At 34.7% G+C, this 144179-nt stretch overlaps 4 protein-coding genes across 8 annotated transcripts; 2 read left to right on the forward strand and 2 right to left on the reverse strand.

Annotated features, from left to right (window-relative positions):
• The first annotated feature begins 890 nt into the window (after window positions 1–890).
• On the forward strand, window positions 891–58708 carry LOC139503027 (uncharacterized). Of its 5 annotated transcripts, XM_071292690.1 has the most exons (25): window positions 891–1175; window positions 7320–7513; window positions 8296–8577; window positions 10915–23938; window positions 24472–24591; window positions 29269–29320; window positions 30115–30191; window positions 30592–30793; window positions 39299–39396; window positions 40016–40154; window positions 41095–41223; window positions 42119–42229; window positions 42418–43008; window positions 43434–43497; window positions 45683–45760; window positions 46732–46816; window positions 47300–47511; window positions 47798–47955; window positions 48512–48628; window positions 49179–49217; window positions 52798–52979; window positions 53769–53868; window positions 54641–54724; window positions 55398–55499; window positions 56036–58708. In XM_071292690.1, the coding sequence occupies exons 1-25, from the start codon at window positions 1144–1146 to the stop codon at window positions 56192–56194; spliced, it is 16431 nt and encodes a 5476-aa protein (XP_071148791.1). In that variant the 5' UTR covers window positions 891–1143; the 3' UTR covers window positions 56195–58708. The 5 variants fall into 5 exon arrangements, 2 of the variants coding, with proteins under 2 accessions (XP_071148791.1, XP_071148793.1); XM_071292692.1 differs by lacking the exon at window positions 49179–49217; XR_011659005.1 differs by lacking the exons at window positions 47300–47511; window positions 47798–47955; window positions 48512–48628; ... (4 more) ...; window positions 55398–55499; window positions 56036–58708 and adding exons at window positions 34415–34501; window positions 35785–35849; window positions 37084–37250 and having other exon boundaries at window positions 46732–46759.
• Window positions 58709–59579: 871 nt separating this feature from the next.
• LOC139503033 (proteoglycan 4-like) lies at window positions 59580–65354 on the reverse strand. The gene is made up of 4 exons (XM_071292710.1): window positions 65218–65354; window positions 64155–64211; window positions 62103–62430; window positions 59580–59767 (listed from the first exon to the last, which is right to left on the reverse strand). The coding sequence occupies exons 2-4, from the start codon at window positions 64203–64205 to the stop codon at window positions 59604–59606; spliced, it is 543 nt and encodes a 180-aa protein (XP_071148811.1). The 5' UTR covers window positions 64206–64211; window positions 65218–65354; the 3' UTR covers window positions 59580–59603.
• Window positions 65355–109745: 44391 nt separating this feature from the next.
• LOC139504270 (uncharacterized) lies at window positions 109746–121188 on the reverse strand. Its single transcript, XM_071294336.1, has 8 exons — window positions 120618–121188; window positions 119583–120161; window positions 118773–118871; window positions 116558–116698; window positions 114930–115133; window positions 111690–111718; window positions 111218–111286; window positions 109746–109961 (listed from the first exon to the last, which is right to left on the reverse strand). Exons 1-8 carry the CDS (start codon window positions 121156–121158, stop codon window positions 109746–109748), a joined length of 1878 nt encoding a protein of 625 aa, XP_071150437.1. The 5' UTR covers window positions 121159–121188.
• Window positions 121189–140529: 19341 nt separating this feature from the next.
• On the forward strand, window positions 140530–143429 carry LOC139502762 (uncharacterized). Its single transcript, XM_071292342.1, has 2 exons — window positions 140530–140626; window positions 142136–143429. The coding sequence occupies exons 1-2, from the start codon at window positions 140624–140626 to the stop codon at window positions 143189–143191; spliced, it is 1059 nt and encodes a 352-aa protein (XP_071148443.1). The 5' UTR covers window positions 140530–140623; the 3' UTR covers window positions 143192–143429.
• The last annotated feature ends 750 nt before the right edge of the window (window positions 143430–144179 follow it).

Here is a 144179-nt window from a genome sequence, read left to right on the forward strand (position 1 = left end):
TTGAAAATTGAAATTTAGATTGAAACATGGGATATATATTATATCCCGCCCCTGGATGAAAATAAAAAACAAAACAAAACAAAACAAAATTGACAAACATATCTTGTGCACGTTTAAAAACTTAACACTTGCTTATTTCAGTTTTTTCACTCATTAATCTCTGTGTGTATATGATGTTGTGATTGAAACTCCAACCCCATACATACTTTAATGATTCATTACCTCAGCTTTTTTTTGTGAGTGCATAATATAAAAAAAAAACACCTTTCTTTCCATGATTGATTGTAAGTGTGAACGTTTTAATATTTATTTTTTGTTTGATGTGCTTTTGATATTGTTCGTTTAAAAGCTCTCCAAATTGAATGTTTGCAGTGTTTTGTATGTTATATCCAATATATGGTAATAAAAATAAATGTTATATGTTTCAGCCTGTGTTTTGATGTCCGTCGTGCTATGTTGGCTTATAAAAGTACTTGTTGGTATTAGTGATATCCAATGCCAAGTGGTGTTTTTCTATTTGTCGTCATTAAAATCACAAGACATAGAGCCCACATATTTTTTTCCTCGATATATTTTATAAAATAATACTTTCAAATCATTCTTACACATTGAAAATTGGTTTAAAGTAGATTTGTAGGTAGAACTGGTAAAAAATGCCCGGATAATGCAAAGTTCAACTAACATTGGAGGTTCACTAAAGGGTTTTCTTAACACAATCATAATTATGTTTGATTATTTGCTTTTAATGAAAGCCATCCATATACTTTAAATTGTTATGCTAAGCTTGAGAATAAATGATAATCAAATGTTCAATTTTAAAATGTACATATACATTAACGTTACAAAAAGCCAGAACAAATTTTATTTATTAAAATGTAAATCTAACTTCCGGTTTACTCCCCAGATTTTGTAACAAGCCTCTTACCAATGCTGATTTCCACACGAAGAAACGAAACTAGAAAGCGTTATCCAAGTTTAAATCGCTTGTATTAGCGTAACACTTATCATAAAAAGAAAAGTTGCAAGCATTTGTATTTGCTTGTCTATAAAACTACATTTTTACCCCATTTTAAAACAACGAACGGCTTCTTGGAAGTGTAGACAAGTTAGACCATGCGGCCATACTAAAATTCACAACACACAATGGAAGAATATGACCCGGCCGACCCAACTGAGTAAGTTATTGACATTTATAAATGGTCCTATAATCTACATAAAAGCTGAATTAGTCTTAATCATAGCACAGTACCTACTGATTGCCTAAAATACTTTATCTTTACATGAACAGAAGGGAGGCATGGATAAACATCCTCATTTTTCTGCAAATACTCTTCAAAATTTGACATTGTAGAGGTCCTCAATAATTTTGTGCATTTGCCATTATGCAAAGGATAGGAGCATGTTTGTTATTGGCTGTTACATGTGTTATGCTGTTAATGGTTCTGCAATAGTAGACCCCAAAAAAAGGCCAAACCATTTTGATTTTTATTGATAATGTAATATTCATCTACAGCTTCTACACTTGGGGTTACACTTCACTTAGTCCGAGATTACTCTGACGTCCAACGGCTGTTTTGCCAGACAAGCTGGGGCCGTGGGAAGTCAGAGCTCGTCCCATGTCATAAGGCCAAATAAAAAAGCATGTGTGTTTCCTGTTTCCCTACCTACCCTATATTTTAAGCTTAGAAATAGCCTACCCTAAAGTTTTTTTGGTCATTTTTCAATAAGCACTGTTAAAGTCAGGATTTCTCTCCCATAGACTCAATGTAAAAAAAAATTGTAAAATAAAAAAAAATCCCTACCTACCTACCCTATTTTTTTCAAAGATGAAACAGGAAACACACATATTATTTTATTTGGCCTAAAAGTGGATATTTGCCCACCCAAAATAGATGCGCTGCTTCGTTGCTTCTGGTGCCGACTGACGGCCTTGGAATTATATAAATCTGGCATCAATCTGTTCATTTTCATTTATCTCTTTATTTATGTAAGTTTCACTTACCTGCCAACCTTTATTTTCTCAGTATTAGACAGTTTTCACTGTGACCCATCGATTTCGGCATTTTGACTTTTACTTTCAAATGGACGTCAAGTTACGAGAGAGTTTGTGGTCTGGAGACTTAAAATATGCAAATATTTATATTTTTTCACCTCCTTTACAGGAGATCGATGATTAATATTTAGTGGCAAACCATGATTTTTCACCTCCTTTACAGGAGATCGGTATGAAGCATTTAGTTCCGACCACGTTACAATCCTAAGCTCTCGGACATTTAGATAACTTGCATTGTAAATGAATGAGGTGTTACATTATAGTCATTTGCATAAATCATCTTGTGGTCATGTGATAATCTTTGAAAATGAAAGGCAAAATGCCGAAATCGATGGGTCACTGTGAAAACTGTCTAATGATGAGAAAATAAAGGTTGGCAGGTAGGTGAAACTTACATAAATGAAGAGATAAATGAACAGATTGATGCCCGATTTATATAATTCCAAGGCCATCAGTCGGCACCAGAAGCGACGAAGCAGCGCATCTATTTTGGGTGGGCAAATATCCACTTTTTGATATGGGACGAGCTCTGACGTCCCACGGCCCCAGCTTGTCTGGCAAAACAGCCGTTGGACGTCAGTGTAATCTCGAACTACACTTCACTACATATTGTAAATGGAGTAGCCTAGGAACATTTAACCCTCTTGCTGCCGATTTTTCAAGGTTGCATTTTGTATGCCAGAAAATTTGGCTACTTGACGTCTGTGACGCAGATGTCCAAACGTCTTTAAAAATATGATGCCATGATGACCATTGCATTTGGGACCCATTGAAGAAAAAAATTACACATTTAAGATTTTCTTTCACATATATGTGTCCCTCTAGCACAGTCAGTGTGGATACATGTGTCCCTCCAGCAACAAGAGGGTTAACTCCTGGTACACTTACTGCAATAAAACTGAGAATGGAAATTGGGAATGTCAGTGGCAGATCCAGAGATTTCATAAGTGGCTGACTGACTAAGAGGGGCCCATTCCAGTATAAATGCTTCAGTGATTCCCCAAACCAACCAAACCCTCCCCCCTTTATAATCTACTTCCATGACCTCTGAATGTGCCAAAAAGACAACAACTTTCATATTCAGAAGAAGAATAAGTGGATCAGAGACCTGAAAACAGCCCAAGGCCACCAATGGGGCTTCATGATCAGCTGTCCCTGAAACAAAAATGTGTACAAGTTCAGTGAAAATGGACATCACACCAAACTCCAAAACATATACATTTTTTTTATGTAAATGAACTAAAATTATAAAAATTAAAAACTATCAGAGGCACCTGACTTGGGACAGTCAAAGGCGTGATAATATGCTGTGGGGTTAAACTTGTATTGTGAGATCTCAACCCTTCCTGTATACCTCTAACAGATGGCAAATAAACTTCACATGAAACTTTATCCCTACCTAAAATGTACAGACAAAAAGTATGGGAAGTCAACATGAAATAAGTAATTAGTAATGGATGCAGGGTTCTCACTAAGGCAAGTCCATAAGTCCTTGACTCACCATTTTCAAAACTGGTGAGTCCACAGATGCATCAAGATTGAAATATATTGTATAAACGGAACACAGTTTAACACAAATATCATCATTTTATAGCAAAAGTTTAAAAGTGATCTAAATTTAATGTCATTTCATTGCTCTGTTAGGAAATGGAGACTAAAATATGACATTATATTGCAATAAAATGTTTTCTTCTTGCTGTTGGACTCGATATATATGGCTAAAAATGACAAGTTCCTCGACTCGTCTTCAAAAATCCTTTAGCGAGAATCCTGATGGGTGGCCTACTTGTTGGCCCTAGTGTTGTCATGTATCCAACTTGAAGAAATAGAAGTTTGATCACATATACATTGTATGTACAAAGCAATAAATGAAACCAAAGATAATACAACATATATATATATAATATCCTGCAACACACTACAACCACTGTATTTCCTGACTAGGAATAGGTACATTGCACATACACATGATACATTTACAGACAACAGAATGTGGTGGGGTTAATATAATGTATATACATGTTTTGAATACATTAAGGTCTAGTTTCCAGTAATTTGTAAATGCTATGTCCATCCAGTCATCCCCGATCAGCAAATGGATTTTTTTTCTGTAGATCAATGTTTAGAAAATAAAATTTATACAGTGTAACTTGCCTAGTCCGACACCTGAATATTCAAACATCCTGCTTTAACCGATACATTTTCATGGTCCAAAATATCCCTATCCTGACAGAAAAAAAACCTGGGTATTCCGACACCCTGCTTAATCAGACATTTTTTTTCTGGTCCCCTAGTGTTTCGGACAACAAAGGTTACATATGTACACTGTACATGTATGCAGGGGATGCCAGTTTGCTTTTGACTCTTATAGATAACGTTTCAAATGAATGTTTCATGGCTTCATGGGTTGTCTCCTTTGATATTTAAAATGTAAAGCAAAAATGTTTAACTAGAATGAAAATACTGCTATTATCATGATAATTATTATCCTTTAAATTGATAAGTCACCCAAAATTGATTAACTTCAAGACCCATGTTGTAAAAATATGAAAATGTCAAGCATCTACATGAAACTGAGACTAGATTGATAGAGATAATGTGAAAAAAAGGAGGAAATGTTATTTCAAAATCTTATGCAAGTGAAGCATGACTGGAGTGGGCCCCCTCTTACAGCAGCGAGATCCCCCCCCCTTTTAAGGAAATATCTGGATCTGCCTCTGATGATAGGTTCAATTCCTCCATATTCTATTAAAAAAATGTTCCCTTGTTCAAATTCAAGTAACATCTGTAAATTTCATTTGATTTTAATAGTTTTTAACTAACAGAAGCGCAATGTAACATGTTTACACTTTCATGCTCCAGTGCTTAACTAAGAAAGATAACTTGTGTTTGCCATGGTTTTTGTGGTAAATATAAAAGAGGTATTCAGATCCTGGACTCATCGTCAGCTGTCTGAAGTGTGAATCCCGATCTTCCAGGATTTGTTGGCAAAATGTTTAGATAAATTTAGAGACAAATAAACATGATTTATTGATGTCAAACAAGATAATTTTAAGTCAAGTGTATAATCTGACACACATTTCTTAGTTTCATTTCTTAATAATGTTAATCTTCATCATGTTCATCTGTATCTTTGGTAGGTGGAATAATCTAAGGCCTTTATTTTACAATTTAAATTATAATATATACAAATGTATCATGTATAAAAAGGATGTACATGTACATATGTACAAGCTTAAGTTAAACAAGTAAATAATTTGTTTTGTATTTCCATGATTGTTGGTCTTTAAATCATGTAAATAATTCAGATTCGGTAGATAATTGTTTCAAAATTGAATGAACTATAGGTGATAGGGTAATTAATGTGTGTCCCCAGGCATTGCCAGGGTACTAGTGTCATAAATACATGTAATATTTTCTGGAACAGCCCTTAAATTAAAAATTCAAAGATAAAGCATTCAACTAACCTGTTATAGAGAATAAAATTTAAATAGGTCAGATACAGGAACCAGGCATATTGAAATAGTTGACCTCGTATACATGTAGTACCAGCACATGTATATATCAGTTTAAATATTGATTTCAGTTTTAAGTGATTATTTCCTGGAAATGATTTGAAAATCTATATAGCTACATTTATTTAAAATTACACTCTGATGATGGTATATTATGTGAAATTAATTCCTGATAGTAATTTGTGTGACCTATTGATGTTTGGTTATGTAGACTAAATTAGATAAACGTACTTACTAACATTGTGTACCATGTGTGGATTATTGAACAGATGGTAAAATTCTCGTTTGATTGGAAGTATTAATGGCTACTTTGTAAGTGATTGGAATCTATAAGGACAAAAAGATTGTAAATGTACCTTTTACATATATTTATTTATTGATTTATCATGTTTATCATTGTTTATTGATCAAGTTATTGGGTAGCAGTGATTTTGATGATTGTCTATTTGTTTTTGAATGAATTGAAAGTTATTGAAATTTTAATTGAATGACATGCATGTTTTCCCCAATGGATATAATTCCATGATATTTGTGTGTATATATGTACTATGTACATGTAGCTGCAATCTTCATGGATTTGTATAGCTTGTGAAATTTTTCAATCCATTTAGGAATTGACTATACATGTATGTAGAAGTACATGTAGTACATTTAGATTAGGCCATAATAAATAATAGGTTTGTTTGCCCAAACGCTACCTACTGGTACCCAGAAAAAAGCTGCCTACTCAAATTCTTTTATTGTCCTGATTTGAAGAAGTTTTTTTTTAATCAAATAGGCATGAAGACTAATAAACATCTGATACTTCAATTTCTTTCTTTGAAAAAAAAAAAAGAAAATGCCTACCTACCTACCCACTGTCTCAACCTTAGGGTAGGGTTTGGGCAAACCAAAATATTTTTAAGTGTGGCCTTACTATCATTGAATACACATCATATTGTCTTAATATAGAGATAAGGAAATACATCTTTTATCAATGAAAATACAAATTAGTTTTAATATTATACATAGATATAGGAAGATGGGTTATTAGTGCTAATGAGACAACTCTCAGGCGCAGATCCAGAGGGGGGATTCCGGGGGTTGGAACCTCCCCCCCCCCCTTTTTTTTTGGACGATCAATGCATTTGAATGGGGACATGTAATTGGACCCCCCCCCCCTTTTGTCCTGGGTTAGGAACCCCCCCTTTTTAAAATGGCTGGATCCGCCCCTGACTCTCCATCCAATTCACAATTGATAACAGTAAACCATTATAGGTCAAGGTACGGTCATCAACACAGATGCTTGGCTCAAACGGAGCAGCAAGCTTTAAAGGGCCCCAAAAAACTAGTGTAAAACCATTCAAACGGAAAACCACTGTCCAATTTTATTATGGTATAGAAATTATTCTCCCAAATCATGTCTTTAGAATAATTTGGCTGCACCCAATTAAGACATGTAAGAAAGAGCAATGATAAACAGATAGAAGTTATTCTCCCAAATCATGTCTTTAGAATAATTTTGCTGCACCCAATTAAGACATGTAAGAAAGAGCAATGATAAACAGAAACTCTCAAGTTAAAACTTGAAGGTTAATATTTTCCTACATGTTAGGTAAACATGTGTTTGATTGATTTCATGTCATGATATGCAGATGAACTTGAATTTGCCAAGTAGAACCAACCCATTCAGACAATTTAATTGATTTTAAAATAAAAATTTATTATGTAGAACTTTATATAATTATGTTCATGTTTTCTCCTCTTTTCAGGGAGGGTAGTCATGGAGCCGCAGCAGCAGCAGCTGCAGCATCTAAAGGTGAAGAGGACAGACCAACTGAGGATCGACCTGAAGGTCCTCCCAAAAGTGAAACATCGGACAAACCGGAAATAAATCTGGCAGACTTCCCCACACAGTTTGGAAAACCTGCCAAGAAAAGAACAGACAAGTCCTATTTCCATGAAGGTATACAAATGAAAAATTGTACTAATACATGTTATATATATAAACAAATAATATAAAAAAGAAAATGTGGTATGATTGCCAATGAGACAATTATCCACAAAAGACCAAAATAACACAGACATTAACAACTATAGGTCACCGTACGGCCTTCAACAATGAGCAAAGCCCATACCGCATAGTCAGCTATAATAGGCCCCGATAAGACAATGTAAAACAATTCAAACGAGAAAACTAACGGCCTTATTTATGTAAAAAACTAGCTTTCGAAGTATGTGTAGGTATACTGTAAATAGTGATACCTTAACTGGACCCCCAAATTAAATTCATGCAATGGCTTTAAACTTGTTTGGAGGTGCAATGCAATTGTTTTTTTTTTTTGCAGAGTGTATATTTAATTATTTCTCTGATCAATCCCGACATTTGAGTTGTGATATTATAGAAAATAAATCCTTCACAAAATCATTTTACGCTTTAATAACAGTATGCACCTATTAGTCATATTAGTATGATGTACTTTCATTGAATATATATACAAAGGCAATTTATGTGTAAAAAACCGAACAAAAATGGAACTATAGTTAATTTTAATAACTTTCAAAACAAAATTTGAGTTTTACCATTTCGATATAATTTAAGTAGAAATAAAACTTTCTTTCGAAAACTTGTCAAACCTTGCATTTAAAAAAAACATAATAATCATGATAATAACCTGGTTGTAGATCATAACAAATACACATGTCAACAGCAGTATTAGTGTAAACATTCTTAATTGTCTCTTACAGGTATGGCAGATTTACCGTCACGTTATGATGACGAGGAGGAGGAAGGAGGTCGTAGAAGATGGAGACGAGGAGATGACAGTGATGAGGAGAAAAGATTTGAGGAGGAGTATGATAACGACAATGATCGGAGGTTTGGTAGGGGACGAGGTAGAGGTGGTAGATTTAGTCGACCTCCCAGACGTTTTGAAGACGATGATGAATTTGGAAGAGATGGTCCACCACGTATAGAGGATAATCCTTTCAGAAGATTAGAACAGGACGGTCCAGGACGACCTCCCCCAGGTACAGATTCAAAATTTTATGTTTTATTGATACGCCTAAGGTTATTCTCATGCATACTTTTCTACAGAGCCATTTTATTTGCTTCACATTAAATGCCCTCTATATATCCTATTTTATTCATGGAACAATTTTAATATAAACAAATATGGTGTGTCATGTAGTACATGTGCTTTTGGCCCAACTAACTCTTCAATATTTTATTGAAATAACTAAAGAAAAATCATTCTTTTTTCCAGTACTAAAGGCCAAAAAAATACTTGTAAAAAAATAGGGTAGGAAGGAAGGCAAAATCATTTTATTTTACAAACATTTTTTAGCTGGTTACTACTAGGTAATTAGTCTGACTTTAACAGTGCTTGTTTCAAAATGGCATAAAAATTGTTAGGGTCGGCACTTAAAATTAGGGTAGGTAGAGTTGGCAAAAACACATGTATTATTTATTTTGGCCTAAAAAACAGATTGATTTCATGTGAGGAATATTACGTTAAAATAAATGCATGTAGTATGGTATGATAGGACTTCTGAAGTCCCAACAGAAACAACATTAAGTTTTATATAAAAAAAAAAATGGACAACCTTAAATGAGCCTCAATTGATGTACAAAAATAAATTGAACTTTGGCTGTGTATATGTACCCTTCTTCACTAATTTTGATAGAAAAGCTCTGATGTTATCTATTAACCTTGTTATCAAATGTTGTCGGTCAGATAAGGCCAAATAAGATAGTATGTGTGGTTCCAGTTACATCTGAAAATAAGTTAGGGTAGGTACATGTGTAGGTAGGGATTTTTTTAAAATTTTATGTTTGTTTGTTTTTTACATTGAGTCGATGGGAGCAACATTCTGACTTTAACAGTGCTTGATGAAAAATGACAATAAAATCTTAAGGGTAGGCTATTGTTGAGACAAAAAAGTAGGGACGGTAGGGTAACTGGAACCACACATATATTTTTATTTGGCCTAAGAGCAAGAAGAGTGATGTATTTTAAAAACTGATGCAATCATTTCATAACTTTTGTAAATACCATGAATACCGTGGATACATTTATTTTTCGTGGAACACCTATCTCCATGGATTGAGGATAATTGTCTTTTTGTGGATATTTGATATCAGGGTTTTTCCGCAGTCTGTTTAAAAAAATCTATAAAAAAAATATTTTACTTTCAATTAAGGTGGTACCTAACACTACAGGGAGATAACTCTGTAAAATCAGCTAAACGTTTTTAATTACGTTGTATTGTTAAGAAAATATTAAGCTTCAAATTGATCAAATTGAGTGTTTGTCAAACTGCTATATATCCAACCAATATTTTCCAAGAAAGTGTTTGGTTCAAGTTTTTCTGATTTTTAAAATATTTTTTTTCAAATGGTCAAAGAAATTATTTTGTCAAAATTTTAGAAAAATTAAACGAGCCAAATTAATTTTAGTCAAGGTGTTGGGTACCACCTTAATAGAGTATTCCACTAATAATAATGAATCTTGAAAACAAGTGGTGTCTGAATTACTGTGGATTCATTATTATTTGTGGGATACCAATTTTCGTGGGATTTGGTGTTACAGATGAACTACGAAATTAAAAGTTTAACGAATAACAAATTTCACATATAGTTGCATATATGTATATGTTGGCTTTTACAAAACCACGAAATCAAATATCCATGAAAAATGTAAGTTTTCTTCGATCCACAAAAATTGGTATCAACGAAAATAAATGAATCCACAGTACATAGATTAATATTATAAACAGTAAGAAACTTTCTTTATTTAATATCACTGCAATATAGCCTTGTTGTGCTAAGGCAAAATAAAAATATATGTGTGGTTCCAGTTACATACTTTTAAAAAATAGGGTCAGTAGGTCAGCAAATTTTTTTTTTATTTTTTTTTTAAATTTTATTTTGGATTGTCAAAATCCGGGAAAAAAATCTTGTTTACCAAAATTGTCCCAGTATTATACACGTCAATACATGAAGTTGGCCTTTTTAAAAGTGTTTGGTTGCAAAATATAGACAGTCATTTACCTTTTTAGTTAATTTTGTTGCATTTTGACAACAAATTGTTATGAATTCTTGCATTTTATCAATAACAGATACTTCTGATGGAAATTCAGATGACAGAAATCTACGAATTTTATTATTTTAATTCACAATCTTCAAAATTTGATCGTTCAAAAATTTATTTTTCCGAAATGAAAAAAAAGTTCTAGGGTCGGGGGTTTAAACAAGGGGTGGTCGGGTTACTGGAACCACACATATATTTTTATTTGGCCTAATGCGGCGTAAAGCAACCAACAATCAATCAATCTTTATTTAATATTTTAAAAATTATATTACAGGTAGAGACAGACCTCCACCAAGGGATAGATACAGTCGAGATGATGATAGGCCACCATATGATGATGACCCCCGTTATGACCATAGAAGATTCAGAAGGTCACCGCCTCCTTTTGATGACAGAGATGACAGACATCCTAGATTCAGGAGAGATGGCCCAGGCCCTCCATACGATGGTCCTCCTTATGATGGTCCACCATATGACAGACCTCCATATGATGATGACAGATACGATAGACCTCCAAGATTTGGACCCCCAAGATATGATAGAGATGGTCCACCAATGTATGACAGAGATGGTCCCCCTCCACCAGGGTATGATGATGACAGACATCACTATGATAGATTTCACTTCCATAGAGATAGACCACCACGCTATGGACCGCCTCCTCGTCCAGATTCTCCAGACTTTGGGCCACCAATGCATCCTGGACCTCCAGGTCCTCCAAGACCACGTGGAGGGTTGCTGCCAACACCCCCACCACCATCTCAGCAGCCATCTGAACCTCAGTATCCTCCACCACCGCCTGAACATGGCATGCCTTTTCCTGGACCTGAGGGACCCCCAAGATTTGGACCTCCACCACCAGGGCCACCACCACCACCAATGGGACCACCTCCTTTTCAAGGACCACCAATGCCATTCCAGGGACCGCCAGGCTTTCCAGCTCCACCACAACACATGCCAGGACCAATGCCTGGTATGCCACCTCCAGGACCTGAGATGCCACCAATGTCTGCTGAACAGCAATATTATGGTCCGCCACCTCCTATGATGCCCCCACAGGGTGATCCACAGTGGGGTCAACAGATGATGGCACCACCAATGCAGGGGATGCCACCACCGCCTCCCCCACAATTTCCACCACCTCCACCACCTATGGATCCATCTATGGGATTTCCTCCAATGGATCCTCAGATGATGCAGCCACCAATGATGCCACCCCAGCCTCCAATGGCACAGCCACAACAATACTATGAACAAGCACCACCACCTCAGATGATGGTGTTCCCTCCTCCGCCACCTCCTCCTGAACCAGTGGAGATTCCGGAACCAAAACCAGAACTTATTCCTATCCCTCCTCCCCCAGCGGAGGAGGAGCAAAAATCAGATGACATGGAGATTGACAACACAGAGATGCCAGATGTTCCAACAGTTCCAGAGAAACCTCAGGATGAGGATCAGCAATATAAGATGATGTACTCTGCTGAACCTACAGTCCCGGTATCAATCGAGCCTCCAGTCTCTTCTGCAACAATAGTATCAGCACCTGTGAGTTATTCAGCTCCCCCAACATATTCAGCTGCGCCAGCTTTAGCACCAGTACAGAAGATGTTTGAGGCACCAAAGTTTGCAGCAGCTCCAACAATGGCTGATTCAAGGCCACCTCCGCCACCCCCACCAATGGTAGTGTTCCCAACTCATATTTATAGTGCACCACAAACAACACAGGTCTCGGAGGAGGATAAGTCTGTAGCTCAGAAAGCTGCTGAAGATCTTATGATGATGACACAGGCAACTCCACAACAAGTTACCATGCCTATTGTTCATCCAGTTGTTCAACCAGAACCTGAACCAGTGGTTCAAGACCAACCAAGAGGTTTTGTACCAGTACCTACAGTTGAAACAGAACCTGTAAAGGAACCAGTTTCATATCAAAAGGAGGAGCCAGAACCAGAGCCAATGGAAAGGGAAACAACTCCAGAAAAGCAGTCTGGTGACCCTATCAAAACAACAGCTCAACAGTTATTGGAAAGAATTAAACAGAAACAACTGAAAGCACAGGCTTCATCATTACAAGGTGGTGGATCAAATCCTTTAGTAAAGTCAGCTCGTAGATTCTTTAATCCTGTTGCAATGGTGGCTGGAAGTAAAATTCAATTTGCCATGGCTACAGCTAAAAAGAGTGTCACCGCAGACAATCCTTTAAAGAGCCAGGAGGAAGATGCAGATAAGAAGAAAAAAGGGAAGGAAGGAAAGAAAGAAATGTTCAGACCTGGTTTAGATGGAGAAGAAACATTGTCTAGCATCATGCAGAAATATCAGCAGCACCAGAAATTTATTGATCAAATAAATAAAAACAAGGAAGGTGAAGGGGACGGTAGTGAGGCTCCATCAACAGAAGCAGCAAATGTGAATGGAAATTCTACTGAGGTCAAAGTGCAAGAGGAAATAGAATCAGCTGATAAAGAAAACGAAGAACAAATGGATGAAGATCCAGCTGACAGTAAAGCAAAGAGATCAAGGTTTGCTGATATGACAGCGGAGGAAAGATTGTTTGTGAAAGAAAAAGAAAATGAAGGATCTGAAGAGACAGAGGAAAAGAAAAGAGATGCTTCTCCTGAGAAAAGAAAGGAGGATGATAAAAGTTACAAGTCTAGAAGATCTCCAAGTCCTGAAGAAGATGACTCTAAGTCAAGACGTCGTCGAAGCTCCCCCTCACCAAGAGATAAACAAAGGTCGCGTTCCCCTGATCACTCTCGCGATAGAAGGGATAGAAGGTCCAGATCTAGGTCACATGAGGATAGATACTCCTCAAGGAAGTCCAGAAGATCACCAAGTCCTAGAAGAAGAGATTATGATGACAGGCAGCGATTTAGATATGGGGATTTCAGGAGGGAAAATGATTTCAGGAGAGGTAATAATAGAGGTGGCAGTCCTTATGGGAGAGATTCTAGAAATCGTAGGCAGGACCTAAGTCCTAGGTCAGATTACAGAAACAGACAAAGTCAAAGGGACAGGTCACCTAGTCCTAGGTCCAGAGGTTACAAAGGTCAGCAGAGAGATAGGTCGTCAAGTCCTAGATCTAATTATAGAAGAACAAAAGAACGATCACCAAGTCCAATGCAGACAAAATCTCAGCAAAGAGAATACTCACCTAGTCCTAGACGTTCCAGCGCGAGAGAGAAATCCCCTGATGAATCTGATTACAGAGAAAAGCACCGTGATGCATCACCAAAGATGGCAGATAACAGGTCTAGCAAACAGAGGGAGGCATCTCCTCCACAGAGGCAACCTGAAAATCCAATCTCTAGGCAGAGAGATAGGTCTCCACCAGAATACAGATCAACTAAACAGAGAGACAGGACACCTAGCCCTGAATACAGGCCTTCAAAACAACGTGAGCCATCACCAGGTCCTAGACAGATGGAATACAGAAGTTCTAAACAGCATGATCTATCACCAGACCCAAGATCTGCAGAATACAGATCATCAAAACAAAAAGAAAGATCCATCAGTCCAGAAGTGGTCAAACCAAAGCCAAGAGAAAGGTCTGTTAGTCCAAGGTCATCAAGATATCCACAAAAGAGAAGGTCACCTAGTCCTAAGATTGTAGAAAAGCCTAAAACAATGCCTAGTCCAAGGGCCAGAGCAAGTCCTGATGCAAGAAGAACAAGTCGACCAGTCCATGATGAAAAACGAACAAGAAAAGAATCCTCTTCTTCTTCATCATCTAGTTCTGATTCTAGCTCATCAGATGAATCTGAAAGTGACAAGTCTTTAGAAACACCAGAAGATGAAAGAATAAAGAAGGAAAAGCGTGAGAAGCTTTTGATGGAACTGAAAAGTATTGAAGAAAGTCTTGAAAAACAAAGGACAATGAAAAAGAAAGGAAAAGGTGGAAAGGAAAGTGTCAGAACAGAAGACAGAGAAAGATCAGAAGACAGACAAAGTTATCGGTCGTCCAGGTCAGAAGAGGAGAGAAAGAATGAAAGTAGATATGACCCAAGACAGAGAAGAGAAGAAGGATCACATTCAAGGATGGCACCAGAAATGGTTGAAAGAGCATATGAGGAAAGACCTAAACAGGAAATACCAGATGTGTATCTGAAATCCATTGAAAAATATCAAAAAGAATTCAAAAGTCGACAAATTGATGAACCAAGTAAAATTAATCAAAGGGGAGAATATGAACAATCTTATAAACCAGAGGAAAAGGGAACAAGGGATAGAAGAGAAGCCCGGTCAGAGTATAGTGAACCAGAATATGAAGGGGAGAGACGAAGCACTTCTGTAAAACGAGGGAGTGGAGATGAAAGAGGCAGACATGAAGATAGGCGCTATCCTGGTGAACCTAAAACAATGTATGAAGATGATAGAAAACGTGAACAGCCAGACCCTAGAATGAGGACAGAAAAACGAAGGCCTGATCCAAGAATGGAAAAGGAGGAAAGTTCTGATGAAGAAGTAGTCCAACCAAAACAAGAACCTGTACGAGATAGAAGGAGAGATTCAGGGTCCAAATATTCTGACAGAAGTCCCCCTGATGACCCAAGATATGATGACAGGAGAGAAGTTCCGAAAGAAAAATATAAACCAGAACGATCTGAATCTAGAAGATTTTCTGAAAAACCGAGAGAATTTGAAGGAAACTATGCTGATAAAAAGAGGGATCCAGCTTATCAAGGGTATGAGGATTTTCCAGATAAAACAAGATCAGAATACGAAAGGAGACCACAAGCTGAATATGGTGAGAGGAGACCTTCAGAATATGGTGACAGAGGACCAGCTGAGTATGAGGAAAGGAGACCTGCAGATTATGAAAACAGGAGACCTGATTCAGGAACCCGTTATGAAGAAAAACCAAAGTCAAGAAATGAATTTAATGAAGGAGATAGAAAAAGAGATTGGGTTGAACCACCCACAGAGTATGAGGAAAGCCCAAGAAAAAAAGAAAGATTGGACCGTCCGTCTAGGAATAGTGAATATGAAAGTTATGAGGGTTATCATCCAGAGAGTCGTAGCACTTCAGAAAAATCTTATAAAATAGACCCTGTTGATGAACTTGATTACTATTTAAATCGAAAACCGAAAGCAGCTCAAGGTCAGGTTGAGAAAAATGGAAAATGGCAGACAGAGCCGGATCAAAGTCCACCTGACATAAGACAATCATATTATTCCCCGAATCCAGTTGAAAAGGAGGAAGAGGACCGTTTTGACAAAAAGGCCAAGAAGAAAAAGAAGCACAGGTCAAGGTCACCAACGAGTCGTGACTCAAAGAAAAAATCCAAAAGGTCCAAGCGGTCTCCATCTGAGGAGGAGAGTGATGATGCAGGCAGATATAGAAGATCTAACAGATCACCTGTAGTTGAGGAGTTTGAACGACGACGATCACCTTCCCCAAGGTATAGACGAACATCATCACCCGAGGACCAACCGTACAATAACAGAGCTGAAAGATACTGGAGACCTCCTGATCATAAGCTTGATGAGATCCATCATTACACCGATAAGAAACATAAAAGTGCCTCTATGACCAAAGATTTCCCAGAATTACATGAAATCGAAAAGGCAACCAGGAAGTCGGACAATGCTAATGATAAGGAGGAAATGGAAAGAAAGTCCAGCTATGGTAGTAACATTGATAAGGAAAAGTCCTCAGAACCAGATCCTCTAATGAAATGGGAACCAGTTGATCCTCCAGTTAGACCAAGTGATACAACCCTAATGGAGAAAACAACAGAGTCCAACACAAAAGATACATCTGAAATCAGCACAGATAAGGCCGTAAGGAAGCGTCCTAAGATCAAACGCTTGCCAGTTCCTGATACTCCACCCAGTGATAAATCCAATCAGAGTGACTCACAGTCTGAATCTTCATACATAAGTGATGGGGAAAAGAGTGCATGCAATGAACAAAAAGTAGACCAAAAATTATCAAATAAACAAATAGAAGAGGAAAAGATACCAGAGAAAGCATCAATTCCATTGGAAGAAATTGCTGAAAAATCCTCAAGTGTTAAGACAAAATCAGGGGAAATAAAATCTGATAGTGAGAAAATACATGGACTTAGTAGTTTTATGAACATTTATGAGGATTCAGATGATTCAAGATCTTCTGCTAAAAATAGCATGGAAATCCCCAAAACTAAGGAGAAAAATTCCAATCTCTCAGCTTCTTCATTAGACAATTCTACTGTTGATGTAAAAATGAAGTTAAAAGAAAAGGAAAGTACACAATTTGAACCTACTGTCAGTGGTGTTGCAGATGCTGAAGACTTGAGAAGAAGAAGCATCATTGCCGATTATAGTGACTCAGATGAAAACACAAATACTAGTCTTAAAGATAATGTTACAGACACAACCCAGACTCGTGCTGAACATGATTTTCTTCATATATCAAGTAAGATCAATGATGAAAAGATGAAGACCACAATTGAGTCAAAAACAAGGAAGACTGTTATATCTGCATCAGTAAAAGACAATTTAGAAGTCTCTGTTTCAAATGAAGAACAATCCTCTAAAAAGATTGATGATCAACAGGCTAATGCATCAAAATTAGATGCAAGTAATGATGCCATCAAGCTACAATATAAAAGGACCCGGTACGGAATACGGCTAAGGTCAAAAGACTCAGAAAATAAAAACAAAACTGGTGTTGATGTAAAATTTGACAGCAAAGTGAAGAAATCTATGGCAGTTGAGGATGAGTCTCAAAAAGTTGGCACTAGTTCTTTGGATAAAGTTACTTCAGAGATAGATCAGATACATAAACAAGATGATCAACAGGTTGAAAGGTCACCTAGAAAAAATGAGCAGAAAAGATATTTACCAGAAAGTGCAAGCCAGTCATTTAGAACGGACAAAAGTAGACATGAAACTGATGAGAAGAACAGAAGAGAAAGCAGTTATTCATCAGAATCTGACAAACGCAAAGAAAAGTCTGATCGACCTAGATCTCCTGAAAGGTCAAGAAGGAGGAGTAACTCCCCTGAGGTAGATACATACAGAGAAAGAAGAAGGGATGAAAGTTCAGAAATTTCACCCGAAAGACGAAGGAGGAGATCAATTAGAAGGGATGAAAGTCCTGAAGTTTCACCAGATAGTCGAGGTAGACGCTCAATAAGAAGGGACGAAACTCCAGAAATGTCACCAGAAAGACGTAGAAGATCAATAAAAAGAGATGAAAGTCCTGAAATTTCACCGGAAAGACATAGTAAAAGATCACTAAGAAGGGATGAAAGTCCTGAAATTTCACCGGAAAGACATAGTAGAAGATCACTTAGAAGGGATGAAAGTCCTGAAGTTTCACCAGAAAAACATAGTAGAAGATCACTAAGAAGGGATGAAAGTCCTGAAATTTCACCAGGAAGACATAGTAGAAGATCAAAGAAGAAGAAAAAATCTAGTAGACACGAATATTCTCCAGACAGGCATGTATCCCAGAAAGGAGATAGAAGATCTCGGGAAAGAGAGCAATCTTATCGTTCATCATCAGAGAGACACTCATTAGAAAGAGAACAACCTTATCTTTCATCATCAGAGAAACACTCATTAGAAAGAGAACAATCTTATCCATCGTCATCAGAGAGACACTCATTAGAAAGAGAGCATTCAAAAACCCATGCTGATAAGAAGGAGAAAGCTGAAACTTTATCTGCAAGGCATACACAGTTTGAAACTTCAATAGAATTACAAAGTTCAGATACAAAGGAATCCAGTTCTGATGGTAGCTTTAAGATGAGCAGTAGTCAGGTAGAGGAAGGAAAGTATGATCCAGGAGGTACCCAGAAAATTCAGGCTTCTGAAGCTACAATTGATAAGCCAAAACAACAGTACAGTGAAGATACTGAGCTTAAAATGTTGGAAACAAAGGAAACAGTAAGAATGCAATCTACAAAATCATTGGAAGAACCTCAACAGAGTGGATCATCAAGATGGTCTCTTAGATCAAAAGCTTCAGATTCACAAGATGATAGTCCTAGACGCACAGCTAAGGAAGATAGTCCCAAACCTTCCACTATGACTAAAAGGTCAAGGAAGTCTGAAGATGAGGATGCCCAGCGAGATGTGGCAGAAGAAAAACAGGCTGCTAAAAGAAGAACAAGATCATCACGATCCACTGAAGATTTTGTTGATCAGAAAACACCAGATGTTTCTATTGAAAGACAGCTATCTAAGCGTCATAAAAAGTCTCGAAAAGGAGAAGAAATATCTATAGAAAATGATCCAAAATTAAATAGTACCTTATCTGTGGATTTGTCCAGCATTGCATTACCAGGAGAAGGTATCAGAATCAAGATTTTCAGTGAAGCTTTAAGTCCTACTGGAAACAGAAAGAGTCCAAAAGTTAGTCCAGTTAAGAAGGCCCATGCTGATTCACTGACAGATTTGAGATTGGAGGAAATCATTCTCCCTGGTGCAACACTTAGACAGGAAAAATCAAGCTTAGGAGACATCTCGAGAGTTTCATCGGAAGTTAAAAACGCTGAAGAGGTGAAAGCCAGTGTAGAAATACAGCCAGAAATGCAAATAACACCAATGCCTGTACAACCACCAAGAAAAGAATATCCAATCAGATCACAGAAAACTGCTTTCTCTTTTAATACATCAAAGAAATTGCCAGATGACAAACGTCCACTGGTTAAATTTGGTTTACCAAAATCCAGTAACCCAAATAAACTATGGGAGGATGAAGAGGATGTTGATTTTACAGACAAACTTCTTGGTAAGAGAATAGTGGATGAACCTTGTGACACACAAGCTCCTCAGCAGGCAACAACTCTGGAAACTACTACACCTCCCCAGATGTCAGAGGCCAGAACCTTTCCAGAGAAATCAGTTGATCAACCGACAACAGAAATAGTTAAAATGAAAGAAAGGTCTGTTACCCCTGAGAAATTAGTTGTTGTTGAAGAAGAGGACAGCTTCATTAAGAAAGCAGACAACAGCTTCACTAAGAAAGCTGATGACAGTTTCACCAGAAAAGCTGATGATGTTTTCGACAAGAAAGAAGACAATAGTTACACCAAGAAAGCAGTTGATAGTTTGACCACTAGTAAAACAGACGACAGTTTCACTAGAAAAGCAGATGACAGTTTCACTAGGAAAGCTGATGACTCTTTCACCAGTAAAGCAGACGATAGTTTCAAGAAGAATGCAGATGACAGTTTCACTAGGAAAACAGATGACAGTTTCATTAGCACCTCCAGTGATGATCCAGACATAAGCTTTAAAACACCAAGTCTTGTCATAAAGTCAAAACCTGTGGAAAGAAGGGTTGATTCTCCTGAAAAAGCACCTTTAATAGTTGCAGCTCCTGATACACCTGTTTTAAGTCCATGGAATAAAACAGAGGAAGGAAACAAGGTTGTTGAAAAACCTGTGGAATCTATTGATGCAACCACAACAACAGTTCAGAGTAGTAGTGATACAAAGAAGCAAGAGAAATCTAGTAGAAGGTCAAAAAGTAGATGGGATCCACCTGTGGCTGTGCCAGTGTCTTTGCCTATTGCAGAGCCACTGACTGTTCCAGTGGCCGTTGACCTGTATGACCCTCTACAACCTACAGCTGAAGATTTGTATGACCCTTTCATGCCTACAGATGATGACACTTCACAGAAATCTAAGTCGCAGGATGATGACCAGGTGTCGCAAGTTGAGGCATCAAATAGCAGTGAAGATCTGTATGACCCTACACAGCCGACAGATTTGGAGGCTGATAGTAAAAAATCACCTGAAATAAAAGAAGTTGAGATCACAATGGCAAATTCTGAAATAAAACTACAGCAGGAAGAAGTTGCTGAGAAAAATCAGGTCAGTGTTGAAAAGAAAATGGATGATGAACATTCAACACAAGAAGTTATTAAAAAAGAACAATCTCAAATGGACAAAATTCCTGATGAACAGGAATTGCTTCCAGAGAGTACCGGTAGTAGCAATCCTAGTTCAGAGAATTTACTTAAGAGACTTGAAGTTGAACTGGCATCACCAAAGCCAAACAAAAAAAGTGAACTGGAGATTGAAAAGAGTTCTGATTCACAAGAGGAAGAAAGTTCAGAGCTTAGTTCTGATTCAATGCCAGTCCAATCATCATCTGATGTTGATGGAAAATCTCTAGATGAAGATTCAGCAGAAGATTCATTGGAATTGTCAGAGGCAGAATATATTGCAAGACAAATAATAAAGATGTCCAAAACAGCCCAAATGCCAAGGATTGAGTCTGCTTCCATGGTAACCAAAGTATCAGACGAAAGCATGAATGAAAATAATGAGAAGCTTGAAGAGAAACTAGAAGAAAGTTGTGGAATGATTGAAATAGCACCTGAAGATTTAAGTCCATCTGCTGAAACAAAATCTGTGCTGTTGACAAGTAAGGTGTTACAGTTGCCGTCTGCTGAGAAAATTGCTGAAAAGAAATCACAGAAGAAAGATTCCTCTGAAGAGGGAGAAATTCTTTCTGAAGCAGACGAGAAAAGAGATCATGATGTAGGCATGGCCATTGAAACTGTTGTATATGGAAAAGGTCAAAAGCAAGTTAAAAAATTTGGTGAGGTCAGCAATGTGAAAGTGAAAGTAGAACCAGACACTTCTGCAGGTCAAGGACAGGTCATTGAAAGTATCATAACCACTAGAGGGAAGCCAAAAGTAGAGCATGTTATTGCTGTAGCAAAATCAAAAGAAGATAAGGGAGAAAAGGCTGCAAAATCAGAAGATGCAGAAGACAAAGTTAGGAAAGCACAAACTGAAGAAGCACTTAAACTTCTTGAGCAGTATAAAGGATTTGACACCAAAAATGAAGAGGCCCTCAAAATGATTGAAAAATTCCGCAGTGTCGATAAAGAACTCAAAACCTACAACTTAGATAAGCCTCGGAGCAAGAAAGAAGGTTGGGAGCGAGAATCTTACAAAGAACGATATGAGGAAAGTAAATATAGAGAATCTAACAGATATAAAGACAAAGATTATAAAGAAAAAGACTATGATCGCCATTCAAAAGATAAAGATTATGAAGATCGTTATTCAAAAGGAAGACATGACGACCGCTACAAATCTTTTGACAAGAGACGAGATAAATTCTGGGATAAAAGAAGGAGAGACAGTTCAGAGAGATTTGAAAAATATGAAAGAAAACGACACAAAAAAGAAAGATACCACGATAGAAGAGATAGAAGCTATAGTAGAAGTCACAGCAGGAGTCCAGATCGAAGCAAGAGTCGTAATAGTAGAAGCAGAAGTAGAGATCGTAGCAAAGAAAAGTCCAGAAGACGCAGCAGGGAAAGAAGCAGAAGTCGAGATAGAAGTAGAAGTCAAGATAGAGGACGCAAAAGTAAACGAAGTCGACGTGATAAGCGAAGATACAGCAGTGATGAAAGTGATGACTCGTCTTCTTCAAGGTCAACTAGAAAAGAGAAGGAGGCGTATATTGATTCTTCTAAAGAGGAGGTAGATAAATTGACTGAAGAATGGATTAGAATGGCAACAGAAAAACCTAAGAAGACGAAAGGTCAGACATCAGCAACTGTTTCCAGCACTGCCTCTGCAACTATGTCAAGTACTACAGTCACTTCACAATCAGGAACTGCTCCACCATACTACCAAGCCACCACTTCTCAATCAGGAGCACCTCCACAATATTACCAAGATGCTTATGGAAACTATTACCCTGTCACATCTACATCTCAAGGGTATTCAGGTTATCAAGGAATGCCACCACCACAGCAAGGCCATGAACAAAGTATTCCAGGAATGGTGCCACCTCATCATACGGCACTACCACCGGGTATGCCACAACAACCTATTCCAGCTACAGGTATGCCACCACCAGGAATGCCCCCACAGCATAGTATGCCACCCCCTGGTCATATGATGCCACCACATAGTATATCAGAGCATGCTCCTGTTATGTCACAGTATCAGCAACCTAATCCACAGATGTATGGACAACAGCAGGGTTATGGACAATCAGAAAAGTTATATGACCAGTCTGTGTATGGTCACCAACCTCAGCCAGGCCCATTAGGAAATCAACCACCAACATTCCAGGCTGCTGGAGCTCACCCAACAGGACTTCCACCACCTGGACTGTTACCTACACCAGCTGCACAGTTTGGACTTCCGCAGGAATATTCCACACCAGGCCTAATTCAACCACAACGTCCACCTTTGATTGGTAAAGGACCAGCAATTGTTCAGCCAGTAGCTTCTCCAAAATTGCCATTTGCTGGCGGTCTACAAGGCACTAGGCTTCCGTTCCCTATGCCTACTCAACAAACTATCCCTACATTTAAACCAATGGAACAAAAGCAGTCCCCTGTGCCGGCCTCTCCACTATATGAAGCTGGTCAATCACCTAGTCAGCTGACCAGGCCTAAACCAATGGCAGTGTTACAACAGAAGTTACTAGTAACAGCATCACCACAAGATGTAAGTCAATCACCAAGTCAGCTGCCCAGAACAGATTCTCCTGTGGTCACATCCTCCTCTAAAGACTACCAATTACCTGAGTTACCTTATCAAGAGGCCATTCAACAGGAGATTAAAGTAGAAGAAGTTAAACCTACTGAGATCAAACCATTAATGTCAAAACCTCAGATGGCCATGAAAGGATTCAAAATTAAACAGAAAGGCTTGTCACTTGTTATGCCAACAGAAGATGTAGTTAGTAGTTCATTCCAGTCAGACACAGAAGAAAAGATGAAGAAATTATCAGAATTATCTGAAACAGAGAATGCTACACCTTCACCTGTCTCTGATTTACCCAAGCATCCACCGCCATCATCAAAAACGGGGCTACCAATTAAGTTGGGGATGAAGCAAGACAAAAGGGATGTAGATTTGTCATCCCCACCTCCTTCTGCATCACCACGACCTGAAAAGGTGAAGTCTCGTTGGAGAAGGCTAAGTGATTTTGAAACTCCAATAACACAGAGCCCTGATAGTAATATGACTGATGTGCCTGCTTCATCTGGTTCCGAAGCTTCACCACTGAAGGAACCAGGAACAAGTGATGTTGCCCAGGTAAAACAAGCTGTCTATGATGCTTGGGATCCTGCATCAGATCTGATCATAACACCTGAAGCCATGAAACCGCAGCCAGCTTTCAAAGTAAAGAAAGAGCCGGCACAGAAACGGGAAAAGAAGGAAAAGTCCAAAGACACAGACTCGCCTCTGAAAATTGACAAAGTTAAAGAGACTGATTCCCCATTGAAAGTGAAGGAGACCAAGGAACCAGAAGAAGAAGTGGATCCTAACAAAATACCTACATTTGAATTGCTTGATGAGAACATGTACCTTCATGAAAAGTAAGTAGCTTAGATTCATTGAACCAGTCTGTAAATATTGAGTTTTTGGTCAGACGTTAGGGAGACGAAGAAAGATGGAACGAGCAAAATTTTTGAGTGAAAATACTTATTACAATTCAGTTTAAAAATTTCAAATTTGATTTAATAATAATGTAAACAAAAATGCATTGATACATGTACGTGTACATGTTCCCGTAAGAAATAGTAGTTTTAATTTTGAAGTTTTATTTTTTCACATTTGTACTTAAATTGATTTTATCTTCATTGCAAAATTTTGAGTAAAAGAAGGAAGGCGTTAATAATATTTCCGACTGATTTTCTGACGGTAAAATGCATTTATATCCTTTAAAGATCTACAAAGGATATAGATATTGACTTCGCTTTGCAGTATAACGAAAATTTAACACACAAAAAACAATAGCATAATTTTTGTCAGTAACAATTCACTACCACATGGAATATTTTCACGCTATGTAAGAAGCTGTCGTGTGTATACTTGTGTTAAATCTTGTTTCTTATTTTCACTTTGATAGAAAGAAGAGTAAAAAGATGAAGAGAATGTTATGTGATTGTACAATCACTGACGAAGAGAAGAAATGTAATGTTGATGCCTGTGGAGAAGATTGCCTCAATCGTATGTTGTATATAGAATGGTATGTAGTGTATTATATTTTAAACTATTATATAAGTCTAGGAATTTCGGTGGACAAAGGAAAAAACTTAACAAACACAGTAGCAAATACAAAATTTAACTAAAAAAGTACTGCTTGTTTGGAAAACTTTGGAAAGATGGATTGGTGGATGTAAAGAGGATATTTAATGGGTACCCAGTCTACCAAACTGTTAGGGCATAATTTTAAAATGGATATAAATTTTTGCAACCTTTTACAATGTTTCAAAATATTATGAGGAGATGTGGTATGATGGCCAATGAGACAACTATCCACCAAAGTCCAATTGATGTGAATATAAGCAACTTAACACATCAATTTGAAGATTTAAAGTAATAGCTCACTGAGATAACAGTCCATTGCTAAACATATATCCATCTACGACACATTTTCATTCAGATGGATAACTTCAATGGTACTGCAATAATTTACCTGATTTAAAAAGAAATAATGCTCAGCGGCAAATATTTCATAAAATTGAGAAAGGAAATGGGGAATGTGTCAAAGAGACAACAACCTGACCATATAGCAGACAACAGCCGAAGACCACCAATGGGTCTTCAATGTAGCGAAAATTTCATGCATACTTACTATGATATATATGAAAGCTTTATCTTGCACTGAAGCAAGAACTTTATTAAAGCTTCTACAATCTTGAGAGATCAGATCGCATTGCATATTTTACAATGTTTGTCCACCATTTCTGAATATCCCATTTCCTTGAAATTTTTACACCACAAAAGAATATGTGTGCAGACTGCAGTTGATGTATTGCGTTAGAAGGTCAGTTGTTATTTCTCAAATCCAAGTAATGATTACATTCATAAAAAAGAAAGAAGAGAGGTGAAGACAAATCAATTGCAAGATGGTAAAATCATTTAAAAGTATATACATGTAACTCAAATATTAGTTTTATCCTGTATATACCTTGAAAAAAATGGTTAAAAGTCAGAATTATTCCATTCTGAAGACAATTGCAGATATAACAAAGGATATTGCTAACCATCATATACGTGTCTGAAACCAAAAAGCTAAAACTTTAAACTTGGTCTCACAACATACAGTTGTGATGGAAACAAATGATATGGTTTACATTTTATGACACAAAATCACTCATTTAAAAAAAAAACATTGAAGAAATTTCCAGACTAAAAAATCTTCCACTTAACATTTAAAATCGTCAAACATGTACACAAAAATATAACACTTGTCATTTGACTGGTCACAATTTTCCTTATGATTAAAAAAACAAACTAAAAAAACCGAGAGACACTGAATTTGATTGGTTGATTTGTAAGGACAAAATTTGATGCTAATTCAAAATTTGATGTTTAAGAGTTTGTCTTAATACATCACAAAAATCATGAATAATTGAGATGGAGAGTATATATATGATCAAATAAATTGAAATGAAACAAGGGAATATGTCAAAAGAGACAACAACCCGAAAACAGAGCAGAAAAGAGCTAAAGGTCACCAATGGATTTTCAACACTGGGAGAAAATCCAACTGACTATTTAATTTATGAGAAAAATATTTAACTTCAGCCTTTGATTATGTAGGAAAAGATATAATATTGCAAGCATAATCAGTCAATGAGATTTTACTTCCTTCCTTCATTTTTCCTTCTTCAAAACAGAAAACCTGCTTTAAAAAACTGTTCATCTATGTGTTGCATTTGAAATATTCATCTTCTGAATTTTTGTTATAAGTTAACTTCTTGGTAGTACTTCTGAAGGTAGGTGTTACAAGAGGCAATTTATTGTGCAATCAAAAATAATTACTTCATACATCTTTATTTGCTGTGAAACAGTTGTGGTTAAATTGATTACTATATATAAATAGACTGCAATTGTGAGTTATACACAAACAGTCATGGAGTTGTGTTGTCCGTTGTAAAATCAAATCGCTTTGATTTACCAATGTATAATAGAAACAAAGACCTTACAACTTTTCCTTTTAAGTAGTTGTTGAACATGTCCGTAGTAGAATGAAAATAATAAGAAATTGGATATTTGTTTTCAATTTTATTGTACAGCAGCCGTTGATTTATTTCTTAAATTAAAAATAAACAAATTTAAATCTGATTTTAAATATCTGACGAGTTCTTCTATAAAACAGAAATCAGCGAAGTGACATATTAAATTGATTTTTGATTTTTTGATAAGAAGAGATGCTAATTACAATGACATCCTGGTATCTATGATGAGTTTATATGCCACATAATACACAACATTACCGATTTAGTTTTTGACTTTGTGACACAATAGAGAACTAGAGAGTTCCGCATCTGTCTGTAACATCTTTAAGTACTTCGATAAGATTTTATATGATATTATGTTTATTTATAAAGTAATGATAGAAAATAGAAATGTATTAAATGGCTATGTATAAAATAAGATAAGTTTTACTGTATATTCTCCCTGGATATCAGTTATAATTGTATGTAACAGGGATACTTGTAATGCTGTACATTAAGTAATTTGTTAAAACAGCAAAGAGTGCAATAAAGAATTTTTGAATGTTAAAAAAAAAAACTATTATTTTTGTTGTTACCAATTATGTAAATCAAACGTATCTGATTTTATGCCCTTTATGGGCCCTGTAATTTGGGAAATAAAAATATTCTATTCTGTTCTAAAAAAAAAAACAAAAACAAAAAAAACAAGAGAGTTCCGCAGAGTAAAAAGGATGCAGACTAAGATATCATGAATTTAAAATCTTAAATTACAGTTTTATACGAAGAAGTTGCATGCAATTTAATAACTGAAAGTGTTAACATTATTTTATAAAATGTAAACTTAAACCATGAATTACCCTTCGGAAGAATACAGAATACAAGTGTTATGTGTGTGAGACAAAATGATACAAAAAATAGTGATAAAATGAAGAGTTGAAGAACCTGAAGAAAACTGACCAGTAGGTAGTAATTGGCACTCAAGTTTTGATTCACTGTAGAGAATGAAAAAAAAATGACCAGGGTCAAGAAGTCAACATATACATGATATAGAGTAAAAAAATACAAATGAAGAAAAGAGAACTTTTGAACTCCAATATAAAACAATACCAGCCTATAGTATTCATATTTTATTTAACATCATCATGATCATACATGTATGTAAATTTGAAATTCACCTTATAAATGTAACATTTTTTAGCAATTATATTCTTGAAATAATTCAGTCAGAATTCAAACTAGGCCGTACTTTAACCTATAATGGTTTACTTTTTAAATTGTTATTTGTATGGAGAGTTGTCTCATTGGCACTCACACCACATCTTCCTATATCTAGTTTCATTTTATTGAAAACTGTTGAAGTAATTATTTTATCTTGGAGACAAATTATCTATAGACAGACATAGTTGTTGAAATGCATCTCTGTCCCAAATGAGCCTTGATAGTGTAGAAAAGCAGATGAGCTCTTTCTGGCTGGAAAAAGATGTCATACAGTTGATGTGTGATCAAAGAGAATCCTTCTGTCAGAGAAAGATAACAGAAAAGCATGTATTGGTACATGAAGAAGATCATTTATGTTGCCAAATAAGATTGAATATTGTTGGTTGCTAAACTAATATCGATGGGAAAATTGCAAGGCAAAACAACTCTTAATTTGTAAAATAAGTTGAAAGACGTTTGACAATATGAAAAAAGAAGATGCATGAAAAGTAGCAAAAAACGAACCTAGTGCAAAACAGAAAAGTCACTCGAAGATAGACAAAAAAAAAACCAATGCAAATTAAGAGCGAGACGAAACATAAGAAAAAATTAATGACAAAGAACACAAAAATCAATAACAAAATGGCAACAGCATGGTTATGTGTACAAAACAAAACAAATGAATTTTAAAACTGCAATTATTAAGGTGGTACCCAACACTTTCACTAAAATAAATTAGGCTCGTTTAATTTTCATAAAATTTTGACAATGTATTTACTTTGACCCTTCAACAAAAATATAAATAAAATCAAAAATTTTGACCAACCGTTTTGTCAGAAAAAATACACTGGTTATATAGCAGTTTGACAAACACCAATTTTGATCATTGAGAAGCTTAATATTCCCTTTACAACACAACTTAATTAAAACATTTAGCTGACTTTACAGAGTAACCTCCCTGTAGTGTTAGGTACCACCTTTCCCTTAAGAGCTAGACGAAACATAAGAAAAAAATATTGACAAAGAACACAAAAATCAATAACAAAATGGCAACAGCATGGTTATGTGTACAACACAAAACAAATAAATTTTAAAACTGCAATTATTAAAGGACCATTGGAATATGTTAGATTATGCATGATGAAATAAGTCTGCTTATTTATAATAAAACATCCAAATGTTAAAAAGTAAAAACAATTTTTATTACATTCAGTGTTGTTTTATGATAGTAATTTTCAATAAAACAATATCTGCATTTTCATGCCACTATCAATACAACTGATCTGCTTGGTTGGCATGGAGATATACTCAGACAGCCTAGCCTGAGAAAATGTCATTACAAAAATTCTAACAAATATTCACCAGAGGTAGTATAATTATTTATTCATTCATATTTTATTGCTACACATAAAATATTAGAATGAAAAAAGATTTCATGTATATTTTAAATACCTTAAGTATAGTTTAATCTAAATATTAATGTTTATATTTTTATTTTATAGTGGCAGCAGATGTCAGTGTGGCGAATTTTGTACCAACAAGAGGTTCCAGAAGGTGAGCTTTTATATTCATGCTGAAAAAAACTTACCAATATTAAGCATGTTAAGGACTATACCAGTAATAATTTTTATGTAGGGTAGGAAAGGATGTTATATTTTTTATGGGTTATAGCTCATATATCCATATGGGGGATATCTGCATATGGTTTCATAGAGTAAAACTAATCCCTACCCTCCCTCATTCATATTAATGGAACAGTCCTAAATGTAATTCAGATAAATATATAGGAAGTGATTACAAACGAATTCATCCCAGTAGTAGTTGTTACAGCAGGAATCATTTGTGTGTTGACCTGATTTCTTGTGTGATAATTCCATTTTGATTGCAATTATTAGCTTTTAAAAAAGCTGAAAGCTATGAAATTTTAAAATAAAATCAATCAAGCTGTTTCCATTCAACAATTTACAAAACTTGCAATTTTTGTACAGCTTTTTAAAATACAAATTAAAATAGAATTAAGCATTTGAAGAAGAAAAAAGTGTGAACATATATGTGGTTTCTATTATAAACTTTCTCTTCAATTTTAGATTATTATTGGTTTTAATACTACAAATATTGATATTTTAGACATAATTTCATTATTATACATATGTCAGAAAAGAGGATTAGAGAATATCAAGTTCATATATTAAACATTACTTTTAACCATAAAAACAAAGTATTAAGCACAATGTAGAAAAATATGGGCCAAGAATGTGACAGTCAGTGCCTATATTTTCTGAAATTGCAAATTTTAAGTCGAAATACAGTGACTTGATTTTTACGAGTATTTTTTTATTTTTCTTCAGAGACAATTTGCTGATGTAGATGCTTTCAGAACGGATTGGAAAGGCTTTGGATTGAAGACAAATGCAGAATTACCACAGTAAGTACTGTTACAATTAAGCGCTAAGATAGAGATGCCCTTAAGAGAGAGCAATTTGAAAATGTAAATTTAAGATTTGTAAATGGTTAGAAGTAAAGGAAGAACAGACTGGGACTATTGATTTGCACACAAATAAAGCTTGATATAGAAATACTAACTACTTCTCCAAATGCAGTAGAAATTTGAGATAGGGGTGTAGATTTTTTATGCAATTTTACATTATTATCAGTAACCTTCTAACGTGCTGTGCACTATTTTACTGTTGATTAAAAGGAAAAGATAGAAGGCAGCAGTATTTGCTAGTGTATATGCTCTTGAGATATGTTAAGCTTCCTTTGAACAATTGTAATAATGATCAGTCACAAAAGAATACGATAACATCTGTCTAAATATTTTATAGTGGAGATTTTGTTATGGAATATGTTGGTGAGGTTCTGGACTACAAAACATTCAAATCGAGAACCAAGCAGTATGCCAAGTCTGGGGAAAGTCATTTCTACTTCATGGCACTGAACGCAGATGAGGTCATTGATGCATCATACAAGGGAAATGTGTCACGCTTCATTAACCACAGTTGTGACCCTAACTGTGAAACACAAAAGGTTAGTATTTTTTTTGGACAGTTTTATGGGTTTTTTTCGGGGTCATGTGTATAACTAGAGGTATTCCATAAAAGCACATATTGTTAAAAAGTAATAGAGAATTCAAAATTTAATGATTTTCATTGAAATTATTGGTTAATAGTGAGGGCTGTTCCATTAAAACATACATGGTACCCAGGGAAGGCACTTTCAAAACACATTGACCACCCATAGAGGCAATTTTAGAGTCCTGCATACGTTTAAACCCCATTAAACATAGTATTTCACACCCACCCATAGTGGCATATTTAAGTTGCTTCCCTGGGTTTCATGTATGTTTTTATTGAACAGCCCTGATACTAAGAATCATTTTAAGATGTTGTAATTGATGAAAATTTTAAATGAAGGCATTTTTCTTTTAAGATTTTGATTTTGGCATAATGATGTTTATGGAATATCTCTCAACATTGCTTAATGGGTAATTTAAATAACTACAAAATGTACCAGAAATCTTTACACAGTGAGATTTGATTGAAACCGAAATTGGAAGAAAAAAAATGAATTGTACTTTTGTTGTGGTTGAAACTGTTTTATTATTGATTGATGTAGATCATCATATTTGACTTTGTAAACTCCTTGCAATATTAAAAGTATCAATTAATGGTGAATATGGTATCTCAGAGGAAGTTTTAACCTCAAAAAGCAAATATTTGATAGCTTCACTAGTGACAATTTACCGCTAAGTTTATAATTTCAAATATGAAAGATCTCCCAGAACTCTATCTTTTTCTGCTAGAGATTATATTATGTCAAGTTAAAATTTCGTTTTGAAAATAGTTAACCCTTCAAGGTCATATTGAATCTATAAACTGATAATCATTATGATTGGGCTAACAGTATATGTCTGCTGTGGATTCATTATTATTCTTTAGATACCATTTTTCGTAAAATTAAATTATTAAAGAAGAACAAATTTTCTATAGCTGACTTGGGAAAAACCATCAAAATAAAATATCTTCTTACATGTCAGTTTTCCTTAATCCACGAAAATTGGTACCCACATGAATAAATGAAATAAAAAGATAAAAAGCATCAATCAAGAACATGATACAAAAAAAGTCCAAGAAACAATGACACAAAGAAAAGAGGCAAAAGTTGTCAACAGAAGACTCCACAGAAAACTAAAGATTGAGCTACATGTACAATGAACTTAATAATGGGTTTTTGAAAAGTAAGCAGTTCTGCTCACAAAGTAACAATCATTGCATTACAATTCAAAAAATATATCACAAGAAAAAATGCAGAAATTAAGCAACAAAACAACCCAACCCCTCCTATGAACTCATGTGCTCTCGTATGATATACTGTAACCAATCCATTGTAAAACAAGTCTTGTAGATCTTTGCAATTAGAAATTGTGTGAAATTGTTATAAAAAAGGGAGATAATCTTAAGATGTTACCCAATTTTCTTGCAAGAATTGCATTTAATACATACATGCATTGATATCTGAATTTGCAGTCATGACAGTAATTTGTTTTATCTATGCTATATTGATTTGAATACTTGACTGTGAAACTTTATACAAAATTCAATACTAACAAGATGTTAGAAAACAGGAAAACATTTGATTTTGTTTTAGTTGTAACTGTTATATTGACTCAAATTAACCTGTAAGGGCTGTTCCAGAAAATACTATGTCCCCCCCCAGGGACGGCACTTTTTTTTAACCCCCACCACCCACAGAAATAAAATTTAATTAGAACAGCACTCCCTTTGCATTTTGGTATTTCAAATACAACCACCCACATAATATTTAAAAAAATTGCCTTCCCTGGGGGGGACATAGTATTTTCTGGAACAGCCCTAAAACATTTCTTACTCAAGGAAAATACTGTTTTTATACTGTTAACAAGAAATCGAACATAACTTATTTTATGATAAATACACTAAATTCAAAAAATACTGTTGATAATTTCATTATTTGACTGCGAATCAGCGCTCTTTGACCACCAGCTACCATGGCAGTTATGTTTTCAAGTAATTGACATGTCTTTTTAATGTTATTAAATAGAACATCGGTCATCCAAAATATAACATACAGTAGATTTTCATTCAAGCTTATGCCATAGAGTACTATATCTAAACTTTCAATGGTACATTTAAGTACAGTGTAAATATAATGTGGAATCATGAGTATTCATGGTGTAATAAATTATGCTGATTTTATAGGTGCTTCTATATGTGGGATTTCATAATTAAACATTAAAATGTAAGATTATGGTTTTAACCAGCTCAAAATAACAGAACTGAATGCGCGTCATGTATTGAGTGTTACTTTTCTGTAAACAGAAAGTCAATGTGTTTACAATGAAATGATATTTTTTATGTCATACAGATACAAATGATGCAGTTGCATTTTGAACCAGACACTTAGTATGATTAACCGATTGCGCAACTTTGTACATAAACTCGTGTCGTATCGAAGTACACCGTCATAAACTGTATCGAGATGCACGCGAAATATATATTATAGCAAAGTAAAACAAAACCATGAATTTTTCTACACAATTTAGAATACTGAAATCATAATACTTACTTGTATAAAACAAGAAATACTAATTTATGCTATTTTTCACTGCTTTAGCTTCTTATCCAAATAATCAAAATTGAATGTAAAAATTTGAATGTTTTATTTTAAGATATTTGATTATTATTTTGAGGGGGCACTTTGATCACAAATGTGTTATATTGATGGATAGGATGCTAAGATATATATGAGCTTTGTTATTTCTAGCTTGCTTTTTTATGCTTTCAGAAATTGTATATGCTTAGAGTGATTCAGTATGAGGACTATCATTTTAACAATTTTCACTTTCAATGCAACTGGTCATTTCAATTAGAATTATATTAAGAGATGAACAAAAGAAAATCATTCACCATTATAACTTATTTTCAATGGAAATGGTCATTTCAATTAAAATTATATTAAGAGATGAACAAAAGAAAATCATTTAAAATTATTCAGTCGACCTTTTCTGTAGTTTATTGGAGTATTTTTGGTTTCAAAGTCAATGATTTGAAAAACGTGTGCTTATTGATAAAATTAAATAGAATTGACCATTTGCAAGAAAATGAGTTATCATTGTGAATATTTTTTAATGTAATTTGATCTGATTTCTTTTCCCTTTTCTATCAAATTGACGAGAGAGAGAGAGACACTACAAATTCAAATATATACGTGAAAATGATAGAATGAGTATATGAACATCATCGTATATAATGTGAGGTTTATGTCAATGAAACAGTAACAAAACAACCGAAAGACATCAAGTTGTCAATTTACTGATATATGTTCTTCAACAATAGACAACAAAATATATCAAACTCTATATCGCCCTTGGTCAAGAATAGTTTTAAAACTTTTTAATCGAGAAATAAAAAATTTCCTCAAAGAAAAAAAAAATGAATCAATACAAGATCCTGACTTGAGATTAGACCAGGTCTATGATATAATCTGTAAACCTCATTCACGATGCAAAAAGTTGTGGGAAAAGCAAATCGTACATGCAGTCAAACAAATGTAAAACAACACGGCTTTGATGTCCTATTAATAATGTTTTGATGGTTTTACTTTCCACAGCGACCTAGATATGGGTGACAACCTTTGTAGCTAAGGTGATGACCTTCTGATGGATTTCTCTTTTCTTGTCTATCAAGACCCTGAATGGTACATATCTATTGGTTTAGCTTTGATCATATTCGTCATGCTTTGAAGAAAAACAGTTGCTTTAACTTCAATTTTTCAACGATGCATGAATTAAAAATGACCTCTGCATTGTTCAAAACACCAACTACTGCTATTACTGTAACTGAAAACTACCTAGATTTAACACTAAAAAGAAAAAAACAGAAAGGAACAAACCATTTTAATGCTAGTAATATTGCTTGAAAAAAGTTATTTTAGCTGAGGCAAATGTAGAACAAGTACAAACTGATGGAATTATTATGATACATTTTCTTGTATACCAACTTAAATCTGAAATTTGTTAATGTTAACTTAACAAAAAAAGCGTTTTCAAGGCATTAGGTATTCTTCAACAATGAGCAAATTATCCGTAAAATATATGCAGCCACCAAAAGTATTAGTCTGCAGGTGGAAATCACACAGTTTTGAGAACAGCTCACTTCATTGAAGAATCTTTATAGATCAGAGAAAAATTTCCGACATAACATATGTAGATATTTTTTGGCAACTGGTCAGATGTGGTTCCAAATTTAATAATCACCTTGGCTTTTTTTTAATCAGACACTAAGGTTACATTATCATTGTCTATATGGTATATTTTATCTGAATTATAAAGTCAGTTTTTGATCCAGCAGTGGGCAGAATTTGATAGCTCCCTTCTAAATTGATATACACCTGACCCATAGCAAGAAAATATATATATTTATGGTTGGAAATTTTTCCTCTTTTCCATATTGGTTCGAACATTACATAATTTTAGTGAATTAATCAAATGATCAAAGATCAGAAATTTAATTCTATGATGGTTTTTACAATCAATGAAAAATATCGTGCACCACCGGTAATCATTTGAACAAGTTATAAAAAAATGAAAGCCTAAGGAGTAACTCAGATTTTCTATTATTAAATTTAAAAAAAGAAAAGAAAGATAACTTGATGTTCTTTATAGGACATTAACCTGCTTAATTTCTACTGCAAGATTGTATGCAGGACACATTATAAAGTAATTAGTAAAATATAAGTTTCTATTGAAAGACACCGCTGTCTTTTCCGTCTCCAAATGAAATATATTTGTGGGGATAGAAGGAATATATTTCACAAGATTATATCGGTCTTGAATTAGGATGACTCTTTAGTATTAATCAGCAACCGAATAATTCAACAAATAGCGATATCATCACTTGTTCACACACACACTAAAACATGAAGAAAACTTTTGGAACACATTTTTAATGAAGACTTCCTGTTTTATTTACCCATGAAAGGAATTTCACAGTGCACTTTGGAGTGGCAGAAAATAGTATCTATATAGACGAAAGGCCAAGAAATGGTAAACTACAATACAAAAATATTACATAACAAACACAAAACAAATTAACAAACAAAAAAAGGATAAAAAGAGAGAAACAGAAAGTTGATGTTCATTGGAGATGCAGACCTGTTAAAATATATTGGACAAAAACACTTTCAGAGGTTTTCCACTTATAATTTAATCGAATGTTAAAAAACAAAAAGTGATCTGAAGTTATTTACAGTTTGTATCAAGGAACTTGTGCAAGTAAAAACATAAAACAATTCAGATAATGCGACAGATTGGATATGATTTCTTTCATACTATGTTTATCTTCCAACAGTTGAAAAATTTGCAAATTGGAAAAACATGAGCTTTCAAAATCATGAATATATAGACATGGAATTATATTTCATTTAGACAGCAACCCAATGAATCAGAAAAAAACAATATGTAGAATTTGTTTTCATCTTCCTAGAAGAAAGTAGATAAATTTCTATCAAATTCCTGACTTGGCACATGAGTTTCCCTTTAAAAAAATGAACGATCATACACACACACACACATATTGAATGAATGCTTGACATGAAGGATATTTGAAGACCACATTATGGAACGAAGGATATATAAAGACCCTGCTGTGGAATGGAGAATTCAAGTTCTTTTAAGAGCACTGAATGTGAAAAACAAGACAATTGTATTTCGTGAAGAAAATGTAGGTTTCAGCAAAGAAGAACTTAATCAAACTCACAGCAGATTTGGTAAGAATAGATAGATATTGTCTTGTTGCGTAGCTTCTGAGGGAAAATACATTCATAATACCAACCGATATGGATGTTGTAGAAAAAACAAGGATGATTACAAATTCATTTATAAGTCAAAGGACATACCGACTTATTTTAAGGAAATACTGAAGCACCAAAAAGTGAGATTCACACTACACACTACAAAATATAGAAACAAGAATAACCAGCAATAGTAACAGAAGAGTACACTCGAGCCAGGTTCCGATGCAGAATAAATATAAAGATTTAGATAACACATCATTTTATACTCAAAAGATTTTGAATAGCAAAAAGTTTGAAGAGAAAAGTTGATGTTATTTATCTTCTCGGAAACAAATGTTAAGATTGTGTCACTCGGAATTCAGGACGGATTATACAAACGTTAGTACAACACCTTTACCTCCTTGCTTCTCACGTGTCACTTTTGCTTGAATATATACATTGTAAACTTTTTCTGATTGCTTATGTCATAGATGTCTTGTTTTCAGTCGTCCAAGAGCTCTCTTGTTTTCAGCGCAGGCTCCTGTCTTTGTGTTATATCTCTCAAGAGTGAAGATAGAAACTAAAAGATTGGGAAAGAATCAAGAAAAAGAATTAACGATTTAAATTGTAGATAAAAATTAACATTTTGTCTTTCCATTTTGAATTCTATTAGGTAAGACCTCAATGTTTCTGTACTGAAGCATAAATACCTGTATATTAAAATGCAATAATTGTTAAAAACCAAAAGAAAATGTTCCACCAATACTGAGACAAATGTTTCAAAAGTATTGTTGGAATAGTTTCACATATCAAAAGTAGTTCTCATTTTGTCACTGTTTCACCACTGCTGAACATTTGTATAAAAAAGTAGTGTTGGGACAGTCAATGAGAAACTTCACATAAAAAAATCTAACTTGTAATGTTGATATAAAACTATTCCACCATGGCTGTATATATGAACTATGTACAAAAGTCTATGTTGGGATGGTTAAAGATTTGAAAATCATTAATGTAACATGAGAAACTGTTTCACCATTTCTGTACTAGAAATGTTGGAACGGTTATTTGAAATGAATAAAAAACCAAACAAATATCAAATTATAATGAAGGAAGCATTTCACCATTTCTACACTAAAAATGTTGAAATGGTTATTTGAAATTGAACAAAAAACAAAACAAATATCATATATATATATATATATATATATATATATATATATATATATATATATATATATATATATATATATATATATATATATATATATAATGAAGGAATCATTTCACCATTTCTGCACTAGAAATGTTGGAATGGTTATTTGAAATGAACAGAAAACAAAACGAATATCTTCCATAATGTAGGGAAGGTTTCACTACTAGAGAACAATAATTTCTGAACAAGTGTTGAAATAGATTAGAACAAAAAAAACAACATAGTACATGAACTTTAACATGTTTAACAAATATGAAACAATTGTAAACGTTAGGTTATAGAACATAGAAAGTGATACAAGTCTTCAAAGTTTTCATTTAATTACTGCTAAATGTTAGTATGGGTAGCTCTGAAGGCAAGTTCATGAAGACTTGTTAGAGTGTCTCAACCCAGTCCATTCAAAAAAGATGGAAATTACCAACTCTTATTTAGGGCAGTGTGTCTTAAAAGGTCAATTGACGAGCAGATTGGCAATTCAGCATCATTTCCTTGTTGATATTTTCTTACAGAAAGGTTTATTTTGCCCCCACCGAGGCATTAAGCATTACCTTGGTCTGTCCATACATATGACTTCATTTTATTTTATTTTCTCTAACTTAAGTTTGCTCAATCAAATGGTATAAATGTTATAAAATATGTCTCTCTAGTAGAAAAATAATGCAAATATAAATCATCACAATTAGGAAAAACTTGGATCTTTCTGATAAAAAAACATTAAGTTGATTTGAAAATCGCAGCGTAATCGTCTAGAATGGGATAAACATGAAATAAAATATCTGTGAAAATAACTTGGCTTACAGTATATAATTTTGCAACATTTAGGGATTAGTTTGAACATGTTAGGTACATTGTAAACAATATTAATATGATGACCTCTGTTGTTCAACATATATCTGTGTTTTCATATCCATATTACCAATTAAACATTATCTTGTATCTGTCATGAATTTCTTTCACATTGTTAAGAAGCATTTCAGCAAATGTGAAGATAAGAAACTGCAATTATAAACAATAAAAATGATCTTTTTACTTGTGGTAATTCTCATATGATTGATATAACTGTTCTCAATTACATCAGCATCATGTAATTGTGGTTCACATTAAATAATAGCATATTTTTTTTAAAGTACTTTAAATAATTTCAAACTGTTTGTTTTATAACAAGGAAAATAGACAATGATTTGAAAACTGGAATAAACTGTGAACAGCTGGTACATTGCTTATAAAAATGTGGAAAAAGTTCCATAAAGGATATTATGATAATACATTGCAAATGTTCAACATTACTGTATAAGTATATGTAAACCTACAAATGACTTCCATACTTTCAAAGAGTCCTTGACAAAATACCATAAAAATTGTATGCTTGCCAAATTAGAAAATAGATGTTCAATAGAACTGACTAGAAATCTAATGTATACAATGTTATAAAAAGCTTTCCTAGGCCTGTTCTTACCATTTATCTCATGTATATGTTTACTTACAAATTGTTTACTTGTACATTTCAGTGGACAGTTAATGGAGTATTGCGTGTAGGTTTCTTCACAAAGAAAGAGATACCAGCAGACACAGAACTGACCTTTGATTACCAGTTTGAAACTTATGGGTAAGTTGGTTCTTCAATGATATTGAGTGCTTGAAACTTAATGGTAAGACTGCACAGTCAAATTCCCATTGGTTGCAAAGCTACAATCCTTTTGGAGGTAAACAAAAAAGCCTGCAACTTTGCTTTTGTCATATTATATGTTTATATTAGGGATGTCAACTTGGTGAAGATTTAATAATCTATTACTCATTGGATTTATAGAGTGATACTTAAGTAAAACATTTACAAAATGTAATCAAGAAATAATAGGTTGTTGCCTTATGATAGTAAACATTCATGATTATTATTACCTAGGACTAGATAACAGTCCAAGGAATTTCATAACATAATTAATAGCTCATTTGCTACACAGTTTCACAGATGCTAGAAACAAAACAAGCTTCCTTAATGGAAATAATTCCCAGGATATGTGCATCAACCTTTTTATTTTGGTCTAAAATTTGAAAATGCCACTTAGTCAATACTTTCTGTAACCTTCAGAAATTTGTCTTTTGAATCAAATTTGGTATCGGTCTATTTAAATAGACACTGGCTCAGAACCTTGGTTAAAGTCATTTTGACTCTTGGTAGATTCAAGCTTATAAAACATTATATGAATAATTGTTATTTAAATTTCCAGTAAAGAGGCTCAAAAATGTTTCTGTGGAACAGAGAAGTGTAGAGGAACAATTGGCATCAACAAATCCACTCCATTAAAATCCAAGAAGAAGCCTGCAGAACAAGAAGAGGACAAAGAAGATCTGTTTCAAGAGGAAGATGTAAGATCTATTTATAACTAGGAACCATCTAAGAACTTAGGGGATATTTGTTACCTAAAAGAAATTGTTGTTTTGTCAGATAAATGATAATAGAATTAGAAAAAGAGAGAGAAACTGAAAAAAAAGATATATAAAGTATGTTTTGTAGCTCTGAAAACTACTGTTGCATACAAAAAAAACCATAAGAAAAGGATTTATTTTCAATGGAGACAGCTGTTTAATTTATTTTTCACAATTTTTTGTTCACTCAATATTTTCTCGTGGGTTTGAACCCACCCCCAGTGAAAAATGGTAATTTTCCTTCTATTTTCCGATTTCAAAACGACCTTGAGAGGTGAACACTGACACAACTGTGTTTTTTTGTCATTCAAGTATTACCCTATAGTTACAGTAGTCCATTCATGCTAGCTGGGATTATATTGGACTTCAGTGTCTTGCTTGGGAATTATTATTGTCAAGTCCGGTCTGCCTAAATGTTCGTTTTTATGGATTTTTGACAAAACGGTGACCTAGATTTTACAGACTAGATTCCTATTGGCCATATTATACCTCGTTGTGTTCCTATACCACCTATGCATGCATATAGGATAATAGTTTTTACCAACAGTCACTTCCAGTTACGTAGTGGCCATCAAAAGATGCCCACCCCCACCTGATTTTGGCTACTTTTCATGTTTTTCCAATTTTGAACTCTTAAACGGCTTTCAAAGTGCCATATTTTCATGAACAGACATCTTAGAAGAGTTGATGAACCATGAACTGCTTGGTTGAAGTCCCTGCTATCATGACAGTTCAGCTGGGGCAGTTCAAAAAAAGTATGGAGGGTCATACGGGCCATCAAAGAATGGTTGTCGCCATCACGCCTACAGGCGGGATTGGGGGTTAAAGGGTTAAACTGATTAGAAGATGTTATTAAAAGATTATCATTTTTCTGTTGTAGATTGAAGAAGAATTGGACACATTATCAGAGCAAGGTTTACACAATAAGACAGATGTATTGAACCTCTGTCGTCTGATGGTCAGGTCGGAGGAAACACAGTTTAGAATCAAAATTCTTAAAATCATACAGGTAATTTGTTTGATTAGATTTGGATAAAAAAAAAAATCTTGAATGCTATACACCTATTTGGTATTTGTCCACCATTACTTGACAACACGAAGAACATTGAACATTTTAATTCATAGTTTAGAATCCATGATAATTGGTATCCCACAAATAATAATGAATAGACAGTAAAAGTGTCATCAGAAGTGTTGCAGCACGGAATGTTTGATAAACTGACATTATATTAGTGTAATTCAGGAATCTGGAGAGAAAAAATCTTTGTTTTCTGGAAAGGGGTCTTGAATATCTTCTATAAAATTATATACATGGTTTACAAACTGTGGTACACTTTTCAGATTTGCGTAGAAAAGACTAAATTTACAATATTTTTAAAAATGATGAACTCTTACATTATTAATTACAATGCAGATTTTGAATTGGAGGTAAAAATATTCAAAATGAGAGAAGCTGTAAACATGTTAAAAAAAATTTTTTGGGAGCCCTTAATAGCTTGATGTTTAGTGTGAGCCAAGGCTCCATGTTGAAAGCTGTAACTTTACCTATTATGATTTATTTTTATAAATTGAGCTGCATCAGATAGAAATCGTCCTTATGCAAATCAACATCAATGCATCTGTTAACCTATTTTGAAAACAAATTTAACGGAAAGTCTGGGACTGTTTGCATATGAATTATTAAGTGAATGCTACAAAACGGAAAAAACTTCATCTTTTATTTCATTGTATTTTGTAAATGAATTCTCTGATTAGAGTATTGTACATGTACATATTCACATTAACTTGCATAAGGTCTGTTTCTATCCGATGCAGCTCAATTGTTGTTTGGATGGAGAGTTGTCTCATTGGTACTCATACCACATCTTCCTATATCTATAAATAAAATAAACTTGATATTGTAGGAGTGTTCAGACAGAAATTGTTTACGACTCTTCCTGGATTACCATGGATTAGAATTACTGTGGACGTGGATGGCAGATAAGACTGAGGAATGTCAGCAACTCAAAGTTCAAGTAAGTTCTTTAAAAAGTTAAAAATTGTGTCCTGAAAAATTGTGTCCTGAAAATGCATGCTATATTTCTCACTTGATGTTAGCAGTCCAAGTCAATCAAAATTATAAAGTTATGATAATTTCTTATTTTAGGTTTTACATAAATATTGATTTTATTTTACTAAATCAAGTTTTAATTTTCTTTTACAGATATTAACAATTTTGAAGGACTTGCCAATTAATACTAAAAATATGCTTAAAGACAGTAAGATATTGTCCCTTGTTCAGAGATGGGCTGGGCGAGAAGAGGGGGAGGAGTTACAGCCATGTCAAGCAGTACCTCCACCTCCTGTGCCAACGGAAATGCCCATCTCTATTCTGGCATCAAGTAAGGAGACGAGGCAGCTGAAAAAGAGAGTTAGGTTTCCTGATGAAGCATCTAGTGATGATAATGAGTCGAGGACCAGCACGAGTGATAATTTTAGTGAATACACAACCAACGAGTTGTATACAGACTTTGAAGGAAAGACAGGCGCTGGAAATGACCAAGTGTCGGAGGCTGAAGCCGTGGAAGGTCATCAGTCATCTGACATTGATTCCACGAGTGACGATTCCAAGAGTCGTGAACAGCCTGTACAGTCACCAGCTGACTCTTCCACATCTACAGGCGATGTAGAATCTGTTGCAGCTGATAGCTCTTCTGCTTTGGAGGAAATAAAATACATTGAACCACGACCTGATCCAATGGATGAAGTGGCCATTCTTGCTGATGACTTACTTGTAAACTGGAGCGATCTAAAGGTATGATCTACTAAGAAAATCAAGTAATTGATTGTTTATTGAAGTTTGTTTTTGGTGATTACTTTTGACTTTAAAAAAAAAGTTTGATGATACCAAAAGACAGAATCCAAGATCACAGGTGTCTGAGAAACTAACACAACCACGGCAAAAATAACAGCCATCAAAAGGCTACACAATAGACTTAATATGTTACATTTTCCTGCATCAGTTATAGATTTGACGAGTGCTAATTGAGTTTATTAATGACATGTGATCAATACTGGTTATATATTTTGGAACCATGGAACAATATTTTTGCTTGTAGATATTAGAGAAATGTTATTCTTCAAATTGTTTTCAATAGACATGATAGATGACTGCGTGAAAGACATACTTGTAAGTCATGTAGGTGATTAGAATTTAACGGAATGTTTCCTTTATTTTAGGAGTTGTTTAGAATTCCAAAGAAACAGCAAGTGGAGGAAAGAAAGAGACATGAAAAGGAGCTAGGTATGATATAACCCCTTCGTTTCATGGATTGTCATTTGACACATATAACCACACATTTAAACTTTGAAGCTTACTATGCAGACAAAATAATCCAAGTTAAATATTATGGAAAAAATTCCAGAATTTGATTGAAGAAGATGTGGTGTATATGTAAATGAAACACCAACCTAGCAATACAAATAAAACTACAAAAGGACATTTATTTTAAGGGATTTTAAATTCAAGAAATAAGATTCTGTGATTTAATGTTTCAAAGATGAGTTAACAGGTCCCAAAATGATTATCTCATTTTCATTTAAACATATTTATTTGTTACTACATTTTAAATTTTGATTATCTAGATTTTCTTGGCATATCAAAATCTACGTACCTGTCTGAAAATATTTGCAATTACCCTTTAGTAACCCCACACACAAATCGCTAACTTTTAGATTATCTCTCCATAAAGAAGATCACTTTTCCTGTAGCAAATTTAATTGCTACGGTCTAATTTTGCACAAACCTCACACAATCGTCGTTTTGTTTATAATTGGATGAAGATAAAGATAAGGGAGATAAATTTAAGAGTTGGGCTTAAATCAAAATATTGTTTGTTTGCCCTTTACCGACCGACCCTGTCAATTCGTTCCGCCTGAAAATCTTTTATTTGTATTTACCAGCAAGATTTTATTTTATTTTATCTTTTCGTTCCTACCAAAAATCTTATATTTGTATTTCCCGCTCAAAACTTTTTTACCGGAATCCTTGGGTTTTATCTTTACCGTATAAGGTCTAGTCCGTTTGGTATCTCGTGAGCGTTTGACATGAACACTTTCAAATAGAGTTTCAAAGCATTTGTTTGAAATCGATGTTAAACGCTTTGAGAAAACATGGTGATATGACATTAGCTGCGGAAACGTAGCTCTTAAGGTCCTTTTGATGATTTTTGATATTTGCGGACCATAGATCTATGGCAAAAAAAAAAATCAAAGGACAATAGAGCTACGTTTTCGCAGCTAGATATGACGTACGTTACTCTGTATCTTTATACTTGGAGAGCAGAGTTCACTTACAAAAAAGTTCGTTTAATACAAAATTATCAACGTGTGTACAAACTTTTTTGTAAACGAACGTTGTATTCTATGTACAGTAGGGATGGCCTTTTGTGATCCGTAGATCAGGATGATTATGTTAAAGATGCCTTCGACCAGCATTGCTGTATTATTTATATCTGACATGAACCAAAGGTGGCAAAAGCCTGTAAAGGGGAGAATATTTGGCAGTAAAAGCTCCCAAGTTTTCCAAACAGATCATAAATTGCGATGTAGAATACGTACCCGAATGGAATAGACTACCAGACAATCTCGTGTGTGCTAAGACAACTGAGAGCTTTAAACTTCGGTTGCTCTCACAACGTTGGATTAATTTTCAAGCGCCTCTCTCCCGTTGCCACTGATGCCATATATACTGGCCCTGCAACGTACTTATTCAGATTCAGAATTGAGTTCAAGTCTTGTAGCATTTTTATTGGAAACCCAGACACACACGAAAATTTAAACACTCTAGGGACTTTTTCTACTAGTAATGTATGTCTGCCCGGACATATTTTACCAGGACAAAGTAATCGCTTATAATATACAGAAAACCTTTAGGTAGAGGTCAGCGTACAAGGTACGTAGTACAGAATATTAGTGCAAGTTAAAACTCTTCAAAGTTCCAGGCATATACATGTTGAAAATATGCGGCACAGCTCTATATTTTGATATTTGAAAACAAAGTAGTCTTGCATATGAATTAACTTCACATTCTACATGATATTTTTTTTTTTCAAAACTTCCTATCAACTTATTAGCAAAAGCAAAACGGACAAAAATGACATTATGCAGATTTTGTATATCATGTTTCTTGTCACTTGTGTATACAATGTACTATGTTTGCATTTTAACCCGTCAGGGTTTCATGTTTTTTTGCAATATAAAATAAAATATTATACCTACCTGCCTACCCATGACAAAAAATATACCGAGCCAAATTATTTTTTTTGGGAAAAAAATAAAATATTTTACCTACCTACCTACCCTGTTTCAAAACATAGGGTCGGAAAAGGGCAAACAAACAATATTTTAATTTAGGCCTTGTAAAAGATGTATGCTTCATGTTTCAATACACATTGAAATATTTTGAGACAACATTTATATTTTTTCAGATAAATCGGATGTAACAGTGAAGAATGAAAAGAGGATTGAACAGATGGAGAAAGATCAAGATAGATTTAGACATTTAGGTAAATTAACTTACAACTTTTATACAAAGAACAGTAATAAAATGTGCTGTTCTTATGCGTATTGTGTTTTTAAGCCCCAACCCCACCTGTGATAGTAGAGAGGCATTATGTTTTCTAGTCTGTACGTCCGTTCGTCTGTCTCTCTGTTCGTTCGTCCGTACGTCCATTCGTCCCCCTTCAGGTTAAAGTTTTTGGTCAAGGTAGTTTTTGATGAAGTTGAAGTCCAATCAACTTGAAACTTAGTACATGTTCCTTGTGATATGATCTTTCTAATTTAAATGCCAAATTAGAGTTTTTACCCCAATTTCACAGTCCTCTAAACACAGAAAATGATATTGTGAGTGGGGCATCCATGTACTATGGACACATTCTAGTTTGTAATGAATAGATACCCCATATCCTTTCATTTCTATTATTTAAAAAAAAGTGGGAGATACCAAAAAAGACCAGCAAAACTCATGAGTCAAAGACAAAATCAGTGCAAAATAATAAAAGAGACAACTGTCTTCATTTTTTGTCGCTTCATCGTCTATCATTTTTGTGCAGGAATATGCTCTTGATTGATCCAGCTTAATAAAATAGATTTCAATAAATAATTCTTGTGAATTGTGGAACAATCTAAAGAAAAAAAAAGATCTGTCTTCCAATCTATCTATCTGTGGTGTAGAAAGGCAAAACGAACATTGTATTGAATTCTTGTCCATTATGATATAGGTCTCCATTGCTTCGTCAACTTTTTTAGTGAAACGTTAAAAGAAACCATTGTCAGTAATATATCAATGATTATGGGAAATATTTTAAATACTAAAAAATGAAAAACTAATTACGGACATCTCAATAATCTTTCACCAAAAAGGGATTAGAATCATGTTTTTTTATATATTTATATAAAGGTTTTAATGGGCTTCTTTTTGAAAGAATAGTTGCACACTATGTACCTATTTTATTTAATTTTCATTGTTTGTTGACAGCTGCTGGCTGGGATACAAGAAAGAAAAAGAAGAGACCCCCACCACCTCCTCCACCTGAGGAAGATGAGTTTTCAGATAGGCCAAGGTAGGTTTTCTTTCTAGATTTTGTTTGACACTAGAACAAGTGATATGTGGCCTTGCAGTCATAATCATTTCAGACAAGATTTTTGTACTCAGACTCAGAAATCAACCCAATCAATACTAGTCCTTTCTTGGCTATATGTTGTACAATGAAAATGCAGCAAAAGTTCTGAAGAAACGAATCTGGAAATCTTTTTCAGAGATGAATATATACATAATTATTGGATTGCTGACAACAATGCAAGATTAATAAAGCACATTTCTAAACAGCCAATTATGATTAAAAAAACGTTATTTCTAAAAAAAAATTGCAAAGTTAATTGAATAACAATATATTGATTAAAAATCTAATAATTTTCTTATGGCCTAATGAAGAAGGATTTTTTTCAATTCAATTCAATAGAAAATGTAAAATTAGACTTTGGGAAAGTTTTTTTTTATTACTTTACCTAAGAATGAAGTTTTGAGCAATATCTGTATATTGTAGAAAAGTTCTGTTACCAACACCACCAAAGATTAGTAAGGAAGAAAGACGACAGATATTTGAAGCCCAGGTCAAAGCACAAGAGGAAATGGCAGAGATAGAAAGACAGCAGCGAGAGGCTTATCTACAACAGTTTTACTCTGATCCAAACAATTACATGTATTATGGACAAGATCCTAATTGTCCCCTCCCACAGGGATTCCAGGTTCAACCAGGTGAGATATTTATACAAATTCAATTGTAAATAAAGTGAATATTCAAGATGATTATTTAAATAGAAAGTTGTTTATCTTTAGGCAAGTAAATTTTTGTTATATATTAACACACTGAAGAAGATTAAATTTAGTTGAGAAAGAACTTTAATCCACTATATGATAATAGAAGAAACAGAAAATTCCAGTTGTTCTCACTTTTAATGGACCAAAGTGCAGATATTGTAAAAAACAATCCCATCAGAACTATATCGTAGTAGTCGTTTAGATATTTTAAAAATCTTTATAGGTGTTGAAGGAGGCATGGAACAATACATAGACCCCAACACTGGTCAGGCCATACCATATGAGGTGATACAGGCCTACATCGCTCAGCAGCAGGCATTACAACAACCACAGGCAGGGTACACTGATGAGGCCTTACAACAACAGTTGATGAGTCAACAGGTAAAAGTTAAAAAACATATGTAAAGTAAACATAAGAGGATGTTGTATGGTTGACCAAATGATGTAAAAGTAGATAACAATAGCAATAGCACTGTACAGCCTTCAACAAAGAGTCAAACCCATGTCACATAGCATATTTTGCCCAATAGAAGAAAAAGCAGCTCAATGTTTTTGATATCTTTCCTATGATAATAAAGTTGCAATATGTTTTTTCCTCATCTTATTTCAGTCTATTTGTTTAGTATATATCAGGTTATTAATGGATTTGGTTAATGGTAGGTTATAGTTTTGGTTAAGGGTAGCTTGTGGTTACATCAACTTAAACTTAGTACACATGGCCATTATGTACTGACTAATATGAATGCCAATTTAGGGTTTTACAAGAGGGTCACTGAACATGGAAATGGGAAAATTCTAGTGGGGTATTTTCTCTGGACACCAATCAAATGCTTTGTCACATAGGGGAATAGCCAAACTTATCTGTTTTATGTGTACATGAAAGAATGTAACTGTGACCAACTATAAACACCACTGATAGGGATTTCTTTTGTTATAGGTACAAGAACAGATGTTGGCACAACAGGCATTAGCAGGATATGCACAGCCAACTCCCGATATGTTGTATCAACAACCAGAACAAGCATCAGGGGAATCGCAAGCATTTTTACAGCAGGTAGGTGTCAGATGTAATTGGTGCAAATATATACATAATATTTTGTTTTAGAATTTTTATGGAAAAACTGATATACATGCATTATTTTTGGTGATTGATGTTAGGTGATCTTAGCCATAAATTTTGAAATAACAAATATGTTGGAAACGGAAATACACTTTTTTTTAAGGTAGTTTTTTTTTTTCGTTTCAAGAATTGAAATTTTAAAATTCTTTGAACTTTTTAATCATTTTGTTTACTTCTAAGTTCTAAATTATAATTTATTAATGTGTGTGTTTTTTTTTTATTTATATGGTCTCAAGGAAAAACAAATCATTTGATGTATGTTTCTTAAGATTTATGGGGTGAGATGAGGAGAAATGTATAAGTTGGTCTGAATAAGAATTTTTCAGAAATAAAATCATAGTGAAAGCCAAAATAACAAACTAAAACAGGTCCATACCAATTTTTTTGTGTTAATAGCCTAAGTTTCCTTATAAAATTTTACTTAGAAAGTTTAATCGATAGAAAGGAAACATTGTAACTATATAATATAATTTTATTTTTAAAGACATCTCTTACGGACCAAAAAGTGTCTATTGCAGAAAGAGTAAGCAAGATTTCTGTACTTATTTATCCACGTTTTATCTTGTAATGGAAAAAGTGGATATTTCTGTAATAAGCTGAAAATGGCATTTTTTCATTTTACAAGTACATTATTCATTTAGGCCATACCAAATTTAAATATTTTATTTCATTTTTCTTTTTAGCAAAATCACCCAGCAAGCAAGCAAGCAATTATTTTCTTATTTCTTAATTTACCAATAATTGATAAACAACATGATATACATATGTATGAAAATAAAAGTTTCAGAAGAAAACAACTGTCTATTTCGAAAATTTAATTGATCAAGTCAAAGAATATAAAGAACAGTCATTTATTTTATAAAACACATAAATACTATAAATATAAGACAAGAATTTTACGAATTATTTTTACGAGTTTAAACAAAAAAAGGAATATATTGGACGAGTATTTCAGAAATATCCACTGAACTAATGGTGTGATTCATTATATATTACCACATGTGCTGTGCTTAAAACACATTTGTAGCCTTGCTAGTAAGCTCTATATTTTAGCTTTTGGTGCTAGGGTTATATGGTTTTGTAGTGAATTTATTACACATGTATTGTTGATGAAATATTGTATTAATGAATAGCAAGATACAATCTCAGTATAAAAGGATAATTTTAAATATTTTTGAAACATTCTTATTTAAGTTCTTCAAGTCTTCCTTTAAAGAATTTGTATTTAACAAGCTTTGCTTTACAAAAAATAAATATAAAGTAGCATTTGAAAATATTCCTTTTTAATACCGTTAAACAAAAAACATGTTTGTGAAATTTGAATTATTTTAATTGAAAATTTTGAAATACAGAAATTATAATACTTGATAGTTTCAATTAAATTTTCCTAGGTAATGAAGGTTAAACTTTTGAGTGTATATTTCTTGTACATATTATTAATTCCTTTATGTTTTTATTATTTTTGCTTTCTGTAGCAGTAAGTCCATCATTTTACAAGGGGATTCGGTATGACAAGGGTATGGGGCGCAACATGCAAAGGGATGTGGGGTTTGCTATGCTTTCAAAGCTATGGATTTTCATGTAATGCTTCAGTGTTGGCATATTCTTCTGTACCATATGTGTTTCTTACATCCTTGCTCAAATGAGGGAGCATACATGCCAGTTTGTTTGTTTGTCTGTCCTGGACACTATTTTTGTAACATTTTTCTAAGCAACTACAAGTCTAAGATTCTTGATAAATAGTACCAAACGTCTTTGTATGATGTCATTCCAGTTTTCAGTTTCCACCAAAATAACCTTTACATCTATAAGTATCATCATTTGGATTTTAAGTTTCATTTACATATTTATGTGTGTGGCAATTTATTTGGGTTCCATGTAATATGAAAAACAGTATTTCCAAACATTTTTGTAACAATTTGGTTTGTGAAACCTATTTTGCACCGTAATATCTTTTTTTTTTTTTTTTCCAACGTAACAATATCTTTATTGCATATTTGTTGTAACAATTTACTAAGTTTACAGCTTTAACTTAGTATCCCTCATGTTAGCTTACCTAATAGTTAAGGGAAGCACTATTTGGCAAGGTATTATTTATTCATAATATTAGTATTCATAACATAAAATATTTCACAAAATATATTTGATAAATTATTATGATTATACACATACATTACATTTTGCTTCTTTTTCTCTTTTTCATAGTATTTTTTTTCCGGAATCAACTCCGTTATCGGTATGATCCGTGTTTCCATTAGTATTGGGCACAGTGTTGTTTTTTCGCATGTTGCACCGTAATATCTATCCTTTAGTTTTGCCATATATTTTCATCAAATTTTCAAAAATTTATGTCCTTACAACACAGTTAAATAATATTTAGATCATGTGCAAATTTTATGCTTGAATGGCTTTGGTCGTATTAGGGATTTTGGTCAATATCTATTAAAAGCATGAGGGTGTTTCCAAAAAAAACCCAAACAATTCTGCAATATTAAGGTCCAAATTTTCAATACATTCATGATTGACAAATTTTCCAAAAATTTCAGTTTTTAATTCATATTATTTACATCTATGATAGTATACTAGCCTTGTAAATGAATGGTTTGTTAATCTAAATAATATTCACTTTGAATAGGATCTGTGGCTTGTAACAAAGCAAGGCGTAGGAAAAATAGAAAATTTTATCATTTTTGTCGAGCCTTCGACTTTAGTCGAAAAAGCGAGACTAAGCGATCCTACATTCCGTCGTCGGCGGCGTCAACAAATATTCACTCTGTGGTTAAAGTTTTTGAAATTTTAATAACTTTCTTAAACCATACTGGATTTCTACCAAACTTGGACAGAAGCTTCTTTATGATCATAAGATAGTATCCAGAAGTAAATTTTGTAAAAATAAAATTCCATTTTTTCCAAATTTAACTTATAAATGGACTTAGTTTTTCTGCGGGGAAACAACACATTCACTCTGTGGTTAAAGTTTTTAGAATTTTAATAACTTTCTTAAACTATCCTGGGTTTGTACCAAACTTGGACAGAAGCTTGTTTATGATCATAAGATAGTATCCAGAAGTAAATTTTGTAAAAAAATAAATCCATTTTTTTCCATATTTTACTTTTAAATGGACTTAGTTTTTCTGCGGGGAAACATTACATTCACTCTGTGGTTAAAGTTTTTAAAATTTTAATAACTTACTTAAACTATCCTGGGTTTTTACCAAACTTGGACAGAAGATTGTTTATGATCATAAGATAGTATCCAGAAGTAAATTTTGTAAAAAAATAAATCCATTTTTTCCATATTTTACTTTTAAATGGACATAGTTTTTCTGCGGGGAAACATTTCATTCACTCTGTGGTTAAAGTTTTTAAAATATTAATAACTTTCTTAAACTATCCTGGGTTTGTACCAAACTTGGACAGAAGCTTAATAATGATCATAAAATAGTATCCAGAAGTAAATTTTGTTAAATAATAAATAGATTTTCTTCCAGTTAATAAAATTGAGAATGGAAATGGGGAATGTATCAAAGAGACAACAACCCGACCATAGAAAAAACAACAGTGGAAGGTCATCAACAGGTCTTCAATGTATTGAGAAATTCCCGCACCCAGAGGTGTCCTTTAGCTGGCCCCTAAACAAATATATAGTCCAGTGATAATGAACGCCATACTAATTTCCAAATAGTACACAAGAAACTAAAATTAAAATAATACAAGACTAACAAAGACCAGAGGCTCCTGACTTGGGACAGGCGCAAAAATGTGGCAGGGTGAACCATACATACATGTACAGTCTGCAGTTGTTATTAAAACATTTATTAGATTCATAAACTATCCTGAATTTTAACCAAACTTGGACAGAAGCTTCTTACAATCAGAAGATTGTATCAAAAGGAATATTTTTATTGAGTTTTTTCCTCATTTTTGTTGAGTCTGCGATTTACAGCAAAAGTAGGCGAGACACTGGGTTCCGCGGAACCCTTACAAATTTTTTTACTCAAGTTTGTTGAATCAGGAATTTTCAAGGGTATTTTTAAATGAAGTGTAGAGTATAAATCAATAAATGAAAGTGAGAAGTTTTAATTATGATGGTTTATTTACAGGTTCAACAGTTGCAACAGCAGCTTGAGATGCAGGGTCAGTTGGCTGGTATGGGGACGTCTGAGGAAGAGGATATCCCTCCTCCACCATCACCGCCAAAGTCTAAGGCCCCAAAACTACCACCCAACTGGAAAAGTGCCAAGGATGCTGAGGGGAAAACATATTATTACCATACAACAACAAGGTAATGTCCAGATATTTAACTGAATAATTTGAGGTTCCTCTGAACTGTCCAATATCTTAAATGATAAAAGGCTGGTCATGATTATTTAAAATATCTAAATGATTCATAAAAAAGATATAAGTGAAAAGTGAAATACTGGACACAATATCAAATTCTATTTTATCACTTTAAATGTGTATAATAAAAGACAATGAAGAACAAGATATGGGCTTTATATCCTGATGAAATGTGGTCATCCCTTATATACACAAGATATTTGCCACTGGACATTAAGCAGACAACAATTTTTAGCCCTGCTCTGATTGAGGGATATACTGTTTTATATTCTGTATGTAAGTATAACCCTCCCATAAAATTTCTTTTGCCTTATCTCATATACAAATTTCATCTTCCTTGGTTTCAGACTTTTTATGATCATTCCATACACCGTATGATACAGTGTTTTGCATTTTCTCATTCATTGGTTATTGAATATTGGTTAATATAAAAAAGAAGATGTGGTATGATTGCCAATGAGACAACTGTCCACAAGAGACCAAAAGGACACAGACATTAACAACTATAGGTCATCGTACTGCCTTAAACAATGAGAAAAGCCAATACCGCATAGTCAGCTATAAAAGGCACTGATAAGAAAATGTAAAACAATTCAAACGACAAAACTAATGGCCTTATTTATATAAAAAAATGAATGAAAAACAAACATGTAACACATAAACAAACGACAACCACTGAATTACAGGCTCAGCAAATTACTAATACATTCTGGATATCTTTGACTTTTTTTAGACAAACACAGTGGAGTCCCCCAGATATGGATGATGATGATGATTATATGTCAATCATACAAGATGATATGGATATTGATACCCCTCCTGATGATGGCAAGGTAAGATTTGTTACTTATAAACATACAGGGATCCAGGGTCCTGATGATATGTCAATCATACAAGATGATATGGATATTGATACCCCTCCTGATGATGGCAAGGTAAGATCTGTTACTTATAAACATACAGGGATCCAGGGTCCTGATGATATGTCAATCATACAAGATGATATGGGTATTGATACCCCTCCTGATGATGGCAAGGTAAGATCTGTTACTTATAAACATACAGGGATCCAAGAAAGGCACTTTGAAATCTCATTTCTGGGTTATGTACTTGTGTAGTGAATCTATTGAATATCTAATATTGCTTTCCTTGACCGCTGGTTTTCCTGTTTTCAAAATGCCGTCACTAGGATCAATGTAAGTTTTAAAGAACAAACCTATGATATTTTTTGGATATTTATTGATCCTTGTAGCTAACATTCATTGCTTTTTGATTGTTAGATATACAAAGAAACTATAACATGTAAAAACTTGTCAAAGTTACTAGGCTTAACTTGTTACGTGAGGTTTATGTTTTGTCTCCATAAGAAAACTGTTTTAACATGTGTATATTCCAGGGAAGAGGATATATAATTAAGGGTTATTATGGATTTACTTTTATTTGGCTTAATAACAGGTAAAAATGAAGACTGCTGAGCATTTCAATTGTAGATGTCATCCTTGCCTTGTGCAAATAAATTTACATTTCAAGACATTGTTGGTTGTTTTTCTACAAGTATATCTTATTTCTGCATTACTAATCATCACTTTATTTTGTCTATTGCAGTCTGGTAGGAAGAAAACAACTACTGCTGCAGCTGATACCTCAACAGAAACAGCCAAAAAGATCAAGGACCAGTTCAGACAAAAGGTCAGTATCTTTATAATTCATTTGATTTAAGGTGGTAGGTACCCAACACTTTCACTAAAATTAATTTGGCTCGTTTAATTTTCATAAAATTTTGACAAAGTATTTACTTTGACCCTTTGACCAAAATATAAAAATTTAAAAAATTTTGAACCAACCGTTTTATCAGAAAAATTATACTGGTTATATAGCAATTGACAAACACTTATTTTGATCATTGAGAAGCTTAATACTCCCTTTACAACACAACGTAATTAAAACGTTTAGCTGACTTTACAGAGTTATCTCCCTGTAGTGTTAGGTACCACCTTAAAGGTCCATGTTCTATTATACTTTCTGAAAGGAGACAAGGTTATTTCAGAAATAGCTAATTCAATTCTATATCTTTGATGATTTAAGATTTCATCGTTGCAGATTTAAATTGAGGGAAAGGCAGTCAGAATTTCTCATGTGTTTATATTGGAATTTTTGCTGATTTATTATGAAATAGTTTTGGATCAATTTTCTGCTTTATTCATTTATCTTGGAACATTTCAAAACTTCTCTAATTAGACAATTTTTACTTTCTACCACCAGTTGATCATTTTTTTAAATGTATTGTTCTTTATTGGTCAAGATTCAATCACAACGTCAAATGTTCTGCCTATAATCTGACCTATATTTTTTTTATTTTTAGATGTCGTCTTACATTGTTATCTGTCTCAATCCATTTAGAAAACCAGACTGTAAAAGTGGCAGGATTACATCTACTGATGATTTCAAACATTTAGCTAGAAAAGTAAGTATATACAAAAACAGATCTAGTTTGATCAATTTGATTTAAAAAAACAAAAAAAAACAGTAGTAACAAAGTAACTGAACACAGAGATATGGTTCTTATTGTAACCTGAAAGAACATTCTTTTAAACATTTACTGATACGGCTGTAATAAGTAGATCCATGTCCTGGCAGCAAGACAATTTAACAACAGAATAATGAATTGACAACTTCAAAATGATTATAATAGCACATAAATTTGGTGCACAAAAATGCTTTTGCAATTACCTGTCATCCATCATGGTTTGTCACTCGTAAACTCTTCAAAGATATTCTCATCTGAAACTACTGAACAAAGTTCAACTAGACATCTGGTAAACAATCTTTAGGTTATTTCAAATAAGGAATGTGTTTTGAATACTGGTCAGTCCAAAAAATTAGATATGGCTAAAAATAAAACTTATGTGTAAGATGCATTTAGCTCTTATTTTTGAAGACTGGTATAAATAAACAGTGACAAAATTGCAATTGCTTATGTTTGTTCCTTGAATTTTTTAGCTTACACATCATGTGATGTCAAAGGAATTAAAACATTGTCGTCATGTGGAGGACTTGGAAGTAAATGAGAATGTGAAATCAAAAGCTAAAGACTATGTCAAAAAGTACATGGGAAAGTTTGGAATGATTTACAGGAAGTCAGCATCACCTGATGATTGAAGAGCATCATCAAGGGAGATAATTTGGCTGTTGTGATATTTCAATGGATCCTTTACAAATAAGGAAGTCTTGTGCTGTTGACAGTTCTTTGGAAAAGGAATCTTCAAAGGGAGATAACTTTGTGTAGAGAGATGACACACAGACAGAATGTACTGTAATATTATTGCATGGAAATTTGCATTAATGTGGAATTAATTGTAAAATGTGAACTGCATAGCGAGTTCCTGTTGTATATTTGTGTATTATTTAGTTGTATTAATAGTTACATATTTTTTTAAGTTTAAATGAATATTGTGGATAGATTTTATCAAGGAAACAAATTTATTGTATGGTGGGAATTTATTCTGGTGTGTGCGATGTTTTTTTTCAACTCTAATAATAACATTTGTTCATGTGAACTCATTGGAAGATGTTTGTGTTCAACATGTCAAGTATTAAAAACCGGTGAAATAAATGACTTGATATTCACGAAATTAATACATGGTGAAAGTTAACCTCAAACTATTTCTTCCAACTTTGTCATAGAATACTTTATTATGGAATATTCATTCATTTATTTTTGTTTTTTAATATTTAAACTACAAAATGTAATCAGTTGTAAAATAAATCATAGATCATGTTTTGGGATTCCATGAGTATCATTACAATAAAAATTGCTTTTAGATTTTAAATATTTGAAATTTGTTACCTTGACTATCAAAGAAGGTTAATTTGAATGCCAACTTTGTAAACATACATGTGTTTAAAATAAATGTGTGCCAATTCAATATTCCAAGTTTATTTTTTAATCATGTGTAATTTTGAGTGTTGCAGCATTCTAGACTAAGGCAGGCCTCTTATAAAAAAAATTAGATAGTTGGTGGTGTTTAAAAAAAAATGGATTTATACAGAACCATTAATCAGTAGCAAAGCATTCAACAAAGTATTTTTTAGTAGATATTTTGCATTAATAATCAACGATATGTTAATTCTGATGGATTTTTTCTTTATTTCTCCCAACAGTGCCACTTCATTCAAGATGATTGACGTTTATCATGTTCTTCTGGATGTTAAAAGTTGTCCTGAATTTGCATGAAATATTTGCCACAGGACATTAAGCCACCATCAATCACAATCATGTATGTTAAAAATCAATTCCTCATCCAATGAATATTTCTAGAGAAGTTTGTCAATAGTTTTTATCTGTCAGATGTGGTAGTGGTTTGTAAACATCTGCAGCTCCAAGGTATTTAGTGCTATTTGTATTATTTTGTATCGTTTGATAATAGATTTTTTATACATGTGTTTTTAATCTGTATCACGTTGAAAATGAATCCAATATTATTCATTGTCCATTTTAATTCATTAACATCCATTTAATTGTAGATTTTCATCTTGTAGATAAATAATCAGATTTTCATATCTTATTAATATACAAGCTTGAACAGTTCAACTAATATATGTATGAGCTGGTAAGGTTACACCACATTTAAAAATTGCATTGAAAGTGTATTAACTGATAACCACTCAGGGACGTTATTGCACTTTATAAATAATCTCTGAGCTATAGACAGTTAGAATTTTCATTCAATCTTGCCATGATAATCCATAGTATAGATTAAAATTCTTTATTATCTTTCAATGGTATTTTCAAATACAGTGTAAATGAACATTTGATCTTTGTTAAGTATACTAACCACAACAATGAAGTTTGAGATGTTATGTTTTTATTTTCATTTTCACATTTTATATTCATTCACCATGTTCACCAGAAAACATTTATATCAATTTATATTCAGTTTTCCTCTATTGTATAAACATTTGTAATAATGTATACAGTATCCATGTTTTTGAAGAAATTATTTAATTTTGCAGTTAACATATTTATTTCAATCGCAATTTAGTTTTGTTTCAAATTTGACATTTTTTATAAGCTTGATTAAAATTTGTTGTTTCCAAGGTATGTGAAATTATAAGATAAATTAAAGGTAAATTTTTCAGTTCTAATAATTAGATATCAATAAATTGTATTTCTTATTTTTTTTAAATAGTTTACATACAAATGTACACATGTTTTATATTATGGTTTATTTAAAAGAAATAAAGGGGAGTTTAAACATGGTAAATTCTTTGGTGACAAACTACTCTCTGTATGGGTGATACCTATTTATTTGCATACAACACCTTTAAAAATGCTGTTGAAAGTTCATTTTATAATGTAGGTACATTATCCTCAATCCCTGACATGTGCAGAAAATGAAGAATTTTTCTCTAATTGAAAGAAGAGATGCCCATTTATAGAACAATACACTCATCTTTTTGTTAATTTGAAAAAATGAATTTTCAATGGTATTTTTATGCATGGTATTTTTTTTTTCATTCACACTTTCTTCAGTTTTGGTATGATATTGTAATGAGTTATGTATAGGATGTGGATATTTTAAAAGATTTTAATTGTAATTATAGGTTTATTTGTTTGTATGTACCTTTTATTTGTTTGTATGAAACAGAGAGGTAATAAAAATATTAATATAATCATTTCATTTTGTTGGCCATGTCCCTATGAAATTCCCCTTATTTGAACCGAAAAGAGCTGAACTCCCATTGTGGGGCTCCAAAGTTGGCAGGTATGGAGTTGTGTGTTTTATAGATCATTCATCTCCATAAATAACACTTTGTCTGGGATCGGTTGTAAATTTGTAATTTGATTAAGAGAAAGAATCTTGACTGGAAGAAGAAACTTTTATCTTTAACCAATAGTTAATTATCTTCACAATAAACATCAAAAAATTATCTTCATAATAAACATCAAAATCACAATATTCATTGCAAACATAAATTTTAATGATGGTTTGAAATCCAACAGTGAAAGGATGAAATGCAGAAACAGAATTATTGTTGGTCAACATGTGGTTGATCATCATTCGAAAATGCAAAACTAAGATGAAAATAATTTAATGTTGGCCAACAAGTTGTTTAAACATTAACAGAAATTTGACACATTGACAAAGATGTTTTAAATCATCCTGAAGTTTTATCATTTTTGCAGTCCTTTCTTTAGCAAAGTCCTACTTCTAAATTCACATCAGGATAATTGCCCAGATTAAAATTCAACTCTTAAGAATTATACTGACGGTTTATCAGTTTTACAGTGTTTTCTTGAGCATAGTCTAACTTCTATATTCCCATCACGACAATTGTCCATATTGAAACTAAACACTTAGAATTATCCTGAAGGTTTGTCAGTTTTACAGTGTTTTCTTGAGCAAAGTCTGACTTCTATATTCCCATCAAGACAATTGTCCATATTGAAATTAAACACTTAGAATTATTCTGAAGGTTTATCAGTTTTACAGTGTTTTCTTGAGCAAAGTCTGACTTCTATATTCCCATCAAGACAATTGTCCATATTGAAATTCAACAGGAAGAATTATTCTAAAGGTTTATCAGTTTTACAGTTTTTTCTTGAGCATAGTCTAACTTCTATATTCCCATCATGACAATTATCCAAATCGTTACACTTCCTTTCCCTGGTAGATCTTCCAACACCACAGTGTTTGGCACACTTGGTCCATTCACCCCAGGGTCCATATCCTAAAAAAATTAAAATAATAAGTTAGGGTTAACAAATACAAAACAAATTGACTTGACTGCTGCTAGTGAGTCTAGACTCTAGACTGAGGAATTTATTTTTTAGTTACAAGTCTGTTTTTACATCAATGATTTAATCTAAATATAAAAAAAGAAGATGTGGTATGATTGCCAATGAGACAACTCTCCACAAGAGACCAAAATGACACAGAACGGCATAATTTATGTACAAAAAATGAATGAAAATAATTATGTAACACAGCAACAAATCTGAAATCTGAGATCTGAAAGTACTCACAGTTTACTGACAGCTAGTTCAAAGCCACCAACAACTAATAAAAAAAAGTCTGTTTGTCCACCCATAATTTAACCTTAACCAATTTTCAAAAACTTGAATGGAGTTTAAAAAAAAATTACTTACTACATTTTAACCTGTGTTATGTTCTGACTGTGTAGTTGTTTGTGGTATGCACATTGTGGATTCATAAGTTGAGATTGTATTGGGAGTTGATACATTCCTTTGTTTTATGATAGGAAGTTAAGCAAACCACAATCAATCATCAAATTTTATATATCTGAAAATGCAACAAACCACTCTTGATATGCTTTTGGATGTTTATTTAAATTTGGAATGTTGACAAATATTTGAACATAATGAGCATTTTACTGAATTTGGTACATAAACAGCAGCAAATAAATACACAATATTATAGTTAAATGTCAGAAAAATATAATCTTTTTTGTATGATGCAGAGAAACGGGAAGGGTGAGGTTTAACAGATCCCTGCCCCCGTTGTGTATATTTTTAAGACATTGACCTATAAATATTTTATCCAAACTGCAACTTAAATTAATAAAGTGATAGCTTTTCAAATCCGAAACAAATATGTTGAACTTATTTTCATCCCTTAATGAACCCCTGATTGTAGAGAAAGTGTTCCATGATGAATAGACATTGCACAAAATATTACTATGTTACTATATTTAGAAAATAAACACACAACAAGTTGCAGTATAAAACAAAGCATGCAGCATAGCTATAAAATAGCACAACTCTAGCAATTTTAAAAAGCTAACACTTAAAACACTTATGATGCAAAAAGCATTGGCAGACTTTTTTTATGGAGCTATATGGTTCATTCACTACACTTCCCACTCTTTCTGCCCAAGATTTACTTCAGTTTTTTTTTTAGACTTCAGGAATTGTTGGGCATAATGCATTTGGCCCTATGTGCATGGACAATAGGGAGCTAGCATAATAAAACAAAATAAAATGACAGCTAATTATCAAACATAAAATGTATGAAATTATAGAAAATTACACCAACTTTTACCTGCTTGATGAATTTGGTAAATTTTCTGAGAAAAAGAAGATTCTTAATTCTCGTGAAATAAAGTAAAGAAGTAGGTCCGGTAAGGACCGATTTTGGCCTCAAATTTCAGGTTCATCTGACGAAAGATTTTGACCACTTTTTAAACACTTAAGTGTCTATTTTATTTGAATTAATTAGTTTATGTGAAAGATTTTTACAGATTTAGTCATTAAAAACGATCCGATTCAACTCAAATATGAAAAATCTACCTAATATGCCGAAAAATGTCACTTTTCAGATGGTTTTTGGTAAAAATGAAAATGGCCGCATCCGTGTTCATCCTCAACCTTTATATATGTTATGTATTATCATAAAATACAATTTACATTTCAATATTAAGGATGAACACAAATGCGGCCACTTTCGTTTTACACGAAAACCGTCTAAAATTTAACTAAAATGCTAGAATTATGAGGATTTCAGTAATTTAGCATGACTTAATGGTGCTAGTACCGGATATATGTGCATTGCATTGTCAAACACAGCCCATATTTATGTAGCAGAAGCATTCTACTGTCCAATAAATAACTAAAGGTTTACATTTTAACAATTTTTTAAAACTGCTATATTTTGGGGCCAAAAAGGGGTCTTACTGAACCTACTCCTTTGGGACTATCCTGGTCTAAATGAGATGATCCAGGATCTCTTAAACATTCCAATTCAATGTCTTTAAACTAGGAATGATATAGTCATCTCCTTTTTAACTTGTATCTGTTGTTGACTCGCGTGCAATGTGAAAATTTACGAAATTTGTGATATGAGATATATGGGGTTACTATCGCTGAAAGCTGTGCAGTGGCAATAATATATCTTAAACACGATTAACTGTTATACCTAAGATATCTTAAACACGATTAATTGTTATACCTGAGATAAATCTTAAACATGATTAATTGTTATAATATAACCTAGTAAGATGTCTTAAACATGAGTTCATTAGATTTTGAAACGGAAAATTGTAATACCCGAGTCTGGATTATCCACTTCCTCAATCATAGGCGAATCATTTGATTCTTGATCGACTATGGGAACGTCCCTTGATGTTCTGAATAGCTTTTCAAATATGACATATTCAATTTTCGTTGAGTTAGTAGAAGCTTTTGGTGTGGTGTCAGCAGTTGCTATCGATGAGTTGTCAGCAGGTGCATTTTGTGTTGTGTCAGCAGTTGCGTTCTGTGATGTGTCAGCAGGTGATGTCTTTGTAGTGTCAGCAGGTGATGTCTTTTTAGTGTCCGCAGGTGGTGTCTTTGTAGTGTCAGCGGATGGTATCGGTGTTGTGTCAGCAGATGAAACCTTGGGGGAAATAAGAAGCATTGCAAGCAATAACCAATACAACATCAAACTTACAACACATTCTTTATATACCTGTCACGAGTCAGGATGCTGTAGTTCAGTGATTGTCCTTGGTTTACAATGTATTTCTGTCATATTTGTTTTTCGTAAATTGTTTTATATAAATTAGGCATTCGTTTTCTCAATAGAATTGCTTCATATTTCTTATGTTAGGGCATTCAGTTATAGCCGACTATAGTACGGTATGGAGTTTACTCATTGTTAAAGGCCGTACGTTTACCTATAATTGCTTCCATCCACTTCATTTAAACTTGATGGGTAGTTGTCTTATTGGCAATCGTACCACATCTCCTTATTTTTATATTTGTAACCGTAGCCAGTATGTATCTTTTAAAGATGCGCTTGTTTCGAAAACAAAATCCTTTGCTAGTCTGTATCTAATTCATTATTTAATCTGAGAATTCTAGTTTCAGATTTTATTGAAGGGAACAATATTTTCCTGTGTACAACCGCCAATTTTACAGTTATAACATATACACAGAAACAAGTACTTTTGACTTTCTTCAATAATTGTTTTCTTTGATATTGGATTTATTATAACTGTTTCGAGATTAGGGGCCATTTAGACGTTTGGAAATTGTATGCAGAGACACACACTTGCCTTTTTATATTCATTAACTATCTTCTGTTGTTTTGGTTTTTTTTTATCGTTGGGTTACTTGTTTCTTGACACGACGATCCACGGTTAAACAACGACGGTTGCCATGGGGAGCAGGCATATATTTGTCGGCTGGATATTAAAACGGAAACAAAGTCTTTAGAGTAAATTATTATATGCAAATTCCAATTTTTAGATATACAATTTATTTATTTCAAACTCAGATTTTGGTACAAAATTTAAATTATCTTTTTACTATCAAAATGGTAATTTAACACTAAACTGGGAGCAAGCCCCCGCGTCTCGGTGGTAATCTCTGCGCCTCGATCTAGTGCGGGAGGTCACTGGGTTCATACTCCATGTACTCAACTGTCTAACTTTTAACCAAAGAATTAAAAGAAAATAAAGAATTTGCTGATTATATGCCAGTTACGCAGCATTTCTGTCAACAGTGTAGATTCTTTATTTCATTCATATATTATCATCTTTACATTAGTATCCATGAAATACTTGTCGCTTGACGCAAAGCAGGGCGCCATCAGTCAATCTAATAACCAATTAATCAATTTGAGTACCAAGCTAGACTGGACTAGGGTTTTTGGGAAGCATTTCGTCGGTTAACTAACAATTATGTTAAGGAATAAAATACTGTTACGTGTCAAGTACAAAGTTTACTAAAATGTACATTCGTGTCGCTGCAACACTATGGGTTTTTAGATCTATCAAATGTACCTGACAATCCTTATTTGTACTCACATACATACATTCATTCAAAAAGTAACTCGTGAAATAATTAAACGATTCTTTGATATTTTAAATGGTTATGTTCTATCTTCCTGTTTCTTGACCATTTATTGGTGTTTTTTTGTTTGCTCCCACCCTGAACCATTCACACCGCAAAATATATTTGGACTAAACGTGGGGGGTAAAATGCAAACAAACACTAAAAATACACGTGAATCACCACCCACCCCAAAACATATTTCTTTTCGATTAACATTAATGTTTCACTTATAGTAATCAATATGATGACATTCAGTCGTCTAAATTGTATTTATTTACTTACAAACTGTACAAGAAAACCGATTTGACAACACAATATGACCAGCAACATCATAACATTCTGCAAAAGAAAAAAGAAAAAAACAGCTAACACACGGTTATCATGGAAAACAAATTCATACAATTTTGCTTAAAAAAATATGGATGACTTAACTGTAATTACTATACTTATATTATATACTATAATCCACAACTTTCAAAGAAGACCAAAGCTTATATATTAGACAATAAGGAATTCGGGAAAGCTCGTAGCGCCGACGACCATTCTTCGCCGTTCGGAAATTTTATTCCAGCGAATGTCAAAATGAATTCTATAATCCTGTAGTTTGGTTTGTTTTTCATTTTAAATGTTTTCATTCGATTTGAAAATAGAAAAACACAGAAAATGGGGTATCCATCCAAGACACAAAATCAGAACAGGCGCAGCAAAAAGCAAAGGAACAGTGGTGCCTTTACTGCGGTTCTTCATCTTAAAGTCACAAATTTGAATGCAAAATCCTAACGCGACCTTCAAATGAGGATTTGAATTAGTTCACTGAATAGAGATGATAATGACCAAAGAAATAGTGTTTTTAAACAAAGAAAAATGAGAGAGGAAAAAGAGATAGAGATAGGGAGCAAAATTTAAGAACCAATATGAAACACAAAAGAATTAGATACTAAAATACTATTTCAAGAAATGAATGTACGCCTACACTATAATACGAGAAAACTTTTAATAGAACGATCATTTTTATGAGAATGTAACAGAATACGCGTTAAAAATGCGTTCCATTTAGACCTTCTATGAGGGGGGTTGGGGGGGGGGGGGGGGGGGGGGTGGAGGCCTCGTGATCCCGAAACCCCGGGCTCAAGTTAAAAACATGAAATCCCGAGGTCCCGAATTTATAGAATTTAATTCCCGACATCCCGAAATTCGAAAGAAGAATTCCCGGATCCCGAAAGGATCAATCCCGAAATGCCGAGCTTAAAAACACATCGCGACGTCCCGAAAAAGGACCCCACCCATCTTCTATATATACATGTAATGGTGTTTTTTTTTTTTATTATTAAATCTACAATGATACCTTTTCTGTAAAAATGTGTTGACTTTTCTGTTCTGCTTCAACTGGTTCCCGTTTACTCACTTACACACAAGCTGCTGTACTCATCAAAATACACCAATCTCGAGTTGTTTTTTTCATGAATGAATACTTGTTACACCGGTTGAACCGAGGTCAATCGGCGTAACACGACGTTTACAAACAATCAAAAAATACTGTGACGAAACAACAAAAGTATTGTGGCCTGAAATTTACGGGAAAATGCTCGAGTTCGAAAGTCGTTTAATAGATGTACTTTTATTTTAGTTATGCGTGTAATTAAATGACACTTTTTCCCCGGGATGAAGATATCTTAAGAATTGATAATTGAGAACAAACAGACAAACCTCATGGTACTAATAGTCCACGCACGCATTAATATTTGCAATGGTAGCCAGTGGGTCAGCCTGCATGCCTTGTTAGTGACTTCTTTTCATTTATTTTCCGAGTCTAGCTCGTCCACACGTTCTGTAATATGGCGTTACTGATGTAGAAAGAGGACCACATCTTCTTATTTTTATATTCAATGCAAGTGAATGTTTTTTCTCCGTATTTCACATCATAGTATTTCGCAAGATTATTTTATATTGGCCGTCAGGAAATACCCTATGCATCACGTTATCATAATAACCGTCGAAAAGAACAGAATAATAGTGCCAGTGGCCTAGAACCATATTTCATATGGTACGAGAGTATTGACTGCATGGAAGAAACTTCTTTCGGTCAAAACTAGAGGAGTTATAAATCGACGTTTATGGAGAATGTAGCGCTTGGTGTATGTTAAGAAATCATTACTGTAACTCTTGTTGGGTCAACCCAATTCACAAAACACACGTACTCGTTTTTTCTTTACTTTCAAAATCGCAGTTCTCCTCTTGAGTATCCATGACAAATTTGTCAGTGGACGTTAAACAACAACAAACAGCCAATCCAACATCATTGAATAAAGAGTAAGATTTCTACTCAACGTATCAATTTATAGTATGATGTTACTGGATTGATTTGGTCTGTTGGTTGACAAACGCCAAATATGTATATGTCGTGTACAAGTTGCGATTTTGTACAGGTTATAACATGTACAAAAATATTGTACATGTTATAACTTGTATAATGCAAAAATGCAAGTTATAACATGTACAAAAGTACCTCATACATGTTATAACCTGTACAAAATATTGCTTAAAAATGGTTTTAACTTGTACAAAATCGAAAAATAAGGATATTTTTCTATTATCGCAACAGATGATATTGACCTCAATAACATTTTCATAACTTTTTTATTATTCCTTCATGTTAGTGTGTTTTGTCCTTTTTTTTTGATACAGTTAATGTCCAGGGGTCGGTATTACGAAGCATTCCTAAGACCTGTCATAAAATATATCTTAGGATATGTCTTATGATCCTCTTATGACTATCTATGGACATATCTTTATTTGATGAATTATAATTGTGAGTGTCCACTTTGAAGGCAATAGTAAAATACTTTCATTCTAGTTGACACTAAAAGACATAAGAGGATAGCCAGGATAGATGTGTCTACAAATAAAATTGGGAATTGAAATGGGGTATGTGTCTAAAAGACAACAACCAGCCCATGGAGCTGACAACATCCAAAGGCCACAAATACATGCTTTCAAAGTAGAGGATATATAATTAAAACATCAAAATGACATTTGCCTCATGCAATGATCTTATAGTTTATAAACAAAAATTGAGTTATAAATTTACATAAGTCATGCTGAAGGCCAAAAATGTTGAAGAGTAGATCCAAAGATATTGATAATGAAGCGTGGTCCAATGAAAACTATTTCAGCTCTCTCTTGCTTTTACAGAGTAAGCATATAAGACATTGTTTTAGTCTTTGCATGCTATAAAAACGAGAGGGAGGAGTATTTCCCAAAATTATTAGGAATCATTCTTAAATTTTTTGGAAGAATTTAGTTACTAGTATCTAATGTAATTGTCATTGAGGAATGCAAGCTTTTAGTCAATAGTTTCACACTTATTTAAGCCATGATGGACTGCAGAAAACATACAATTACACGAAAACACATTTTGCCAACATAAGTCATGAAAAATATATTTCTGAAAGTTTGTGATCATTGTCCTCTACAGAAAAAGACACGTTCTGGCCTATTTATTGTTGTTCTTTATGCATTGGTGAATTTAAATGTATATTTTTACTTCATTAAGATTTATTTTAAATTTTGTACAAGTTAAAACCATTTTTAAGCAATATTTTGTACAGGTTATAACATGTATGAGGTACTTTTGTACATGTTATAACTTGTATTTTTGCATTATACAAGTTATAACATGTACAATATTTTTGTACATGTTATAACCTGTACAAAATCGCAACTTGTACACGACATATACATAACTCATTAGGTTTTAACTCCCTGCGACAATCAAACTGAGGACGGAAATGGGGCATGTGTCAAAGAGACAACAACCCGACTAAAGAGCAGACAACTGCCAAAACCCACGAATGGGTCTTTTTTCAATGCAACGAGAAACTCCTGCACCCAGAGGCGTGCTTCAGCTGGCCTCTGAAAAAATCTATACAAGGTCAGTGACTAATGGACGTCATATACACAAGAAACTAAAATTAAAAATCACACAAGACTAACAAAGACCAGAGGCTCCTGAATTGGGACAGGCACGAAAAAATGCGACGGGGTTAAACATGTTTGTTTCAGAACTCAACCCTCCTCTATACTTCTAGACAAGGTAGAAAAAATAACACACAAAATAATCGCACAGTAAATTTCAGTTCAAAAGAAGTACGAGTCCGATGTCAGAATAGGTAACAAAAGAAACTAAACAAAATAACAATTATGATACATAAATTAACACAGTACGTACTACTAGCAGTAACTGACATGCCATCTTCAGACCTCAATTAAATAGATTGACCTTAGACGAATTTTAAACCTAATTCGTTTATCCTTTTTTGTCATATTGCTCTTTACTATTTTAACTTTGTTATGATCCTTCACTTTCAAATATTTAAGTATGAGCGCTCTTGTTGAAGGTTAATGGTCGTTAATCTAGAAAAAAACCCGATTTGAACAAAGACAATGTATATAAATGTACCAGTATAGATATCAAATATTATTTTCATGTTTTAGTACTTAGTCGATAAAGCTACAAGTTAGTCTGAACATTATTCTCCGAGTGAATCATCTTCTTTACAGTCATTAGTATTAACATGTTTTATAACATACTTGTTAAAAACATTTCCGGTAATGCATAAATTATCAGGTGGATGGCGGTTTGACGTCCACTGGCGTTTCAGATGCATAGTCAGAACTATTTTAAACGGATATTAACATAATCTTTGCATTTATACTTGTAATGTGGTAGTTCACAAGGTAACAGTCTATGGCCGTGATGACACCATACCAGGACACATTATTTTAATGACTCCGAGCTGACAGGTCTTTTTCTCGTACTCCAAATGTTGCGTGGCTAGCAAAAATGAAGCAAATACAAATTTTAAAGTCCTCCTTTTGAAATGACCGGTGCTCGAACTCCTGACTTCCCAAACTCGAGGCGAGATCGCCACCACGAGACAATCGAAACGATAATTTGCTTAGAATATTTTCAGTTCCATAATGCAAAGTTGACCATAAATGATCTCGGTATTCTTTAGGGCCCATTTTTACGTTTCTATGTATTCAAACATCCGTGCCTTTCAATTGAGTATGTTGGATTGTTCTTGATGAAGGTGAGTCCAGAAAAGCACTTCAGACGCATGATACGGTGCTTTTTGTCCGCGATTTGCTTTTTGTCCGCTTTTGCTTTTTGTCCGATTATTTTGCTTTTTGTCCGATACTTTTGCTTTTTGTCCGTTGCTTTTTGTCCGTTTTGCTTTTTGTCCGATAATTTTGCTTTTTGTCCGATACTTTTGCTTTTTGTCCGTTGCTTTTTGTCCGTTTTGCTTTTTGTCCGATAATTTTGCTTTTTGTCCGACACTTTTGCTTTTTGTCCGTTGCTTTTTGTCCGTTTTGCTTTTTAGCTCACCTGGACCATAGGACTAAGTGAGCTTTTCTCATTTTCTCATTATTCGTCGTCGTCATTAATTTTTACAAAAATCTTCTCTTCTGAAACTACTCGCAAAATTAAAGCAAACATGGCCAAAATCATCCTTAGGGTATTTAGTTTCAAAAAAATATCCGATGACCCCGCCCAATAATTAAGATGGCCGCAATGTCTAAAAGAAGAACATCGCATAAAATGTAGATTTTGGCTTATATATCTGAAACAAAACCATAGAGACAATCTAACAAGGAATAAGAACATTTCGCCTCATAAAATAATGTGGACCAGTCAGAACTTTTCATGTGGAACAATATGAGCTCTTAATTTTAAAAAAAGTGGGACAATCGGGAATAAGCCCTACAGACTTGAGCAATTCTAAAATAAACACTGTTGATAAATTTTAAATTTTAAATTTTAAACTCTTTTAAATTTTCTATTAAAAAGTGTTTAACATTTACGAATGCACTATATTGTATCTGTATCTAAAATATTAAACGCATTTATTTCGTGATAGAAATTAAGTAAATGCTTAAGTAACCATTTTATTACTTTTCCCCCTCTTTTCGAGTTTGTCAAACAAAAATAAACTACTTTGTTGAAAATGCTGTTGTGTTAACCAAAGTTTCCTTAATCTTATTACTTGAATAACCTCGCACTTCCTCGTCATTTGGATATAGTTGCTAAATAATTCCGAAATGTATGGATTAATACAGTTTATCTAAATAAATAGCTACACATGTATTACGTAAACTTTGTGATAGTGTCTAAAAATGAAGTTTGTTTGTTTGTTATATTTGTAATATTTGTAATGTTTAAGAAAAATAAAGTTGTTGGAAATATGACGAAAATATTACCAGACTTAAAAAAGTTTGTTTTTAACTGAAATGTTGCAAAATATTTTGGAGCGACTGTCAATCGGCCATTCGCATATAAGTGCAAATGGTGACTATATATTATTAGCGGGAAGAAGAAACTGTGCGTTTAAGCAATAACATGTCGTAAATGTGTGCACTTCCACATGTAGCAAACGCCGACATCATTTAACATAAGGATAAAACTATTCAAACGAGAAAACCATTGATTTACAAAACACTATACGACAAACAAATACAGAAACAAACAACAACTATTGAATTACAGATTGAAACTCCGTTCCTGACTTATTCGTATGATTATCATATATAATATTTAGCGCGGTTAAACATCAATTTAGAATTTCAATAACGAAACCATCACTCAAGGATTATTTGATTTGATAAATTTCTAAACTATTCTAAAGTTTCGAGCATATAAAAAAGAAGATGTGGTATGATTGCCAATGAGACAACTATCCACAAAAGACCAAAATGACACAAACATTAACAACTATAGGTCACCGTACGACCTTCAACAATGAGCAAAGCCCATACCGCATAGTCAGCTATAAAGGCCCCGATAAGACAATGTAAAACAATTCAAACGAGAAAACTAACGGCCTTATTTAAGTAAAAAAATGAACGAAAAAAAAATATGTAACACATAAACAAACGACTACCACTGAATTACAGGCTCCTGACTTGGGACAGGCACAGATTTAAATAATGTGCCGGAGTTAAACATATTAGCGGGATCCCAACCCTCCCCCTAACCTGGGACAGTGGTATAACAGTACAACATAAGAACGAACTATAAAAACCAGTTGAAAAAGGCTTAACTCATCAGATAGACACAAATACAAGTGGACGTGGCCGGGTACTTATACATCCCGACACGAAAAGTCACAATGAACAGATCTGAGAGTACTCGCAGTTATCTGACAGCTATTTCAAAGCCACTAACAACTAATAAAAAGTCATGCCTCTGAGACTTAACGTTCGTTTAAGTCTTTGAATATCCCATGTATTCTACAAATTGGTGTACGTACACCATTGCTCACACGTTTGAGGATGACAGACTAACTTACGACCAGAATGAATAAGAATTAGTCTATATAACAAGATCTAAAATATTTCTAGTGTAAAAGACTTTAACCTCGCCACATTATTTATGTATGTGCCTGTACCAAGTCAGGAGCCTGTATATTCAGTGGTTGTCGTTTGTTTATGTGTTACATATTTGTTTTTTCATTTATTTTTTTGACATAAATAAGGCCGTTAGTTTTCTCGTTTGAATTGTTTTACATTGTCTTATCGGGGCCTTTTATAGCTGACTATGCTGTATCTGCTTTCCTCATTGTTGAAGGCCGTACGGTGACCTAATGCTGTTAATGTCTGTGTCATTTCGGTCTTTTGTGGATAGTTGTCTCATTTGCAATAATACCACATCTTCTTTTTTATAAGAATGCCAACTCCTCACACGTACAATTATTACTTCATTTTCTTTTTTTCACTCATCTAATTATTATATCTATTTTAATTCAATATTGTATCCATATAAATGTATATGAACGCTTACATATATATAATTATTGCGATATCATATATAAGAGAGAGGCAAAGTGTACCAAAGGATAATCACACTAAAAAGAGTTGAAACAAACCAACAAAGCCGCAGCTGAATGAAAAACAACAAGATACACAACAGTCCACAAAACAAATGGTCCGAGAACACAATTACTTCGTAGTGCATTTCTTTTAGAACATAAATGAAAATTAAAAAAATCCCACCTGCGCTTTCTCAATGAAACTTTTACAGTGTGTTGTACTAATTTTGGGACAAATTATATCAAAATTATAGAAAACTTCATCGCGTCTAACTCAAAATATGGACAATTTTGTGTTTAGGGTGTCTTGAAATCTTTTGACAGCTTCCGAAGTGCTAATTTTTAACATTTTTCAGCTGGACCAAATCACTACTTTCCTGTAAAATTCTGGACCCAAATTTTTTTACAGTGTAATTTCACCCCCCCCCCCCCCCCTCCTACTTACAATGTGAGGCATTAAACAAGGAGAAATAAATTTGGAAGGGGTATAAAAATTATTGGCAAGTAACCCACTGTTATCACTAGGGACTAATAACGAAAATCAAGGGACGACAATTGTGGTCTCGGACGAAATCATTGAAATTTAAAATCTGAGCAACAAGAACCAATGCAACTGTGATGATGTATGGTTAACTGGAAGAGTAAGATAATCCTGCTCCGTCCATTAAGTTTTAAAAAGTCATGTATTAAACTCAAACTCTCGAACACGTTGTCTTGGAAGATCTTTATTCCAAGGGGGTCCTTAATAGTTGCTTTTTGATAATCCTATAAGGAGTTTATAATTTAACTCCTTGCGAACACTTTCATAAGGAACGAAAATTCCCATCTGCATCTTTTTGAAAAGATTGCAAATATTGTTTAAATTAAATAGGGTATCCCATTTCAAACCCAGCGTCTCGGAAAATCTCATTTTAGGGCACTAGACAATGATTAAATGTAGTAATTCGATAATAATACATGGATTTCTCGCGAAAACATCGTTAAGGCGAAATTTAAAGTTTGTCTTGGCTGATTGAAGAAATTTCACAATAAAAACTGAAACGCAAAAACGCAAAAACGCATAAAGATGTTTATTCAGGACAATAACTTATATAAAACAACAGCAGAAATACATATAAGGTATCACCAATGGAGGTTGTAAAATACTGTAGGTGATACTTAAACGTAATGTTCTATTTATTTTTTTTGTCGTTAAGGGGACTGGAGGGTATTAATCCATTATTTTTTAAATATACATGTAGGATTTTGCTGGTTTTTCTATAGATGAACTTTTATCATATACTAAATAGAAAAATCAAATAAAAACATGGGGTTATCGTTCACTTAAGCTCACAATCTGCCCTCGAAAGAAGCAACCATTTTTGTTAAGGTACTTTTTTTTAAGTTGAACTAATAGGAGAAATAGAGAGATATATATATCGAAATAAAAAAAGAACTAAATTACAGAAATCGATTTAATTTTACAACTGTTTAGTTTACGTAAAGCATATTTGAAAAATATATATAGGTCACCGATGAGTTGAAAAAGACATTTTAATTCTAATGCCAAAACAAAATGTCATTATTGCACTAAAGGGAGACAATTTGGAGCTTTTACAGTGATATAAACATTTGAAAAGGCCAAAATCATTCGATTTTTTGGGTTGATTTTTGAGCCAATTCATAAAGTTATAACTAATAGTGTAATAAATAAAATTTGTAATGAAAACGAAAATGATAAAATTTTTGCTGAAATTACCCTCGAGCCTCCGAAAGAGCAAGTATTGCACAAAAGAAAAGGAATCATCCTTTAACGGAAACAACTCTTGAAATCATCGGCTATTCGTCGATGACTAAAGGCTATTTATTTCTGAAATCTAAATTTTGTTTTGCTGTTCTGAGTGTTCAAGATGTTACATGCAGCTAAAATATTGGTAAAACATTTGAAAAAATACTGATCTGTATAAATCACAAAAGTAAACGAATGAAAGCCACTGGAATGCAGTCCAGGACTCGGATAAATAAGCACATTTAAACAAGAGTGCACACACTGAAATGTCTCGCCTACTTTACTCATCATTAATATTATGTTGATAGCCCTAAGTATAAAGATTTATTACAACTGCCACATAAACTTAATATTAACCAAGATAGCTAAACAAAGACCAAATGAATTATGAAAATGAGGTAAAGGTCAGACGAACCATACCAAGCAGACATGAACAGCTAACAATTCTTCGATACAACAAATATACTTGACATATTACTTATAGTTTAAGAAAAACAGACCAAAACACAAAAACTTAACACTGTGCAATGAACCGTGAAATTGAGGTCATGGTCAAATAAAACCTGGGATACTTATATATAGATCATAAGATATTTTCATGCACCAAATATAGTGACCTTTGGCATATAATATTAGATAAAAAGACCAAAACTCAAAAACTGAACTTTGACCACTGAACCATGAAAATGAGGTAAAGGTCAGATGATATCTTCCCGCTAGACATGTACACCTTACAATCATTCCATACAACAAATATTGTAGACTCATTGCATAAAGTATGAGAAAAACAGACCAAGACAGAAAAATTTAACTATAACCACTGAACCGTGAAAATGAGGTCAAGGTCAGATGACACCTGCCAGTTGGACATGTACACCTTACAGTCCTTCCATACACCGAATATACTAGCCCTGTTGCTTATAGTATCTGAGATGTGGACTTGACCACCAAAACTTATTCTAACCTTTGTTCACTGATCCACGAAATGAAGTCGAGGTCAAGTGAAAACTGTCTGACGGGCATGAGTACCTTGCAAGGTACGCACATACCAAATATAGTTATCCTATTACTTATAATAAGAGAGAATTCAACATTACAAAAATTCTGAACTTTTTTTTCAAGTGATCACTGAACCATGAAAATGAGGTCAAGGACATTGGACATGTGACTGACAGAAACTTCGTAACATGAGGCATCTATATACAGAGTATGAAGCATCCAATTCTTCCACCTTCTAAAATATTAAGCTTTTCAGAAGTTAACTTACGCCGCCGCCGCCGCCGCCGGATCACTATTCATATGTCGAGCTTTCTGCAACAAAAGTTACAGGCTCGACTAAAATGACAGGTTATATGAACTGAGTGGCAATAAAAGCACAAGTCTAACACTTGCTTTTTAAAAAATTAAAATCTTTATTTAAAATGGTCATCTTTAAACAAACAAAAATTGAATATGAAAATTTACAATTCCAACAATAGATCGATATTAAACAGAAATGTTTCATTATCATTTTTCGGCTACAATTGGTATATGAACCATCCAAATGTCAAAATATCAACATAGAGTATTTACAAAGAATGTTTCTGTTATGTTGTGCAACTAAATCTCTACAGCAAATGGTAGTGACAACACTAGATGTTAATTAGGATCCAGCGAAAAGCCAGGCTTTTGTCCACGAAGGTAGCAAATTGTCGGTGTGACTATCGCTGACGGCTTTTGGTAACACACAATATGGTTGTTGGTCATGTTGTTATCACCAAGGGAAGGTCATCGTGCTCTTAATTTCTACACAAACTGATATAGCTCAAAAGGTTTAACAATGAACACCAATGGACACTCATGTCAATTGGAAGGCCACGCGGAATCAATAGCGGAGATGTTAAAGACAAATGCATCGGTCATGCTGGGCTTTTGTTGCTTAATGTCTAAATGGACATGGCCTATAATTAAAAGATCCTTTTGCGGAATTTGTGGATTATTTGGTCAACTGTATACAGTCTACGAGCAATTGCATCCTGGGAAAAGCCTCATTAGATAAACCCCAATTTGTTTGTAATTGGTTGTCAGAAAGACCTGGCATATAGTCTTATATTTATTGAACTTACTTACTTACAATAAGGGATAAGCCAGCGAGTAAGTCAGCAAAGGGTTAGGGAAGTACCTTGGTATATACAAAAGTCGAAATAAACAATTGCCGGCTGGCCAAGAGATTCTCCACGTGGGGTATGATGCCAGAGGTAGAAGTAGGCATTGCCTTAAAAAAGGCACAGATCACTTAGGCCCAAGACCCGTACGAGTTTGACAACAATGAATTAAAAGGGTAAGGTGGTACCTCTGTTTGCAACGAAGTCGAAATACACTTTAATAATTGCCGGCTGTCCAAACTAAAAGATTCTCCACGTAGGCCATTTTACCAGAGATAGAGGAGGGCATTGCCATACAAATTTCTTATAGCACTTATGCCCTAGACCCGTACGAGTTTGACAATAATGAATCAAAAGGGGGAGATGGTACCTCTGTTTACAACAAAGTCGAAATAAAGTATTGCCGGCTGGCCAAACTAAGAGGTTCTCCACGTAGGCCATTTTACCAGAGATAGATATGGTAATTGCCTTTAAAATGGCATATAACACTAATTCCAAAGACCTGTACGATTTTGCCTGCAAGGGGTTAAAAATAAAAGGTGTTACCTTTGTTTACAACAAAGTCGAAATAAACCTCTACCTCTGGTATAATGATCCACGTAGAGAATCCCGGAGTTTGGCCTACCGGCTACAGTTATTTTGACTTTAATGTGAACAGAGGTACCACCTCCTCATTTTAGCTCTTTACTGACTAACTCGTACGGGTATATGCCATATAAGTGCTATAGGCTATTTTAAAGGCAATGACCACCTATACCTCTGGTAGCATGGCCCATGTGGTGAATCTCGTAGTTTGAACAGCCGGCAATATTTCATAACGACTTTGCGATATACTAGAATATCCTCCTTTCCTTTTGCTGGCATAAGAGCTATAAACCATTTTAAAGGCAAGGCCCACCTCTACCTCTGGTATCATGATAAACGTGGATCATCTTTTATTTTTGGCCATCCGGCAATAGTTTATTTCGACTTTGTTATATACCAGGGTACCCTCCTTACCCTTTGCTGACAAACTCGTACAGATCAATGGAATAAGAAGTATGGGCCATTTAAGATGCAATGTCCACCACTTCCTTTGTTATAATGGCCTATGTAGAGAATTTCTTTGTTTGGCAAGCCGGCAATAATTCATTTCGACTTCGTTGTAAACATAGATACCACCTCCCCCTTTTAACACTTTGCTGAAGCACTGGTACGGGTCTACGGCATAAGTGGCCATTTTTGAGGCTATGGCCACTTCTACCTCTGGTATCATGGCCCATGTGGAGAATCTCTTCGTTTAGCCAGCCAGCAATAGTTTATTTCGACTTTGTGATATACTTAGGTACCCCCCTTACCCTTTGCTGATTAAATTACACGGGTCTGGGACATACGTGTTATGGCTATGTTAGAGGTAATGCCTACCTCATCCTCTGATATAATACCCCGCGTATAGAATCTCTTAGTTAGGCCAGTCGGCTTAATTTATATTTTCGTTGTAAAAAGAGGCATCGCATCCCCCCTTTAACCTTTTGCTGACAAACTCGTACAGGTCTAGGGCGTTAGTTTTATCAGCCATTTAAAAGGCAATGCACACATTTAACCTAGGATTAATGGCTAACTTGGAGAATCTCGTACTTAAGCAAGCCGGCAATAATTTATTTCGACTTCTTTGTAAACAGGGGTTCCAACTCCCTTTTAAACCCTTTGATGATACCGCGTACTTCTCTAGGGAATAAGTGATTTAGGCCATTTTAGAGGCAATGACAACCTCTACCTCTGGTATCATGGCCCACGCGGAGAATCTCTTAGCCATCCAGCAATAGTTTAGTTCGACTTTATTATATACTAGGGTACCAACCTTACACTTTGCTGACTAACTCGTACGGGTCTAGGTCATACGTGCTCATGGTCATTTTATAGAGGCACTCCCTTCCTCTACCTCTCATATTATGGCCCGCGTGGATAATTTCTTAGTTTAGCCAGCGGGCAACAGTTTATTTCAACTTCGTTATATACCGGGCTAATTCATCCCCCTTTTAACTCATTGTTGACAAACTCGTTCGGGTCTATAGCATAAGTGCTATGAGCCATTTTTAAGAGAATGACTACTCCAACATCTAGTATAAGGGCGCACCTAAAAATGTCTTAGTTTGGGCAGCCGTCACTATTTTTGGTGGACTGTGTGATATACTAGAGTATTCCCCTTACCCTCTTCTGACCAACTCGTACGGGTCGAGGACATATGTGCCATGGCCCATGGACTATTTAAGAGGCACTGCCTACCTATACCTCTGGTATAATGGCCAACGTGGAGAATCTCTTAGTTTGAAGAGCTGGCAATAATGAGGTTTATTTTTACTTCGTGATATACCGGCGAAACTCATGCCCCTTTTAATTCGTTGCTGATAAACTCGTGTAGATCCAGGACATAAGTGCTATAAGCCATTTATAAGGGTTTGACTACCTCTTCTTCTGGTATAATGGCCTACCTGGAGTATGTCTTAGTTTAGCCAGTTTTCAATAGTTGTTTTTTAGACTTAGGGATATACAAGAGTATTCCCCCTGCCCTCTGTTGACCAACACCTACGGGTCTAGGATATTAGTGCTCGAGCCATTTTAGGTAATGCGATATATTGTAAAAGACATGAAATTTCATGTACAAATCATTTATAATGTGAGTATGGTCTGTATTTAACTCCTAAAAGGACATGGTATTTTGAAGTTCAAAATGAAACCTGCCAAAAATATACACATTTTATATCGGACATAAAGCAAAACTATCGGACAAAAAGCAAAACGGACAAAAAGCAACGGACAAAAAGCAAAAGTTTCGGACAAAAAGCAAAATAATCGGACAAAAGGCAAAACGGGCAAAAAGCAAAAGTTTCGGACAAAAAGCAAAATAATCGGACAAAAGGCAAAACGGACAAAAAGCAACGGACAAAAAGTAAAAGTTTCGGACAAAAAGCAAAATTATCGGACAAAAAGCAAAAGCGGACAAAAAGCGAATTGCGGACATAAAGCACCGTATCAGACGCATGCAATATTATAAGTGTTCAATAGATGGGTGTTTGCTTATATGCAATTCCAGTATAATAACATATGCTTTATTTGAGCTAACTGGTAACTAGCTACTACAAACAGATACATCTTTCCAAAAGGAGTGGCGAAGTTAATAATACAATCTCTAAAATAGATAAAAAAAAAACCCAACCTTCCAATTGTATTTTCAAACGCAGTATATGTAAAAGACATTTTGCCGTCTTTAATCTCGCTTATGGTATGGGATCTGTCAATATCTCTCGTGTATAATTTCAATTTTAACTGTTTATGGTAAATACCAATGATAAGGGAATGTGTGTCTATAGGCTTGATAATACCGCCTTTGTCGTCAGTTGGTGCAGAAACGTTATGGAATCGTAAATGGTTCTTCGAGAATACTGTGCCTGTTCCTCGCATCTGGCTTTGATCTTGTCTAATTTGCTTTTTTAAAGAATTTATTTGCTCTGTTTGATTGTTAAGTTCAATATCTTCCAAAATAAGTGCTTCTTTATTATGTTTGTAAATGAGGCTGAATACATTTGTCAACGTGCAGTTCAATTTTAGGTTTGACCATTTCAATTACGTTTTTAGTGATGAGAGGAATGATGGAGTCCAATAAGTTTAAACTCTTGATTTTTTTAGCGTATCAGAAACAACATCAGATAACTTAAATACAGTTTCATTTTCAATGGATGATATGATCTGTTTAGAACTGTCATTTTCAGAAACGATAGAGCCACTGAAAAATGAATCAAGGTTGGCTGTTCTTGCTACCTTTACAACTTGTTGCATTGATGGAGAAAAGTTATTAGGACTACTGGATGGAAGTAACCTTTAACCACTATGTTTTGGTGTATTTTTTAAAATAACAGTCAAAGTTTGATTGTTGTTGCTGTTGATTGTATTTCGTTACCTAGTTAGCTATTTTGTGTGTGGTTTAACTCCAATTCAAAATCACTTTCGAAAATTTCTTGCAAATGTCACTATTTTATCACTAAAATTTCGTTTAAACTATAGCAGCTTCATACATAATGTCTATTCTGATATAGAATCAGAAAACATCTCAACTTAATACATTGGGAAATATAAATTTCTCTCTTTTTAGTCTCCCAAAATTTTCACACCTTCATATTCAAGGGCACATTACTATCCACGGCTGTTTACATGTAGCGTTACATAGGTTTCACTTATTGCGGACCTGTTTTTGTATTGTTATGAGTTACAATTTATGACTTAAATCAGCAAAGACCCATCGAAACAACATCTGATACACAAATTTAATAAGACTTTTAGATATTTGGATGATATATTGGCTCCCAATAATGACGACTTCAGTATGTATACTTAAGAAATTTATCCTGTTGAACTTACTTGAAATATAGCGAATACTAACAATGACCACTGCCCTTTCCTCGATCTTGATATCTCTATCATCAAATGGAAAGCTTAATACAAAAACTAATGATAAAAGAGATGATTTTTCATTTCCTATCGTTAATTATCGATTTTTAGATGGTGACGTTCCCTTGTCACCATCTTACGGTGTTTATATATCCCAACTTGTACGATTCGCTCGTGTATGTAACAACGTTTTAGATTTTAACGAGAGAAATTTATGTATTACTGAAAAATTAATACACCAGGGTTTTCGATATCACAAACTAGTCAAAAAATTTCCTAAATTTTATCATCGGTACAAGGACATCATTCGTAAATATTACTCAATATGCAGACTTCTTATATGTTCAGGTATTTCACATCCAATCTTTTATTGCAATATTCTTTACAAAGAACAAAAATGTCAGTATTCACCTCAGAAACTAACACAACAAAACTGTTGTCAGGTCATTAAAGATTGCATATTTGGCTTTAATATTGATTCACTTATAGGGTCTGTACATCGGAATTAAACACATTTTTTTAAAAACCTGTTGTTGGCATGACAGGGGTTATGTTCTTCTGATGGTATAATACTAAAGCCCTAACGGGGGGGGGGGGGGGGGGTATTGTGGCTGATATGCATATAACGAAGACATAATCTTTCAATCAGTTTAATTGAGGTCTGGAGCTGGCATGTCAGTAACTGCTAGTAGTCTGTGTTATTTATGTATTACTGTCATTTTGTTTATTTTCTTTTGTTACCTCTTCTGACATCGGACTCGGACTTCTCTTAAACTGAGTTTTATTGTGCGTATTGTTATGCGTTAACTTTTTTACATTGGCTAGAGGTATAGGAGGAGGATTGAGACAAAACATGTTGAACCCCGCTGCATGTTTGCGCCTGTCCCAAGTCATGAGCCTCTGGCCTTTGTTGGAGTTATATGTCTTAAAACTTAGTAATTTGGTAAGACTTTGTTTGTTTAGTGACAAATTGATAATCTGGAGCATGGGATATTTGAGTTTGAGTTAAAATTTATCAGTTTCTATTATAATACCAATGTCAATACTTTATAAACTACATGTATATACATAGGGGAAAAACTTGTAAGGTTAGTTGTTGATACTATGATCTGTCATATGCGAGAAATAACTGTACTATACAGCACGATACCATGTCGCAAAATCCACCATACGAAATTAGTTTGTAATTTTGGTGACTTGGGTTAAGCTTCTTAAAAGAACTCCCTTATTTAATTACTTTGATTAAGTATAATATAAAGGCCCATTTTTATTAAATTACATGTTTAAAAAGACTTTCATATATCTCAGTACCATTATATGATTTCTTACATTTTTAAAAAGACAAGACTCCCTTTCTTTGTATCATTTTTTACTAAAACTTGCATCAAAAGGGATTTCATGGGGCCATTTCTGGCTTACTGAAATGTAATGTTTCAAATTTTATCGGTATCTGCTAAAGAATAATTACATTATATGTATGTTTCATTATAATACTTTATTCTGATTGGCTAACTGCACATCACGTATTATTCCTTAAGGCAATTGCATCACTCAATAAAAGTTATCATTCATGATAACACGTGGTTCCAAAAAAAATGTACAGGTGAATTAAATAAAAAAAAATATAAAATTCGTGTTTTCATGATCATAGCTAAAAAATGTAATTATAAGTATTGAATGCTTCTTTTTGTAACTTCATAGGGTTGTAAAAGTGTTGACCCGTGCGTACATTTTTAGAATGAAGCGCTTCCGCGCTTCATACAAAATGTACTTCGGTCAACGCTTTTACACCCCAATAAAGTTACAAAAAGAAGCATTCAATTCTTAAATAATTGGTAGCTATGCGCAAAATGTAAACTTTAATATCTATTTAATATATTGACCATTTACAGATATTTTTGAGTCAAATTTAGCAGAATTGATTTTTTTTTTAATTCTTATTTTTCAAAGAAATGTGGTCAGTTAAGCATTATTTCAACAATTTTTGGGAGTGGACGACATTATCCACATAAATTACCAAGACAATATTAACATGAAATGTGTTATTAATATAAACAAACAGTATCGTAAATTATGTAGTTTACTCTCACATATGTTTTTTATTTGTCAGTCCAAAGACTGACAAATGACCCAAATTTGCAAAGTTTCTTAAAACTGGTAAAATGGCAAATTTTGTGACATAATAACTGCTGTAATTATGACCTCATGTGCTTATTGTTTTGTCCATTACCTCATGCAGCTTTTAAATAGATAAAGAAATATATCTAAATTGATAATGCCGCTATAAGAGAACACTCGCACCCACAAAGTGTAGAGGGATTAATATAAGTTTCAATATTCAATCTACTGTAAATAAATATGTTTAAACTAATTTAAATTCAAAAGTTCTTATTTATGAAAAATTATGACTTAAAATGGTCATGATCGCCACCTCTCCTGTCATCTAAATTTTCAAGAAATTTTTATTTAACTAACTACATTCTCCTTTTAACACAGTTATCATTTATAAGATATTCCCTTTTTCTATCAGACTTATAGTTTGGAGCAAAATACACTCTACACAAATATACATCTTTATTTAATTTAAAGAAGTCTTTGACGCCATAAGTACTGCCATTCTCAACTTTAACCAAGTTTTAATACTTCTGAGTTTATAGTTATCCATTTTTTCCAAAAGGTCAATCATATTTTAATTGCACTAAATAATATAAAATTATGGAGGAGTAGTTATTAAACGATTCTTTATAAAGATTTACTGAAAGATTAAATGGTTTTCAGTAAATAGTTTTTAATCTGAGATATGGACCTAGGATATGTTACCCCCTGGTTAAATTTGTTAACTTCAAATGAATGTCAGTGGAGAGTCCAATTTTAACTGTAATGTTAATTTTTTTTTCTACAGGTCGTATTTATTTCAACCAATTAGAAATTTAACTGACAACATTGTAAATAGTCAACACTTGTAATTTTGAGAATTGCTGAATTTTACAACATTCCAATAAAAATCTGTAATAAGCAATCAAATGAAAATAAATTTTACTATTATGCTTTGTCTAAAGTTCGAAGTTATTTTCACGAGGAACGCACATATTTTGGACTCGAAGAGTCATTAATTTTCGAAATGAGTTTTGAAATTTGGTTTTGTAAAAACATGTTGTAAGAGAATTGATGAATTTTACAACATTCCCGTTAATGCCTGTAACTAGCAATACAAGGATAATGAATTTGGTACATATGGAGTAGTCGAGTACTTTTAACATCCCACCATATATGTTATTGTTCTATTATAATGTCTATATGTTATTGTTCTATAATAGTATTGAAAATATTTTGAACGACAAATTTATTTTATATCTCTTCCTGTGTGACGTAACATTCAGTAACATCACACACGCGACTCTCTTCTCGAGTTGATGTGAACCTCGTCATGCAGGGTTGATTTTAAATACATACATTAGTAGCAATGCATGTGGTTGTTAAATTTTATATTTCCTTTTTGTGCTTCTTTGTTATACTTATATTTGTTTGTTTTTGTTCTGATTGAGATTGTGACACGATGATGATGGCTGTATCCCTATTTGACAATTTTATCTATTGTGTCTGTTTTGTTCACGCATCGTTTAAATGTAATGGAATTGGATGCGACTGTCAAACAAGTGAGAGGTTTAGCGCTATAAAACCAGGGTCAATCCATCATTTTCTATATTTGAGAATGCCTGTACCAAGTCAGGAATATGACAGTTGTTATCCATTTGTTTGATGTGTTTTATCATTTGATTTTGCCTTTAAACATTTTGATTACGGACTTTACGGTTCGAATTTTCCTCGGAGTTCAGTATTTTTGTTATTTTACTTTTTCTTGTCGAAATAAGTGTCGGTATCCGGTGAGGAGAAACAGGTATTGTTAATGTTGTAGAGTAAATGATGAGATATGTAACTAGAATGGACATATATGTAATAGTCCTCATAATTATGCACGAGGGAGTTTCATCTCTATTTTCTCGAAAGTTTCTTAATCAACCAACTTCCAATATGATTCAGCCTTACATTATTTTTTATACAGGTTTGTAGGTTAAATGAAAGGAACCAGGGAAGGTCGTTGGCTTCCCTATAATCACTGTTCCGGTGTACTTGCACCGCAACAATGGTATGCTAGTATAACTTCATGTAGTAAACCTGCTGTTCTAGGTTAAAACTCAAACCTGCTCACATTGCTCTATTTCAAGTGACTGTCTCAGATCCTTTTGGTCTAATTGCCAATAATTTTATAAAAACACTTTTTAAAAAGAAATATAAGTGTATTTGACTTGTTAACATAGCTTTTGATTCCTGATATATATTGTGTTATTCTCGTGTACGTTTTGTAAAAACTATCATAAATAAAAAAAAAAATGTACTTCAACGTTATGTATGTGAAGTTAGCAGCCGGTTCGTTATTCGTTATTCGATATTCAATATCCAACCGGCTGCTAGCAGCCAGTTTGATATTCAAAATTTAGTGAAAAATCATAAGAAATTAAATACTTGAAATTATAAAAAGCACGATTTTCATGGTCAAAAGGACTGAGAAGATACGTAGGAATCATTAAATGACCTTTTCAAGCTGTCGCAATTTCTCGTTGTCCTCGAATATAAACCCTTTTCCGTGCGACTTATTTGTCTGTATGTAATATAGAGTTTTGTCATAAAAACGACTTCAAAGATGTACTTTTGTGTATAATGTTTCTTACGACAAAAAGAAAAACCAATAACTCTAGAAATATTTTTAACTATAAATAGAAATATATATGGAAAGCCAAAAAAAAAATTTCAGTCAAAAAATGTCCAAATTTTAGGACAAAGGGCACAGGGTGATGGTGAGAGCACCCTGATCTCTCAATCTTTCTAATATTTAACAGACATTTAGTCAATAGGTAGATACAAACGTGACTAAAAGGACTTTGGGTACACTTCCTGTCTTCTATGTTTACGGAGCGCCCAAAGTGCCAGTTGGATATTCAAAATATATAGCGAAAACCTACCCGAGACCGCTTAAATGAGGTTGAGACCCCCCTGGTCTTTCAATGTCCCTAAAATTCAATCAAATCATTGACTCTGTATATATAAAGATTGTATTAGATGGAGTTTCCAGAAAAACGTCATCTTCAATATCTACGGAGGGCTAAGATTGTCACTTTTCAGTCAAAAAATGTCCAAATTTTAGGACAAAGGGCACAGGGTGATGGTGAGAGCCCCCTGATCTCTCAATCTTTCTAATATTTAACAGACATTTAGTCAATAGGTAGATACAAACGTGACTAAAAGGACTTTGGGTACACTTCCTGTCTTCTATGTTTACGGAGCGCCCAAAGTGCCAGTTGGATATTCAAAATATATAGCGAAAACCTACCCGAGACCGCTTAAATGAGGTTGAGACCCCCCTGGTCTTTCAATGTCCCTAAAATTCAATCAAATCATTGACTCTGTATATATAAAGATTGTATTAGATGGAGTTTCCAGAAAAACGTCATCTTCAATATCTACGGAGGGCTAAGATTGTCACTTTTCAGTCAAAAAATGTCCAAATTTTAGGACAAAGGGCACAGGGTTATGGTGAGAGCCCCCTGATCTCTCAATCTTTCTAATATTTAACAGACATTTAGTCAATAGGTAGATACAAACGTGACTAAAAGGACTTTGGGTACACTTCCTGTCTTCTATGTTTACGGAGCGCCCAAAGTGCCAGTTGGATATTCAAAATATATAGCGAAAACCTACCCGAGACCGCTTAAATGAGGTTGAGACCCCCCCTGGTCTTTCAATGTCCCTAAAATTCAATCAAATCATTGACTCTGTATATATAAAGATTGTATTAGATGGAGTTTCCAGAAAAACGTCATCTTCAATATCTACGGAGGGCTAAGATTGTCACTTTTCAGTCAAAAAATGTCCAAATTTTAGGACAAAGGGCACAGGGTGATGGTGAGAGCACCCTGATCTCTCAATCTTTCTAATATTTAACAGACATTTAGTCAATAGGTAGATACAAACGTGACTAAAAGGACTTTGGGTACACTTCCTGTCTTCTATGTTTACGGAGCGCCCAAAGTGCCAGTTGGATATTCAAAATATATAGCGAAAACCTACCCGAGACCGCTTAAATGAGGTTGAGACCCCCCTGGTCTTTCAATGTCCCTAAAATTCAATCAAATCATTGACTCTGTATATATAAAGATTGTATTAGATGGAGTTTCCAGAAAAACGTCATCTTCAATATCTACGGAGGGCTAAGATTGTCACTTTTCAGTCAAAAAATGTCCAAATTTTAGGACAAAGGGCACAGGGTGATGGTGAGAGCCCCCTGATCTCTCAATCTTTCTAATATTTAACAGACATTTAGTCAATAGGTAGATACAAACGTGACTAAAAGGACTTTGGGTACACTTCCTGTCTTCTATGTTTACGGAGCGCCCAAAGTGCCAGTTGGATATTCAAAATATATAGCGAAAACCTACCCGAGACCGCTTAAATGAGGTTGAGACCCCCTGGTCTTTCAATGTCCCTAAAATTCAATCAAATCATTGACTCTGTATATATAAAGATTGTATTAGATGGAGTTTCCAGAAAAACGTCATCTTCAATATCTACGGAGGGCTAAGATTGTCACTTTTCAGTCAAAAAATGTCCAAATTTTAGGACAAAGGGCACAGGGTTATGGTGAGAGCCCCCTGATCTCTCAATCTTTCTAATATTTAACAGACATTTAGTCAATAGGTAGATACAAACGTGACTAAAAGGACTTTGGGTACACTTCCTGTCTTCTATGTTTACGGAGCGCCCAAAGTGCCAGTTGGATATTCAAAATATATAGCGAAAACCTACCCGAGACCGCTTAAATGAGGTTGAGACCCCCCTGGTCTTTCAATGTCCCTAAAATTCAATCAAATCATTGACTCTGTATATATAAAGATTGTATTAGATGGAGTTTCCAGAAAAACGTCATCTTCAATATCTACGGAGGGCTAAGATTGTCACTTTTCAGTCAAAAAATGTCCAAATTTTAGGACAAAGGGCACAGGGTGATGGTGAGAGCCCCCTGATCTCTCAATCTTTCTAATATTTAACAGACATTTAGTCAATAGGTAGATACAAACGTGACTAAAAGGACTTTGGGTACACTTCCTGTCTTCTATGTTTACGGATCGCCCAAAGTGCCAGTTGGATATTCAAAATATATAGCGAAAACCTACCCGAGACCGCTTAAATGAGGTTGAGACCCCCCTGGTCTTTCAATGTCCCTAAAATTCAATCAAATCATTGACTCTGTATATATAAAGATTGTATTAGATGGAGTTTCCAGAAAAACGTCATCTTCAATATCTACGGAGGGCTAAGATTGTCACTTTTCAGTCAAAAAATGTCCAAATTTTAGGACAAAGGGCACAGGGTTATGGTGAGAGCCCCCTGATCTCTCAATCTTTCTAATATTTAACAGACATTTAGTCAATAGGTAGATACAAACGTGACTAAAAGGACTTTGGGTACACTTCCTGTCTTCTATGTTTACGGAGCGCCCAAAGTGCCAGTTGGATATTCAAAATATATAGCGAAAACCTACCCGAGACCGCTTAAATGAGGTTGAGACCCCCCTGGTCTTTCAATGTCCCTAAAATTCAATCAAATCATTGACTCTGTATATATAAAGATTGTATTAGATGGAGTTTCCAGAAAAACGTCATCTTCAATATCTACGGAGGGCTAAGATTGTCACTTTTCAGTCAAAAAATGTCCAAATTTTAGGACAAAGGGCACAGGGTGATGGTGAGAGCCCCCTGATCTCTCAATCTTTCTAATATTTAACAGACATTTAGTCAATAGGTAGATACAAACGTGACTAAAAGGACTTTGGGTACACTTCCTGTCTTCTATGTTTACGGATCGCCCAAAGTGCCAGTTGGATATTCAAAATATATAGCGAAAACCTACCCGAGACCGCTTAAATGAGGTTGAGACCCCCCTGGTCTTTCAATGTCCCTAAAATTCAATCAAATCATTGACTCTGTATATATAAAGATTGTATTAGATGGAGTTTCCAGAAAAACGTCATCTTCAATATCTACGGAGGGCTAAGATTGTCACTTTTCAGTCAAAAAATGTCCAAATTTTAGGACAAAGGGCACAGGGTGATGGTGAGAGCCCCCTGATCTCTCAATCTTTCTAATATTTAACAGACATTTAGTCAATAGGTAGATACAAACGTGACTAAAAGGACTTTGGGTACACTTCCTGTCTTCTATGTTTACGGATCGCCCAAAGTGCCAGTTGGATATTCAAAATATATAGCGAAAACCTACCCGAGACCGCTTAAATGAGGTTGAGACCCCCCTGGTCTTTCAATGTCCCTAAAATTCAATCAAATCATTGACTCTGTATATATAAAGATTGTATTAGATGGAGTTTCCAGAAAAACGTCATCTTCAATATCTACGGAGGGCTAAGATTGTCACTTTTCAGTCAAAAAATGTCCAAATTTTAGGACAAAGGGCACAGGGTGATGGTGAGAGCACCCTGATCTCTCAATCTTTCTAATATTTAACAGACATTTAGTCAATAGGTAGATACAAACGTGACTAAAAGGACTTTGGGTACACTTCCTGTCTTCTATGTTTACGGAGCGCCCAAAGTGCCAGTTGGATATTCAAAATATATAGCGAAAACCTACCCGAGACCGCTTAAATGAGGTTGAGACCCCCCTGGTCTTTCAATGTCCCTAAAATTCAATCAAATCATTGACTCTGTATATATAAAGATTGTATTAGATGGAGTTTCCAGAAAAACTATATCTTCAATATCTATGGAGGGCTAAGATTGTCACTTTTCAGTCAAAAAATGTCCAAATTTTAGGACAAAGGGCACAGGGTGATGGTGAGAGCCCCCTGATCTCTCAATCTTTCTAATATTTAACAGACATTTAGTCAATAGGTAGATACAAACGTGACTAAAAGGACTTTGGGTACACTTCCTGTCTTCTATGTTTACGGATCGCCCAAAGTGCCAGTTGGATATTCAAAATATATAGCGAAAACCTACCCGAGACCGCTTAAATGAGGTTGAGACCCCCCTGGTCTTTCAATGTCCCTAAAATTCAATCAAATCATTGACTCTGTATATATAAAGATTGTATTAGATGGAGTTTCCAGAAAAACGTCATCTTCAATATCTACGGAGGGCTAAGATTGTCACTTTTCAGTCAAAAAATGTCCAAATTTTAGGACAAAGGGCACAGGGTTATGGTGAGAGCCCCCTGATCTCTCAATCTTTCTAATATTTAACAGACATTTAGTCAATAGGTAGATACAAACGTGACTAAAAGGACTTTGGGTACACTTCCTGTCTTCTATGTTTACGGAGCGCCCAAAGTGCCAGTTGGATATTCAAAATATATAGCGAAAACCTACCCGAGACCGCTTAAATGAGGTTGAGACCCCCCCTGGTCTTTCAATGTCCCTAAAATTCAATCAAATCATTGACTCTGTATATATAAAGATTGTATTAGATGGAGTTTCCAGAAAAACGTCATCTTCAATATCTACGGAGGGCTAAGATTGTCACTTTTCAGTCAAAAAATGTCCAAATTTTAGGACAAAGGGCACAGGGTGATGGTGAGAGCACCCTGATCTCTCAATCTTTCTAATATTTAACAGACATTTAGTCAATAGGTAGATACAAACGTGACTAAAAGGACTTTGGGTACACTTCCTGTCTTCTATGTTTACGGAGCGCCCAAAGTGCCAGTTGGATATTCAAAATATATAGCGAAAACCTACCCGAGACCGCTTAAATGAGGTTGAGACCCCCCTGGTCTTTCAATGTCCCTAAAATTCAATCAAATCATTGACTCTGTATATATAAAGATTGTATTAGATGGAGTTTCCAGAAAAACGTCATCTTCAATATCTACGGAGGGCTAAGATTGTCACTTTTCAGTCAAAAAATGTCCAAATTTTAGGACAAAGGGCACAGGGTGATGGTGAGAGCCCCCTGATCTCTCAATCTTTCTAATATTTAACAGACATTTAGTCAATAGGTAGATACAAACGTGACTAAAAGGACTTTGGGTACACTTCCTGTCTTCTATGTTTACGGAGCGCCCAAAGTGCCAGTTGGATATTCAAAATATATAGCGAAAACCTACCCGAGACCGCTTAAATGAGGTTGAGACCCCCCTGGTCTTTCAATGTCCCTAAAATTCAATCAAATCATTGACTCTGTATATATAAAGATTGTATTAGATGGAGTTTCCAGAAAAACGTCATCTTCAATATCTACGGAGGGCTAAGATTGTCACTTTTCAGTCAAAAAATGTCCAAATTTTAGGACAAAGGGCACAGGGTGATGGTGAGAGCCCCCTGATCTCTCAATCTTTCTAATATTTAACAGACATTTAGTCAATAGGTAGATACAAACGTGACTAAAAGGACTTTGGGTACACTTCCTGTCTTCTATGTTTACGGATCGCCCAAAGTGCCAGTTGGATATTCAAAATATATAGCGAAAACCTACCCGAGACCGCTTAAATGAGGTTGAGACCCCCCTGGTCTTTCAATGTCCCTAAAATTCAATCAAATCATTGACTCTGTATATATAAAGATTGTATTAGATGGAGTTTCCAGAAAAACGTCATCTTCAATATCTACGGAGGGCTAAGATTGTCACTTTTCAGTCAAAAAATGTCCAAATTTTAGGACAAAGGGCACAGGGTTATGGTGAGAGCCCCCTGATCTCTCAATCTTTCTAATATTTAACAGACATTTAGTCAATAGGTAGATACAAACGTGACTAAAAGGACTTTGGGTACACTTCCTGTCTTCTATGTTTACGGAGCGCCCAAAGTGCCAGTTGGATATTCAAAATATATAGCGAAAACCTACCCGAGACCGCTTAAATGAGGTTGAGACCCCCCCTGGTCTTTCAATGTCCCTAAAATTCAATCAAATCATTGACTCTGTATATATAAAGATTGTATTAGATGGAGTTTCCAGAAAAACGTCATCTTCAATATCTACGGAGGGCTAAGATTGTCACTTTTCAGTCAAAAAATGTCCAAATTTTAGGACAAAGGGCACAGGGTGATGATGAGAGCCCCCTGATCTCTCAATCTTTCTAATATTTAACAGACATTTAGTCAATAGGTAGATACAAACGTGACTAAAAGGACTTTGGGTACACTTCCTGTCTTCTATGTTTACGGAGCGCCCAAAGTGCCAGTTGGATATTCAAAATATATAGCGAAAACCTACCCGAGACCGCTTAAATGAGGTTGAGACCCCCCTGGTCTTTCAATGTCCCTAAAATTCAATCAAATCATTGACTCTGTATATATAAAGATTGTATTAGATGGAGTTTCCAGAAAAACGTCATCTTCAATATCTACGGAGGGCTAAGATTGTCACTTTTCAGTCAAAAAATGTCCAAATTTTAGGACAAAGGGCACAGGGTGATGGTGAGAGCCCCCTGATCTCTCAATCTTTCTAATATTTAACAGACATTTAGTCAATAGGTAGATACAAACGTGACTAAAAGGACTTTGGGTACACTTCCTGTCTTCTATGTTTACGGAGCGCCCAAAGTGCCAGTTGGATATTCAAAATATATAGCGAAAACCTACCCGAGACCGCTTAAATGAGGTTGAGACCCCCCTGGTCTTTCAATGTCCCTAAAATTCAATCAAATCATTGACTCTGTATATATAAAGATTGTATTAGATGGAGTTTCCAGAAAAACGTCATCTTCAATATCTACGGAGGGCTAAGATTGTCACTTTTCAGTCAAAAAATGTCCAAATTTTAGGACAAAGGGCACAGGGTGATGGTGAGAGCCCCCTGATCTCTCAATCTTTCTAATATTTAACAGACATTTAGTCAATAGGTAGATACAAACGTGACTAAAAGGACTTTGGGTACACTTCCTGTCTTCTATGTTTACGGAGCGCCCAAAGTGCCAGTTGGATATTCAAAATATATAGCGAAAACCTACCCGAGACCGCTTAAATGAGGTTGAGACCCCCCTGGTCTTTCAATGTCCCTAAAATTCAATCAAATCATTGACTCTGTATATATAAAGATTGTATTAGATGGAGTTTCCAGAAAAACGTCATCTTCAATATCTACGGAGGGCTAAGATTGTCACTTTTCAGTCAAAAAATGTCCAAATTTTAGGACAAAGGGCACAGGGTGATGGTGAGAGCCCCCTGATCTCTCAATCTTTCTAATATTTAACAGACATTTAGTCAATAGGTAGATACAAACGTGACTAAAAGGACTTTGGGTACACTTCCTGTCTTCTATGTTTACGGAGCGCCCAAAGTGCCAGTTGGATATTTAAAATATATAGCGAAAACCTACCCGAGACCGCTTAAATGAGGTTGAGACCCCCCTGGTCTTTCAATGTCCCTAAAATTCAATCAAATCATTGACTCTGTATATATAAAGATTGTATTAGATGGAGTTTCCAGAAAAACGTCATCTTCAATATCTACGGAGGGCTAAGATTGTCACTTTTCAGTCAAAAAATGTCCAAATTTTAGGACAAAGGGCACAGGGTGATGGTGAGAGCCCCCTGATCTCTCAATCTTTCTAATATTTAACAGACATTTAGTCAATAGGTAGATACAAACGTGACTAAAAGGACTTTGGGTACACTTCCTGTCTTCTATGTTTACGGAGCGCCCAAAGTGCCAGTTGGATATTCAAAATATATAGCGAAAACCTACCCGAGACCGCTTAAATGAGGTTGAGACCCCCCCTGGTCTTTCAATGTCCCTAAAATTCAATCAAATCATTGACTCTGTATATATAAAGATTGTATTAGATGGAGTTTCCAGAAAAACGTCATCTTCAATATCTACGGAGGGCTAAGATTGTCACTTTTCAGTCAAAAAATGTCCAAATTTTAGGACAAAGGGCACAGGGTTATGGTGAGAGCCCCCTGATCTCTCAATCTTTCTAATATTTAACAGACATTTAGTCAATAGGTAGATACAAACGTGACTAAAAGGACTTTGGGTACACTTCCTGTCTTCTATGTTTACGGAGCGCCCAAAGTGCCAGTTGGATATTCAAAATATATAGCGAAAACCTACCCGAGACCGCTTAAATGAGGTTGAGACCCCCCCTGGTCTTTCAATGTCCCTAAAATTCAATCAAATCATTGACTCTGTATATATAAAGATTGTATTAGATGGAGTTTCCAGAAAAACGTCATCTTCAATATCTACGGAGGGCTAAGATTGTCACTTTTCAGTCAAAAAATGTCCAAATTTTAGGACAAAGGGCACAGGGTGATGGTGAGAGCCCCCTGATCTCTCAATCTTTCTAATATTTAATAGACATTTAGTCAATAGGTAGATACAAACGTGACTAAAAGGACTTTGGGTACACTTCCTGTCTTCTATGTTTACGGAGCGCCCAAAGTGCCAGTTGGATATTCAAAATATATAGCGAAAACCTACCCGAGACCGCTTAAATGAGGTTGAGACCCCCCTGGTCTTTCAATGTCCCTAAAATTCAATCAAATCATTGACTCTGTATATATAAAGATTGTATTAGATGGAGTTTCCAGAAAAACGTCATCTTCAATATCTACGGAGGGCTAAGATTGTCACTTTTCAGTCAAAAAATGTCCAAATTTTAGGACAAAGGGCACAGGGTGATGGTGAGAGCCCCCTGATCTCTCAATCTTTCTAATATTTAACAGACATTTAGTCAATAGGTAGATACAAACGTGACTAAAAGGACTTTGGGTACACTTCCTGTCTTCTATGTTTACGGAGCGCCCAAAGTGCCAGTTGGATATTCAAAATATATAGCGAAAACCTACCCGAGACCGCTTAAATGAGGTTGAGACCCCCCTGGTCTTTCAATGTCCCTAAAATTCAATCAAATCATTGACTCTGTATATATAAAGATTGTATTAGATGGAGTTTCCAGAAAAACGTCATCTTCAATATCTACGGAGGGCTAAGATTGTCACTTTTCAGTCAAAAAATGTCCAAATTTTAGGACAAAGGGCACAGGGTGATGGTGAGAGCCCCCTGATCTCTCAATCTTTCTAATATTTAACAGACATTTAGTCAATAGGTAGATACAAACGTGACTAAAAGGACTTTGGGTACACTTCCTGTCTTCTATGTTTACGGAGCGCCCAAAGTGCCAGTTGGATATTCAAAATATATAGCGAAAACCTACCCGAGACCGCTTAAATGAGGTTGAGACCCCCCTGGTCTTTCAATGTCCCTAAAATTCAATCAAATCATTGACTCTGTATATATAAAGATTGTATTAGATGGAGTTTCCAGAAAAACGTCATCTTCAATATCTACGGAGGGCTAAGATTGTCACTTTTCAGTCAAAAAATGTCCAAATTTTAGGACAAAGGGCACAGGGTGATGGTGAGAGCCCCCTGATCTCTCAATCTTTCTAATATTTAACAGACATTTAGTCAATAGGTAGATACAAACGTGACTAAAAGGACTTTGGGTACACTTCCTGTCTTCTATGTTTACGGAGCGCCCAAAGTGCCAGTTGGATATTCAAAATATATAGCGAAAACCTACCCGAGACCGCTTAAATGAGGTTGAGACCCCCCTGGTCTTTCAATGTCCCTAAAATTCAATCAAATCATTGACTCTGTATATATAAAGATTGTATTAGATGGAGTTTCCAGAAAAACGTCATCTTCAATATCTACGGAGGGCTAAGATTGTCACTTTTCAGTCAAAAAATGTCCAAATTTTAGGACAAAGGTTGTATCAGAAGGATTGCCCAGAATAATGTCATGTTCGATATCTATGGAGGGCTTGTAATGTCACTTTTCAACTAAAAATTATCAAAATTTTAGGACAAAGGGCACAGGGCAATGGTGAGATCCCCCTAATTTCTCACTCTTTCTAATATTTTGCAGACATTTAGTCAATAGGTAGATACACACGTGACTAAAAGGAATTTGGATAGACTTCCTGTCTTTAATGTTTACGGAGCGCCCAAAGTGCCAGTTGGATATTCAAAATAGATAGTGAAAAGCTACCTGAGACCGCTTAATTGAAGGTGAGACCCCCCTGGTCTTTCAATGTCCACAAAATTTAAATAAATCATAGACTCTATATATATAAAAGTTGTATCAGAAGGATTGACCAGAATAATGTCATGTTCGATATCTATGGAGGGCTTGTATTGTCACTTTTCAGCTAAAAATTATCAAAATTTTAGGACAAAGGGCACAGGGCAATGGCGAGAGCCCCCTAATTTCTCACTCTTTCTAATATTTTGCAGACATTTAGTCAATAGGTAGATACACACGTGACTAAAAGGAATTTGGATAGACTTCCTGTCTTTAATGTTTACGGAGCGCCCAAAGTGCCAGTTGAATATTCAAAATAGATAGTGAAAAGCTACCTGAGACCGCTTAAATGAGGGTGAGACCCCCCGGTCTTTCAATGTTCACAAAATTTAAGTAAATCATAGACTCTGTATATATAAAGGTTGTATCAGAAGGATTGCCCAGAATAATGTCATATTCGATATCTATGGAGGGCTTGTATTGTCACTTTTCAGCTAAAAATTATCAAAATTTTAGGACATAGGGCACAGGGCAATGGTGAGAGCCCCCTAATTGCTCAATCTTTCTAATATTATGCAGACATTTAGTCAATAGGTAGATACACACGTGACTAAAAAGAATTTGGATAGACTTCCTGTCTTTAATGTTTACGGAGCGCCCAAAGTGCCAGTTGGATATTCAAAATAGATAGTGAAAAGCTACCTGAGACCGCTTAAGGATGTCTGCTGGTCATGTTTTTGAATTCTTGTCATATTTTCGATTTTCTCAGGTTTTATCCATCCAAATGTATTAATTTTTTTTTTACACGACACCCCACTTTTGTCTTCATAAATCTGTTCAATAGATCATTTAAGATTTAGTGATCCGGCGGCATGAAATCCTTGTTATTTTTTCTTGGTTTAAAGGGTAAAAAACAATTCCAATGTTAACAAATAGTAAAGTCTGAAGAAAACCCTTTTCCCGCCATTTTCTAAATGTCTCGTATTTTGAAAACTACACACGAGACTAATGATTTTCTTACTTTATTTTGTTTAAATATCAAAGTTGTTTTCATTTTAAGCAACCACATGAAATCCTTGTTATTTTAAGTTAGAGCAGCAGACATCCTTAAATGAGGGTGAGACCCCCCTGGTCTTTCAATGTCCACAACATTTGAGTAAATCATAGACTCTGTATATATAAAGGTTGTATCAGAAGGATTGTCCAGAATAATGTCATATTCGATATCTATGGAGGGCTTGTATTGTCACTTTTCAGCTAAAAATTATCAACATTTTAGGACAAAGGACACAGGGCAATGGTGAGAGCCCCCTAATTTCTCACTCTTTCTAATATTTTGCAGACATTTTGTCAATAGGTAGATACACACGTGACTAAAAGGAATTTGGATAGACTTCCTGTCTTTAATGTTTACGGAGTGCCCAAATTGGCAGTTGGATATTCAAAATAGATAGTGAAAAGCGACCTGAGACCGGTTAAATGAGGGTGAGACCTCCCTGGTCTTTCAATGTCCACAAAATTTAAATAAATCATAGACTCTATATATATAAAGGTTGTATCAGAAGGATTGACCAGAATAATGTCATGTTCGATATCTATGGAGGGCTTGTATTGTCACTTTACATCTAAAAATTATCAAAATTTTAGGACAAAGGGCACAGGGCAATGGTGAGAGCCCCCTAATTTCTCACTCTTTCTAATATTTTGCAGACATTTAGTCAATAGGTAGATACACACGTGACTTAAAGGAATTTGGATAGACTTCCTGTCTTTAATGTTTACGGAGCGCCCAAAGTGCCAGTTGGATATTCAAAATAGTGAGAAGCTACCTGAGACCGTTAATTGAGGGTGAGACCCCCCTGGTCTTTTAATGTCCACAAAATTTAAGTAAATCATAGACTCTGTATATATAAAGGTTGTATCAGAAGGATTGCCCAGAATAATGTCATATTCGATATCTATGGAGGGCTTGTATTGTCACTTTTCAGCTAAAAATTATCAAAATTTTAGGACAAAGGGCACAGGGCAATGGTGAGAGCCCCCTAATTGTTCAACCTTTCTAATATTATGCAGAAATTTAGTCAATAGGTAGATACACACGTGACTAAAAGGAATTTGGGTAGACTTCCTGTCTCTATGTTAACGGAGCGCCCAAAGTGCCAGTTGGATATTCAAAATAGATAGTGAAAAGCTACCTGAGACCGCTTAAATGAGGTTGAGACCCCCTCGTCTTTCAATGTCCACAAAATTTAAGTAAATCATAGACTCTGTATATATAAAGGTTGTATCAGAAGGATTGCCCAGAATAATGTCATATTCGATATCTATGGAGGGCTTGTATTGTCACTTTTCAGCTAAAAATTATCAAAATTTTAGGACAAAAGGTACAGGGCAATAGTGAGAGCCCCCTAATTGCTCAATCTTTCTAATATTATGCAGACATTTAGTCAATAGGTAGATACACACGTGACTAAAAGGAATTTGGGTTAGACTTCCTGTCTTTAATGTTTACGGAGCGCTCAAAGTGCCAGTTGGATATTAAAAATAGATAGTGAAAATATTCGATATCTATGGAGGGCTTGTATTGTCACTTTTCAGCTAAAAATTATCAAAATTTTAGGACAAAGGGCACAGGGCAATGGTGAGAGCCCCCTAATTGCTCAATCTTTCTAATATTATGCAGACATTTAGTCAATAGGTAGATACACACGTGACTAAAAGGAATTTGGGTTAGACTTCCTGTCTTTAATGTTTACGGAGCGCTCAAAGTGCCAGTTGGATATTAAAAATAGATAGTGAAAAGCTACCTGAGACCGCTTAAATGAGGGTGAGACCCCCTGGTTTTTCAATGTCCACAAAATTTTAGTAAATCATAGACTCTGTATATATAAAGGTTGTATCAGAAGGATTGTCCAGAATAATGTCATATTCGATATCTATGGAGGGCTAGTATTGTCACTTTTCAGCTAAAAATTATCAAAATTTTAGGACAAAGGGCACAGGGCAATGGTGAGAGCCCCCTTATTGCTCAATCTTTCTAATATTATGCAGACATTTAGTCAATAGGTAGATGCACACATTACTAAAAGGAACTTGGGTAGACTTCCTGTCTTTTATGTTTACGGAGCGCCCAAAGTGCCAACTGGAAATCAAAATATTTAGTGAAAAGCTACCTGAGACCGCTTAAATGAGGATGAGACACCCCTGGTCTTTCAATTTCCATTAAATTCAACCAAATCATAGATTTTATATATATAAAGATTGTATCAAAAGTGGAATGTTCTTGAACGGACTGTTTGCTGCAGATCAGATCAGACCAGAACCCTAGGCCTAGTAGAATAATTGACCTAGTTTAAAATACAAACCGTCACTATAGGTTGAAGGGAAAATATCACACACCTTCACACAGCTCACACAACCACCCCTTTTGATGTAAAATCCAGGTCCAAATGCATTGTTGATCGCTATTTCACACAGACAACTTAGGGCTCCAACACCTCATGCTGACATGAATTGTGTTCGCCAACATAGGAAAGGCTCGCATTGCCCTTTCCGCTAACATGGATAGGAATCCACTTTCTTTTTGAATGTTTTTCTTCAATTGGTTAGTGCTTTTTTCCACTAGAACCATTTTGTAGAAGCTTGGTGATCTTTTCAATCTGTCGCGGGGTAAACAACATCTTGTGTTCACCATGCAGGTTTGTGTGGGATAAACGAATGGTGACCGGGAAACCTTTTTTGTCTGCTCTCTGTAATATTTAGATTGACCTTTTATAAAGTTCAAACCGTATTTCAATAGACTATTTATTCATGCCTCGCGAAGATGGAAGCGGATGGTGAGATGTTCTCTGCGGAGATTGTGGAGGATCGCCGTCTGGATTGGTGAGGTATGTCTGCATGCGATTGATGGTTCTCAAGATCACGGGTAAGAACACCATATTTTTTGGGGGTTTGAATGATCTTTACCTCGGAATCGATTGCAGGGGGGGAAGCTTCAGATAGTGGACTGTTGGGAGCCGTGTATGTAGCTGCTATTGATGATGCCACTGTTCACCAGGATGCTGTTGATGCTTCTGATGCTAACAATGTCTTCACCCTCTTTGTAACATTTGTTGCCCGATCAAATGTGTAGAGCTGTCGCTTAAATCCCAATGTGGTGTTCGATTCCTTAAATTGTAGTTGGGGGAGGGGGTTGAACAGAGTAATAATGCGACTGTCGTTTCTAGAGACAAGGATGGAAAACCCTTGTTTTAGGTCTGTGTTGTGGACGATTTGCTGCAACAGTGTGGTGTCCATTTATTTATTAAAACACGACGTTCAACTACTGACCGAACGATTCGAACTGGATGCCTAGGACTCCTACGGAGATTGGTAGTGCAAATGCTTCGGTGTTAGCGGGAACATAACGCTCGAATTCCGCTCGAATTTGGATGTCCGCTCGGACTGATGACTTACATCGATGACCAACAGCGGCTATATGTCAATGAAATCAGAGGGGTTGACATCACCGTTACTAAGGAGGGTGTCAATGTTGTAGAATTTCTTTCTGAAGTCTACATCCTCCTTGAACACTATGGCAACCTTGTTTTCTGAGGAAAAAAAACCGGCATTAAAGTCGACGGCTGAGTAGCGTTCAGCTTTGAGGGTGACATGGATATTTTGCAATCGACAGCGATTGAACACGGAAGCATTATTGGTTTTGTCATTATCTCTGTCGGTTTGAAAGGCAACGATAATATATCTTGGCTTTTCGCGACCACTATTGGCAGCTAGGCGGCAGTTAAACTGTGAGGCTTGGAGAACGACTATGAAATCACACTGTCTCATGCGAAATCCACAGAGGATCGTGGATTTTTTCTGGATGGTGTTGTACAGTTGCATCTTGTTTTCGTCTGCAGGAGTGACGCTCCAGAGTTGGTAAGTTGGGCGCCGGCTTAAGGTTCGAATTCGTGAACCTAGTATTAATATTTTTGAAGACTTTCATCGAAGGTCAACCCTTCTGTGATTGTAAGGATGTCAGACATTATGTATTTATTTATAGCATTGGAGGAAGTTGGGATGGTACCGATGCCACGACCAGAGATGAAATTGTTTAACTGGGTTTGGTTGTTGGGCTTTCTGCGTTTAACACTGAGCTGTTGATTGGGCTTGCTGCGTTGGTCAATGGGTTTTCGAGTGCGGGTCACTTTGTCAACGACATGGTTGACGACTACCACCTACCACTCCTATCATGGCTGCATTGGTGGCAGTGCTCATAGGCCTACTTTTCAATGTCTTGGCAGCAGAGGAGGTGAACATGCGACCAGCGATACTGGTGATAGTGTCAAAAAAACATCTACCACCGTATGCATACTTTCAAACAAAACCTTTCTTAATTGAGGATATTACGATGGAGTTGCTTATATTCCTTGATGCTGATGTGTTCACCTTTCTTTATGGCATCGATGATCGCCATAATCGCGTTGCGCACACCATTGTTTCCAGCACGGTATGCAGTGTTGCACAGATCCAAGCAAAAAAGGAGCTGGTCAAAGTCGGAGGGTAGAAACACGGTTTGAAGTCCGCTACAATGCTTATCTTGCTTTAGATGTGAGACACAATCTTCGTCCACTTAGATCTTTATCGCCTTAGGGTTCTCGAGAGGGTTAATTGCCTTGATACATGCACCGGAACTGTGCAGGATCTCTGCATAGTCGACAAGGTCTTAAAAACTTCGGACTCGAAAGATTCTGATTTCTTTTTCACCATGAGTTCCCAGAGGTTAAGGGTTCCTTTGTACCTCACACCATCCACGAAAATATCATCGTCGTCAGAAGTAACTGGTTAGCTTCCGATGAAGAGATCGAGATCCAAAGGTGTGGTCGGCGAAGGATCGTTACTGATCTGCAAATACTGCTGTGCTCGAAGTCCGAGGATGGTGTCTATAGGTGGTGCAAAGGATAGTGGGTAGTCAAACTTGGGCGGTGGAGGCTGGAGGGCTGTCACTGCTGCAGGAAGTTAAACGATCGTTTAGGTGATCGGTGAAGCTGCCTCTCGCTGAGCCTCAACCACAGGCTTAACACCTTGGAAAGGTCAGGGTTGAGTCCAATCTTCTCCAGGCGATGCTGCATGTTACTGGCTTGAATCTTCCGCTTGATCTCTTGCAACTCCTTGGCGAGCGCCTCACACTGTTTCGGGTCTGTAATCTTTATAAACGTTCATTTATTTAAAGCGTTGACGTGAACCTTCCTAAGTGAAGGTTTGAATACCTGTAAGCGTTTGTTTGAACGCCCCTAAGCGTTGGTTTGAACAGTTGTACCTTTCCTGAAACTAAAGGCATATATCTATCGAAAGGTTAAAAAAAAACACACATGCATTTTTGCTCGTTTTTCCATAATTTGAATTGAAAAGGTCGAGCTATAAATATTTGTTGATAAACACTACAATAATTTATGGACCTATGGGTGGTACGGATAGAAAAATACGGACTGTCAAACAGATACATACCATATAAAACATGCTAAAAACAATATAAATGTTCATATAACCCCACTAAGGAGGCTATATTATTCTTCAATTATCTAAAAATGTATTTCATTGTACAAAAACTTTCATATTTAAAAAAATCACCATGGCCATAATGCGATACTAAACTTCTATTAAACTGTGTATTGCTACAGAACCTTATCGTTTTTGATTTCAACCTTATCGGTAAATCAAAGCACTCAAAGTCCGCGTACACTACGAAAGGGACTCTCATCGGGTGGGTGTTGTTGACAAAAGTCAGCTGGTATGTCCCTTCTTTGGGCAGCTCTGATCTTGGCTGCCTTGTGGTTGACGCAACACTCTTTGTTGGTTTCCAGAACTTCCTTGCTATAAACGTGGTTTAAGCACATGTAGCCTTGGATCAGCAGTAAGTTGAGTTCTCTCTCCCGCTGTTCACCAATGTTTGAAATGTGCAGCGGGTATACTTCACTATCATCTATTCTAAATCGAGGGTTAATCTACCCTTCTCAAGGGTTTCAAGCAAGTCCGTGGTTGAAGGGAAAATCTGGTTTCCCGAGTGAAAGTATCCCACGTTCTCATCATCCATCTTACCTGTTGGGTTAATCTTCACAGTGCAGCATCACATTGACTTGTTATCCTTTCAATGCCCAATCGTCTATAAGTTCCACTCTTGACATCTGAGAGACCTCAAGGAAGGTCTGCACCTCCATGTCAATAATAGTGGTCATCTTTCAGGTAGTAAATACATCTTTAAAGGCTTTCTTCAGTGGATGTACCTCAATTTTATCCCCAATGATTTCCTATCTTCTCTGATCTGTTCCTGTAACTTATCCAGTAGTCGATCTTTCGACATCCTGCTAACCTCTATCAACTCATGCTGTTTGGCTTGGGTGATAATATCCTTCCTAGTATAGGGTTGGAACAACGCTAAAAAAATGTTGGTTTTCGTTCCGATCAACTGATCCAACTGATCCTTCCTCATCCGGGAGTACCATCGGCGGTGGTTCAGGGCTTTGACGTTTTCAACAACTAATTCCAGCTATTAATAGTTATTGGATCGATGTCTTAATCTTTATAACAATCCAAAATAAAATCAATTTGTTTCACCCAAAACCAATATCCACGATTAAACGGTTTTTAGACCCAGCTTTTGATCTTTCGATCCTATCGTCCATATCAAAAAATATAAAATTCGTGGTAATCATACCCGGTGCGCCTGTTTTTTTTTCCATCCCATAGCTCACAATTTGCCGAGCTCAATCGGTCTCTCTCTTTGTCAAGACGGTGGTCAGCTGCTTGTTTAATCTCTCACAACCCCAAGTGGGGATATGGTTGGTCCTTTCCAACATAAGGTTATAATTTCTGCCTACCTATTAACTAAATGTCTGCTTAGTAATACACAGATTGAGAGATTAGATGGCTATCACCATTGCCCTGTGCCATTTGTCCTAAAATTCTGATAATGATTAAAAGAAAAGTGACAATATAAGCCCTCCATATTTATATCGAATATGACAATATTCTGGGAAATCCTTCTAATACAACCTTCATATATACAGAGTCTATGATTTAATTAAATTTTATAGACATTGAAAGACCAGGGGGGTCTCAATCTCATTTAAGCGGTCTCGGGTAGGTTTTCGCTATATATTTTGAATATCCAACTGGCACTTTGGGCGCTCCGTAAGCATAGAAGACAGGAAGTGTACCCAAAGTCCTTTTAGTCACGTTTGTATCTACCTATTGACTAAATGTCTGTTAAATATTAGAAAGATTGAAAGATCAGGGGGCTCTCACCATCACCCTGTGCCCTTTGTCCTAAAATTTGGACATTTTTTGACTGAAAAGTGACAATCTTAGCCCTCCGTAGATATTGAAGATGACGTTTTTCTGGAAACTCCATCTAATACAATCTTTATATATACAGAGTCAATGATTTGGTTGAATTCTAGGGACATTGAAAGACCAGGGGGGGTCTCAACCTCATTTAAGCGGTCTCGGGTAGGTTTTCGCTATATATTTTGAATATCCAACTGGCACTTTGGGCGCTCCGTAAACATAGAAGACATAAAGTGTACCCAAAGTCCTTTTAGTCACGTTTGTATCTACCTATTGACTAAATGTCTGTTAAATTTAGAAAGATTGAGAGATCAGGGGGCTCTCACCATCACCCTGTGCCCTTTGTCCTAAAATTTGGACATTTTTTGACTGAAAAGTGACAATCTTAGCCCTCCGTAGATATTGAAGATGACGTTTTTCTGGAAACTCCATCTAATACAATCTTTATATATACAGAGTCAATGATTTGGTTGAATTCTAGGGACATTGAAAGACCAGGGGGGTCTCAACCTCATTTAAGCGGTCTCGGGTAGGTTTTCGCTATATATTTTGAATATCCAACTGGCACTTTGGGCGCTCCGTAAACATAGAAGACATAAAGTGTACCCAAAGTCCTTTTAGTCACGTTTGTATCTACCTATTGACTAAATGTCTGTTAAATTTAGGAAGATTGAGAGATCAGGGGGCTCTCACCATCACCCTGTGCCCTTTGTCCTAAAATTTGGACATTTTTTGACTGAAAAGTGACAATCTTAGCCCTCCGTAGATATTGAAGATGACGTTTTTCTGGAAACTCCATCTAATACAATCTTTATATATACAGAGTCAATGATTTGGTTGAATTCTAGGGACATTGAAAGACCAGGGGGGTCTCAACCTCATTTAAGCGGTCTCGGGTAGGTTTTCGCTATATATTTTGAATATCCAACTGGCACTTTGGGCGCTCCGTAAACATAGAAGACATAAAGTGTACCCAAAGTCCTTTTAGTCACGTTTGTATCTACCTATTGACTAAATGTCTGTTAAATATTAGAAAGATTGAGAGATCAGGGGGCTCTCACCATCACCCTGTGCCCTTTGTCCTAAAATTTGGACATTTTTTGACTGAAAAGTGACAATCTTAGCCCTCCGTAGATATTGAAGATGACGTTTTTCTGGAAACTCCATCTAATACAATCTTTATATATACAGAGTCAATGATTTGGTTGAATTCTAGGGACATTGAAAGACCAGGGGGGTCTCAACCTCATTTAAGCGGTCTCGGGTAGGTTTTCGCTATATATTTTGAATATCCAACTGGCACTTTGGGCGCTCCGTAAACATAGAAGACATAAAGTGTACCCAAAGTCCTTTTAGTCACGTTTGTATCTACCTATTGACTAAATGTCTGTTAAATTTAGAAAGATTGAGAGATCAGGGGGCTCTCACCATCACCCTGTGCCCTTTGTCCTAAAATTTGGACATTTTTTGACTGAAAAGTGACAATCTTAGCCCTCCGTAGATATTGAAGATGACGTTTTTCTGGAAACTCCATCTAATACAATCTTTATATATACAGAGTCAATGATTTGGTTGAATTCTAGGGACATTGAAAGACCAGGGGGGTCTCAACCTCATTTAAGCGGTCTCGGGTAGGTTTTCGCTATATATTTTGAATATCCAACTGGCACTTTGGGCGCTCCGTAAACATAGAAGACATAAAGTGTACCCAAAGTCCTTTTAGTCACGTTTGTATCTACCTATTGACTAAATGTCTGTTAAATTTAGAAAGATTGAGAGATCAGGGGGCTCTCACCATCACCCTGTGCCCTTTGTCCTAAAATTTGGACATTTTTTGACTGAAAAGTGACAATCTTAGCCCTCCGTAGATATTGAAGATGACGTTTTTCTGGAAACTCCATCTAATACAATCTTTATATATACAGAGTCAATGATTTGGTTGAATTCTAGGGACATTGAAAGACCAGGGGGGTCTCAACCTCATTTAAGCGGTCTCGGGTAGGTTTTCGCTATATATTTTGAATATCCAACTGGCACTTTGGGCGCTCCGTAAACATAGAAGACATAAAGTGTACCCAAAGTCCTTTTAGTCACGTTTGTATCTACCTATTGACTAAATGTCTGTTAAATTTAGAAAGATTGAGAGATCAGGGGGCTCTCACCATCACCCTGTGCCCTTTGTCCTAAAATTTGGACATTTTTTGACTGAAAAGTGACAATCTTAGCCCTCCGTAGATATTGAAGATGACGTTTTTCTGGAAACTCCATCTAATACAATCTTTATATATACAGAGTCAATGATTTGGTTGAATTCTAGGGACATTGAAAGACCAGGGGGGTCTCAACCTCATTTAAGCGGTCTCGGGTAGGTTTTCGCTATATATTTTGAATATCCAACTGGCACTTTGGGCGCTCCGTAAACATAGAAGACATAAAGTGTACCCAAAGTCCTTTTAGTCACGTTTGTATCTACCTATTGACTAAATGTCTGTTAAATTTAGAAAGATTGAGAGATCAGGGGGCTCTCACCATCACCCTGTGCCCTTTGTCCTAAAATTTTGACATTTTTTGACTGAAAAGTGACAATCTTAGCCCTCCGTAGATATTGAAGATGACGTTTTTCTGGAAACTCCATCTAATACAATCTTTATATATACAGAGTCAATGATTTGGTTGAATTCTAGGGACATTGAAAGACCAGGGGGGTCTCAACCTCATTTAAGCGGTCTCGGGTAGGTTTTCGCTATATATTTTGAATATCCAACTGGCACTTTGGGCGCTCCGTAAACATAGAAGACATAAAGTGTACCCAAAGTCCTTTTAGTCACGTTTGTATCTACCTATTGACTAAATGTCTGTTAAATTTAGGAAGATTGAGAGATCAGGGGGCTCTCACCATCACCCTGTGCCCTTTGTCCTAAAATTTGGACATTTTTTGACTGAAAAGTGACAATCTTAGCCCTCCGTAGATATTGAAGATGACGTTTTTCTGGAAACTCCATCTATTACAATCTTTATATATACAGAGTCAATGATTTGGTTGAATTCTAGGGACATTGAAAGACCAGGGGGGTCTCAACCTCATTTAAGCGGTCTCGGGTAGGTTTTCGCTATATATTTTGAATATCCAACTGGCACTTTGGGCGCTCCGTAAACATAGAAGACATAAAGTGTACCCAAAGTCCTTTTAGTCACGTTTGTATCTACCTATTGACTAAATGTCTGTTAAATATTAGAAAGATTGAGAGATCAGGGGGCTCTCACCATCACCCTGTGCCCTTTGTCCTAAAATTTGGACATTTTTTGACTGAAAAGTGACAATCTTAGCCCTCCGTAGATATTGAAGATGACGTTTTTCTGGAAACTCCATCTAATACAATCTTTATATATACAGAGTCAATGATTTGGTTGAATTCTAGGGACATTGAAAGACCAGGGGGGTCTCAACCTCATTTAAGCGGTCTCGGGTAGGTTTTCGCTATATATTTTGAATATCCAACTGGCACTTTGGGCGCTCCGTAAACATAGAAGACATAAAGTGTACCCAAAGTCCTTTTAGTCACGTTTGTATCTACCTATTGACTAAATGTCTGTTAAATTTAGAAAGATTGAGAGATCAGGGGGCTCTCACCATCACCCTGTGCCCTTTGTCCTAAAATTTGGACATTTTTTGACTGAAAAGTGACAATCTTAGCCCTCCGTAGATATTGAAGATGACGTTTTTCTGGAAACTCCATCTAATACAATCTTTATATATACAGAGTCAATGATTTGGTTGAATTCTAGGGACATTGAAAGACCAGGGGGGTCTCAACCTCATTTAAGCGGTCTCGGGTAGGTTTTCGCTATATATTTTGAATATCCAACTGGCACTTTGGGCGCTCCGTAAACATAGAAGACATAAAGTGTACCCAAAGTCCTTTTAGTCACGTTTGTATCTACCTATTGACTAAATGTCTGTTAAATTTAGGAAGATTGAGAGATCAGGGGGCTCTCACCATCACCCTGTGCCCTTTGTCCTAAAATTTGGACATTTTTTGACTGAAAAGTGACAATCTTAGCCCTCCGTAGATATTGAAGATGACGTTTTTCTGGAAACTCCATCTATTACAATCTTTATATATACAGAGTCAATGATTTGGTTGAATTCTAGGGACATTGAAAGACCAGGGGGGTCTCAACCTCATTTAAGCGGTCTCGGGTAGGTTTTCGCTATATATTTTGAATATCCAACTGGCACTTTGGGCGCTCCGTAAACATAGAAGACATAAAGTGTACCCAAAGTCCTTTTAGTCACGTTTGTATCTACCTATTGACTAAATGTCTGTTAAATTTAGAAAGATTGAGAGATCAGGGGGCTCTCACCATCACCCTGTGCCCTTTGTCCTAAAATTTGGACATTTTTTGACTGAAAAGTGACAATCTTAGCCCTCCGTAGATATTGAAGATGACGTTTTTCTGGAAACTCCATCTAATACAATCTTTATATATACAGAGTCAATGATTTGGTTGAATTCTAGGGACATTGAAAGACCAGGGGGGTCTCAACCTCATTTAAGCGGTCTCGGGTAGGTTTTCGCTATATATTTTGAATATCCAACTGGCACTTTGGGCGCTCCGTAAACATAGAAGACATAAAGTGTACCCAAAGTCCTTTTAGTCACGTTTGTATCTACCTATTGACTAAATGTCTGTTAAATTTAGGAAGATTGAGAGATCAGGGGGCTCTCACCATCACCCTGTGCCCTTTGTCCTAAAATTTGGACATTTTTTGACTGAAAAGTGACAATCTTAGCCCTCCGTAGATATTGAAGATGACGTTTTTCTGGAAACTCCATCTATTACAATCTTTATATATACAGAGTCAATGATTTGGTTGAATTCTAGGGACATTGAAAGACCAGGGGGGTCTCAACCTCATTTAAGCGGTCTCGGGTAGGTTTTCGCTATATATTTTGAATATCCAACTGGCACTTTGGGCGCTCCGTAAACATAGAAGACATAAAGTGTACCCAAAGTCCTTTTAGTCACGTTTGTATCTACCTATTGACTAAATGTCTGTTAAATTTAGAAAGATTGAGAGATCAGGGGGCTCTCACCATCACCCTGTGCCCTTTGTCCTAAAATTTGGACATTTTTTGACTGAATTTTTTTTTTTGGCTTTCCATATATATTTCTATTTATAGTTAAAAATATTTATAGAGTTATTGGTTTTTCTTTTTGTCGTAAGAAACATTATACACAAAAGTACATCTTTGAAGTCGTTTTTATGACAAAACTCTATATAACATACAGAGAAATAAGTCGCACGGAAAAGGGTTTATATTCGAGGACAACGAGAAATTGCGACAGCTTGAAAAGGTCATTTAATGATTCCTACGTATCTTCTCAGTCCTTTTGACTATGAAAATCGTGCTTTTTATAATTTCAAGTATTTAATTTCTCATAATTTTTCACTAAATTTTGAATATCAAACTGGCTGCTAGCAGCCGGTTGGATATTGAATATCGAATAACGAATAACGAACCGGCTGCTAACTTCACATACATTTCAACGTTTGCCTGTATGGCAGCTTCTTTCTTTCTTTCTTTCTTTTTTTCTATTTTTTTTTTTTTTTTTTTATAGTCAATGGCTTTTGGATATGATTCCGTCTGTAACTGTTCATGTTATGTTAAAAAAACCTGTATGAGAGGTAATCGATTTAAACTTTTTTGATTAGGTGATACGAGAAACAGAGACACAACTTTTTATCTACAATAATTATATTATTTGTGGAAATAAACAAGTGAGCACTTTCTACCTAGACTACATTTTATTTCATAATTCAGGACAGGTTGCGTGTAAGTTTTAAATATTTAATTTCATTATATGAAAGTACTTGACATCAGCCTTCGACTTCTGTTACATATTCTAATTCAGAATAAATATTGATACGTTTGTTTTCCCGGGATTTCATATACTTTAACATAAACCTTTAGCTTCAAATTAATACTTCTTATTATCGAAAAACGCAAACATGCATTCCAGTTCGTTTTCGATCAAATCGAGTTAAAGGGATTGAGATGGCAGAAAGTAATGAATGAGAAAATAAATATTGTTTCGTTAGATTTAAATTCTAATTATACATATTAACACTTTTACATAAGATAAATGTCTTTAATTTCCTTATACAGTGCATACAAATTTAAAAGTACGAATAATCAGATGAGTTTTACTACGACCATTTAACAAAGAACTAATGTCTTCATTATGAGTCGTCAAATGTTTTCCCAGATGCAGGAGATCTAGTTTTCTGTCCCACTGCTAGGAATCCAGCAACTAATCCAATGACAGCTCCACCTACAGGAATCGGAATACAAGCCTGACCAAATAATGCGCCAGATAATGCACCAAACCATGCTGGAACTCTCGCTTTCTTTCTAACTTCCCTTTGAAAATCGTGTTTACTTTTCATTTGTTGCGTCTGCAGAAAAAAAATAATAAATTATTACTGTTATAATAGATATATCCTCTGTTTTTTTGGTTGTTTTTCAATGGTTTTTATATAATTTGATAAAAAGTCAAGTTTTTTCATCCTCAGTTTCATTTCATTTTGAGTGAGTAATTGCCTTTACCTTCGACTTTGAACCATTACCAATATGTCATGCTGTCTGGTATGGGTTCGGCTCATTCTTGAAGACCGTATGGTGACCTATAAATTTTAATATATACACAATTTGGTCTCTGACGGGCCGTTGTCTCATTATCAATCATGCAACACCTCTTGTATATCCGGTGACAAAACAGGTCAAAATAGAACATAGCATAGTACTCCGGTTAAAAGAAACACTGTAGATAGAAGGTGATTTGTTCAAACCAAACGCCAAAGTAACTGTAAATAAAAAATTACAAGATGCTTGTGACTCCAGTATTATGCAGCGGCAAACTATACCACAACATAACGTAAGATCAACACGTGAATTTAAATCATCGCGTTATGAATGGAAATGTTTTCTGCAAGTTGAAACAAGTTGAAGAAGGTTTGACTGCAAAACACTCAAAACACAGGCGAATACCTTCTTTTTTTTTTTAACAAATTATAAACATGAAAACAAAACAAGTTGCTCGACTTTAATGTGAAAAGGAAACCTTATATCGTTAAATATTATTTTGCAATTCATCTCCTCTTTGTTGGACAATCCAGGACATTTTTAAATGTCTCATTTTAAACCTCATGTTACACCGTCACTGTGGCATACGGTTACCTGGTCTGTATCGTTCTATGTAGTATCTCTGTGGTCATTAAGGTCCAAATAAACTTCTTGATCTTGACCTTATTCTATATGCTTTTGTAAATTAATTTCAGATTTACGGTAAATAGTTTATTAATTGGCAAATAAACGCAAAAACATTTATTGCCGGTATGTGGTAGCTTCATTCCATTACACATTTATTTTTGGCTTTCCTAATCACATTGCGTGATAAAAGCATTAATTAGTCCGTGCATTCTATTCTATTCTATTCAAACTCGTCTATGTTAACATTTGTTTTACTTAACATTAGTAATAATTAGATACCAGACTTTGGGGATATCGAAAGAAACAAAAGGACGCATACATTGTACATTATCGAAAACGTTTCCAACAGAGTCTGGATGTCTCAAAAGAATTTTTGGTTGTTTCATTCCGAATTTGGTATTAAGCATAATAAGCAGAGATAAGATGTATGAGGCAGCAGTACCTGTTCTGTCTCTTCGTATTTTTCATCCTCTTCAAAATGTTCCGGATCGTATCGGGTGTCTGTTTTTTCCTTAAGTACAACAGAAATATTGATATGTTAGCTGTCATGATTATAATTCGCTTGTTTGTGTTTTGGAAACATGCATTATCGAATTGTTTGTTAACAGCAATATATAGAAAAAATATTCGTTTGAAAAAAGAAGGTAAACTTTTCGAAATTTTCTGTTACCTATTGCAGACGATTCCGTACACGTTTCACCTCTCAATTTCAGAATCGACTAAGCTCTCCATCAGGATATTTATATTAAATCATTAATTTTTCATCAGGGTATTTATATTACAAATTCATATTAAAAACTGCTTTAAACAATGATGGAACGATTCGCACACATTAAACCCCTCAATTTGAGAATCGACTAAGCTCTCCGTCGTGTCATTGATGCTCCAACGGGGTATTCATATTAAAAACATACTTTAGAGAATGATGGAAAGGCTTCTAGTTCTGAAAAACAAATTAATCGAATTTATTATAATTATGATATACATGTATGCATTTTTTCTAAATACCTTTTCACCATCGATTTGACAGACATGAAGCAACGTGAATAAACTCATCATAGATACCAGGACTAAATTTTATATATACGCCAGACGCGCGTTTCGTCTACAAAAGACTCATCAGTGACGCTCGAATCCAAAACAGTTGAAAAGGCCAAATAAAGTACGAAGTTGAAGAGCATTGAGGACCAAAACTCCCAAAAGTCCTACCATACACAGCCAAGGAAATCTATGCCTGAGGTAGAAAATCCCTAGCACTTCAAAAAATTCTAAATTTTGTAAACAGTCAATTTATAAATATAACAATATCAATGATAACTCATGTCAGCACAAACAGTGCTGACTACTGGGTTTGTGATACCCTCGGCGAAATAAATCTCCACCAGCAGTGGCCTCGACCCAGTGGTTGTAAATAAACTCATCATAGATACCAAGACTAAATTTTATTTATACGCCAGACGAGCGTTTCGTCTACAAAACACTCATCAGTGACGCTCGAATCCAAAAAAGTTAAAAAGGCCAAATAAAGTACGAAGTTGAAGAGCATTGAGGACCAAAACTCCCAAAAGTCCTGACAAACACAGCCAAGGCAATCTATGCCTGAGGCAGAAAAGCCCACTGAACTACATGATCTTGACTTAAGACAGACACCTATAAAATGTGGCGGGGTTTACCATGTTTGAGGGTGTTCACCCCGGACAGCAGATTTACATCACAAAGAAGGTGCAAACTCTGAAAATCAGTTGAAAATTGCTTAACTCATCATATCAATACAAAACAGATTAGAAAAAAAACCTGGATGTGGCAGGGCATTTTTACAACAAAATTTACACAAAGCATCTGAGTATATTCACAGTACTCAGGTAATACAATAAATGAATCTAAGACTCAAATATTAATCAACACACATCCAACATCCAACGGATTAAGTATAAAGACGTCATCTACAGTTTAAGAAACACATGCACATGACCTTTTCAATTGCAAAATTGACAGATTATAGTACTGTGGAAGTGCATGTGTATAACAATAATATTTAGAATGGTTTAATTTAATGAAAACAAATTCAATAGATATAGGAAGATGTGGTATGTTGCATACCATTAACAAAATATATTAAATGTATAATAATTACAGTGTTGAATTGGTAACCGTTTAGAAAAAGTTTATGTGATAAGTCCTGGTAAATTTTGTCCGGAACGTATCTAAATTTTTAGGCTAGGTGAACAAAAGGGTAAGAATGTCCTTTAACGTCAGACGTCAAACGGTCATTTTTTTCAACCATAAACGACAAAAATTGCTTTTTGTCAAAATATCCTTATAATAAAACGTGATTCGTCACAGGTCTCAAATAATCATCCGTTACAGTTTGGTTTTTGTAAAGAATATATGTAGGGTTGTCAAAATCAGTAGTTTTTTTATCGTCATAAATTTGTTTTTACATTTTACCCTCACGCATTCAAAATTACGAACGGATAACGTCATTTGGCGAGAATATTTACCATTATTCGTCATGAAGGTACACGCATTATAACCATGAAATAACATCATCGTAAACAATTAGGATGTGCTATTTTGTTTGAAATAATTTCTACAGAAACAGCCAAAATCGCTGTGTATCTATGGAAAAAAATAGTAAAGGTTCTAAATTTTGTGGTAACGAAATCCAAGACTAAGTAAGTTACAATTTAAACAAAGATACCATTCTTCATGTTCTTACATGCTTTTGATTTTTTGACTCTGTGTGCTAACATTGCCTATGTGAATTTTGAAATTGTTTGTATATAATTACATTGAACAACAAATTTGTGTGACGTGTAGAATTTTCTGACGTCGAACACGCGAATCAATGAGTGAGTTTGTAGATAGATGTGTTTGTGTTCTGTTTAATTGTTCTTTTGAAATTGTTACACGATGATGTCTACTGTGCTGTGTTTTGACTGTGTTGTTGTGTCTGTTTGGTTCACGCATCATTCTAAATATGGCGTGATTTGACGAGACTGTCATCAAAGTGAGAGAGTTAGCGCCATAAAACCAGGTTTAATCCACCATTTTCTACATTTAAAAATGCCTGTACCAAGTCAGGAATATGACAGTTCTTATCCATTCGTTTTTGATGTGTTTTGTTGTTTGATTTTGCCATGTGATTATGGACTTTCCGATTGGATTTTCCTCTAAGTTTAGTATTTTTGTGATTTTACTTTTTCATTGATATCTAAAACGTCACTACTTAAAAGGACTGGCGAACGAGTTGAGACACATAATCACCACAAGACGTGTTCGTCTTTTAAAAAAATGGAAAATTAACAAAAGGGAACCATCGCCCCTTATTTGTTGTTAAAATGAATATGTATTTTAATACAATCTAGGTACAAACAGAGCTATGACGTGTCAATTTTCGTTATGCTTAATACATACAATACATGTGCAAGTAGTCATACGTGTTGATTTCTCGTTATAAATATGAAATTATTAAAATTATACTCGTCTAACAGTCTCTATGAAATTAATGTAACCAAATATAATGAAAATAGAAAAAAAGGTCTTCATTTGAAAAGCGTTTTTATTCCATTTACAGTTGAAAATGAATATAGCATTTCAAACGGCTTATACTTATAAAACTTTAATATTAACCTGAGTTGATTTACCATGTTTTTTAAGTTTGGATATACTTACTGCTTCGAAATCTGAAATTGTAAATAACATACACTAGAGCTAAGCAAGATATAAAAGTATAGCGCTGTTACTTGATGGTACCATTTCTATCTTGACAGATACAATTGTCGATGCTGTAATGGCGGATACATTTGTTTTATTGATAAAAATGATAATGCAAATCTCTCAACATTATGTACGTAATGATACGACTTCGCTCCAGAAATGTTACCAAAAAGTCACTTGTTGACATGAACTCTATAGAATAATTGCAACCAAAACACTGAGATGAACTTAAAAAAACCCACAATAGTTGTTTAGCATGGTCCACACTTTGATTTATTATATAATTTCATTGCATGCAATTTCGCACTTGAAGCACATGATCATGGATATTTGATGACGTTTTCTATGTTCATTTCTATAACAAATTGTGTTTTCAAATTGTGTTGAAGTAAGCAGTAGTCCAGTAATAGTTTTTTTTATATATATATAATTACCGATTTCCAAAGGCATAACTGTTGCTTTGATTTCGCTTTCTCTCCCACTGCCATTTGATTTCTTATAAACGTTCTCAACAATATCAGTTAGCGCTGCTTTTATTTTTTCATCAGTTACAAAATGACAAGCATCAATATCGAAATCGATGTTAACTACAGAAGAAGTATTCGTTTCTTTCTTTGTCATCTCGAAAAATGTGTTTTCTGAAATAAAATAAGAGCTTTTTGATGTAAATATTGATTTTGCTAAGGTCGACCTCCTTTCGAAAGCGGTACATATTACATCAATTAATCAATAATCAAATAAAAAAAAGTAATCATTTTCCTTTTATCAGGGTATCAAACTTCTGATCATAGTTTCCGGACCCTAACCCATATTTACGTCTGTTACTGAAAAAAGTTCTAAGGTTAGATTTAGAATTTACCGATTCCATCGAAGAGGAGCATGCGAATATAGGGAAGTGAATTTTACATAATTAATACATGGAAAAAACAGTAAGCATTTTTCTGAAATCATAAAAATAACCATGAAGAATGTCAGGATTTAAAATGTGTATGAATTCAATCCGTTAACATTGTGAAATGACAAAACTGTCACGAAAGTGTCTTTTGATATATATTTTCCTTTATATCCACACACAGATGTTTACCTAATGTTACTTGTCGGCATTTAGTTTCATCATAAAGTGCTCATCTAGCTAGTGGTCGAAAAGTATATAAATATTTGAAATTGATTTTTATCAAAATGACGAAATTACTAGTCGACGATCTTCATTTTTATTTACTATAGAACGCCAAAAAAGAGTTCTTTCTACAATGGAATCACCAATGACTATCACATCAAAATTATGTGATCTCGGGTCAACAAACGGTCCTTATAGTTATCAAAGGTACCAGGCTTATAATTTGATACACCAGACGCGCTTTTCGTATACATACGACTCATCAGTGACGCTCAGATCAAAATAGTAAAAAGGCCAAACACGTATAAGTTGAAGAGCGTTTAGGACCAAAAATTCCAAAAAGGTGTGCCAAATATGGCTATGGGAATTTATGGGATAAGAAAATCCTTAGTATTTCGAATAATTCATACTTTTATAAACAGTTAATTTATAAAAATGCTCTAATAATTAATAATCATATCAACAGTGCCGAATACTGGGTTGGTGATGCCCTCGGAGACGAAACAGTGGTGTAAATTGTAATCAAAGGTACCAGGCTTATTAGTTGATACGCCAGACGCATACTACATAGACTTATCAGTAACGCTCAGATCAGAATAGTTAAAAAGCCAAATAAATATAAAGTTGGAGAGCATTGCGGACCTAGATGAGAGAAACCATGTTCGAGCGTATTACTTAAAGTTGTGATGAGTACACAAGACAGCTTTATATCTCCACTATAGTCTTGTATGATTGCCTTGTGTAACAAAACTATTTAGAAAATATAGTATATTATTTAAAGTATTTTACCATGAGAATATATCAACACAACATCCACATATTCAGCCGAAGAAACGCCAATAATGTTTGTCTTGATTATTGTGTTTATAAACGAGTATAATACAAGTTTCATTTTTTCATTTGTTTGCATTTCTTTAGCCAATATATCTACACAAAGGACTATACTTCCGGAAGAGGCAACTACAAAATCTATTCCTTCCAATCCCTCATTGATTTCATCTCTAAAAGAGTTCAGGATGCTAACTGTTTTGGCATTCATGTCACTCTCGGTTTGTAAAACTATTTGTACTCGAAATTTCTCGTTACCTTAAAAAGATGAATTACAATGGATTAAAAAGAACATTGTCAGACATTAAACAACTTTCAAAAGAATAATTAAAACACGAAGAAAGCATGTCACGCCGTTTATTTTTATGTCAACCTGTTCAAATAGTGTGATTTGATATTGAATGTCATGTTTTACGCATATAACGAATAACTTCAGCCTCATACTTATTATTACATCATAACTATATAATGTTTTCCATGTACACTTTTTTCAATGCTTTTTTTAATATACCAAAGGTGAATATTAGAAATATTGAAAATAAAAACAATGCAATAAGCAAATCACTGACTATTGTACTTTTTTGTAATTATTGTTGAAGACTCATATTTATGCAACAACGTTTGTAACGTTCATTTTGATTGGATAACGTCACTTTTTTTACATGGCATCAATTGACAATTGATGCTATGGGACGTACGCGCAAGCGCAGACGGCATATGACAGATTTTAATTACATGTTTTAACGTTGTTTTCTGTCAGTTTCATTAGAATGGAGATACCAATATTGTAGTTTGAGCTCCGACGGCATCAATTGAGGATTTAATCGTCGGACCTTAAAATACAATACAGTTATCTCCTGATTCTTGTTAACATCTACATCATTTAGTCCTGGTGGAAATTTTCTCCTTGATAATTGTTTACATGTACCATCTTCTAATTTTCACATTGACAATAAATACTAAATGCTTAAAATATAAAGTAAAATATTATAGTTTATACAAATAGAATTGATAGAAAACAGTGAGGAACTAGCAACCAACGACAACTACTTAATTTAAAAACACATGACTTTAGAGATGCAAGTTAAGAATGTTGCAAGGTTAAATAGTATTGTGTGCGATCAATCTTTTCACCCCTTATACAGCACACTAGTGAATCATAGATACAAACAAACAAAAAACCCAGCTGAATAGGACTTGACTCATCAAACTGACAAGGAACACAACAGCAACAAAACGATAGAGACAAACACCCGAAGCAAAAGGGACTCATAGATCGAAAATACACTGACAACGCCATGGCTAAAATAGAAGAAGACAAACATACAGGTAACAGTAAACACGACACAAAAAAGAAAACCAAAGACTAAGCAACACGAACCCCACCAAAATCTCGGGGTGTTCCGGAAGGATAAGCAGATCATGCTCCACATGTGTCACCCGTTGTGTTGCTTATGTTATTTCAATTTCGGTAAATAGTCTTATTCGGTAGGTCACATCCGTAAAGAGGGAAGGAGATTGTAGTTACGACATAAGGAACATATCCGATATCATCTGTGAATAGGTTATTCCATAACGATCATCCAACTCATGATGGCGTCCGTAAAATTCACGAAGAGATGATTTTAACTTCACCATTTGGAACTCCTGGTTTAAGAGTACGTACACAACATGTATTATAAACTTTTTTTCAGATTATGATACTAGTATGCTCATTAGGTGCATAATGTATTATCTTTGTATTTTTACGTTTTTGTGTATGACCATGTTGCTGTATTAACCCACATTAATCTGTTAACGCTTAACAACCCCGTAAACAGTTTTGTATTTTTTACAAAAAAGATGTGCGGAAACTAAAGCTTATTTGCATATTGTGTAATTTGGTCGAGTGATTACTTGGTGGATTTGTTTATGTATGATGATAACATTGACTACAATTCAGGCATCATTTTATTTTATAGCAATATTCATGTTCAGTCAAAACTATAGCCACTTAAAGTGTCATGGTATTAACCCATGATCTTTATCATTGCGATGTCGTGTCGACATTGTAAATATGGACGATATGTCTTGTTAAATCGTGGTAGTCGACATTGTTATTGACACCAGTTAACAAGTTCATAACATGCATGCTGTTATCAGGAAAATTTGGGTTTTTCAAAATCAAAACCTTTTTTTAGAGACAATATGTGTTTGACTCAGACAACTAAGCACACACCTTTCGCACAATTAGGTTACTTGTTTCATTTTTCAATTTCATTTTTCAATTTTATGTTATCCGTAAATCAATGAACAGTTGTGAATTCTGAGTATAGAGAATATCATAACTTACCTTCTAATTTTTCGTGCTTAAACATCGTTTGCAGATTCATTAGATTTTTTTCAAAAGTATCGCCCCAGTAGAAGTTAACCGGCTTACGTTTGTAATGCACTATAAAATCGAGAATATGGTAAAATTTACTTTGTATTTAAAAAGAAAAAAACAGTTATATAGTAATATTAGTACATTCTGTTAGAAATATACAGTTTCATTAAAATTTTCTTTTGATCTTCAAAAACAGAAAAAAAGAACAAAAACATCCTCATACATAAACAAATGCTATGTCGAATAATAGGACATTTTTTCACCTTATACCTTTATGGTTTTATCATTATCATCTCATTGCATAGTATTTCTCATAAATGTATAATGAGTTATTTTCAATCATCTATAAATGTGAAAAATGAAAAAAAAAATAAAAAATAAAAAACTCCAAGGATTTTTCAAAACGAAAATATTCCTATTAAAAGGCAAAATGAATGGAAAACAACGGTCATATTCCTGACTTGGTACAGACATTTCTTGATGTAGAAAATGATTAAACCTGGTTTTATAGCTAGCTTAAACTCGTAATTGAGGGGCTCTTAATTGTATGACAACCATATATAATTCGATTATATTGACAACAATAGGTAAAAATGAATTAAAAAATAGGTGAACAGCAGTTAGCACTGTGTTATAATTTATATCACTACAACAAAAAATAAGAAAATTAAGAAAACAAAATTGCAAAAAGACAATCTATATCCAAAGTATATGCTAGTATACACAAATGAAAGACGAGATGCAAAATGTTATCAATATTTGTCTTATATAACTTACGTTTCAAATTCTCTAATTCTTTGACAGCATTTTCATACTTTGTCAGCATTTGGAGGTCCATCGGACACATCCTACAGTCAATAACTTTCTGCTCATAGTTTGTTTGTCCGATAAAATAAATATCAAATCTTTCAGCGATTTTACTAAACTTTACAAATAAGGCATCACATGTATTCTTGTCAATGTTTGCATCACATCTATGCGCTATTTCATTTCGTAACGTTCGGATACGTTCAACATCATCCGCAATTAGATCATCGGTAGGATCAGGTGCCTTTCCCCATCCCTTCGAAGGAGGAGGTATTAATGAAAAGTATCGTAGGAGTTTATAAATAATAGGTATATCTAAGAAAGAAAATGAATTCTTAAGTTTTAATGTCTTTAAATATGTTTGTTGGTCGGAAAAGCATGAATTCAGAAAGTTTGTGTCGCATTTCTTATACAAGTCTTGTGGAGAAATCAACGACCAAAGTAATTCTCTCAGAATATCTGGAAATATGTCAGTGATTACAATAGCAGTTCTTGAGTATAGTTCCCTCATATTGGTCATCCCAGCAGTCGTCATAACAGATGGAATCACTATTGAAAAACGAAAAGAAAACACAATCATTTTACAAGGGTTTCAATGATATACCACATTGAAGGAAGTGAAGCTCAATCACCTGAAAGGATTCAACTTAGTATACTTTCTCTCTGTGAAGATTTATATGTTTGTCACTTCGAATACGCAAAGTTATCATCATCAATGAATAAGTGTAATCATTCGGCTTGTTTCATTTCAGTTGGTTGTCAATTTATACATTAATCATTGTTTTATCACCATTTTAAAGACTCCGTTTGAATAAAGGTAATTGTACCAGATAAAAAAAAGTTCATGTTGCATTACTTTAATACATATGGATATGAAGTTTGTTGTTAACTGCACTACTGTTCTAGTTTTCATTTCATATAAGGCAAAGTTGGGAAACCAGTAAAGTGCATCACAATACAGTTTAGAATTACACAATAAACTTAATCTGATTTTTTAAATCTTACCTTTAATTGGGTGTTTCTGTATTATTTCCTCAAGGATCTCAAGTAGTTCAGATACAGATATTTGCTGAATATGTAGATTTTGATACGATTGCTGACACGTGTCTCCATTCAGGTATGCATCAACTCTTTCTATAATCCTTTTTACGTTGTCGTCAAATGAATCACGAAAAATCTTTGTAATCTCCCTTGAAGTTTTGGTGATAACTTCATTCGAAGCATTAAGTATCCTTTGAATATCATCAGCAATGGCAATTTCTGTTTCATGCGGAATATTGCCCCATTTACACTTTGGTTCCCCAATTAAATTTTCAAACCGAAGTATTTTATAGCAGATTTCTATCGTAAAATTATCCATATTTGGAAGCGTTTTCAATAAACCAATATCAATATTCGTTAGAGCTGTATTCAATGTTTTGTCTACAAACATTCTTTTAAGTTTTCCTGGTGTAATATTGTCTTTTAAAATCAATTGTACAATCGTTGGAAACAGTCTCAGAACAAAAACCCCCAATTGTGCATGCCATATTTTTGCAACATCCATCCTTTTTATCCGGGTCGATAATTCACTGTGAAACAATCTTTGACGTAGGCTTTCCACTTCAAAACAAATGAAAACTAAAAAACAAACAAAGGATAAAAACGATATACAAATTTGCAAATATATGTGCTGGGTCCTTAAGATATACCATGTTAATTCGAACAGTCAGGCAATTGACGGCAATTCAAAAGATAACTCTCCAATGCCTATCAAGACTGTATAATTGTACTGAATGGTTCCAAACTATACTGGCTGAAATAGTAATCAAAGGTATCAGGCTTAGAATTTGATACTTGAGTGTCGTGTACATAAGACTCATCAGTGATGCTAAGATCAAAATAGTTAGAAAACAAAACAATTGTAAACTGTTTCGACTCGATAATATATATACACAGTACGGCGACACATTACTTACATACAGACAAAGGGTATAAATCTATGTAGAATATTAATACACATTCAGTTGAGTGAACACCAAGCATTACATGTAGACGGATGGAAAAGTTAACGCGGCGTTTACTCACGTGCACTCTATGACAGTTCTTGTCCATTCGTTTTTGATGTGTTTTGTCATTTGATTTTGCCATGTGATTATGGACTTTCCGATTAGATTTCCCTCTGAATTCAGTATTTTTGTGATTTTACTTTTTCCATGTACACGACGCATTAACTGTGCAATTACTCAGAAATTTCAGTAGACACAAAAAGTAATTGGGCGGTTAGTTTTGTGTCCACGTATACGCAAAACAAAATTGCGCGTCTTTTTATTTTTTAAAGAGTAAACGGGCGTTTACTTTCGCGTTTACTTCCGCGTTAACGTGAAAATAGATGCACCTCTTAATTTCGTAAAAAGTAAACTTAAGTAAACGTGTTTTAATGCAGATTGTCATCGTATCCTGGATACACTGACCTAACATATCAAATTAAAAGGTACATCTAAATAAAATGATCACCAGTTAATGATGTTACACCTCTTTAATTAATCGAAAACTAGTATATTTTTGTTACTGCACAAATAAACAGTTCAAGCGAGTCTTTCTTCCATTCAAATAATCAATAAATCACCAAAATCAAGCAGTTTTCACCATAAACACATAATTGTATGTCTCTGTTTTAACATTTCAGACAGGCTGAAATATAACAAAATTATCTGAACGCATCAACCAAGTCTGAACATATTTGCACTTTAATATGTAAATCTATATAGCCTTATAGTAAATCGGTTATATTTCTATGTCAGGATGGATTGTATAATAAAGATGTCGGCAATATTGGAACACAATGACTACACAATTTTGTAAGCATCTATAAAGTGCCAGCATGTCCTCTTTGAATACAAAATATTGAATCGTAAAATATTCCAGTAGTTTTTATACCTCAGGGTGGCTTGTTAATCACAGTTATATGTCTACACCAACCAAACTGACAATATTACCAAATAGTTTTGTAAATTTATATAGCCTCTTAGTAAATCAGTAATTTTTCTATGTCAGGATGGATTGTATAAGAATATAAGCGCAATATTTGAACACAATGACTACAAAGTTTTTCTGCATCAATTAAGAGTGCCAGCATGTCTTTTTTTTATTAAAAAAATGACTTACCTGAAAAGAATCAGTAGTTTTGATACTTTCGGCTGACTTGTATAACAAAATCATTTGAACACATGAATTAAAACTGACCATATTTGCAGTTTATTAATATGTAAATCTATATAGCCACATTATCAATCAGTAATATTTTCATGTCAACATTAATTTTATAATACAGATGGTAACACAATGACTTCTAATTTTTTATCGCATCAATTTAGAGAGCCAGCATTCCATACAACATGTTCAAAATATAGACTCGACACAAAGATCAGTAGTTTTGATATCTTGGGCTGCCTTGTATACCAAATCAGTTGACAGCATCATCCAAAAATGAACATATTTGCACTTTATTATGTAAACTTATAAAGCAGCATATTAAATCAGAAGAGTTTTTTTTAAGTCAGGATGGATGATATAAAACAAATTGCAGCAATATTGGAACACAATGACTACAAAATTTTGTTCGCATCAATTTAGAGAGCCAGCATTTTCTCTCTGTATCCATAATAATAAACCTTACTTAGGTCAGTAGTTTGTTGATGATTTGTGTTTAAAACTATTTAACATCATTATCCAACACTAAGATGACTGATTTCATTTTTTCTTTTATAATGAAAAGTATGAGAAATTCTCTTCTGTGAGTATAGTATGTGGGTTGAATGATTTTATTTGCAGTTTAACGTCCAGGAGGGGCACATATTTTATTTATGTTCAGAACGAGTTTATTTTTTCAAACGTCCTATATATCATTAAAAAAACTGGTAAGGATAAGTCTGTCTAAATTGACCGGATTGTTCATGATTATACAACACCTTATATATCCCTACACTGTACAATTTTCGTTTGAACATTTGGCAAAAACAGAACCGTAAATCCAAAACAAACAACGAGAATAACGGTGAAAAATTCATGTATTAAAAATGGATAACGAAGCAACGAAAACCATGATGTTTATATCCTATCATATTAAAATATTTTCCCGATTCGTTGGGTAATATTTTTAATCGCCTTCTAATTAAGAAAAAACAACAATTTCTTTTCTTATATGATAGCTGCATGTATATTTGGCGATTAGAAGTGTGTAATTCTCAAGGCATTATTCAATGTTTATTAGAAAATGAAATGAAAAAGAAAATCCGCAATTAAGGTTATTGGAACTGATTTTTTGCAATTAATAAAAGTTAATATTTCGACTTAAAAGTGTTTTTGAATCGTTACAGTATTAAACACATATACGTAGTTTGATAAGATAAAAGTCGTTTAAACCAAATAAGATAAATGTACAAATGTACACCAAGGATTTGTATTATAAAATCTTACTTTACAAATCCTTGTGTACAAGAACTTCGTTTCTTTAACTTTGATTTACACAATCAGTTAACGTTTAAGTGCACGTAAAAATGCAATAGTGAAATCTAAAGTAAGCGCCCGTTTACTTTTAAATGGACGTACGAATAAATTTTGAAACATGAAGTAAACAGCCGTTTACTACTGAGTAAATGCGCGTTTACTCTAGTAACATTAGACATTCGAATTTTGACTGCTATAGCGTAATTATATTCAAGGCGCGTTTATTGTATTTAGAAGGCTCTGTCGTCTTAAGCTTACGATAAATATTTTGTTTCCTGTTCTTATTGATTACTATTCTTATTGAGTATTAAAAGGCCTATATTTTAAGCGGATATTCACACTGCATATGCAGTTCGATGTAAAAATACAGTAAATTATCCTCATGACTTACCATTTTGATGACGTCTTATATATAATACGATTTTGATTCACTTCTATAACTCTCAAAAAACCGCCATTTTTATTGGTAACTATGATGTATCTTATTATCTTTTCATGACAGGTAAACGTATTGTGTAATACGATAAATCGCACATTCAGATAAGGTTATATGTGTCTATTGGTAATATTTTATCAAAAGATAATTTTTATTTTACTAATCAAATCAGGTATTGACAAGTTGAGAAATATATATTTACATCCAATCAGAAATAAACGGAAAAAAACAAGAAACTCTCTCTGTAATGACGAAATTCGCATAATTAACTGAATGGTATGTACACAATTTATAGATTCTGGGTACTGAGGTTGTTTATGATCTAAATATTCTTATATTTGTCTTTATATAATACGTTCACTGTTTAGTCTGATTTTGGTAAAATCTATTTCACGTGGCTCTGGACTTATACATCTCATCATTGTGGAATACTCCTATAGTTTAAAATGTGTATACTTGTCTTTCATATTCGCCAATGTGCTTAGATTATAAGCCTTTTCGTGTTTCTTTGTTACATATGACATTTCTCCTTATATATCCTGTAATTGTGTTAGTATGGATAATATATATATATATATATATATTGTCCACACATCGTTGACAATATAATGGAATTTCAGTGACTGTCATACAAGTGAGAGTACATAAGAAAATGCCGTTATTAAGTAAGGAATATGACAATTGTTATCCGTTTATTTGATGTGTTTTAGCTTTTGATTTTGCCATTTAATTAGGGACTTATCGTTTTGAATTTTTCACGGAGTTCAGTATTTTTGCGAATTTACTTTTTACTACAATTAACCAACATGACCAAGTTACGGGGCGCCGAATGGGACTCTTGTGGTTTTGTACAAAATTCAATTCTGTCATAACAAAATCATTTTTGTCTTACAAAACTATGTGCTACAGACTTGTTTTGTGAGAACTTCAATTTTGTGATGACAAAATTCATTTGTGTAGACAAAATTCATTTTTGTCATGACAAAATTCATTTTTGTAGACAAAATTCATATTTGTCATGACAAAAGTCAATTTTGTCTAAAAGGTATGCAAATATAAACATATTTGCATACAAAATTGACTTTTGTTACCTGATATGGAAATTAAATCACAAAAGTCAATTGTGTGAGGTAAGATTCAATTTTGTGAGACAAAATTGACTTTTGTGAGACAAAATTAACTTTTGTGAGACAAAATTGACTTTTGTGAGACAAAATTGACTTTTGTGAGACAAAATTCAATTTTGTGAGACAAAATTCAATTTTGTCAATTTTGTTGAGACAAAAGTCAATTTTGTTAATTTTGTTGAGACAAAAGTCAATTCTGTCAATTTTGTTGAGACAAAAATCAATTTTGTTGAGACAAAAGTCAATTTTGTTGAGACAAAAGTCAATTTTGTTAATTTTGTTGAGACAAAAGTCAATTTTGTCAATTTTGTTGAGACAAAAGTCAATTTTGTCAATTTTGTTGAGACAAAAGTCAATTTTGTCAATTTTGTTGAGACAAAATTCATTTTTGTCAATTTTGTGTAACAAAAGTCAATTTTGTATGCAAATTAGTTCACAGAAACCAAACTAAACTAATTTGAATACAAAATTGACTTTTGTCGCCCAATTTTCAAATTAGGTAACAAAATTCAAGTCTGTGTAACAAAAATGAATTTTGTCATGACAAAAGTGACTTTTGTCCGCTGATAGATAATTTTGTATGACAAATTTTAAATTTGTAGTATGATACAAATTTTGTTAAACTGAACTTATTTTTGTTGAACAAAAGTCACTTTTGTCCGTTCAAAATTGAACTTTGAGTACAAAACCACAAGAGTCCCATTCGGCGCCCCGTACAAGTCGATGTTGAATTTCTTCCCAACTTTACTGTTGTTGGATAATATTCCAAAGGCATCATTTACTTGTTAACTACAAATACAAATAATACACAGAACAAACCGGATATGACGTCGCCCAAGTACCCAGGTACTACGGAACACAGTAGCATTTGATTTGTGTGTTCCACGGAATATCCTCCGGGATATCCCCGATTTAACGTATTTGTAGCCAGAAGGTAATTCTACTTTAAGAATTCAAATACTTTGCATAAATCAATACCATGTTTCGTTAATATTTTTAACTGGTTTAAAACACATGCTACAATTAAATTAACACCTATCATTCCCTCTTGTAAACATTAAAAAGGAAAAGTAGCACGTTAAGAAATATAATATGTAAATCACGACTTCTGATTTCACCACAAACTTATATTTAGGAATCATAGATTTATTCTTAAGAGGAAGCTCTGAGCATGCTCGGAGGATGCTCAGAGTTTTTCAAGTAGGCTCTTCTCAGCAGTTTATTAAATGTTACGGACGCCATCAAGAGATGGTTGACCGTTATGGTATAACTGTTTCACAGATGATATTTTATATGTTCCTTATGTCGTAACTTCATGCAATACCCTTCATTTTTCACGAATTAGAATTTACTGGATTTGTAATAACTTATAAGAAAGACGGCGGGTGGCACATGTGGAGCAGGATATGCTTACCCTTCCGGACCAACTGAGATCACCCCCAAATTTGGTGGGGTTCGTGTTGCTTAGTCTTTTGTTTTCTATGTTTTGTCTTCTGTACTATTATTTGTCTGATTGTCTTTTTACTTTTAGCCATGGCGTTGTCAGTTTATTTTCTATCTATGAGTTTGACTCTGGTATCTTTCGTCCGTCGTTTATATGACAATAATTATCATGATCCATTAAGATGTCAATCAAATCTACACCACCTCTTTAATAAGGAAAGTTGAGCTTTATAGAGGAAGCTCAATTAACACCTGTTTTTAAACATTTGGTCTTTAAAATACATTTTGCTTGAAATTTTTACAAAACTATAAAAAAAAGATTAAAAACTGTTCAAACAGTAATGAGTAAAGCTTGGAAAGAAATCTCAATTCTCCACAAAAAGTAAAAGTCATTTAAATAGGTTCTTCATCTGTAACAAACACAAACTGTTAGCTACTTCTTTACAAGCAGAACTAAACACAATGAAAGACCCAACTATGTATTGGCTTCCGAAGCTACACAAAAAACCTTACAAATATAGATTTATTTCATCTTCAAGCCATTGTTCCACTACTAAATTGTCATTTCTACTTACTAGTACACTTGGTACAATAAAAAACCTGATAATAAATTGTTCAAATAAGGCCTTTGAAACTAGTGGAATTAATTAATTTTGGAGTGTCAAAAACTCGTTGGAAGTACTTGATAAATTGCATGCATATATTGGTGATTTTGAATCTGTTCAAAGTTTTGATTTTTCTACCCTATATACCACTTTGCCTCATATACTTATTAAGGAAAAATTAACATCCCTAATTAACTGGGCATTTATAAAGTCAGAATGCGACTACATATGTTCAAACTCTTTTAGGTACTATTTTAGTAGCAATAAACAAAAGAACTATGTCAATTGGACATGCTTTGATACTATATAGGCGCTTGAATATTTACATTAACAGCTTTGCTCGCTTTGGAGATTCCGTATATCGTCCAGTTATTGGAATTTCAATGGGGACTAACTGTGCACCACTTATTGCGGACTTGTTTTTGTATTGTTATGAAACACAATTTATGACTAAAATTAGCAAAGACCCATCGAAGCAACATTTGATACAAAAATTTAACAATACTTTTATACTTTTAGATATTTGGATGATATATTGGCTCTCAATAATGACGACTTCAGTATGTATACTAAAGAAATTTATCCTGTTGAACTTACTTTAAATAAAGCTAATACTAACAATGACCACTGCCCTTTCCTCGATCTTGATATCTATATCATTAACGGGAAGCTTAATACAAAATTTATGATAAAAGAGATGATTTTTCATTTCCTATCGTTCATTATCCATTTTTAGATGATGATGTTCCCTTGTCATCATCTTATGGTGTTTATATATCTCAACTTGTACGATTCGCTCGTGTATGTAACAACGTATTATATTTTAGCGAGAGAAATTTATGTATTAATGAAAAATTATTACACCAGGGTTTTCGATATCACAAACTATTCAAATCATTTACTAAATTTTATCATCGGTATAAGGAAATAATTCGTAAATATAACTCAACATGCAGACATCTTATAAGTGCAGGTATTTCACATCCAATCTTTTATGGTTATATTCTTTACAAAGCACAAAAATGTCAGTATTCACCTCAAAAGCTTACAAAACATTTAAACAGACTTATTAAGGGATATATATACGATACTGTTGTCAGGTCATTAAAGATTGCATATTTTGGTTTTAATATTGATTCACTTATAGGGTCTTTGCATCGGAACTAGCCACATTTATTTAAAAAACAGTTGTTGGCATGACCCGGGTTATGGTCTTCTCATATATTTTATGAAAGTATGATACTTAACCCCTAACGGGAGGGATTGTGCCTGATATTCATATGATGAAGACATATTTCTTCATATGAAGAGTATGGAGTTGGTATGTCAGTTAACTGCTAGTAGTCTGTTGTTATTTATGGTATTATTGTCATTTTCTTTGTTACATCTTCTGACATCGGACTCGGACTTCTTTTGAACTGAGTTTTAATGTGCGTATACATGCGTTTACTTTTCTACATTGGCTAGAGGTATAGGGGGAGGGTTCAGATCTCATACACATGTTTAACCCCGCCGCAATTTTGCGCCTGTCCCAAGTAAGGAGCCTCTGGCCTTTGTTAGTCCTGTATGATTTTTAATTTTTTAGTTTCTTGTGTATAATTCGGAGTTTAGTATGACGTCTATTATCACTGTACTAGTATTCATATTTTTTAAGGGGCCAGCTGAAGGACGCCTACGGGTGCAGGAGTTTCTCTCGCTACATTGTAGAATTATTGGTGGCCTTCGGCTGTTGTCTGCTCTATGGTCGGGTTGTTGTCGCTTTGACACATTCCCCATTTCCTTTCTCAATTTTATCTTATCATATTTAATAATCATTCCAGCGTTTCAGGCGTTACAGGAAATGTTAAAACCGATAAGAACAGTGCTTTAAACAATTTCAAGTTATTGATGTCTGTGGGAAGCTTTTTGGTGCAATCAAATGTTTATGAAGATGTTCAATTTACTGTCCGTTTGAAATATGAGTTAACCCTTTGGTTCAGTGTGACGTCCGGAGTGAAACAAGGCTGTATACTGTCGCCCACGCTCATCGCGGTATAACTTGAAGTTATCAATTAACGGAGATAAAACTAAAGGTGTACATTTTCGCCCAGAGTTATTTAACGTTACCAGAAGTAATTTTGAATGTGATGCAAACAGTATTAAATGCATAGAATCATATAAGTGGCTAGACGAGCATTTGACTTTTTATCAAAAACCGTAAAGAACTCGCGAAGTCTGCTAGTCGAGCTTTATGAGCTCTTTTTTTCATCTGGTGGCATTCAATGTCACATAGTGTATACACTAAACTATAATTCTATGGTGGACCATATTCTGATGTATGGAAGTACAGTGTGGGGAACTAAATCAATCAATGTCATCAATACAGTTCAAAACCAGACTGTATATATACATGATATAATATGTATATTTTATCTTATCATTTTTTGCAATTCGCTTATATATATAACATGACACTAAATTTTATGAACAATGATAAAGTCTCTTAATTATATGTATGTTAAATAACGATTCAAACAGTGCATCATAAGCCTATTTGGCTGGCTGAAGTTTGATATTATGTATTAACTGTAGGGAAAATGGTAGCATAAAATTTTCTCAGCATTAGGTTGGCCTTTTGTGTACCCAAGGCAGGTGAAGGAAGTCAAATTAGGAGCGCTGTGATTGGATGTAAGGGTACAATATATTTTTTTATTTATCTATGAATAACTGCAGTGTGTATATTTACAATATAAATTTTGAAACCCATTGAAATATTTTCTAGAGAATTATTCGAAAAGACTTGGTGCAAAATGGCGTTGGGCATGGATAACATAAACAACCTCCGTTAGAAGTTGGTCATGATACTATTTGGCTTTAATTTCTAAAACAGAATAATAAAGTACTAACACAGCATATAACTGTTTTAACTGTTTTATCCGGGTTTTTATCTTAAAAAGTGGTAAATTTAGAAAATGTTAATATTGTCGCCTATGGCAGAATAAATAGTACCGTTTTCCCTGTAACGATATACTTTATATTCAAGTTGCGCTGTCATAAACAAGTCTTCTTCTTCTATAACCCCTTTTATTATTTTACTTTTTAATTAATTATCATACTAGTACTGTCCAATTAATGAAAAGGGTTTTAATAGACACGTTACAAAGAAAGTCAGTAGTTCTAGATCTGCTTCTTCAGTTGCTGCATGTAGCAACTGGTACTGGTTTTTTTGGGACGTTCATTGGTCAGATTTTTTGTCCGATTCCTGTAGTTGGAGGCGTTATTGGATGAGCTGCTGGGAGGCTGTAGATGGTTTAGCGGGACGGGCATCAGGATCGGGTGTGTCTGGTAAACTCTTTGACGCAGCGACAGATTGATAATATAAACATTGAACTAAGAACTCATTGTAAAATCAAAGCTATATTAAGTTTAACGTCGGTTGTCAGAATTTTTCTACGAAAATACCTGTGACCATTTCAATCGTCACAGGACTGACAATGGTATATCTAATTGAAGAGGAATGGAAATTAAATTAAAGTTTATTTTTCTTATAATTGATAAGTTGAGTAGTTATTGAACAGAACGTAAGCTATTTAGTAATTGTATTGCCCAAATATTACCGGAATTTTTCATCGTTTCAGAGAAACCAGTAAATACTATGACGTGATTGTGACGTCATCAGATAAAAATCTTTATGTTTTTCATTTACATTTCTTGACCCTATGCATTTCCAAACATTATGTGCAAATTTGAAATAGTTGTCCAACAATTTATTTTCTTGGGCCAAAACTGAGCTTTAAAGGGGCATTAAGGCTCAGTTTTGGCCCAAAATACTCCTTTCCTTTAAAAAAAATCATTATTTTGCAAGAAAATACCGAGTCCTGAAATACAGACTTCTATCCAATATGAAACTGTTTATATATATTATTAGTTACATAGTATGTTAATGACCTAATACGATATATACGGGGTCAGCAAATTCCATAAGGGGTGAGAGCGAAGCGCAAACCCCATGTGGAATTTACTGACCCCGTATAAATAGTATTAGCCAGGTCACTATCACACTATGTAACGAATTTATCTTTCCGACTGTTTTTATTTGTTAAAGTGTATTAATAAAACACTTACACTTGTGTTTAAATTCCCTGACGTTTACTATCTAGCGTTTCATTTCCCGCGGAATAAGGAAACTTGTACGCCAGAAAGAAGATTAAATTAAACCTTTATTTTATAATGTTTTTCCAATAAAACAAGTGGTCACGACCGATTTCGAGTAAGATGTTGCGACAGACAACTAAGTTCGTAAGTAAAACAAATCTTTCATATTTTTAGGTAAGAATACACTGTCTTTGGATACAGATACGCATATATTGATTCTTGGGAACCACTTTTTTTTGGGGGGGGGGGGGTTGGATTTTAGTATCACATTATAATTTTCAATGTTTGTGTTTGTTTTTTTTTGCCATTCAAGTTAAACTTTCAAGATGAAGTAAAAAAAGCGTGTACATATATATATTTCTTTTTCTCTCTCTCTCCATGTGATGATGTGACATACGATCGAGGAACATAATGCGCAGATCATATTCAACTGATCAAGATTGCTTTAAAAGTGGATGTTATGTTAAGAAATACAGACTTCTCTTTTTGTTCTTTTCTTTCGGATATAATACGAAAGCGCAATCGGATAACCTTTTATCAATATGGCTGGATTTTGAAATAGAATATTAATTAACTTTTCTTCATTTGTCATAAGAAGGTTAGGATTGTTTGAAGTCAGCCTTATGCGAAAAAGGAACAGGTCAGTCAAACTATTCAAGATGTCTTGTAGTAAATAAAATCATTGTGATTTAATGGGGGTTTTAACACAATTTCGATGAGTTTATGCATTTAAACAATGACAAATGAAGAGTCTGCAGCACAGAAGACAAGTTTTCTAATTTGCATACCTTTAAGGGAATTCTTTGATATTCAAATCGCTTATTTATTTCTTATTCATTTTTTGTTTATATTTGTTAATGGTTGACATGATATATATAACACGTCTTTTCGCTACATCAATGTTTGAAACGAAATAAAAATTAAGAAAATGAAAAGATGCTTGTTTCAGTCTGGCAGTTACAATTCACATTGATATAAAGTTAAAACCTTCTTGTTTCTCACTAGACAACACTCCTGTCAGGTTTAATTCTTATATATGTGGATGAAAAAAAGTACCCAAAACATTAACATGGCAGCAATGGATTTTAAAGCCTTTAACATGTTTAAGGCTTTGATTTTTTTTTACAGAAGAGTGTCCACCATGCACTTGCACTGCACTATAATAATAGTAGAATAGAATGATCATATACAAATAGATGAAAATTATATATACATGCAACCGTAATATTAAAATAATATATAACAACAAACCAGTGTATTCTCGGGGACTATTAAAAAAATGGAAAGATGCTTGTTTTAGTCTGGCAGTTACAATTCACATTGAAAGGTCAAATGTTCTTCCCCTTAATTTCCAGCAAAGGCATGGTATTCGCATGTATTGTTTAACTTCAAATGTTTTCATATTCTAAGAATGGTGTTCCTTCCATCTTATATTGATCACATTTAATGTTTTTAAAGGAAGAAGTGTTTAAAAGCTGTGTTTCTGCAGATTGTGGTATTTTGGGCAACTGTATGAGTTGTAATGATTTGCTCTTTAGTTAAAAGTAAACATAAATATGGGAAATTGATGATGTCAAAAACTTCTTTTACACTATTTACAGAGTTTTAAGCGATTGGAAGTTGTATTAGACGCAGAAAGTTTGCTTTTCGCTCATTATGTTAACTTTTACTCGAATTTCAGGAAACATGTGCTATCTATCAAACACCCGCTTTAATTTTAAACAAAACAGGCCTCTTCTGAACATTTGAAGGTACGTAGAAAGTTATAATTGCCTATGTACATTTGCTACTTATAACTATGGACTGAACTGTGCCTATTATTGCTAATAATGTTTTATGTTTCATTACAGATGACCGTGGTCATTGGTCGACATTAAATACGTGTGTGAATAAATATACATTGTTCTTATTTATGACCACGGCCAGTAATCACTGAAGAACTGTGAGGAACAACACTTATACGACAATGCCTGCAGTACAGTGTCCAGTACCTGGATGTGAATATGTCACTGACGATCTTGATGCAGCAATCGTAGCTGTACTCATCACTGTTCATAATACAACACAGGCTCCGGGACCCGTCACAGCAGCGAAAGTAGAAAAAGTGAAAAGACCGGTTATATCAACAGCTGGAACTAGTGAGGAATGGGCATATTTTGAATCACGGTGGTCCGATTATGTTGAAGCAACGAAAATTGCCGGCCGTGACAAGGTAGTTCAGCTTCTAGACTGCTGCGATGAGCAGCTTCGCAAGGACTTGACACGATCAGCAGGGGTTAGTCTAACGAACAAACCTGTACAAGAAGTGTGAGCCGCAATCAAGAAACTTGCTGTTTGTGAAGAAAATACGATGGTGGCCAGAGTTACACTTCATAATATGCGTTAAGACCGTGACGAACCAGTGCGTAGCTTTTGTGCACGTTTGCGAGGACAAGCCGGTGTTTGCAAATTATTCATACACTGCCCTACTTGTAACACAGATGTGAACTATACAGACACCATTATTCGGGACGTTCTTGCACGAGGTATTTCCGATCCAGAAATCCAACTAGATCTCCTCGGTGACAAAAACCAAGACATGGTCCTTGAAGAAGTCATTCAATTCGTTGAAGCAAAAGATTCAGGGAAACGTTCTGCATCTAGATTACTCGATTCTCAAACAGTTCAAGCAGCTAGCAGCTCTTATAAAAAGACAAAACAGACAGTCGTGAGGGACAAAAATGAAGTTTGTACATATTGTGGTAAAAAGGGACACGGCAAAAGTGCACCAGCTCGTGTCCGTAAATCAGATTGCCCTGCATATGGCCATAAGTGTGGATACTGCAACCGTGAACACCACTTTGAAAAGGTTTGTAGGAGAAAGGAAAAATAAAAAAAAACTGCTAAAGCTACTCATAATACAGACGATTGTGAAGGTGTTGTTTTTGATTCACTATGCAGCATATCCAGCGATTCACATAAAATAAATGGCAGAACGCTAGCCATAGACCATCATCTTTATGATAATCTGTCAGATACCTGAATCAGCAAGGCATCGCAACCACAACCTTTCGTCAACCTGGTTTTAAGGGTATTACCGGAAGATTATGAATCATTTGGTTTCAACATGACAAAAAGAACAAATACTGTTGCAATCTCTGCCATGGTGGATACAGGATGCAAGAGCTGCCTTGCCGGTATCAAGGTCATCCATCGATGAGGAATAAATCAGACTGAATTAATCCCCGTCAATATGAAAATGCATGCTGCCAACAACAAAGGTATCACGATACTTGGTGCAACCATACTCCGCATTTCAGGCAAAGATGATCAAGGCAGACATGTCGAAACGAGACAAATGACATATGTTACTGACAACTCTGATAAGCTATTTATCAGCAGAGAAGCTTGTATTGCTCTTCGAATGATCTCTGACAGTTGGTGAAATTGATGATACGCAACAAACTCCCGGTACTGAGAACTCTCATAACAGTACAAACAACATCGGAAGTGTTAACAGCCTAGATACCACCTGTATCTGTCCTCAACGGAATCTGCCGCCTCCAATGCAAAGGAACTTACCTTATCCAGCAACTGAAGATAACCTAGAAAAAATAAAACAATTTCTTATGGACTATTATAAATCTAGTACCTTCAATACATGTGATCATCAGCCATTGCCACTGATGGATAGACCACCAATGCGATTGATGGTGGATCCCGAAGCTGAACCTGTGGTTCATCACACTCAAGTTCCAGTACCAATCCACTGGAAAGAGAAAGTCAAAGCTGGTCTTGATCAAGACGTCCGACTAGGGGTATTGGAACTTGTTCCAGTTGGGGAACCTGTCACATGGTGCCATATAATGGTCGTTTGTGCCAAGAAAAATCGAAAACCACGTCGCATTGTTGATTTTCAACCCCTTAATATGCATGCAACACGTGAAACACACCATACGCCTTCACCTTTTCACCAGGCAAGATCAGTACCGATAGGAAAGAGGAAAACATTTTTTGACGCCTGGAACGGCTATCATAGTGTGCCAATTCCTGAAGAGGATCGCCATCTGACTACCTTCATTACACCCTTGGGCAAGACGGCTCCACAAGATTATATAGGTACAAAATGTAGCAATACACAGTTAGGAGTTTAATTTCGCATTTTGGCCCCTGTGGATTTTTCAAATAGGAAAGTTATTGTGTAATAAAATTCTTTTTTAGACAGCTCAGTGCTAATTTAGTCTCCAAAGATGGTTTATAAGAGCATCAAGATTATGTTTTACATGTTTTATGGGCTGTTTTCTGTTTGACAATCCGTATTTTCATAGCTAGACCGGCCATCGGTCCAGAAATTAACGTAATGTTTACAAACACTTTTTTCTACACGAAGTGTTTGACGCAATTTTACAATAAAATGAGATGAAAGACATATGATTCTCATTGGATTTGCTGAATTATATATGTACACAGTTTCGAAAAGGTATTACTTCAAGCGATTGAAATTCTACTTTTAGCCAGATTTTGGGGAAATATGTGACATCTTCCCCCCCCCACCATTTTGCAATTTTATAACAAATAAATGCAGATTGCTGCCATGGACCCACCCAAAAGAAATTATATTTTAACATTTGATATACTGGATATAAAATCTATGGAAGATTCTGATTACATACATATGCCCATATATGACACACACAGTAAGCTTGATATTGCAAGAAAGCAATGAAAAGGGGATGGTAAAATTTATAAGGGCAAATTTTAATATTTTTTCCTAACTGTTTATTGCTACCATAGCTTCAGGCGACACCTATACAAGACGGTATGATGAAATTGTTGCCAACATTCCAAACAAAACCAAAAAGTGTCGATGACGTCCTCCTATGGGCTGATTCAATTGTGGAAAGCTTTTATCAAGCTGTACAATGGCTTGATATTTGTGGTCGTCATGGCATCACTCTTAATCCTGAGCAGTTCATATTCGGTCAAGATATTGTAGAATTTACTGGATTTGAAGTCACGTCCAACACTGTCCGTCCTTGCATGAAATACCTTAAAGCGATTCTAGATTTTCCAACACCTAGAAATATCACCGATGTACGATCATGGTTTGGTCTCGTAAATCAAGTGTCCTACGCCTTCAGTATGGCTGATAAGATGCTTCCCTTCAGGCAATTATTGAAATCAGGAACACCATTTTTCTGGGATGAACACATCAACAAACTGTTCGAGGAATCGAAAGCTGCTATCATAAGCGAAATAGAAGAGGGCGTTCGCATCTTTGATAAAAGTAAACCGACATGTCTTGCTACAGATTGGTCAAAAACTGGTATCGGCTTCTGGCTATTTCAGAAACATTGTTCCTGTAAAGGAAGTGAACCATTCTGTTGTAACACAGGATGGCGAATAACGTTTGTCGGTAGTAGATTTATACATCCAGCTGAATCCCGTTATGCGTCAGAAGAAGGCGAAGCACTAGCCGCTGTCGACGCTTTGGACAAAGCGAGGTATTTTGTACTGGGATGCGACGATCTTATTATAGCTGTTGACCATAAACCACTCCTGAAAATATTCAGTGACAGATCTTTAGAAGACATCTCGAATTCACGCCTTTTTGAAATTTGAAAGAGAAAACACTCAGATATCGTTTCCGGATGATTCATGTACCAGGCGTCAAACATCATGCTACTGACGGTGTGTCACGTTACCCAACTGGGGACCCTGAAAAACTTATTCTCTCAGATGACATCAGGAATAGTACAATATCGTTGCCACCCGCCACATCTTTTTTATCAGACATACATCATATAGATTTAGAATCGGATGCTACTGAAATAGATAACAGTGTCTTCATATCAGCCGTATCCTCACTTGATGCGCTTGCAGTCAAATCCATTACTTGGGACAGAGTTCGTACCGCTACAACAAGTGACGACAATATGAATGAACTTATCAACTTAATCGAGTCTGGTACACCTGAGTTTCGACATGAATTTTCTCCACAACTACGGAAATTCTTCCAATTCCGTGAACATCTTTACACTATTGATGGTGTTATAATATACAAGGACAGAATCATCATTCCCCCTAGTCTCCGAGATGAAGTGTTGTCTGCTTTACACGCAGCACACCAAGGAGTAACAGCAATGATTTCTAGAGCAGAGTCATCGTTTTTTTGGCCAGGTATTATCCCTGCTATTTCAGCATAAAGAGCCGGATGCAACCATTGTAATCGGATAGCACCTTCTAACCCGAGTGCCCCACTTACACCTCTGATGTCACCAGACTACCCATTTCAATGCGTTTGTTCTGACTTTTTTCAATACAAAGGGATTTGTTACCTTGTCATAGTTGACCGATACTCAAACTGGCCAATTGTTGAAAGATCATCGAATGGAGCAGCCGGACTCATAACCTGTCTTCGACGCACATTTGTCACTTTTGGAATTCCTGACGAACTAGCATCTGACGGTGGTCCTGAATTTACTGCTACAAGACTGTTTCTTCGTGACTGGGGTGTACACCATCGCCTATCGTCAGTGTCTTTCCCTCATAGCCATTGCAGGGCGGAAGTTGGAGTAAAAACCGTTAAACGCATGATTGCTAATAACACTGGTTCTAAAGGTGATCTCGACACGGATGCATTCCAACGGGCCATGCTTCAATACAGAAATACACCTGACAGAGACACAAAACTTTCCCCTGCAATGTGCGTCTTTGGTCATCCAATCAGAGATTTCATTCCGATTCCACCAGGAAGATATTCTCCTCACAATACTTGGAGGGAAACGTTAGATGCCCGTGAAAAAGCTTTAAGAAACCGCCACATCAAACAGGGCGAACGCTTATCAGAACATACAAAAAGACTACCTCAACTTGCAGCTGGCGATTGTGTGCGTATTCAGAAGCAAATAGGACATTACCAACTCAAATGGGACAAAACTGGCATCATCATTGAAGTCCGCCAATTTGATCAATATGGTGTAAAGGTTGATGGCTCTGGAAGAGTAACTTTACGCAACAGGAAGTTTCTCAGGAAGTATGTTCCTGTCAAGGGCATCAAAACTACAAAGACTATACAAGATGACCTTTGTTATAAGAATGTACCTGTCCCGTCATTATTCAACACCAAACAAGTACTACAGCCGACTTCTGATACATTAATGGAAACCCCTAAAGACTCTACTCGTGAAAAGCATTATCCACTTGGTCAGAAAACTTCAGACTCCAAGGACAGCTCTACACCAGAATTCACCGATTCACAAAATTTGCCTAGCGAGCAAAAACTTCATATTCTGGAAACGCCCAAGACAGGACTTTTCATCAAAAAGTCCTAGAGTTGATAACACACATCCTGAGCGCCGTCGTTTGGAATTCACAGAAACGCCACTTGAAAACCAAGGAACACAGCCGACCATCAACACTCCTCCGTTGATAATAATTCCGACAGAATTTACTACACAACGTAAATCTAGTCGTGCTAGTAGACCACCTGCCTGGCATTCAGATTATACTATGGATTAAAAGTCATGACATTGACATTTTGAATTTTCGTTTCACATTTCAACTAACAGAGATTAGTGTGAATATCATCTTAGTCAAATTACAGTGTACAAGTATTTGCCACCTTTAATGGAACATTACAGGAACCAAAAACTTAAGGGGAGATAGAGGGTTATAATTGCCTATGTACATTTGCTACTTATAACTATGGACTGAACAGTGCCTATTATTGCTAATAATGTTTTATGTTTCATTACAGATGACCGTGGTCATTGTTCGACATTAAATACATGTTTGAATAAATAGACATTGTTCTTATTTAGTACGTACTATGTATTGGATCTTACTTACACAATGTTACAATAACACAAAGTAAACGTAAAATATCGTTTCATCCCGGTCTCTGGTGAGTGTTCTTCTACTCATCTTTCAGTGCTTTTAACTAGTTCCTTTTAAAAATGCTATAAATAACTTGTGATAAACTTTTGTAATAAAATATTATTTAAATAGTGGAATTAACTAGTTTTGTAGTCATGTAAAAAAAATGATGGTCCTTTTGATTCTGTTGACAGTTTTAAAATTTATCACACTTCCACACAATCTTATCAAACAAAAGTTTTCCTATTTAATCAAATGGTTGTGTGGTAAATCTGTTTACTATTTAGAATGATGGCATCAATATTTTCTCCATTCCCTTGTTTTCCTTAAAGGTCATCGGGAAAAAGGTCAATCGAATAGTTTTTTTCTGCGTGAGAACCTAGATGTGGGGGTTTTAATGGCTGTATTCTTTAATTGTAATTCCATTTTTCTCTAGGGTATCATTCTGTTTTTATTATCACTCCATTATTCTGTATTCTGTATGGTTTCTTTTTCACCTATTTGTCTCTGTTCTCTATTACTTTACTTTTTTGTACTCCTTCTCTATCCTATCCAAACCCTCATGAGTTTAAAGTCGATGACATTCTTTGTTATATTTAAAACTACCTAATTTCTGCAGTGTATTTGTATTTGTTTATAAAAATCCACAAGGCAATATATAAATAAAACCTAATTTTGGATATAATCGATACACATCAATTTATTGTTTGTCCTTTAACTGTTTAAATATACAATACCTGCTTTGACAGAATCACGTCATTATAAATTTACGTAATGGTTCTTATATATATATGGTACTATATATATTTATCAACCAATCATTTTGGTTCATTTTCTTGACTCTTTATGGTATTTATACATTTTTTAAAAAGTAGTTTCTTATAGTGCTAGAGAAATAACTGACTTCCACGTTAATTAATCATGGTAAGTTTGATCACTCATATAATTGGTATACATGTATGCGATTGATTAAGAAATTAGATGTACATATTTTTTTAGTAAATGTCGAAATAAGGGTAACTATATATTTCTAAAGTACATGTACGCCCAAAATCGAAAGTTGAGTCATTGATTCATGTCTACCGTTTAAAATTGTTAGCAAAATGTCGAAATAAGGGTAACTATATATTTCTAAAGTACATGTACGACCAAAATCGAAAGTTGAGTCATTGATTCATGTCTACCGTTTAAAATTGTTAAACACCTGTAAAAACCTAGCAAAAACACCTGTTTCATTGCTGACTATAACGGTCAAGTAAAAATTATAAGCAACAAGAACAGAGTTTGTCAAAGACATTTGGTGGGAAAGGTGGGTAGAAGGTGATCAATAGTGAACATACATTAATAAAAAGGAGAAACGGGTAATATGTATTGACAGAATATTCTATATTCTTTGAATTTTAGCACCTCATTATTCTCTCTTCTTGATATTTTTGACCTATTTTTTTAATTCTTTTTGTTTTAGACCTTTATACTGCCCATTATTCTTTTTTCTGCAGTATATATGGACCTATTGCAATTGCCGCCATCTTGCATATATATACTAATGGTGCTATCAATGTGTTTTTGTGCATAATTTTTGTGTTTCATTCATTTCAAACGCCAAACAAACAACTTTAAATTGTTTGACAAATTCAAAACCTAGAACAAAATGAACAGATGACTAATGCTTGTGATTAAACCCGTTCTTTCTACAAGGAAGTTTATATTTAAAGGAAACCAACATTAATCTATCTGATATACATATATCTTAAACTCCTCAAGAGTACTAGTATATAATAATAAATAACTATCATCAATAATTTTACCACTCATACAAAAAAAAATCAATCTTTTCATATTCTATTCACAACTGTACAGTATAATAACTTGGAACGAAGCCAATAAATATACCCTCATTTTAATTTTATACATCTTTCTTATTTTTGAAACAAAGTATATCACTTAAATGGATTTCTACACATCCCATCACAAGTAGATACTTTAAGTTTCTTTTAAAAATCTTGTCATATGAATTGCGTACAACCAGTCGAGGATCGTTATGCTAGAGCAGAATTTAAGAGAAACATAAAAGATGGGAGAACGATAGCAAAGGGACATTCAAACTCGTAAATCAAACATAAACTGACCACGATATGGTTAAAAATAAAATAAACAACATTACACAAAACACAACATAGAAAAACAAAAGACTGAGCACTGATCAACACGAACCCCACCGAAAACTGGGTGTGATCTCAGGTGCTTTGGAAGGCCAAGTCGATCCTGCTCCACATGTGTCACCGTTGTCTTGCTAATGTAAGTCCTTATTAAACACATTTGCAAGAAATTAAAATTCAAGGTATTTGATAAAAGACAAACATTATTGCTAGTATTTGCCACATGTATTTGTAATTTCTATATCTCATAATTTACATTTATTACATTTTATAGGAAAAACCAACTGGCGCGCAACAAATTAAAAATATGTATGATTACCATAACAACGTTCGAAATCTAACACACGTAGCAGTTGTGCGGACAAGATGTAAAGTAAAATATTTCCATCATTACCTCGTTTTGGATGTGGGTTTTTATTCTGTTGACATTATACATTATACTCCTGGAAGTTTTGCAAAGAAAGCTCGAGCAGTGGCACGAGTTACCCGGCAGACGATAAGATTTGACGAAACTGATTCAATCTTACTAGATTTTTCAGCTGGTGTATTTTTCATAACGAGACAAGAGTACCCATCGACTGGTGATGAAATGGAGATGGCGTATCTAAGAGCATCTTATCGAAGAGGAGAAGCTGAATATAGCTTAACAAGCAATAACTGTGAATCGTTCGTCACTTGGGTCTTAACGGGCGAGGCTAAATGTGAACAATTTGAACAAAGCGGTACAGGAAAAAGAATTTTAATGGATATTATTGAAAGTGGAATAGATCATCGTAATAAAGTTAAAAACGGACAGTCTGATTTACCAACACGTTTGTCTGCGATATCGCTAGCAAATGTAATAACCAACTCAGGAGACGCACTGATTGACATTGTTGTGAAACAAAGTATCATTAAAGACCTAGCTCTATCAAAATCCGCTGCTACGGCGTTAGCTGCTAAAACTGGTGCAACAACTGCTGCTAAGGTTGGGCCTTCAGCTGTAGCCGCCGGTGTATCAACGGGAATTACCGCTGCTGTTTCAGTTCCGGTAGAAGCTACTTTCTGCGGGATTGATATATACAAGCTGAATAAACAAAAGAAAAACGGACTTATTAGTGAAAAGGATTTTAATAGACAAGTAACAAAGAAAGTCAGTGGTTCCGCTTCTTCAGTTGCCGTAGCAACGGGTACTGGATTTCTTGGCGCATTCGTTGGTCAGATTGTTTGTCCGATCCCTGTAGTTGGAGGTGTTATTGGGGGAGCTGTTGGAGGCGTTATAGGAAGCTTAGCGGGACGGGCAACAGGGTCGGCTGTGTCTGGAAAAATATTTGACTCAGTGACAGATTGATAATATAGTACATTGAACTAGTAACTCAATGTAAAAATCAAAACCTAAACGTCGGTTATCGTTCTTTCATAATGAAAGAAAGACATTTTCTTCGCAAATACTGATCGAAACCCGTGATTGTTTCACACGTCACAAGGCTATGACTTTTATCAATAAATTGAGAAGTTCTCGCTTCATCCCATGCACCAGTTTACACAATAGGCTGATTTCAAACTTTATAAATAGTATGTTTAAACTATTTGCATTTATGTTTTATGCCCTATTTATGTACATTGTGTATTCTGGTCTGTGCGTCGTGCCGTTCGTTCGTCCGCATGTCCGTTCGTCTGTCCCGCTCCAGGTTTTTGGTCGAGGTAGTCTTTGATGAAGTTGAAGTCCAATTAACTTGAAACTTAGTACACATGTTCCTTATGATATGATTTTTCTTATTTAAGTGCCAAATTGGAGATTTTATCCCATTTTCACGGTCCACTGGACATAGAAAGTGATAGTGCAAATGGAGCATCCGTGTACTACGGACACATTCTTGTTTGTAGTTTATTAATAAACTACAAACAGGAATGTGTCCATAGTACATCATTTGTCTCATGAAATAGTTTACCATAAGTTCGTTCTTGTATGTGTTATATTTTGTTCTATTGATCTTCTGTTAATTTAAGTACACAATTAGTTTTGATTCGGGGCGATCGAGAGCTAGACAAAGTGCATATACCGGACGAAGATCGTGTGGTAAGAAGTCATTTGTTTTGTTTCTTTGCATATTCGCTCATTGTGTTCTTCTTTTTATCGCAAATTGACCATCATATTTGCTTTTCATTGATTTTTTTGTACTTAAATCAGGCCGTTAGTTTTTCCGTTTGATTTATTCTAAATGTGTTATGTCGGGGCTTTTATAGCTGTATATAGTTTTACATTATACATTATATATTTGTTAAATGACATACAGTGAACTGTAGTCGTAAAATTTTGTGTCTTTTGGTCTCTTATG

This window comes from Mytilus edulis, chromosome 14, assembly GCF_963676685.1.
Source record: "Mytilus edulis chromosome 14, xbMytEdul2.2, whole genome shotgun sequence".
Classification (NCBI taxonomy): Eukaryota; Metazoa; Mollusca; class Bivalvia; order Mytilida; family Mytilidae; genus Mytilus; species Mytilus edulis.

Coding starts and splice junctions, on each gene's coding strand:
- LOC139503033 (XM_071292710.1), bottom strand. CDS start 64,205: ATGATGTTGCTGGTCATATTGTGTTGTCAAATCGGTTTTCTTGTACAG. Junction 62,431..64,154: donor TCGGTTTTCTTGTACAGTTT/GTAAGTAAATAA, acceptor ATTTCCCCCAAG/GTTTCATCTGCTGACACAAC. Junction 59,768..62,102: donor AGTGGATAATCCAGACTCGG/GTATTACAATTT, acceptor TAATTTTTTTAG/GATATGGACCCTGGGGTGAA.
- LOC139504270 (XM_071294336.1), bottom strand. CDS start 121,158: ATGGATGTTGCAAAAATATGGCATGCACAATTGGGGGTTTTTGTTCTG. Junction 116,699..118,772: donor TAAGCACGAAAAATTAGAAG/GTAAGTTATGAT, acceptor CATCTTTTTAAG/GTAACGAGAAATTTCGAGTA. Junction 115,134..116,557: donor TGTAGTTGCCTCTTCCGGAA/GTATAGTCCTTT, acceptor ATTTTATTTCAG/AAAACACATTTTTCGAGATG.
- LOC139503027 (XM_071292690.1), top strand. CDS start 1,144: ATGGAAGAATATGACCCGGCCGACCCAACTGA. Junction 30,192..30,591: donor ACAAATGCAGAATTACCACA/GTAAGTACTGTT, acceptor AATATTTTATAG/TGGAGATTTTGTTATGGAAT. Junction 53,869..54,640: donor CCCCTCCTGATGATGGCAAG/GTAAGATTTGTT, acceptor TGTCTATTGCAG/TCTGGTAGGAAGAAAACAAC.